Source organism: Trachypithecus francoisi, unplaced genomic scaffold, assembly GCF_009764315.1.
Source record: "Trachypithecus francoisi isolate TF-2019V2 unplaced genomic scaffold, Tfra_2.0 Lachesis_group5, whole genome shotgun sequence".
In the NCBI taxonomy this organism is placed as follows: Eukaryota; Metazoa; Chordata; class Mammalia; order Primates; family Cercopithecidae; genus Trachypithecus; species Trachypithecus francoisi.
The window spans coordinates 91838096-91982274 of NW_022681470.1; the positions used below are offsets into that span (position 1 = coordinate 91838096).

The 144179-nt window shown below is 40.8% G+C and overlaps 2 protein-coding genes and 4 long non-coding RNA genes across 15 annotated transcripts; 4 read left to right on the forward strand and 2 right to left on the reverse strand.

The window, feature by feature from the left end:
• Nucleotides 1–6886: 6886 nt before the first annotated feature.
• Nucleotides 6887–19315, reverse strand: LOC117074775. Its single transcript, XR_004433697.1, has 3 exons — nt 18010–19315; nt 9450–9524; nt 6887–8852 (listed from the first exon to the last, which is right to left on the reverse strand). It is a non-coding gene; the product is annotated as an uncharacterized LOC117074775 (long non-coding RNA).
• Nucleotides 17034–18827, forward strand: LOC117074776. The gene is made up of 3 exons (XR_004433698.1): nt 17034–17107; nt 17235–17312; nt 18737–18827. It is a non-coding gene; the product is annotated as an uncharacterized LOC117074776 (long non-coding RNA).
• A 9259-nt stretch (nt 19316–28574) lies between the features above and the next one.
• Nucleotides 28575–34206, forward strand: LOC117074774. Its single transcript, XR_004433696.1, has 3 exons — nt 28575–28663; nt 31085–31236; nt 34116–34206. It is a non-coding gene; the product is annotated as an uncharacterized LOC117074774 (long non-coding RNA).
• A 1234-nt stretch (nt 34207–35440) lies between these two features.
• On the forward strand, nt 35441–59296 carry FCRL4 (Fc receptor like 4). Of its 2 annotated transcripts, none has more exons than XM_033196577.1 (12): nt 35441–35612; nt 37168–37188; nt 43919–44173; nt 45273–45527; nt 45832–46116; nt 47228–47515; nt 51948–52061; nt 53202–53229; nt 54671–54753; nt 54981–55049; nt 57775–57806; nt 57895–59296. In XM_033196577.1, exons 1-12 carry the CDS (start codon nt 35582–35584, stop codon nt 58003–58005), a joined length of 1572 nt encoding a protein of 523 aa, XP_033052468.1. In that variant the 5' UTR covers nt 35441–35581; the 3' UTR covers nt 58006–59296. The 2 variants fall into 2 exon arrangements, with proteins under 2 accessions (XP_033052468.1, XP_033052469.1); XM_033196578.1 differs by having other exon boundaries at nt 35456–35612; nt 43922–44173.
• Nucleotides 44167–63807, reverse strand: LOC117074773. Of its 2 annotated transcripts, none has more exons than XR_004433695.1 (4): nt 63519–63807; nt 61257–61407; nt 57846–57961; nt 44167–44725 (listed from the first exon to the last, which is right to left on the reverse strand). It is a non-coding gene; the product is annotated as an uncharacterized LOC117074773 (long non-coding RNA). The 2 variants fall into 2 exon arrangements; XR_004433694.1 differs by lacking the exon at nt 61257–61407 and adding an exon at nt 61472–61967.
• Nucleotides 63808–81217: 17410 nt separating this feature from the next.
• On the forward strand, nt 81218–117990 carry FCRL5 (Fc receptor like 5). Of its 8 annotated transcripts, XM_033200790.1 has the most exons (18): nt 81235–81415; nt 84256–84276; nt 84843–85043; nt 85486–85740; nt 87264–87515; nt 87796–88080; nt 89204–89482; nt 92982–93260; nt 96407–96685; nt 103434–103712; nt 106775–107053; nt 110038–110313; nt 110783–110899; nt 111567–111594; nt 112557–112639; nt 112842–112910; nt 115507–115538; nt 115616–115846. In XM_033200790.1, the coding sequence occupies exons 3-18, from the start codon at nt 85031–85033 to the stop codon at nt 115703–115705; spliced, it is 2895 nt and encodes a 964-aa protein (XP_033056681.1). In that variant the 5' UTR covers nt 81235–81415; nt 84256–84276; nt 84843–85030; the 3' UTR covers nt 115706–115846. The 8 variants fall into 8 exon arrangements, 6 of the variants coding, with proteins under 6 accessions (XP_033056680.1, XP_033056682.1, XP_033056683.1 ...); XM_033200789.1 differs by lacking the exon at nt 84843–85043 and having other exon boundaries at nt 81219–81415; nt 115616–117990; XM_033200791.1 differs by lacking the exon at nt 84843–85043 and having other exon boundaries at nt 81219–81415; nt 112852–112910; nt 115616–117990.
• The last annotated feature ends 26189 nt before the right edge of the window (nt 117991–144179 follow it).

The window sequence follows — 144179 nt, forward strand, 5'->3', positions numbered from 1 at the left end:
ATAACTCTGTACCCATTGACCAACTTCTGCCTATCCTCTTCCCTCTCCCCTCCCCAGTGTCTGATAACCACTGTTCTACTCTCTGCTTCTATAATATCAACTTCAGGTTTTTTAGATTTCAAATATGAGTCAAATCATACAGTATCAGTCTTTCTGTGTGTGCCTAATTTCATTAAATATTACATCCTCCAGGTCTTTCCATATTGCTGCAAATCACAGGATTTCATTATTTTTTATGGCTAAATACTATTCCATTGTGTGTATATACCACATTTTATTTATCCATTCATCTGTTGGTGGACACTAAACTTGAGAGTGCACATATCTCTTCAACAAAGCAACTTTATTTCCTTTGAATATCCACACAGCAGTGAAATTGCTGGATAATATGGTACCCCTATTTTTATTTTCTTGAGAAACTTCCATGCTGTTTCTTGTAGTGGCTGTACTAATTTACAATGACACCAGCAGTGTAAGGATTCCAACCTCTCCACATTCTCATCAACACTTGCTTTCTCTTGACATTTTGATAACAATCATTCTAACTGGAATTAGGTGGTACCTCATTGGAGTTTTGATTTGTATTTCCCCAATAATTAGTAATACTGAGCATTTTTTTCATGTACCTGTTTTCCATTTTTATGTCTTCCTTAGAGAAATGTCTGTTAAAGTCTTTTGCCTGTTTTTTAATCAGTTTCTTTGTTTTATTGCTGTTGAGTTGTTTAAGTTCTTTATATGTTCTGGATATTAACACCTGGTCAGATGTACACTTCACAAATATTTTCTCCCATTCTGTAAGTTGTTTCTTCACTCTTTTCATTGTTTCCTTTGCTGTGCAATTTCTTTTCAGCTTGATATAATCCCACTTGTCTCATGTTTGCTTTTGTCGCCTTACTTTTGAATTTTAAAAGGTCCAATCTTTTAGAAGAACAATTTGACATTATATGTTATTACTTAAAATGTTTGTATACTTCATCCCAGAAATTCCATGTCTAAGAATTTGTCCTAAGAAATACATGTGTAAATATACAATAATATATCTACGGAATTACTTAATGCAGCATTAGTTGACATTTAAGAAACAACAACATCCCAAACATCCATTAATGGGAAAATGCTTAAATGTATTATAGCATATCTATTCAATGGAATACTTTGTCATTGCTAAGAATAATCAGGTAATATTTATCCACAATTATCAAGTTGTAAATTTAAGACTTGTACTTTATTGTTTGTAAATTATGCCTTAATAAAGATGAGTTTTAAAAGTTAGTGATCTTTAAGTAATACCACAGAAAGATGCCCAAAATATATTGCTAAGGGGAAAAAGCAGGTTGTAGCCAGTATGTTATTGTGATCCCATGCACGTGTGTGGTCTTAACATATTTATTTATGTGTCTGCATGAGTATACTTATACATAGAAAAGATCAAGAAAGTATCACCAAATACTCAACAAAGATAATTTCTGAAAAATAAAGAAAATGGCAAAACTTTTTATTTTTACTTAGGTAATTCTGTAAAGTTTGATTTTATTAAATGAAGATCTGGGTTTTCATTTTTTAAAAAAATTCAGTTGTTTTGGGGAATAAGTGGTGTTTAGTTATATAAGTAAGTTTGCTTCAGACCTTTCATGAGTGGACAATTTTATTTCACACTGTGGTAAGACAGGGAGAGAGTAAAAAGTTCAGAATACAACCAGACAGGGAATGGGATTTGCTGCTTAAGTTTAAATATTAAAATGATGAAAATTTAAACTATCTGTATAAAACTCATTCAGCCCATGGGACACTGACTTCAAGTAGTGTATCTAGAAGGACATAATTGTCATAAAAATCAACTAAAGTTTGCATGAATGAACCGTGCAAACATTGCAGCTTCTACTGACAGCATTAATGTCTCTAAACTCATGGTTCTTTCAATTTGAGTCACATATCCGGAGCAGTTTATTAATCATGCAGATACTCAGGACCTACCCTATATTTACTGAGTAAAATGCTAGAAGAGTAAGGCCCAGGAATTTTATTTTTGCAAGCTGCTTTAGTGAAAGAATATTTGAAGAGTAATTTATTTGAAGGTTCCTGAATCTATGTATACTTTTAAGCCATATTATTTGTTTGCAATAATAAGTAGCAGGAGTTTTATTTTCTATTTAGAGAAAGAAAGAGACAGAGAGAGAGGGAGAGACGATGATGGAGAAGTAGAGAGAGAATGAGAGATAAAGGGAGAGACATTTCCTTTTTTGCCCTAAAACCACCTGTTTTGAAATTGAAACCACCTCATCCTAAAGTCCTTTAATTTAGTGAAAAAAGAAGCAGTGTGGTAGCAAGGAACAAATAAAATGCTTATGCTCTTTGACTTAACAATCTCTCTCTTAAGAATTTGCCTTGTGAAACAATCATAGATGTACATTCCTGAAAATTGCAGACCCTAAATTGTCAAGAATAAGACTCATTAAATAAATTACGTTTTGGCCATTTAGGGAACATTTTGTGGCCACTGAAAGTCAGATTCAGGAATGATATTAATAACATAGAAAAGTTTTCATAATATACTAATTGAAAAACAAGTTATCAAATCTATAATTATAATTCCTATTCCATAAAACATACACATAGACTGTCAAGTATATGAAGATGGAAAAGAAAACTGGAAAAACATATGCCAAAATGTGGCTGGTGAGACATTAGGTAATTTTTACCTTTCAACTTTTTGCTTTTGAACTTTTCTCAAAGCTCATGTGTTTAAACAGAAAAAAAAAATTATAATTATTGTAATAATCCTTTTTCCCAACCCATTTTTTGAAATACAGTCTATTTGGAAAAACAATGAGAGGAAAAGGGAAATGATGAGATGAACCAAATAACTGCTGTTGTGTTTCTCATAGCTTCGCTGATCCTGCAAGCTCCACTTTCTGTGTTTGAAGTGGTTCTGAGGTGCCAGGCAAAGGCGGAGGTAGCACTGAATACTATGTACAAGAATGGTAATGTCCTGCCATTCCTTAAAAAATCTCTGACTTCCATATTCATCATGCAAGTCTCAAGGACAACGGTGCATATCACTGTACTGGATTTAACGGAAGTAATTTCCCTGTTTCTTCCAACATAGTCAAAATCCAAGTCCAAGGTAAAGCCTTGATTATTTTGTGAAGTGAGTTGGTCAAATGGAGACTCCCTGGGGACATAGAGGTAGAACAGGAGGAAAAGGGTGGGCTGTAATACCATTAAACCTCAAGGTATATTCCTGCAAGGACCAAAAGAAGTACAGTAGTGCTTTGGGCTGAAGGAAGTCGGGAATCAATGGCATCCCTTTCTTTGCCTGCTTTTGGATGTGCTGCTGTTTGAAGTATGTTTTTCTCCAGAGCACATCTCAGCCTTATTGCTCTGGGACTATTGTGATTCTTCTCTCTAGAGCTGTTTTCACATCCAGTACTGAGAGCCAGCTCCTCCCAGCCCATCAGCCCATCAGTGGGAGCCCAGTGACCCTGACCTGTGAGACCCAGCTCTCTCTAGAGAGGTCAGATGTCCAGCTCCAGTTCTGCTTCTTCAGAGATGGCCAGACCCTGGGATCACGCTGGAGTAGCTCCCCGAAGTTCCAGATCAGCGCCATGTGGAGTGAAGTTTCAGGGTCCTTCTGGTGCGAGATAGATACTATGGCTCACACGGTCGGAAAACTGAACCTGAGATCCCAAATATGTGTGCAGAGTAAATGTTTGTAAAGGGGATATTGGAGACAGAAAGAGGAGGGTAGAGTAGGGACATTGCTTACACCTTAGTTCCTTTTTTCCTCTAAGTGGGCAGCAGGGGTCTATTCCAGACAGATTCTAGTGCTATCTTGAGTTCTTCTTTCTGCTAGTGCATTAAGAGTGGAATGATTATCAACAGACTCCAAAAAATATCAAGACTTCTGGATCTTTGCTAAATCTCTCTAAATTTGCCCTTTCATATTGCAAAATTATCAGATATTTATTGGGTGTCCATAATTGTGCTATAGAGGCTGTGGAGGACACAGATGATATATGAAACTTTATCCCTACAGGCAGGAAACAACTTGCATTATAGTTGGAAAAGAAAGAGAGTACTCTATAATATTCATTAAAATTTGCTTTGTGCACTACTAGTAGTGATAGTCAATGTTTATAAATGTTCCATTTGTACCTGAAAATAAAATCCTTCCTTTAATTATTGAGTGTTAGGTTTGGTATTTACCTATTAAATCAAATTAGAATTTTTCTCCTTATATATTTTTATCTGTATTTTCCAATTACTGAGATTCCTGTTAAGATCTCTTACTATGAAAATAGATTTGTTTTTCAGTTCTTGCAGTTCTGTCAATTTTGTGTTATAGATTATAAGGCTATGTTATTGAAAGTGTTGTTACACATTGCTAGTAGATGAAGAATTATTGTATGACCCATGCTATGGTCTAAATATATGTGTCCTCTCCGAATTCATACATTGAAACTCAACTCCTAAGATGATGGTAATAGGAGGTAGGATCTTGGGGAGGTGATTAGGTCATGCAGAGATCTCATGAATGGGGTTAGTGCCCTTATAAAAGAGACACTAAAGAGCTAGTTACCCTCTTCACCATATAAGGACATAGTGAGAAAGTACCATCTATGAAACAGAAAGCAAGTCCTCACCAGACACTGAATCTGTGGGTGCTTTGATCTTAGACTTCCCAGCCTCCAACTGTGAAAAATAAATTTCTGTTGTTTATAAGCCACCCAGTCTATGGTATTTTATTATTGCAGCCCAAATGAACTCAGACAATCTCCTTTCACTCTATCATGTCTCTTATAAACACTAGCTGAATTTACCTTTCTCTCAAATCTCTTCATTTCTGGTGTCTAATTGGTGAGGTTTTTCCCATTTAAGGTATTGTGACTGCTGATGTATATGGAATTATTTCTATCACCTATTATTTCCTTCTATTTGTTGTGTTTTACCTATTTTCTTTTCTACTTTCCTTCATGTAATTAAGTTTAAATCTTTATTCTATTTTTTCTCTACGTTTTTGGAATTTATCCACCGTATTTCCATTCATGTAGAGATTTGACCTGAAATTTTTATATGTATCTGTAACACAAAGCCTATATAAATATCTCTTTATATCCACTTCCTAAGAATAAAAAGACTTTGGAGCACTTTCAAACTTCTCATCTTCCTCTTGTCTCATTCAATATTATTTTTCTATATTTCCACTACCACAATTATAAATTACTATATTTTATGAAATCAGTGTTCAGATTTATTCCCTGTTTGCCAATTTCTCTGCACAGTATTTCTTGTCCCTTTTCAAACTTTCCTTCTAGGATCATTTTTCTTCATCATGAAGTTCTTTAGTGCTTGTCTAATGGTGGTGTGCATTCCCAGTTTTAATTTGCCTGGAAATCTCTTTATTTTATCCTTGTTGAGTAATAGTTCCATTGAATAGATAATTCAGAGATTAAGTGAATTGAATGTATAATGTTTGATGACATGGTACATTATATAATCCTGCTGTGTTATAGTTTTCCTTTCATTCTTTTGTAGATAATCTGTCTTTTCTACCTCTGTTTATTGTACAATTTTATCTTTGTCTATAGTGTGTAATATATTTATTCAGGTTGACAGCTGACCCAGTCTTAGGCAAAACCAGTGCCAAATGAAGATCTGAGTTAGACCAATCAATAAATTTAAAAAACAGAAAATTAATAATATAATATTTATGATACAATAAATGTTTCCAAGAAAACAAGGTGTATAAGAAATGACTAAAGACCCCTGGGAAAAGTGAGGAGCTCAGGTCTAGAGAAGGTGTCTGGGGCTAACCAAGCCTTCTGCTTCCATCACTGGGGATAGAACGTCTCCTGCCCCAGTGGTTCCTGAAAGCACCTGATTCCACTGTGACCCTTAGTGAGATATTCTCAGTCAATGGAGGTCCACTTCTGACACGCAGAGGCTCCCAAGTTGTGACTCCCTGGATTTACTTCCCTACTAAGTAAGTCTGAAATATTATCTGACTATATAGATATATATTTGCCATCAATACTTTTTAATATTTGCAAATGTCTTTTACCTGTTTCTTTGCTTAAGATTCTTCCTTCTCATTCCCTCTTGCCTGTTTTTTCTTCAAAATATTTTGTTTTGTATTACAGGCTTGACTTCTCCCTTTAGCTCTTTCTAGAGTTTAAGCATAGTTTTCTGAAGCTCTGTTGCAAATTTCTCTGTTAACTGTGGTTCCCAGACAGACTTCTGGTTAGTGGCCTTTGCTAACTCTCTATCAGAAGCTGTGCATTTCCTAATATGTTGGTAACTTTTTACTGTTATATCTTCAGCAGTGATTGTTCTTTACAAGAGCCTACACCCGTGCCCTGAGCTGAGGAAGTCTTTTCATGGTTTTATTGTTTACCCTGCTGGGGTCCTATAGGTTTCATCTATTTTTAAGGTAGCTTCTGGGCTCAAAGTTCTAGCACAACGTGAAAATTGGTGTCCACACTCATTCACTGTGCAGGATTGGATTCCAATTTCTCACAGATTCCATCTTTAAGACAGGACAGGTGGCATTCCCCAACCTGGTTTCCCAAATGAGAAGACAGACTCATTCTCCCACCCCAGCCTCTCATCTGGCTTTGCACAGCTTCACTACAAGCACAAACACAGCCTAGACTTCATTCTCATGTAGGGATATAAAACATGGGCCTCTAAGGTCTGCTTCTGGTTCTGATAACTTCTTGGGTCTCCAGAACTTCAAATCCCACTCACCCCCTTAGCATTGAGTTCCCTCTTGTTTCTGTACCTGGAGTTTTCCTGAACCTAAGTTACACAATTAAAATATTTTTGTTATGTTTTTATCAAGCACTATTGTGTGGTCAGAGTGTTAGGAGGGGCTTACTGAGTCAGTTCAAGTGCCTTCTTCTCTGGAAGTTTCCAAAGTATCTTTTCCATTTCTGTAATTCTTGTTGCCCACAAACGTCCAACATTTGGGATGTAGGCAGCCATTACTTCAGGCAGAGGTTAGACCCTACTGAGAATGCAGAACTCAGTGTTCACCTTTTGACTGCCAAAATGGGCAAGAACTAAATTTTATTGATAGAAAAAAATAGATTTGTGTGTTCCAAACTAAAGATTGTAGATTCAGAGGATAGAGTTCTTCCAAGTCACAAACTAAAAAAATGCCAGGTAAGATATGTGAGTAATTTTCCACCATCTATGTATAACATTCTGTATCTAAGTAAGCATTGAAGAAATGCTAAAGTTGAGACTCTGATTATGATTTAGAAGGGGCTTGATAACACCATTTCCTAGGGCTCAACAGAGGGGGCTGTGGGGCCGAAGGGAACAGAGCAGGCCAGGTGATAGGATCTCCAGATAGGTTGACAGGAAAAACAAAGGCAAGGGGATTAGGTCCCACTTACCTTTGACAAGGGAGGGCAGGGCCTCCTCCCAGGGGGCCCTGTTGAGCAGAAATTGGGGCATGGTATGTTTCAGAAGAACAAGGGCCTCTAGAAGTGCAATAATTTCTCCTCAGCCTGTGCATGATGCTGGGAGATTCTGAAGTTCTCTTGGGCCTCTATAGAGAAATGAATTACTGAGAGGGGTCATGGGCCAGAAGATGCCTAAGCTAAAATAAGGAAGGTCAGAATGCATGGACCTCATTACAGAGGCCGTGGCAGGAACCACAGGTGTCAGCAGCACCTGCCCACCCCAGTCCCTGCCAAGCAGGACCAGTCCCATCAGCAGCAGATGTGGAGAGTGATCCCAAAGACGAGGACAAAATTCCCTGTAAACACCTACAAAGGTGACAGAAGAGCCAAAAAATAGACTTCCTTCCCCCAACTCCATGAGGACAGGCAGGGAGAAGCAGTAAAGAGGATGGAGATGAAAGAGATGGGAAAGGCCTTCCTGAGTAGTTCTATGTGGTCATCAGTTGGTTCTCTGGGCTTGATAGTGTCCAGGTGAATTATTTCTCCCCCAGGGCATTTTCACAGCTTCTCTGGATAGATAGCCTTTTTCACCCATGCTGGGAATCTGTATCCTACTTTGTCATTCACAACGCACTCTCAGGGTGACCATTGATGACTCTCTCTTTGGCCCCTGTTTCCTGGCTGGTCCATTTCCATACAGACTCCTCCTACTAGGGTTCTATTGCTCCTTCAAGTGACCCTCTTGAACAATTCTTTTAAGGTCCCATGTCCAGCAGATGAAAGGCAGGTTCACTTGACTCCTCAATGGGGATGTAGTTTCCCCACTGGTGGTCCTGACTCTGTGGCCATAGGCTGTTTCAGCAGCATCTCCCACTCGAGTTTCTCAGATGTGAGTCAGGCACCTGTGCAGTGCATCCCCCTGCAGGGGACACACATTGAGCTCTCTGAATGGTCTCATTGATGCCCCTCTCACCAGGATTGAGGTGAAGGGAAGGTACTCATGGGGTGTGGAGGGAACTCACAGCATAGCTCTTTCCAAAGAACTTTTCTTCCCATGATCTCCAAATCCTAAGTTTTTATGCCTTCAATATAAATGAGAGCTTACGAGTCTCAAACCCAGTTTTCAGAACTAGCTTTGCAAATTCTTCAGTGGAAGGCATTTTCCCAAGAGGTTTTATTGTACCCTCCAAGTTCTCTGGGGACTGTAAAGGATCTGATGAGGCATTTGAAGGACAATGAATGTGGATTCAGCTGCATCTAGTACAGGCAGGGGACATACAAGTGGTGGAGGAAGCTACGAGACTTTGGCTGATACACCTTCTCTAAATCTGGGGTTCTGTACCACTTTCTCAGGATATGACTTTGGGCAAACTATTTTACTTCTTCGAATCCTGGTTTCTTTGGCTGTGAAATATCTTGCCTGCTCAGCAAGGTGCTCTGAAACTAAATTAGATAATCAATGAAGAACATGCCTTAGAATAAAAATAATTATTATTTTATTCCCTCCTTCCCCAGAGTCTGTGCCCCTCCTCCAGATCCTGGCTCAGTCATCATCCATTATACAAGGCTGGTGCTATGTCACCATGGAGTGTATGGTTCCAGGGACCACAGAGGACCTGAATGTGACCTGAGAGAGCCAGGGCCTCCCCAGGGAGCTGGAGCAGAGAGGGACACTAGGACCAGCCCCCCAACCCATGGACTCTGGCAGTGAGCCTGCCCCAAAGCCAGTGCAATGCCAGCCTCACTTGTGTGGTCAGCAATTATGTGGACCAGAAAACTGCCACCAAGAAACTTGGGGAACTATGTTGAGCTCAAAAAAGTGCCAAGCAAGGTGAGCATGCTCAGCTCAGAAGACACTTCTTTTCCTGGAGATTGGGGGAAGGGGAGTTGTGCTGACCATCCCATGCCAACCTTGCCACCTCTGGACAATAAATGCCAGCTGGGAAGACCCACCAATAGTAGAATATGCCCCAGGAAACTATCCGGGGAAGGGATGGAATCAGGGGTTTTAGGAAAAGAACAGCTATACTAGGCACTTACCTCTGCTTTGCTCTGAATCCTACTTGAATAGTCACTGAGTGTGTGAGGAGTCACATTTGTAGCCAGTGATTTCAACTGGGAAACATGAAGAAGTTAGAGAAAGGCAAGTTTTAACTCATAATATTAGAGAAGAGCTTTCTATGGTCAGAGTTATACAAAAATGGAATGGAAGCCTTAGGACACACTGAGGCCCCTGTCACTGGTGGGGCATAAGCACAGCCATAGCCACTTGATAGGGGTATTATAAGTGCAAACAGGGGCAGGACTTTATGGTAAGGTGTTATAAGTGCATGAGAGGGGCAGGACTTTATGGTAAGTTTCCTTTCCAACAGCACATTCTTAGATTCTAGATAACTCTCTTTGACAAAAATCACGGAGGCTTATTCCCAGCCACAAACCACCAGGTGGAGCAGAGTGCCTGGCACTGAGCTAGTCCCCTGCAGGAAGCATGGCAGCCCCAGGACCCAGTCACCCAGTCACCTCTCTCTCCCTGCTCTGTGTCTGACCCAGTAAGGACTGGAACTTCACTCTTATTCCCATTACCATGGACCATACTTGCAAAAAACCTTGTGCTCCTCAGGCTCCTTGGGAAGCTGGGAGTGGAACTCACCAGGAAAAAATTTTCAGCAGAAGGGAAGTAAGAACTACCCAAGCAGCCTTGACAATTGGGTGGGACTTTATTCCTTGTTCACCAAGTTTTCTGAACCATAAATGAAAGCTTTCTATCTTCTGCCAAGGTGTACATTGTGTTTGTTATTACAAAAATGGTCTGTTCATTATAAGTTTGAGTGAATCCACTGTCAGTAGGATTTGGTCCTTAAGCCCTTGAAACAGAAAAGACTAATATAAGTTTTACAGTATTTCCTGTGTTTGTTTTTCGAGTTTTATACACACATGTAAATCAATTTAAGTAATTTATGTTTTTCCAGAAATTGTGCATTTAGTGAATATTTTACATTAAATAGATGTTAATTTTATATTATATCTCTTAGAGTTTTCTCTTGTTGTTGTTTGGCTATTTCATATGTGAGAGCAGCTTGGTCAAAGGCTAAGTGATAAATTTGGTGAAGATTCTAACCTTGAGAGCTACAGAATCCCATTCACCAGTTCACAGTTTTCCTCATTGGGTCTGTTTACCAATGCAGTTTGGTGATTCAGCAGTTACTATGTGGTATGTGGTATATTGAGTGATGTCCTCTTCTTCTACTCTCTTTACTAAGAATTTGAAAGTAAGGGAAATAAGGCTGGGTGGTTTTGTTTGTTTGTGTTTTAGCAGTTAAATGTAATTCTGTGTACCTAGATCACAGGAGAGGTATAGAAATTCTATAAGGGTAAGACTTAATCTCTTAAGGGTAAGACTTCTTAAGGGTAAGACTTAATCTCACATGACCTAAGAAACAATATATCAATCAGAAAGACAGGTAATAAGAAATGAAGCTCAAAGAAAGGTACGTGACAGAGACAAATAAAGTGCCCTGTTAAGCTGGAGGAGATTATTTTGCACTGATCCAGTAAGTCCTATTGCCCTGATCTAGTAAGTCCTACAACGTACAAGAAAAGCTCAGACTCCAGATTGTTGGCAGAATCCACACTAGCAGCATCTGCTCACTGGCTCTGACTCCCAGCTCCCCAAGCAACTTATGGATGTCTTGGTTTCCCATGTGGTCTGTCTTTGGAAAGAGGATGCACTGGTTAGGGTAACAGAAATATCCAGTCCAGTTGACAAGTATACTTCTTACTGTCAATTAATAAATGTGCATTCTGGACTCGTCTATTCATAGTTTATCACATCTGTTAGCAAGATTTTGCATCCCCAAGACAGGTCAGCTTTGGACAGTTTTTGATGAAGCATGAAGCCACTAGTCTCAGTCTCAGGGTCTGAGGGTCGGACTCAGAACCTTGGTGAACACACCAGAATAAGGCCAAACTGTGGGATCTCATCATTCATTCATTCCTTCCTCAGCCATTAATTATTGTGCTGTACACTGAGGACATGCTGAGGATTGTCTTGGAAGACAAGCTGTCAGCCTCTGCTTGCCATATACATTCCCATTTGAATTTTATGAAGATTCCACAAAAACCACATGTTTGAGTTCTCAAGTGCAATTATGCATGAGAATTACATATTGACTTTTTAAGAAACACAGATCATCCACAGTTTGGGGATAGGGTCCAGACATTTGTGTTTTTAAAAGCTCTGCGTGTGGTCTAATGAACAGCCAGGGTTGAGCAATTCAAAGGATTGTTCATTTGGATCAGTTAGACCAAAGTTTCACTTTGCCTGTACTGTCTACACTGATCCAGAGATGATTATGAGTGGTTTCAGTAAAGATCCTGAAGGGGTTGTTTCAACACAAATAGAATGCAAAAAGAGGAGCATGGACATAAAAACTATAATTGGTTACCAAGATGACAAGCCTCTTGTTGACATAATGTAGCTTTATCTATTTGGAACACAGCACTGAGCATGCCACTTGCGTACTAAAAAACTATAATAGATAATCTCTTTTTCTGATAAGTATTACAGAGAATCTGATGACACAAAATAAAAAAAAAAAACAGACCTCAGAAAATAACCACTGTTAACTGTTTCAACTTTTAGACTTCCTTTATGCCCACATAAACATTGAATAGAGACAGAAGACACACTTCACAATTTCAAATCTTAATGGAAAGCTAAAATAATCAAGATGATGTAGTACTGATACGAGGATTGATCATGGGAGTAAAATTTAAAGCTCAGAAATAAATCCACCCATCAATATACAATTGGTTTTCAACAAGGGTGCCAGAACAATTCAATGGGATGAAATTAGAAATCAATAATGATAATAAGTTTGGGAAAATCACAAATCTGTGAAAACTTAAAAAGGTACTCTTCAACAACCAAGGTGTCAAAGAAGAAATCACAGTGGAATTAGAAAATACTTTAAGATTTAAAAAAAAAAAACCTTGAAAATACAACATACCTCATACCATAAACAAAAATTACTTCAAAATGTATCAAAGACTAGATTGTAAGAGCTAAAACTAAAATAGTCTAAGAAAAATATAGCTGAAAACATTCATGAATGAAATTATTTGCTTATTAGGCAGTAGTTTCTTAGATATGATATCTAAAACACAAACAACCAAAGAAAAAAACACATAAATTGGACTTCAACAAAATTAAAAACTTTTATGCAGCAAAGAATATTATCAAGAAAGTGAATGATGACCCAGGAAATGGAACAAAATATTTGCAAATCATATACCTTATAAGAGTCTACTATCCAGAAAATATACAGAGCTCTTATACCTAAATGATAAGAACACAAATAACTCAGTATTTTTAATGAGCAAATAATTTGAATAGACATATCTCAAATGATGTGGAAAAATATTTCACATCATTAGTTATTAAATAAATAAAAATCAAAGTCACAATGAGATACTTCTTTATATCTACCCTGATATTATAATTTAAAAGTCACACAATACCAAATGCTGACAAGCATGTGGAAAAATCAGAACCCTCACTTATTGCTGGAGGGAATGTGAAATGGTGCAGCCACATTGGAAAGCAATTTGGCAGTTTCTCAAAATGTTAATCACATAGCTTACACATGACCTAGCAATTCCACTCCCAGGTAAGCTTCCAACAAAATTGAAAACATATTTATATAAAAACATGACATTATTCATAATAAACAAGGTGAAAATAACTGAAATGTTCATCATCTAATGAATGATTGAACAAAATGTAGTATATGCATACATTGCAATATTTAATCTTTATTATTTTCTTCCTTCTGCTTGCTTTGGGTTTGGTTTGCTATTCTTTTTCTAGATTCTTAAGTTGGACGGTTAAGTTATCAATCTAAGATCTTTCTTTTTGTTTAACATAGGCATTAATAGCTATAAGCTGCCCTCTGCATACTGCTTTCAATATATCCTATAAGTTTTGGTATGTTGTGTTTTCAGACTTTTTCATCTCAAAGTATTTTCTAATTCCACTGTTATTTCCTCTTTGACAATTTAGTTGTTGAAGAGTGCATTTTTAAATTTTCATAGATGTGTGATTTTTCCAAATGTCTTATTGTTACTGATTTCTAAGTTCATTCCACTGGCTTTGGAGAACATACGTCGTATGATTTCACCTTTTTAAGTTTATAGAAGTTTATAAAATAAAGCTTTATGACCTAATATGTTGTCTTTTTGAAAGAACATTCCAGGTACAGTTGAAAAGAATGTGTGATTAGCTCAATAGCGAACAAGCAGTTCAAAAGAAGGAAGATGAACTGTTCAAAAAACTTGTTAGGTCTACGTGGTTTAGGGTATTCTATTGTCTTCTATTTTCCGAATAGATTTTCTAGCCATTATTGAAATTGTTTTATTAAAGTCTTTAATTGCTATTGTTGAATTATCTATTCATACTTTCAATTCTGTCAGTTTTTGCTTCATCTTTTAAGGTTCTTTTGTTAGTTGCATGTATGTATGTTTATAATTATTATAATTATTTATTCCTACATTGTCACCTTTTTCATATCAAACAATTATTTTGTATGGTGTCATTTTAGGTCCCTTCTTTTCTCTATATTTTGCAGTTATTTTCTAAGTGGTTTTCCTAGGAATTACAATTGACATATTAATTTATACATACCTGGATTGTATTAATATCAGCTTAATATAAACATTGATAATATAATATATTGCAGGATCTGGCCAGCAGCCCGCAATGCAACGGGGCTCTTTTTGTTCCCAGGTGGATCGGCAGATTGAGAAATAACAGACACATACAAGATAATGAAAGCTGGGTCCAGGGGAGTAACCGCCTTCTGGTGTCGCGGTGCCAACAATGCACTGGATACGCCAGCATTTATTATTAAGTTTAGTGAGAGTGGGGGTAGGTTAGTGAGGGATTTAGGGTCATTTGATTATGAGGTGAGATGGTCACGTGGGGATGAAGTAATTCTTTAACATAACATCTGTATGAAAAAGTACAGTATACAGAGGTAAGAATTTACAATATAGTGTGTGCATCAGTAATTTCTAACAGAGCCTTAAAACAGGAACACAGTCTTTCCATAACCTATGATTAGCAAGATACTAATCAGCAGTAACAGTTGCAGCAAAAGCTGGTTGCAAACAATTCATAGAAACAGAACGTGAAGTTAGACAGCCGGTTAGACCAGAATTTCTCAGAAGGGAGTACGCCTTAACTCTAAAGAGGCCTAGAGGAGTCACGGCAAGATGAGGGCGTTTATAGCCCTATCTTATCCATATGGACAGGCGCCCCCCATGCATCTATTTATAGGCTCTCCACGAGGGTCGCATTCCATTACCAGAGCTATGAACATCTGCTTTTCTGAGATAGGAATCCTGGTGATGTGAAACCTCCCTGACTGCATGTCCATTCATAGGTTCTCTGCAGGGGGAAGCACATCTCGTGCTGTTGGCTCATTCTGGCAGTCCAACCTGGCATTGTCTTTACACAATTCTGCATGCAATTTTGTATTTACAACAATCAGGAGCATTTCATCTTTTATTCTATAGCAATAGTTTCAGGGGGTCTCCCTACAACAATATATAATATTTAAATAACAGAACTAATTTAACTGTCCTGAATTTAAGGTCAACATATTAAAATACATAATATATTACAACCAAATGTAAAACATAACTGAAGAAGAAAAGATACAATGCACAAAATTATTTTTTAAAATAAATGTAGAAAGGGTTATCCTTAACTGGAGATTGTCTCTCCCTCTCTCCCTTGAACTTCTCAAAAGATTGTCAACCATTTTTTCACACTTACATATTTTAGGATAGAGAGGTAGTCAAGCCTTCTTTACTCTTCTCTGTTGTATCCAGATCACAGTTTCTCCACAAAATGTTTGATACCCACTCCTTTGAGGATATATCTGACTATATCACACTCTACACCTCCTTATTGCAGTCATCTATCTACCAACCTCTTGGTTATTTCTCACCAAAATCAAACTCAGACATTTTCTCTAGCCAAATTCCTGTACTCACCCTGCATGGCATCAGCACCCATGTGTGCATCAACTAGGATACTTGGCTGCAAATAACCAGCTCTGATTCAGGGTCAGGAAGTCACCACCAGCACTGCTGGCTGCAGAGCCATGCTATACCTTCTAAATGCACATTGAGTCAAGAAAAATCAAAGACCAACACCTTTTCTCCCAATACTCACAGATATAGACAGACACATGTGGGCCTCTGCTATGGCAGAAAATCCAGTGACACCATCACTGTCCTTAACACAGGAGGCCAGAAAAAGCAAAAGGGTGACTTCTGCCTCACTTCCAACCTCCAATCCCACCTCTGACAATGAAGCTTAAATCACATTCAGAGCCCCAGCTGCCACAGAATCTGGTAAATGTGGGATTTGCTTTACTGCCTCCAGGGTAGAGGAACTCCATTGAGTACCTGCTCACCATATCTACCATACCTCTTTTACTACCCTGCTAAAATCCCATGGATAAGCACATCGAACATTCCAACCAGGCTCCTAAATAACTCTGTTTCACTCCACCAGATCTTACCTAGTTAGCAAATCATGAACCTTGTATTGATCCAACCTCTGCACAACACTCACACTGCCTAACAGAATCACCAGTCTTCTGGATGACCGATCACAAATTCACAATACCTAACCACAGCAAAATGTTAACACCATTGAACAATCAGTTAAGTGCATGACAGCTAAAGATAATATAAACTAATAATCGCTAGCACATATTGAGTGCTCCCTATGCGCCAAGACTCTCCAAAGCATTCTGCAGGTTTTAACTCATCTAATCCTCATAAGCACTCTGTGAGATAGATGTCACTATCCCCGTTTACAGATTATAAAGGAAGAGACATGGAAAGACTAAGTGATTTCTCAAGTCCTCACAGCTGGGAAGTATCAGAACCAGGATTTAAATCCAGGTAGTTTGAATCCAGAGCCCACACTTTCATCATTCTGCTGACTGCCTCTCACATTCTCTTAATCTTCCATCTGCTATGGACTGAATTGTGTTACCCTCCCCTCCCAAAATTCTTATGTTGGATCCCTAAAGCCCAATGTGACGGTGTTTGGAGATCAGAACTTTGGGAAGTAACTAGGTTAGATGAGATCACAAGGGTGGAATCTTTATGATGGGATTAGTGTTCTACAATAAGACGAATATATCAACCTCTCTCTCTCTCTCTCTCTCTCTTTCTCTCTCCACTCCCCCCCCTTCACTCTCTAGCCACCTTGTGAGCACATGGTGAGAAGGCAGCCATTTGCAAGCCAGAAAGAGAGACCTCACCAGAACCCAACCATGCTGGCTCCCTGATCTTGGATGTCCAACCTCCAGTCTGTGGTGTTCTGTCATGGCAGCCTGAGCAGACTAAGACGCCAACCTACCTTATCACTCATGGCAAATGACAGAACCTCCCATTTTTCAGAGAAAAATGGACAGTAGAAAGTAATATCTTCAAGTTCTTACCAGCACACTTCCTACTGACCTGCCTTTATATTAATCTGTCCTAATTCTCTCCTGTCCCCACACAAAGCAGTGTGCTCCTGTTGTCTAAAGTGAGTGCCTTCTCCTGTAGTTCAAGTCCCTTTTCCTCCCACTGTTTCAGGAACACCGATCTCTAATGCAGTTCCCCTTTCTCTGGTGTGTTCCATGGACCCTGCTCACTCCTTTGCTGCAGCCCTTAAACATTCTCAGGACTCTCCCCTTTCAGCATCCCCTTAACCTCACCCTGCAACTATCTCCTGTTTCTTCCTCTTCCATGTCACAGCTGCATTTCTACACTTGCTCCAAGACCCTCACTCCTCGGACTTCCTTCATCAGCAACTACCCCTGAGAACTCCACCAGGTGACCAAGAACCGCCCAGCATTTTGCACTGTTGACTCCTTTCTCTGTCTCTTTCTGAGAACTGTCTTCCTTGGTTTCCCTGATATCACTATCTCCTGAATCCTGCCTTCCACCATTCTCAGGCTCCTTTGCTGCCTCCTCTTTCTGCACCTCCACCCTCCCCTCAAGCGCTGGGTCTTGTCATGAGCCCATTTTCATCTCATATTTTACGTTCTCACTAGGACATCTACTTCCCTGCCTTCAATGATCATTCCCATGCTGCTAATGCCCATGTCTATATCTCCACCCCCCACCCTCTGCCTAGCATCAGACCCTACATTCAGCTCTCTTCTAGATGTCTCCACTGGCACCTCACACTCAGTGTGTTCACTGCTGTGTTTATCTTTACCTTCTAGCCTATTTCTGTGTTCTCATTCTTGACAAATGACCCCATCCAGGAACCTGGGTATTATCTTTGGCTCCTTCCTCTCCTGACCCCCTGGGGCAGTTGATCAAGGACCTAGAATGTGTCAGATCCATTGCCAAGCACCTCACATGCAACGGTTTCATTTTATTTTCATAATCTTAACAGAGAGGAAAGAAATAATTAAACTTCATCTGTTTCTAGCACCTATTGGTGAGAACATTGTAGCAGAGCTCCCTAAGCCATCACACACCATCTCAGCTTCCCCACATTTTGTGGCATCTTCCTCCTCACCTCTGTTCCTAGGTCCAGACCAGCTCATGGGCCCTTGTGATGTTCTTCACTTGTCCCTCGTTACACTATTTTGCAACATAGCAGGTTCTTTGTTTTATCATATGGAACTTGGAGGAAAAAAATGCATTATTTGTTACAGGAAATGAAAGCAGAAGCTATCATTGTGTGTATTATCTGGCAATAAACTGGTATTCATCTCATGGGAAAAGTTAGAATAGTTTCAGGTGATTTAACTGGTCCTACAAAAAGATATTAAAAACTATCCTCTTCTCTCACCTGTCGCCTCTATTCCTCATGCAAACAAGGTAACCTGCTTTTTGCTCAATTTTTAATGCAAACAAAAAAAATTGTCTGGTTTGTCTCTTCCCTTTAATCTCCCCAGCTTAGCCTGCAGTTCCACCTGCAGTAGTCAGATTCCCAGAGATCAGAGGGGAACCAGACAAATTTATTATCCCTCCTCCCCAGCCTCGTCAAAGGACACACATACATGCACTACAAACACATGAATGTGTAAATACACACAAACACACAACCCACACACACCAGCTTCCAGTCATGCCACTGTGTGTGAATTATAACTGAGCTCATCCCAAACTATGAAGATTACATGTTAAACAAGGATTCTAAGTACCCGAGGACATAATCACCTACTAGATGAGTTAGGGAGCAGCATTTTCTCCCTAAATTGCTTGAGTACATGTTCTGAATGTGGCTCTTTCCCCTTCAGGGTTCCAGAAGTTCAGCCTTGCTGGTGGGCAAGAAGCAGGTATTTTTCTTTCCAGGGGATACTGAGATGCACTATAATAGACAGTAATATTTTCCAAATAATCCATGGAGGAAGTGCCCCAACTTGAATGGAAAAATGCTTCCTATTTTCAATTTATACTGAATGGTAAGGGAGACAGATGAGATTGGAGGTGAGTACACAAGTCCATGATCATTGCTACAAAGTTTAACAGGGCTACGTGCCACCACAGCCCTGTCCTCCCCTCTAGTCCATTTTAGAGGCCTGGAGTGATTATCCTCCTCTTTGCACACTCCTTCAAGGACCTCAAATGGACTCCTAAATGTGAGAATCCAATGTTTTCTCTATGTTAGAAGTGAGGCCTGGTGGAAAGTGATCAGATCATGGTGGCAGATGCTTCATGAATGGTTTAGTACCATCCCTTTGGTGATAAGTGACTTCTCACTCAACTAGTTTGGGACCTCCCGCTTCTCTCTCTCTTGCTCCTGCTCTAGTTATGTGACATGCTGGCTCTCTGTCACCTTCTGCCGTGATTGTAAGCTTCCTAAGGCCACAGCAGAAGCAGATGCCAGCACCACGCTTCCTATAAAGTTTGCAAAACCATGAGCCAATCAAAACTCTTTTCTTTATAACTTATCCAGTCTTAGGTATTCCTTCATATCAACACAAGAACGGCCTAGTACGTCTTACTAAGCTCATTTGTTGGTTCTAGAAGGTTTTCTATGTAGAGAAACGTGTTATCTAGAGATAACAATGGATTTTCTCCACTTTCCAAATCTGTATAAATTTGTCTCTTTTTCTTGCCTTACTGCACTTGATAAAACTTGAAGTACAATGTTAAATAGAAGTGGTGAGATGGGGTATTTTTATTGTTTCATTTATTTCTGCTCTTATCTCTACTATTTCCTTTCTTCTACTGGATCTGAGTTTTTACTTTTATTTTTTTTCTCTATTCAGAATCTGCAAATTTAAATTTCTAATGAGACATTTCTTATCTAATGTAAGCTTTAATCCTACCAATTTCCCTTTAAGCGCAGATTCAGCTTCATCCCACTAGTTTTATACATTATATTTTCATTTTCATTTAGCTCAGATATGTTGTAACTTCCTTTCTGACTCCCTCTTTGAACCACTGAATGCTTAGAGATACCTTATATAATTTCTAAGTGTTTGGAGATGTTTCTGTTATCTTTCTGTTATAAAGCTGTAGTCTAATTCCATTATAATCAGAGAATATGGCTTACATTATTTCAAATCTTTGAAATTTGTCATATTTGTTTTGTGACCCAGGATAGGACGTATCTTTGTGAACTTCTCATGTGCCATTGAAAAGAATGTGTTTTTTGCTGTTATTAGGTGGAGTGTTTTATTAATATTAATTGTGTCTAGGTGGTTGATGGTAGTATTCAGTTCTATATTCCTGCTGATTTTCCCTCTAACAGTTCAAAGAAGTGTTAAAATCTCTCACTATAATGATGGGTTTCTGTTTTAAGTTTTGTCAGATTTTGCTTCATTTTTTGAACCTCTGTTTTCAGTGCATGCACATTTAAGATTGTTGTCTCTCGTTGGTGAGTTAACTTGTTCATAATTAGGTGATATCCTTCTTTTTCCCTCATTGTGCTATAAAGTTTACTTTCTCTGATACTAATTAGCCATTTTCAGCTTTTTAAGGGAAATTTTGTATTTTTATTAATACAACATAGTTGTATATACTTTGGGGTACATGTGATTTTTGACGCATGTATACAATATGTAATGACCAAATCATGTTAACTGGGATATCCATCACCTCAAACATTTGTCTTTTCTTTCTGCTGGAAACATTGAAAATTTTCTCTTCTAGCTATTTTGAAATATACATGATTGTTAGCTATAATTTCTATATTGCACTATCAAATATTAGAAATTTTTCCTTCTATCTGACTGCATTTTAGTGTCCATTAACCAATTTCTCTTTATTCCCTCATTCCCCTTCCTTTCCCAGCTTCTGGTAACTATCATTCTACTCTCTACCTCAGTGAAATCCACTTTATAACCTCCCACATATGAGTTAGAACATGCAATAATTATCTTTCTGTACCTGATTTATTTTACTTGATATGATGACCCCAGTTCTATCCGTGTTACTGAAAATGACAGGGTTTCATTCTTTCTTATGGATGAATAATATCCTACTGTGGATATATACCACATTATCCATTCATCTGTTGACACTCCGTTGACAATTCCATATATTATCTATTGTGAATAGTGCTGCAATAAACTTGAGAGTGCAGATGCCTCTTTGGTATATTGATTTCCCTTCTTTTGAATATATACCAGGCAGTGGGATTGTTGGATCTCATGGTAGATCTCTTTTAAGCTTTTTGAAAACCCTCCATACTGTTCTCCATAGTGGCTATGCTAACTTACATTCCTATCAACAGTGCACAAGTGTTTTCCTTTCGCCACATCCTTGCCATCATTTATTACTTTTTGTCTTTTTGATAATAGCCATTCTAACTGGGGTAAAATAATATCTCACTGTGTTTTTGATTTGTATTTCCCTGACGACTAGTGATGTTGAATGTTTTTTCATATACTTGTTGGCGATTTGTATGTCTTCTTCTGAGAAATATCTATTCAGGTTATGATTTATTTTTAATCAGATTATGTATTTGTTTTACAATTGAGTCATTTGTATTCCTTATATATTCTGGTATTAATTTCCTGTCAGGTGGATAGTTCGCAAATGTTTTCTCTCCTTCTGTAGGTTGCCTCTTCACTTTGTTTTCTTTGCTGTGAAGAAGCTTTTTATCTTCATAAAATCCCATTTGTCTATTTTTGTTTTAGAGGCCTTACCAAAAAATCTATGCCCAGAGCAATGTCCTGGAGTGTTTCCCTAATGGTTCAGTAGTTTCATAGTTTCAGTTCTTACACTTAAATCTTTAATACATTCGGAGTTGATTTTTGTATATGGCGAATGATGGGAATCTAGTTTCATTCTTCTGTATATGAATATTCAATTCTTCCAGCACCATTTATTAAGGTCATCATTTCCCAAATATATGTTCTTAGTGCTTTTTTGAAAATGAGTTGGCTGTAAATGTGTAGATTTACTTCTGGATTATCTGTTCTATTCTATTTGTCAATGTATATCTCTTTAGGTGAGTACTACCCGGTTTTGGTTACTATAGCTTTGTAGTAAATTTTGAAGTCAGATAGTGTGAAGTCTTCAGCTTTGTTCTTTTTGCTCCAGATTGCTATAGCTATTCAAGGTCTCTTGTGGTTCTATGCAAATTTGAGGATTTTTTTTCTTCTTATTGCTCAGTAGTTTTTGAATACAGGTAGTCTTGGGCTACATGGATAAGTTCTTTAGAAATGAACTCTGAAATTTTAGTGCACCCATCACCCGAGCAGTGTACACTGTATCCAATAAATAATTGTTTATCCCCCACCCACCTCCAAACCATCTCCCCTGAGTCCCCAAAGTCTATTATATCATTCTTGAGCCTTTCACCCTCATAGCTTAGTTCCCACTTATAAGTGAAAACATACGATATTTGGTTTTCCATTCCTCAGTTAATTCACTTAGAATAATGGCCTATGGCTCCATCCAAGAAGTTGCAAAAGACATTATTGTTCCATTTGATGGCTGAGTAGTACTCCATGTTTTATTTACATATATATATATACACACACATACATACATATATATATACACACATCATGTATATATGTATACATAAATGTGTATGTGTGTGTATATATATGTGTGTATATATATGTGTGTGTATATATGTAAAACATTTTCTTTATCTACTCATTGGTTGGTTGATGGGCACTTAGTTTCGTTCCATATCTTTGCAATTGCAAATTGTGCTGCTACAAACATGTGTGTGCAAGCATCTTTTTCATATAGTGACTGTTTTTCCTCTGGGTAGATACCCAGTAGTGGGATTGCTGGATCGAATGGTAGATCTGCTTTTAGTTCTTTAAGGAATCTTTATGTTGTTTTCCATAGTGGTTGCACTAATTTACATTGCCACCAGCAGTTTAAAAGTGTTCCCTTTCACTACATTCATTCTAACATCTATCATTTTTTCACCTTTTAATTATGGCCATTCTTGCAAGGGTAAGGTGGTATCTCACTGTGGTTTTAATTTGAATTTATCTGATGATTAGTGATGTTGAATATTTTTTCATATGTCTGTTGGCTATTCGTATATCTTTTTTTGAGAAATGTATATTCATATTCTTTCCCTACTTTTTGATGTGATTATTTGTTTTTTTTTCTTGCTGATTTGTTTGAGCTCCTCTTTGATTCTGGATACTAGTCCTTTGTTGGATGCATAGTTTGTGAATGTTTTCTCCCACTCTGTGGGTAGTCTGTTTGCTGATTATTTCTGTTGTTGTGCAGAAGTTTTTAGTTTAATTAAGTCCTATTTATTTATTTTTTGGTTTTGTTGCATTTACTTTTGGATTCTTAGTCACGAATTATCTGCCTAAGCTAATGTCTAGAAGAGGTTTTCTGATGTTATCTTCTAGAATTTTTTATGGTTTTAGGTTTTAGATTTAAGTCTTTGATCCATCTTGAGTTGGTTTTTGTATTAGGTGAGAGATGAAGATCCAGTTTCATTCTTCTGCATGTGGTTTGCCCATTTTCTCAGCACCATTTATTGAATGGTCGTCCTTTCCCCAATTTATATTTTTGTGTGCTTTGTTGAAGGTCATACAATATTGAAGGGCGTCCTTTCCCCAGTTTATGTTTTTGTATGCTTTGTTGAAGATCAGTGGACTGTATTTGGCTTTATTTCTGGGTTCTCTATGCTGTTCCATTGGTCTATGTGCCCATTTTTATACAAGTACCATGTTGTTTTGGTAGCTATAGTCTTGTATAATTTGAAGTCTGGTAAGGTGATGCCTCCAGATTTGTTCTTTTTGCTTAGTATTGCTCTGGCTATACAGGCTCTTTTTTTATTCCATGTGAATTTTAGGAATTTTTTTCTAGTTCTATGAAAAATGGTGATAGTATTTTGATGGGAATTGCATTTAAGCTGTAGATTGCTTTGGACAGTATGGTCATTTCATAGTATTGATTCTTCCCATGTATAAGCATGGGATATGTCTCCATTTGTTCGTGTCATCTATTATTTCTTTCAGTAGTGTTTTATAGTTTTCCTTGTAGAGATCTTTCATTTCCTTGGTTAAGTATATTTCTAGGTGTTTTATTTATTTCTTGTATTTGTTATAAAAGGGACCAAGTTCTTGATTTGATTCTGAGGTTGGTCATTGTGGATGTATAGCACTGCTACTGATCTGTGTACATTGATTTTGTAACCCAAGTCTTTACTAAATTTGTTTATCAGATCTAGAGCTTTTTGGATGAGTCTTTAGGGTTTTCTTGGTATGCAATCATATGGTGAACAGCAATAGTTTGACTTTCTCTTTTCCAACTTGGATTCCTGTTATTTCTTTCTCTTCTGTGAATGCTAAGATGAGGATTGTTTTTATATATTTCTGTGAAGACTGTCATTGGTATTTTCATTAAAATTGCATTGAATTTGTAGATCATTACAGGCACTACAGACATTTTAACAAGATTAATTCTTTCAATTCATGAGCACGTAATATCTTGCCATTTTGCGTGTCCTCTCCAGTGATTTTCATCAGCGTTTTATATTTTTCCTTGTAAAGATCTTTCACTTCTTTGGTTTAATTGATTTCTAGGTATTTTATATTCTTTGTATCTATTGTTAAGTGAGATTTTTTAAATATATTTTTTAGATTGAGTGCGATTAGCAGGTAGAAATTCTACTGATTTTTATATGTTGATTTTGTATTCTGCAACTTTACTAAACTTGTTTATCAATTCTAAGAGTTTTTTCGTGGAGTCTTTATTTTTTTCTTAATATAAGATCATGTTATCTGCAAACAAGGGAGATTCAACTTCTTTCAGTTTAGATGCCTGTTCTTTCATTCACTTGCTTAATTGTTCTGGTTAGAACTTTCAGTCCTATATTGACTAGAAGTGGTGAATATAGGCTTCATTGTCTGCCTCCAGATATTAGTAGAAAGGCTTTCAATTTTTTCTGTTCAGTTTAATATTAGCTATAGGCTTGTTATATGGCTTTTATTGCATCGTAATATGTTCCCTCTATACCCAATTTGTTGAGGGTTTTTATCATGAAGAAATGTTGAATTTTATCAAATGATTTTCGGCACCTATTATAATCATCCTACTTTTTTTTCCTTCATTCTGTTGATATAATGTTATCATGTTTATTGATTTGCATATAGTGAACTATCTTTGCATCCCTGGGGTGTATCCTACTTGACTATGGTGAATGATCTTTCTAATGTGTTGCTGAATTCTGTTTGCTAGTATTTTGTTGTGGATTTTGCATTTATGTTCATCAGAGATGTTGGCCTATAATTTTCTTTTTGTTGTTTCTTTTTCTGGTTTGTATATCAGAGTATTTCTGGCCTTCTGAAATGAGTTTGGTTGTATCCCTCCTCTTTGATTACTGAAATAGTTTGAGTAGAATTGGTATTAGTTCTTCTTCAAATGTTTTGTGGAATTCAGCAATAAATCCATCAGGTCCTTTGATTTTCTTTGATGGGAGAATTTTTATTACTGCTTCCATCTCATTACTTCTTACTGATCTACTCTGGTTTTCTGTTTCTTTATGGATCAATCTTGGTACCCCTTTTGCTATATAACACAGATTCTAATATGTTGTGCTTCTATTTTCATTTTTTTCAATAAGTATTTAAATTTCTTAATTGATTCATTGAACCATTGTTCTATCAGAAATATGTTGTCTAATTTCCAGGTTTTTGTGCAGTTTTCAAAGTTTCTGTTGTTATTTCTAGCTTTATTCCATTGAGGTCAGAAAAGATACTTGATATGATTTCTACTTTTTCAAATTTGTTAAGACATGTTTTGTGATCTAAAATATGGTCTATCCTGTAGAATGTTTCACGCGCTGGTGAGAAAAATCTGTATTTGGCAGCAGTTGGATGAAATGTTCTGTAAATGCATGTTAGGTCCAATTGGCCTAGAATATAGTTTGACTCTGATATTTCTTTGTTGATTTTCTGCCTGGAAGATCTGCTTATGGCCTTAAATGGGATGTTGGAGCGCTCTACTATTATTATGTTGCAGTCTATTTTTATTTCTCTATTATCTGTCTCTTAACAAATTGTTACTATAACAATCACATTTTAGCATTTCTTATGGAATAGGTCTGATAAATTTCTTTACTTTTGGGGGCCAGAAGGGGTTCTGGGAAAGTCTTTGTCTCCTTTATTACTGAAGGATAACTGTGCGTGGCACAGTATTCTTGGTTCTTTTTTTTTTTCCTTTAGTATGCTGAATATATCATCCCATTCTCTTTTGGCTTGTAAACTTTCTGCTGAGAAGTCTGCTGCCAGGTGTACTGGATTTCCCTCATATGTTATTTGATTTCTTCTCTCACTGCTTTCAGGATCTTCTTTTTCAGTTACAATTTGTCTTGTGGCATTATAATTTGGGTTGAATCTGATTGGAATCTTTGACCTTCCTATAACTGAATATATAAATAGATCAATATCTGGATCTATATATCTAATTACCATCATCATGTATTACTTATCTATATCTAGCTTTTCAAGGTTTGAAAACCCTTCCACTATTATTTCTTTAAATAATAACACTATAATAACACAATAATAATGCCACTTTGCCTTTCTCTAGTTCCCTTTTTAACTTGAATAACCTGAGTATTTGCTTTTGATATTGCCTTATAGATACCATAATCTTTGTTTATTCCTTTTAATTATTTCTTTTTTTCTCCTCTGACTGTGTACTTTCAAATAAACTGTCTTCAAACTCACCGATCTTTCTGCTTGATCAATTCTGTGATAATCTCCACTGCATTTTTTCTTTCATTTATTGCATTTTCAGCTCCAGGGATTATTGTTTTTTATTGTTTCAATCTCTCTATTAAATTTCTCTGATAAATTTATAAATTGGTTCTCTGTGTTTTCCTGAAGTTTTTTGAGTTTCCTTAAAACAGCTATTTTGGATTCTTTGTCTTAGAAATCACACATCTCCATTACTTTAGGGTCAGTTTCTGGTGCCTTATTTTGTCTCATTGGTGAGGTCATATTTCTCTGAAGTTTCTTGATACTTGTGGAAGTGCAGCAATGTGTGCAGATTAAGATATTAAGTATTTGTTTTATTATTCACAGTCTGACTTTTTGTGTGCCTGTCCTTCTTCAGAGGTCCTTCTAGGCATTCTAAGTTTTCTGACAGTTGTGTTCCCTGACCCTGTGACCACTGCAGTTTTCTCAGCACTAAGAAGATTTTCTAATCTCAGGCTTTCTGTGAGTCTCATGAGGACTCTGATACAGCTTTCCAGCCCAGGTGGATCTGGAGAAAACTCAAGGAAGGTACTGGGCTTCATGAAAACACTGGTCAGGGACTTTGGGCCAAAAGTCTGCCCTGGTGGCCTTGATTGACAATCCCTCTCCCAGCAAGTTCCTGCACAGCTGAGATAGCTCCCCGATTGCAATAGGAAGTGCCAGAGCTGAGACTGAGACCCCTCAGGATCCTCTGTAGTACAGAGACTGGAAAGCCTGTGTCATTCATCCAGTCAGATATGCATATTTTAGCAGGTCTGAGAACATATGAGATAGTTCCCCATCTGTAGCAAGAGGAACCAGAACTGAGACTGGCCCCCCTTGGGATCTGGTATAGGACAGAGGCCAAGGAGCCCATCGGTAAGGGTTAAACTCCCAGGCTATGAGGTATAGGTGAATCTTCCTCTGGGTCCTTATATAACCAGTTCTGATGCCGGACCTCAGCTGAAGAAGGCTGTAGCAGGGCAACCAGGCAACTTTCGGGTTCACTGCCAAGACTGGTGTCAGCAAATAGATGAACCTTTCCGCCAAGGCACTGGTGTGAACAATTTTTTCTCAGGCCCTTGACAGGTAGTTTTGCTTGCAAACTGAAGACCAAACAGAGAAGTAATCAACCCCCTGGGGCACTGGATTATTTTTGGGCTTGAATCCAGAAGAAATACTGCAAGGCAGATCAGCCACCTGGATATCTGTCTGCACTCTCAAAATTTCCTTCTTAGATCTTTAGCTCCACTGGGCTTTTACAAACTCCTATCTATGAGCAGACTATCTTCTATTCTGCCATCTTGGTGACATCACTTTGATCAGTTTCAGCTTTCTTTGAACAAGTGTTTGCAGAGTACATCTTTCTTTTTTTTCTCCTCTTACTTTTAACCTACTGATACCATTAATTTTAAAGCCAAGCAAGGTGGAGAATTGTGGTTGTGAGTGTCCAGTTGCCAGACTGCTCCTCCAGCTAAGGTATTCCCTCCACCACCCTCTGCCCTCTTCCTGTTTCTCCTCCACCTAAATGTCCATGTTGAAAAGCCCTACATAAATTACATTACCCCATTATTCATAAAAGACCTTTCTTTTTCTTGACTACTGATTTTCTGAGATCCTCTCTCTCAAACCTCTTTCTTCCCAGTTTATCTCCCATTCTCATTTATGTCTCAGTCAAAATATCATGTTTTATTTTTCTTGCTGTCATAAGGGTCCACTCAGCCCTAGATAGTGCCTAGTTGCCCAGCTGTAGCCAGTGTACTGCAATGATAATTATTTTCTTTGGGTTGATGTTTCAGGACTAGACTCAAGGGGGAGGAGACATGTGGGTAAGGGACCAGGAGTTGAGGATTGGAGGATTCTCCTCACCACTTCAGCCCTGCTGATGTTCTCAAGACAAGAATGATGACAACAAGTGATATTGATTTTACTCATCAAAGTTGATTACCATTGACAGAGACCAAAGACATATTGCTTATCGTGTCACAAAGACACAGGCCAAAACATATTCAAGAGCTAGAGAAACAAATTCCACCTCTCTAGGTAAACAGCTACAAAGTCACTTTGCAAATATATGGATTCAGGGAAGGGAAGAATTTGTGGCCATTTTTATAATCTACCATGGGTCCTGAAGAGTTGAATGTAGTCTGGACAAATTAGTTAACATAATAGAGAGGTGACCCTATTGTGAATGGTGCTAACATTGAACTTGTTATGAAATTTAAATTCAAGATGGTAATGTTTTGTAGTGACAGATAACTTAAATCTCATTATATTATTCACCAGACTCACTCTGTACTAAAGAGTTAAAAACAGAACATATCTCAAACTCAGTAATTAAAACCATGAGTTAGATATATTCCTGAGGTTAGAAGCACAGAAGCATTAGCACTTTACTTGATGAATTAGATGCAAAGTATGCCAATCAACTATACATGAATTTTAGGTGGCTTGCTTGTGGCATGGTGAATTGAAAAAAAAAATAACTCCTTCATTTCACCCAATGAACAAACTTGATGTTGGCTCCTTACCAAACATTAGATCAAATACTTGGCCTTTTTACTGAACAATACAACCCATTTAAACACTTTGAATCTTTCTCAAATAAACATTTATGAATAATTACCGAAAATTATAATCCTATTCACTGAAATCAGTTTCCAGAAATAAAAGGATTGAATTACATATCCTAAATTGCTGAATTGAAAAGTGAATTCAGAAAGTAAAAATCTAAAAATAAACCGGCATGGTTGAATTGACTTTTTTCAATTAATATTGATAGCAGGACTGAAGAGTTACAAATAGCAATAATTATAGAAGTAGGGAAGACAATACTGAAAAACAATATGGCAATGTAGGAATGCCAGAAATCTACAAATATCTCAGAAGAAGCTATCCTAAATATAAAACCATTGTGCAAAGTTTCTATCCATGGGCAGAGTGCCTACATTTGCAAACAGCAATTTGCCTTTATAAAACAATAAACTAAATATCGCAACCATTTAAAGGATACAAAGCTGAATCCTGTGTTGCACATACACTGTGAAATGTAAGTTTTGCCACTGATTTCTTGGTGCAAAAGAAGAGATGTCAACTTTTTAGTCCCCATTTCAGAAATGATAAATAATAAAGGAAAAATTAAAAATTAATTGTGTCTTCATTCCAATTTGTATTTTTCAAATGTGAATTTAAAATATAACCTCCAACAAGTGTTTGTATTATGTTACACACATATCCAATAGTTCAGCAAAAATAATCAAATTTTATTAAATTTTGGCAGTTAGTTTTTCTTACACATTACTTTCTTCATTCTACATTGCCTATCTGGCTCCCATAGGTTTTGAATTTACACCCCCTGAAATAGGCTGAGCCAGATTAAAACTGATACCAGGGGTACCAATCTACAAAAAGTAATCAAACCAGGATTAATCAGTAAAATGTAAACTTCCTCCACTCCCATGAAGTGAAGCTCATTATCCAGTTTAATTTTGTAAATACACCTCTCTAAAGTGTTTCTCTGTTGAATGTTTTTGTGATGTGCAGTTCCAGCTAAAAATGAGTACTTGTAGATAAAATTTGGAAGCCATAAAATGCTTAGCTTAATGCTGTTTACCAGTGGATGCGTGATTTTACTTTAGCGCCTAAAGTAAAATTAGGTAATTTTTTAATTATTCAATACATAGTCTAATACATTGCCTCATTTAAGAAATCTTGAAATCTAAAAGTTACGATTTAAAAATTTTTATTTTGGTGATTCTTTTTCAAGAAATTAACTCAGTTTTGGCTAATAGAAATGAATGTAGTAGAAAATCAGTTTCCACATAAAGTGAATTGATGGAAAAGCAGTATCTCCCTTCCCCTTCTAGGTAAGTGTTCTGTGCCTCCCTAACTTTTGTAGAGGCCCTGGCAACAGTGCAAGTTGAGGTCTTCCTAATACAAATCTGGGGATTTAAAAGTTATAAATTGGCCGGGCGCAGTGGCTCACGCCTGTAATCCCAGCACTTTGGGAGGCCGAGGCGGGTGGATCGCAAGGTCAGGAGATCGAGATCGTCCTGGCTAATATAGGTGAAACCCCGTCTCTACTAAAAATGTAAAAAATTGGCCGGGCGTGGTGGCAGGCGCCTGTAGTCCCAGCTACTCGGGAGACTGAGGCAGGAGAATGGCGGGAACCTGGGAGGCGGAGCTTGCAGTGAGCCGAGATCGCACCACTGCACTCCAGCCTGGGCGACAGACAGAGACTCCGTCTCAAAAAAAAAAAAGTATAAATCAATCTAATAACCTAATAAGATGTGTTTTATTCTCCTACTTTGACAAATATACCTTCATAAGGACCTGGAAGTCTGGGTTCAAATATAACATTTTAAGATCATGGGAATTTTATGCTAGAACAAGGCGTGATAAGGAAAGCAAGCTCTGGTCTCCGGTTCCAAGCTTACAGCTTCCTACTTCTCTTCCTGCTCCCAGCTCCATCCCATAATACAATACACTGGAATGAACCAGCCTGCACATACAACCTTCTGATACATCCCTCAAACAGCACTGCCTTGGCCAACCCTCAGGAAAAAGCTGACCAAATATGGCTAAATGTTAATAACTGATAACTCTCAGTGGAGCAGGTAAGTATTTATTGTTACTATTCTTGCCATTTTTTGAAAGGTTTAAAATTTTTTGAAATAAAAATATTGGGGAAATCAAAGTTTTGGTGTTAAAGTCTCCAAGTAACAAAATGGATTTGCCTTGAGCTACATAGCTTCTAAGTGATGAAGCAAAACCATAGTGAGGCCTTAGAGTTCAAATCTGGTGTCCATTTTACACCCTCTACTACATAACTGTGGATCTATGAATCTAGAATAGAGGGCACTAACAACCTGTGATTCTGTTCTCACTTTGGACAAGTTTTTGAGCAAAAAGATCTGTATGTTCATGAAGATAGAAGAATCTCAACTTAGAACAAGAAATCATCTCTGAAAAGTCTCTAAAACAAAAGGAGATTATATTTTACCATTGAAGGCTAGAAATATTCTTATCTGCCGTCATGGAAAATAAAATGAAGTTTCTACATGGCACTAGCCTACAAATAAATGTAATTGAGCTTATTCACTGCCTGTTCTTTGAAGTTCAAAGTTGATTACTCCAAGCAGCTGTTCCTCCATCACTAACAAATGGCTATAGAAATCATTATGTATATAGCCACTGATTTGGGAGAAGAGTCTTTTAATAACAAGAACAACAAGTTTATCCCACCAGTATTTTTCCCACCCCTAAAGCACTGACAAGACCACAGACTCCCTATCACACAGTTAAAAATGTGTGATTCTCCCGTAGTAGTAAAGACCATACTCACACTCAGATCTTGGTTTCTAAATATCAATCTCCATTGAAAGGAATTGGGGTTCCTTGAAGAAGTGGCTGATTCCAGAGTTGGGGCAGGAAAATGTAAGATGAGCATCTCATAGTGCCAGAGAGTACAAAAATGTTCCAACAAGGAAAAGGATGAGGGTTTGTCAAAGGCACAAAGAAGCTGACCTGAAAGAGCTCCCACTCACCAAAGCTGGACCAATTTGAGCAACAAAATAAATAAAGCTTTATATTGTTACCAAAGTTTAAAGTAAACGTACAAATCCATAGTGATATAAATAAATGATTGAATGGATGGCTACATCAATAAGTAAATAAGAACAAGGAGACAAATCCCCCTACCTCACCTCTCGCCCTGACTGTGGGCTGGACTTGCTCCCAAACAGAAGAATATAGAAAAAGACAAACAGTAATTTTACATTGAAGAAATCTGGCAAACACTACCTTAACCAAGTGATCACAATTTACATTACCAGTGATAAGTCATGTTGAAATTCCATACCCCCAATGTGATGAGAAGGATACTGTACCACTGTGATATTCTTTGTGAAAACCCATAACCCCAATTTAATCATGAGCAAAACATCAGACAAACCCAGAATGAAAGACACTACAAACTACCTAACCAGTACTCCTCAAAACTGTCAAGATCATGAAAAACAAGGAAACACTGAGAAACTCACAGACCAGAAGAGACAGAGCAAAGATAACCAAATGTAATGTAGTATCTTAGAGGGGATACTAGAAGAGGAAAAAGGTATCAATGGAAAAACTGAAAAAGGCTGGATAAGCCTGTAATTAATAGCAATGCAGCAATCTTTGTTTCTTAGTTTTGACAAATGTACCACCATGATGTGAAATGATAACTGTAGGGGAAATTGAAACAGGTGAGGGCTTCCTATATGGGAACTCTTTGTATTATCCTTACTATTGTATATAAATCTAGAATTACCCCAAAATGAAAATTTATTTTTTAAACTGTAATGGTTTAAATGTTTTTCAAAAACAATTAGAAAAGTTTCAAATTTTCAGTTTCTTACATTCTCACTGAAAACAATTATTTTTGTCCTTTGTTAACATAAAATCTAAAAGTTCTGGGTTAGTCAAGCAATTGCTTAATAAATCATGGTATATGTACTCCCTGGCTGATGTTTCAAAGTAAAACCATACTTCTGGAACCAATAACTAAAACATTTCTGTCTGTGACTTAAACACAACAACAAAAATAGCACTTGACTGATGTAAACTTAAACATTTACACAGTAGTTGTAAATAAATATGATTTTTGTGTTTGGACATCTTGTATAATGTCATAAATGTGAAATGTTATTTTGCTAATTGAAATTTATTCATTCAACAAAACTTATACGGTAGAAACAAGAAAACAGGCAATATGATTTCAACTTCCCCTCAATCCTTAGTCAATCAATAAATATTGGAGTTCTAAACTCATGCAAAACACTATTTTCCAGTGTTATAAGGAATACAAAAATGATGGTAGAATATTATGTCAATTATAAAGTGCTTTCCAGTTCATTATACTTGTTACTTCGAGTATTACAGAATAGTTCTCAGCACAGGGACTGACCCAAGAGTTCCACATCATTAATGTATTCATACAAACATCAATATCGACATCCACTTCAGCTGGACATTATTTTTATCTCCTTTTTACCAGGTGAAAGAGGCTAAGTACTTGACCAGAGTCACCCAAATAGCAAGAGGTGAAGTCAAGGTTTGATCCAGATGTGTGGGATTCTACAGATCAGGTTCTTGACTGCCATTTTACACGCTTGCTCCCCCTGGGACGAGTGAAGGCAGCTGAAAGATGACAGCAAGGTCACAAGGCAAGGAGACAAAGGACCCGTTTGCCACCTTGACAGCTCTATGTCTCTATGGTTCCTTGTGCCTATGTGTACTCTGGTCCTTACCACATTGATTTTTTTTAAGTCTTTAAGAGAGATTCATTTTATTCACCTTTTTATTCTTCTAAGGCCATGGATGTTGTCTAAAATACAGTTGATGTTTGATACAAACTCTAGTAAGAAAATAAAATATTACAAATATATAGAAAAACATTATATTAGAAAAATACAGACCACTCTTAATCCATCCTATGTCTATCATCTATTCACAGATATCTTGAGGGTGATGATGATGGTCACGATAACTGCCTTCCATCTTAGTCCATGCTAATCTCTCAGTCCTGGAATGATATTCTTTCAGCTTGGATGTTACTTCCTCAGGGAAGCCTCTCGTACATCCCCAGAACTGGGTCAGATTTCTCTCCTAGTGGACTCTCAGAACACTTTTCACTTGTATGTAATTTCCTGTTGACTTGTTGTCTTCCCCACTAGAATGAAAGCTTTCCAAGTCTTGATTAACACTGTATTTCCAGCACCTAGCACTATACCTGAAGCACCACGGTGTTTCTTTTTTTTTTTTTTTGCCATTAACATTTTTTTATATCTATATACACAAGATAACAGCATAAAAAAGTTTTAAAGAGTTATACATACCAAAAGGTTATATGTACCAAAAAAGTCATTATGGATTTTTCCCTGTTTTTTTTCTTAATTTCTTTTTTAAGTTCTGGGATACATGAGCAGAGTGTTCAGGTTTGTTATGGATAGGGAGAGCATTAGGTGTTTCTTAAAACACCTAACAGCATGTTGCCCAGTGTGAAAGAATCCAGATGACAAAAATCAAAATTTAATAGAATTATTTAAGTACTCACTCTGACATCCTGATGTCAAGGCTAAAGCCATCATATTTTCAGAACTCTGTAGCCTCTTGTCTTTCAAGGATATCACAACTTATTCTCTCTGCCACCAGATACCAGGCACATGTATTTCAATCAATATATATTTGCCAAGACATTCCTGTAGCAAATTTCAGATTCTAGGACATTAAGTAAAAATGTTATGGTCTACTGTCTAGGAAGAGCATGATGGGGCTATAATTTACTCCTCAGCTTGCCTTCTACTCAGATCAAAAGCTGTGGCTTCTCCCAGACTGATGAGTCAGGATATTTTCATATATATCAGACAAGGTGAGAGTTGCCTTGTGAATGAGATGTTTCATCAGATATACAGACGGCCTGCTGGAGGTATTCCCGTAGAGGCATCAGGGGTCAGAGGAGGCCTCTTCCATGTTGAATGGGAAATTCTTCATCTCTAGCGAGATTCAGAGACATCCTTAGATTACGTGGATTTCAATATGCCTGCAATCTTACCTTGTCTCTGGTAGCAGAGAGAATAGGTTGTGATTTCCTTGAAAGACAGAGGCTAGAGAGTCCTGAAAATAGAGTAGCTTTAGCCTTCAGAATTGATTTATACCAGGATGTCACAGCAGTACTTAGTTCTATTAAATTTTGATTTTTGCGGTTTGGATTCTCTCACACTGGGCCACATTGCTGTTTGGTGTTTTCAGAAGGATTCCACTGCTTCCTCCTTTCACTTCATTATCTCAATCATCTTTATGCAGAGACGAAGCTTACTGAGCTCACTGCTGGTGCTGGTGTAGGCGAGTGCTGCTTTGGCAATCTGGGCTGACCTGGCTTGTCTACTAAGAACTCCTTCTCTAACCCTGGAGCAGGATTCCATGCTGCTGTGGGTGTCCTTGCTGCTCTTTGGTAAGTGATTGAGAGGAGGCCTCTGCTTGCTGCAAAGCTGAGCCTCACCATGAGCAAAAGCCCTCTTTTCTGGGCTGCTGCAATCATGGATTTTTACTCCCATTTTAGAACAGCAGAAAATGAACAAAAAGGAAAGATAATGATTTACTGGTAGAAGGGGAAAAATGATAATGATTGATTTCCAAAGATGTATTTCTCATCTACTTTTGCTATTAATTGCCTACGGAAAATCATTTTACCCCCAAATGGACTTATTTTGTTTATGTAAAAAGAAACCTATGGCTAGGTTTAGTCCCTAAGTCACAGAGCATGAGGACCCAGAGGAGAAGATGGACTGAGTTCTTTGTGAAGGACCAAGTCCTGATTGTGAACTCAGGTAGAAAGGATCATCTGCTGGGAATAGTTATTTCCTTCTCTGTATTCTAAGATCAAACCTGCTCTGATGTTTGCAAAGAGCATGAGAAGAGGAGAGATAAGATGGTTTCCCTTTGATTTTTTTCTTCCTGCTTTTGTACCACTTGTCAGTGTTTGTACAAATGAGGCACTGATTTCTAGTAGCTCAAGCTAGGGAATTAAAGAACAGTCAGTCTGTTGTACATTAAATATTTATTAAGCATATTTGTCTAGTTCCCACCTGATCCCCAGACCCCAACTAAGGGAAGACCTGTTAGTGTGATTGGCATATGATGAGAACTAAGGAGTGAATGGATGGGTATACTTGGCATACCACACTGCTGGGCACCACAGAGGATATGGAGACCTGAAGGACAGAGATTCTGCCCTCAAGAGGTGACATTCTCAATAGAACCTCAATGTACATATGCAAGAACATCTGACTCGACAATAGGAGAAAAATATTACGCAAATAGTTATACGATAATGTGTGAGGATGTCAATTAATTTTTGCTGAGCCCTGACCACATCCCACGTTTCTAAGGTTATACCACGTATGAATTTATCCAATTCTCTAATATTTGATCAGGTGGAACTTTTATAACTCCCATTTACAAATGAGGAATTGAAGGCACAAAGATGTTGGTCTTGTCCCTAAGGTTTATGCAGCTAGTACAGGATTCAAACCCATAATCTAACTTTGGAAACTAGGCTTTTAACTACTACCCTCTACTGTCTGTCTCATTTTGAGTTCCAAATTAGCTATGATAATAAGTGTTCTGAGTCAAGAGAAGAGGGAGCAGCAGCAGTCCCATACTAAAAAATTAATGACAGCAGCCATTAATTGAAACCTTATGGATCTAACTCCTTACAGTACTACTATGAGGTCCATTTTGTGAGCCTCATTTTTCAAATGAGAAAACTGAGACTTGAAAGTTCATGTGGTTTGCCCTGGGTCATACAGCTAAAATTCAAACCAGACCGTCTGAGCCCACAGCCTGAGCGTCTGGCCACTGTGCTTCCCCACTTCCCTGGGATGGGTGAATCAGAACGTGCTTCTCTTCCTCTTGGTTGGAAGTGGCATACGAGTGTGTGGGCTCTCAGGGTGAATAGTTTGGGACTCCTTGCCTATGCTAATGGCTGGCTCTTTACTCTCTTTCAGCTCCAGTCTGTGGACAATCTGGTAAGTCCTTATTTTCTTTCTTCTTTATGTCTCTAGATTTCCTAATAACTATATCTTATCTCAAATACTTACAAGAGTCCCCATTGTCCATTTCATTCTTTTCCTGACGGCTGCAGGGATGTGGAAACATCAGCTGGTGTGGTGACCTTGACTCTAAGAATCAGGCTATTTGGGGGTCACTCTCTTAAACCAAAACTGCCATTGTGCTGGATAAACATGGCAGGGCCTGGGATATGCGTCACAGAGTCCACAGGAGGAGGAGCTGCCACCCTGCCTGATGTGGGATTCTAGCCCAGCCTGATGGAATGCATAGCATCCCGAGAGGAAAAGGGTAGAAATAAGCCAATACTTCACTGGGGGAGGCTGGGGCTCCAGCAGCTTTTCCACTAACCATGTGTAACAAATTTATCCCCAACTTCCACATCCAATGGAGACACGCTTCTCTGTGAATAGCTCAAATTATGACGACCCTGAGTCTCCATCTACCCTACTGGTCAACAAAAAGTCCCATCCTCCATAGGGAGCCGCCTCACAGGTGTTTGGGCCATTCCTCTAGAGCACCCTAGGAGCTGCTGGAGCCAGCAAGGGTCTTGGCCCCCTTGAGGTGCACTGTCTCTTGCGGCTCCTAACTCTGCTGTTCTTCCCCTCCTTGGTGCCATGGACACAGACTATTTCCCACACACCCTTCCTGAGACAAGATTATAACTTGGAAGACTTTGCTAATGGTTCTTGAATGAGGAAATGAAATACAAAAAGTGTCTTGAATTAACTACAGCCAAGGATGTAGTTAATCTCAGAGCCCATCAACTCAGTCTCAAACACACGAAGGCCCTGAAAAGTTATGTCCCTTCTTGGCCATAGGGCCACCTGCACATAGCAGGGGCAGCTTCCTCAGAGCAAAGAAGAGTCTAGTTGCACACATCAAAGGAAATAAATTCTCCTTCCCTCCAGTAGAAGACCTATTGCCTAAGTGTCAATTGCCCCGCATCCAGGTGCTTCCCAGGAACATACTGGTAGGGTTTTCTATTCTCTTCAGCAGAAACACAGCCCCATTCCCACTGATGACATAGGGTATTCTGTCTAAACCTTTAAATACAGAAGTTTCTTTTTAAAAAGTGTCTGCAGAGGCTGGGTACAGTGGCTCATGCCTGTAATCCCAGCACTTTGGGAGGCTGAGGTAGGTGGATCACTTGAGGTCAGGAGTTCAAGACCAGCCTGGGCAACATGGTGAAACCTCATCTCTACTAAAAATACAAAAAATTAGCCTGTCGTGGTGGCACGTGATTATAGGCTGAGGCAGGAGAATCACTTGAGCCCAAGAGGTGCAGGTTGCAATGAGCTGAGATCAGGCCAGTGCAGTCCAGCCTGGGCAAGAGCAAGACTCCATCTGAAAAATAAAATAAAATAAATTCTGCAGAGACACACAGATGTTTCACCTTACCAAACAGAACATTTAGCTTCTTCCTGTAAAACATAAAGTTGGGTTATTTTACAGTTTTCTTTTCTCCCCCCAAACAGAGAAAGGGCATTTTCTTCTCATTTAGATGTATTAAAAGATCTATTTGGGAAGTTCTTCTGGACAAAGGCAAGAATATTTAAAGTTTTAAACTTTAAAAAATCAATTGTCTATAAATCCTTAAAGGTAGACAGTTCTCATCTGAGTAAAAAAGGTTCCAAGAAGAAAATAATTGGAAGTTATTCTATTAAAAATTTTATAGTAAATAGCAATCCCCAAAATTGAGATTTTATTTTTGAAAATCAATACAAATGAAAATAATGTGTTTTATTTTCTACTTCACAGAAGTGACATTACCATAGGCAATCTGTAGGACAAAGCATGAATCTAATATTGACTTTTCAAAATGTGGTAGCTGCAACAGCTCCAAGGCTTCATGACTTTGTTGAAGGCAGAAAGTGGGGAGAAGTAGGGAGGCAGGTGGAGAAGGAAAGCGAAGCTGTCAAAGAGCACCCAGAGTACATCTCTTCTTTCAAATAAAGGAACAGCACTTTCCCAGAATCCTTATTCCCTAGTCCATCCCTAGCATTATTTCTCTGACATCCCTTTATTCAGACCTGGATCATGTAGGTGGGAAGGTTAGTACTTCATTTTTTCAAACACGTTAGTGGGCAACAGGTTAAAGAGAAGAGCATTGGGACTGACTTTTGAGAGCCAAACAAGTGTTTTCCCTATTATTGATTTCTCCTTCATAATCATTAATAGGTCTTGCTGGGCCATACTCTTCAGTGATTTTATAACTCATCAGATCAGTGGTTTCACATAACTATTACCAAGTTTATAAATTACTGCGTCTTCAGCAGAATCTAAAATAGCAATCAATTTTCATTTGTACACCTACTAAAGATTAGCCTACCAAAGCACTGATCTTGGAGAAGGCTAGATAGTAGTATTATATTGGTAAGGACGTTTGAGTGAATATTTCTAATAGTGAATAATTTGTGTTGTAGTTACTTTTGTTGTTAGCCAGCACAAAGTCAGAACTACAAAACTCAGAAAACAAACATTCAGATTAAAAAGAGCCTCAGAAACAGTTTCTTCTTAGAAGATACACAATTAAAAACAAAATCTCCTCCCAACTCAGAAATCCTCTCCACAAGGGTAGTAGAGAAAGGAAACATTTGTATTATTGAATAAGCAATAAGCCAGAATATGATGAACATCACAGACAATCCACTAAGAAGCTGCAAAGACAGAAAGGAATTCCACCCCGTCATCTTAAGTAACTGAAGGGAAACAAACTTCTGTCTTTACAACAGCAAGTTGTTTTGCACACTGGAGAAAGCTGAGGCCACCAAAGTTAGGTCCTTACTCTCCCACAGGAACTGAGAGAGACAGAGGAACTATCTCTCTAGATGTTTGTATTCAAAAAGGTGGTTCCCAGGACTTCCCAGGGTTGTGAGCCAGGCAGTAGGCTTATTTATTATATTATCATTATTATTATTATACTTTAAGTTCTAGGGAACATGTGCACAACGTGCAGGTTGGTTACACAGGTATACATGTACCATGTTGGTTTGCTGCACCCATCAACTTGTCATTTACGTTAGATATTTCTCCTAATGCTATCCCTCCCCCAGCCCTCCTACCCCTGACAGGCCCCAGTGTGTGATGTTCCCTGCCCTGTGTCCATGTGTTCTCATTGTTCAATTCCCACCTATGAGTGAGAACATGCCGTGTTTGGTTTTTTGTCCTTGTGATAATTTGCTGAGAATGATGGTTTCCAACTTTATCCATGTACCTGCAAAGGACATGAACTCATCTTTTTTTATGGCTGCAGAGTATTCCATGGTGTATATGTGCCACATTTTCTTAATCCAGTCTATCATTGATGGACATTTTGGTTGGTTCTAAGTCTTTGCTATTGTGAACAGTGCCACAATAAACATATGTGTGCATGTGGCTTTATAGTAGCATGGTTTATAATCCTTTGGGTATATACCCAGTAATGGGATCGCTGGGTCAAATGGTATTTCTAGTTCTAGATCCTTGAGGAATCGCCACACTGTCTTCCACAGTGGTTGAACTAGTTTATAGTCCCACCAACAGTGTAAAAGCGTTCCTATTTCTCCACATCCTCTCCAGCATCTGTTGTTTCCTGACTTTTTAATTATCGCCATTCTAACTGTCATGAGATGGTATCTCACTGTGGTTTTGATTTGCATTTCTCTAATGACAGTGATGATGAGCATTTTTTCATGTGTCTGTTGGCTGCATAAATGTCTTCTTTTGAGAAGCGTCTGTTCATGTCCTTTGCCCACTTTTTGATGTTTGTTTGTTTTTTTCTTGTAAATTTGTTTAAGTTCTTTGTAGATTCTGGATATTAGCCCTTTGTCAGATGGGTAGATTGCAAAATTTTCTCCCATTCTGTAGGTTGCCTGTTCATTCTGATGATAGTTTCTTTTGCTGTGTAGAAGCTCTTTAGTTTAATTAGATCCCATTTGTCTATTTTGGCTTTTGTTGCCATTGCTTTTGGTGTTTTAGTCATGAAGTCCTTGCCCATGCCTATGTCCTAAATGGTATTGCCTAGGTTTTCTTCTAGGGTTTTTATGGTTTTTAGGTCTTACATTTAAGTCTTTAATCCATCTTGAGTTAATTTTTGTATAAGGTGTAAGGAAGGGATCCAGTTTCGACTTTCTACATATGGCTAGCCAGTTTTCCTAGCACCATTTATTAAATAGGGAATCCTTTCCCCATTTCATATTTTTGTCAGGTTTGTCAAAGATCAGATGGTTGTAGACGTGTGGTGTTATTTCTGAGGCCTCTGTTTCATTCCATTGGTCTATATATCTGTTTTGGTACCAGTACCATGCTGTTTTGGTTATTTAACCAATATAAACATTTACATGCATTTGCAAAGGACAGAGAAAGAAATTCTGAAAGAGGAAGAGAAGTCTCTTCCTTTTGTCAGGGAGAATTAAGCCTCTTATTTTTAATTTGTATTATCCTCAAATTCTTCAGTTTCTATCCATCAATGCTTCAAAGATTTTAGGGCCTAATTTCATGTAGGGTTACTATTTTACTGTCACAAGAGAGTGCTTTGAGGTCTGGGAAGTTAGGACCACCTAGCTCCCTGCACTCTTACTCTCTGCAGCTATCTAGATATATTTCTTAGGACAGACAGAGCCTGCTCATCTCTCCCATACATATTTCTTGACAGTAAAAACATAAATTAAACCCCTTTCCATAACAGTCTAATTGACCTCCTGATTTCTATATTCACTCCATCTATAACCCCTATCCCACCACATGCTCATGCTACCTGTAGGGGAGGGAAAAAATTTCCATCTCTCTTAGGTTTGAAGAAAACCACAATATTTCACCCCAAAATGTGGTCACTTGGTATAACTAGTATTTTGAATTAAAGGCCTTTAAAGACCAGCAGAATAAACTTTTCCCTATCCACCTAAAGACCAATCGACCCACCAGTAAGCACAGCTGTTCTTCCTTCCTCTCTACTGTAGAAAAGAAGACTGACGGGTGTAACCACACCTGAACAGACCCCATCACAAGAAAATATCTATCCTTCAGGCTCATTCATCTTCCAAATAGAACCATTTATCCATTAATTCACCATGGTCATTATTTATTGCCCTTCAAAAGAGTTACCTACATTCCCCGTCTCCCCACTCCCCTCCAAAAATGTCTGTGTTAGTGTCTGGGCCTTATTGGTATATTTGGGGAATCACTCTGTAATTCTGCCCTGCACATGTTAATAAATTTGTAGGCCATTTCTCCTATGAATCTGCCTTTCATCAGTTGATTTTTCAGCAAACCTTAAGAGGGCAAAGAAAAAGTCTCTTGATCCTACAGGTTTATTTTCTGGGGCCCATAAATTAACTTGATAAAAGATAGACTAGGCCAGGCGCGGTGGCTCACGCCTGCAATTCCAGCACTTTGGGAGGCTGAGGCAGGTGGATCACGAGGTCAGGAGATTGAGACCATCCTGGCTAAGAAAGTGAAACTCCGTCTCTACTAAAAATACAAAAAATTAACTGGGTATGGTGGCACTCGCCTGTAGTCCCAGCTATTCAGGAGGCTGAGGCAGGAGAATCGCTTGAACCTGGGAGGCAGAGGTTGCAGTGAGCCAAGATCGCGCCACTGTACTCCAGCCTGGGTGACAGAGCAAGACTCCTTGGGAAAAAAAAAAAAAAGACAGACTAACAAATGAAAAAAAAATTTTAATTATGTACATACACAGGGGAATTTACAAAGAAAAAAATGGCTGAAGGAGGCAGCCAGATGATTGAGATTTACACAGGTTGAATATCCCTCTTCCAAATATCTGAAATCCAAAATCTGAAAGTTTTTAAGCACTGACATGATGATCAAAAGAAATGCTCATTGGAGCATTTCATGTTTCAAATTTTTGGTTTATGCATATGTTACAAAATCTGAAAAAAACTCAAACTCCAAAACCCTTCTGTTCCAAAGTGCTTTGAATAAGGTATACTCAACCTGTATATCATCTTGGACTAAACAAAGGAAAAGGAGTTTTGGGCTTCTGGGTGGGAGAGGCAGGCTGTGGCAGGTTGACTAGGAAAAACATGGTAAACAAGGGTTTTCATGCATATTTAAGTCAACGCCTTCTCTATCGATGAAAGTTGTTAAGAGTCTTCCTCTTCCTAGTGTGGGAGAGGGAGACACATTTACAAAAGGAAATTTCCTTTATAAGGGAAAACTTCCCTTTTCGCTTATAAAGGAAAACTTGTGCCTTGCTTTTAGAACTTTTCCTATTTCTGGTGATTCTCAATGGCCTTTGGCTCAAAATAATCCATATGCCAAAGAGACAAACCTGGAGATGGCATTTTCTGGTACCCTTCACACACAAGAACTCATCTTAAAGAGGTCCCTGTAACACCGAGATCTCAGGTGAGAGTCCAGGAGAAACGCAATTTCCAACTACCTACCTGAGGACTTGGTTCACTGAAACAAGTGAGAGGGTTTGTGAGCCTCCCATTATCTATCACTGCTGAGTGGATCCTGCCAGGGCTGCCCTCCCTCTGAAAGGCCAATCTGCTGCTATAGACCGCTGAGCAGCCACTGCACCCTGGAGGAGGTGAGCACAGCTCACCTGCAACCTGGGGAAACAGAAGTCATCCAGGGGCCTCTTAGGGAACTCCCAAGCCATGTCCTCCAGTGTAACCTACACAAGCCACTGCAGCTGGGACTGCAGGCACCTCCACCTCAGGCCTACTACTCTTTCCTCCTCAGCAGCTGCACACAAACCTGTGATTTCCGTCCATCCTCCATGGACCACATTCTTCAAAGGAGAGAGAGTGACTCTGACTTGCAATGGATTTCAGTTCTATGCAACAGAGAAAACAACATGGTATCATCTGCACTATTGGAGAGAAAAGTTGACCGTAACCCTAGGAAACACCCTCGAGGTTCGGGAATCTGGACGGTACAGATGTCAGGCCCAGGGCTCCCCGCGAAGTAACCCTGTGCGCTTGCTCTTTTCTTCAGGTGAGAAAGAAGGTGAATTAGTTGAAACTTTATAAAGGGTTTCCGTTTATTTTAGCTCCCTGGAGGTTCCACGAACTGGGGTCTTTCACTCCTCTCTAACCCTCGATCCCAGCTCCTTTAGTTTCACATTTTCCATCCAATGTCTACAAGTGTTTTTCAAACTATGATCGAAACTTGAGTTTAAATGGTTAATATTAATCGACATCCCCACACACTTACACGGTCAAGAAAATGAGTTAGTTTTGGGGAGTACAAAAATGAAACTGTCTCAGATCCTGCCCTGCAGGGCTTTATAACCTCATAAGGGAGAAGTTACACACACATAACTGTGCTGAGGACAGAAGTGCCATCAGAGGAGCTCAGAGGTGGGAAATCTCTGACTTGATGCTTTTTATCCCCACCTGTTGTTAGGTGCCCCTTCCTCATTGCTAGTTTTCCCTCTGATTGGCATCAAGCTCCCACAGCTCCTCCCATCCAGTTTTACCTGATTGATAATGATTTTGGTCACTTGCAAGGGCATGGTCTACAGGCGTAGGCATTCAACACAGTCATCTAAGAAAGAAGAGATATAGCTTACCTCAAATTAGAATCATTAGAATATGAACAGCATGGAATTTCCATAGAGGACCACATCCACTGTCCCTTGAACCTAGACTGTGTCTCTCACAAGAATCCTGCTACAAATCACACTCCAATGCCCAGGAAGAGTTCCTCACATAGTTCTCCAAGTGCCCCTTCTTTCATAGCTCCTGCTCTGAGACTCGGTGAGCAGGTTGGTTTTAAGTTCGGACGTACTCTATTAGGTCAGGGATTTTGATCACCCCTCCTCTCAGCTTTTATTCTCCATATTAGACTCCTTATCTTTGGAATCTGACCTTGAATGATAAAATAGTTGCCTCTGGGATTTATTTAGGAAATTTAGGAATTGTATCTGAAGCATGTTACACTGATTTAGGAGGAGTTTTGTGAGCTTGGATCAAGAGACTACATCTTGTGGAAGAAAGAAGAAAACAATAAAGCCTTTGTAATTCAAGAGACAGAGAAGAAGGAAGTAGCAGGAATGCTTTGAATGACGATCTCCTCTCTGTGTCTTTTCCAGACTCCTTAATCCTGCAGGTCCCATATTCTGTGTTTGAAGGTGACACGTTGGTTCTGAGATGTCACAGAAGGAGGAACGAGAAATTGACTGCTGTGAAATATACTTGGAATGGAAAAATTCTTCCCAATTTTAATAAAAGCTGGGATCTTCTTATCCCACATGCAAGTTCAAATAACAATGGCAATTATCAATGCTTTGGATATGGAGACAACAATGATGTATTTAGATCAAATTTCAAAATAATTAAAATTCAAGGTGAGTCTTTCAGTTCATATAGATTTGCTTAGTAATGTCAGGGGTAGGAAACTGAGAATGTAAGGAAGGAATTTATGGGTTACTATTGAAACTCTGGATAGATGAGAGGCACAAGTCCTCTAAGAGACAGAGAAAGTGGGGTGATTGTACTCGAATAAACCTGTGGGAGAAAATTTTGATAGTGGGCCTGACAAGTTTGTCTTGCTGTGTGTCTGAAGTTTCCTGGGACTGAGCATCCAAACCTGTCTCTCCCAGAGTGCTAAATACTCTCATGCTCAGAACTTGATTTACCTCTTCTCTCTAGAACTATTTCCACATCCAGAGCTGAAAGCTACAGACTCTCAGCCTACAGAGGGGAATTCTGTAAACCTGAGCTGTGAAACACAGCTTCCTCCAGAGCGGTCGGACACCCCACTTCACTTCATCTTCTTCAGAGATGACAGGGTCATCCTGTCAGACTGGAGCCGGTCCCGGGAACTCCAGCTCCCAGCCATCTGGAGAGAAAACTCAGGATCCTATTGGTGTGGTGCTGAAACAGTGATGGGGAACATCCACAAGCGCAGTCTCTCGCTACAGATCCATGTGCAGCGTGAGTGTTGGAGAACCAGGCGTCTTCCCTGCCTCTCTGGGCCCCTCAGGCTCTGCAGGCGTGGGGACTATGTGGCAGAGATGGGTTTTATTATCCCAACAGAGGAACTGGGCTTAGGCCAAGAAGTGAAGTACTATAATAAGAGAAATACATGACTTCTTTTCTACCTCCATTTTCCTAAAAACTCAGTCTTCCTTTGAAATTCTATGACTTCAGAATCACAGCTGACTCATAGAGTTACGTTTGAGAGCTATGGAAAACAAAGCAAAACAAGAAAATAAGGTGCCCTGCTAGGGAGTTGGCAGATTCTAGAACGGCTAGATCTTAAGGAAAACTATTTAGAAGATAAGCATCCATCAGTAGCAATGAACAATGTGAGTGCCTATGATGTGTACAGCAGAAGAGAAGGAGAGATACATAGGCCCAATAAACATCACTTAGGTACCAAATTATGACTTTTTTTTTTTTTTTTTTGAGACGAAGTCTCGCTGTGTCACCCAGGCTGGAGTGCAGTGGCCAGATCTCAGCTCACTGCAAGCTCCGCCTCCCGGTTTCCCGCCATTCTCCTGCCTCAGCCTCCCGAGTAGCTGGGACTACAGTCGCCGCCACCTCGCCGGGCTAGCTTTTTGTATTTTTAGTAGAGACGGGGTTTCACCGTGTTAGCCAGGATGGTCTCGATCTCCTGACCTCGTGATCCACCCGTCTCGGCCTCCCAAAGTGCTGGGATTACAGGCTTGAGCCACCGCGCCCGGCCCCAAATTATGACTTTTAAAAACAGATGTGGTCCAACCTACTGCCATGATGGCCGCTATTGCTATTACCTCTCCCTCAAAACAACTCAGACCTCTAGCCAGGATGTCAGACAAAACCCAAATGCTTCTTCGGGGTTAGTCCTTTTTTCTTTCCTGGGACCTCATATATCAGGATGGAAAGCTTATCACATTTAGTGATATTTTCAGCCCTAAATTCGTAGTCTGTTGGTCACAATGTTAGTGCCTGCTGAAGAGTATATCTTGAAGTCACATAAAAAGTGACCCTGCCCAACACCCCAGCTACCCAGCCCTGCCCTCCTTCACAACTGGCCCTGACCTGTGGTCTCATTTTCACATAGGGATCCCTGTATCTGGGGTGCTCCTGGAGACCCAGCCCACAGGGGGCCAGGCGGTTGAAGGCGAGACACTGGTCCTTGTCTGCTCCGTGGCGGAAGGCACAGGGTACACCACATTCTCCTGGCACCGAGAGGACACGCATGAGAGTCTGGGGAGGAAAACTCAGCGTTCCCCCAAAGCGGAGCTGGAGCTCCCTGTCATCAGAGAGAGCCATGCAGGGGGATACTACTGTACAGCAGACAACAGCTATGGCCCCGTCCAGAGCGCGCTGCTGAATATCACTGTGAGAGGTGAGTTTTCATCTCTATTGACCTTATTTATTCTCAGCAAACTTCCTCAAATTAAGGGTGGGTAAGGTAATTAACATTACCCTGTGATTCTGCTTTTTCTGTTTCCATTTTGCCATGCTCCACTGTGATAAACAATTTCTTCCATTAGAATATTAATAACTCAATCAGGTCAGAGTAAGGTCCTGTAGTGAGGTAATGCTGACTGGGAGCCATTTTGCTTTCTGGAGGTGATTTTTTTTGTCTATGTTTGGACCCATTGTGTGTTAATCTCCAAGAGGAGCTTTCCCTCGTTAGCAGTGTTTCTGGGTGGGGCACAGATCTGTCACCCTACACCTCTCCTTTCAGTAAATCATCCATACACATCAGACCAGCAGCCTCACAGAACCAAAAGCACGAGGCATTCCTTTCCTTCATTACTATAATAGAATCCTGCGGGATTCTCGGCAGCCAAATCGTATGTGGGTCAGGAAACTCACAAGAAGCATGGAGAGCAGACACAGAGCCCCCTTTTGTCCATTGAGGAGAGAAGCCTTACTTTGGGATCTCACAGGTTTAGCTCATATAGGTCTCTTCCTCCATCCCTAAGAAGCCACACTGGGCCAAGCTATGTTCTCACTCAGCTACCTTGGCAGTAAGGAAATGGTCTTTACTGGGCTTCAGTTCCTCCTCAATCTCAGGTTTGGTTGCATCCCTGGCAAAAAAAGAAAAAAGAAAGAAAGATGAAAGGAAGAAGGAAAGAAAGAAAGAAAGAAAGAAGAAAGAAAGAAGGGAGGGAGGGAGGGAGGGAGGAAGGAGAGAGAGAGAGAGAAAGAAAGAAAGAGAGAGAGAGAGAGAAAGAAAGAAAGAAAGAAAGAAAGAAAGAAAGAAAGAAAGAAAGAAAGAAAGAAAGAAAGGTAGCTTTTATTAAGTTACTGGAAAGCTAGATTTCCCTTTTTTCCTATATAGTAAAACTCCTCAATTCACTCTCCTTACTTCTGTTATTTTTTCTTAAACCCATCACCACCAGGCTTGCCTCAATCTACCAAAATTACTAATGATCTCCATATTTCTAAGGCCAGTGGAAAACTGTTCCCATTTGATTTGACCTACCTTCAGCTTTTGATACAGTTGATCCCTCCCTCCTTCTTGAAACATTTTCCTGCTCAATTTCTGGGACATAACCTGTTAGTATTTTATCTATTCACCAGATACTTTTTGAAGTTTTCTTTCTGGATCCTTTTAATATTTCCAACTTCTAAATTTTGGAGACTGCTCTCCCAAAACAGCTGCACTGTTTATACAAAGTCAGCTCTGCTGGTCAGAGCCATAAACCTGAACAGTTTAGTCAGAGGCTCCAGCAAGGGGATTGCTATACTAATAGCCCAGATGCTGGCAAGTCTTGTGATCAAGCAGGCCCCACCAGGTTAAGAGATTGAGGTGTTTCCCCAGAACTAAGTACCACAGCAGTCTGCATCTCAGTCTGGGAATAACACTGGGTGTAATTCCCAGCAGAGAAGGACTGAGACTGAGCTAATGTCATTTCAATTTTTTTTTTTTTTTTAAGACGGGGTCTCTCTCCGTTTTCCAGAGTGGAGTTCAGTGGCGTTATCTTGGCTCACTGCAACCTTGACCTTCTGGGTTCAAGTGATCCTCCCACCTCAGCCTCTTAAGTAGCTGGGACCACAGGCATGTGCCACCGTGGCCAGCTATATTTTTTAGTTTGATTTTCATAGAGAAAGGTTCTCACTATGTTGCCCAGTCTGGTCTTGAATTCCAGGGCTCAATGGCATTTCAAGAATCAGATTACGGGAGAGAAAGAAGGGATTAGCAAAATTGCAAACTGCCAAGGGCTCCCTCTAAAGACTCCTGAATGCCCTGAAATCCAGAGTAACGCTGATGGTAGAGGGTGTTTCTTCTGCAGGAAGGCTCTTATTCTGAAAAGTTTGCCTCAGGAAGCTCAAAGATTATAATCTCTGAGGAGATAACAGTGACTCTGTTGGTAAGTATAAATTATTCCTCTTCCTTTTGGGGGTTAGGGTCATTAGAATGGATCAGCTTCAGGATCCTGATCCAGGCAGTGAACTGGTCACTTCACAGGTATCATTTCACTTTATTCTCATGACAGCTCTGGAAAGCAAGTGTCAACATCTGTTAAGGAAACAGATGATCTCAAAGATTAAATGGACGTCAAGGATCCAGTGATATTTGATGGAACAGGGATTCCCTCCTAAATATTTTTTAATCATGGACTTTGTGCAAAATCCCCTGTGCTTAGAAATAGGAGAAAATATAACAAAGAGAGAAACTCTGCAGTAGCCTCATGCGCTGGGCTAAGGTGGGGCTGTCTCAGGCATCTTGAACTGCCATAACCAAATACCAGGGACTGGGGGGCTTAAACAACAGAAATCTATTTCCTCATAATTCTGGAGGCTGGAAGTCTGGGATTAGTGCACTAATATAATGTGGATTCTTATGAGGGCTCTCTTTCTGGCTTACAGAAGGCTACCTGTTTGCTGTATCTTCACGTGGCAGAGAAAGAAAGCAGGACAACTTTTCTGGTGTTTCTTCTTAGAAGGGCACTAATCCGATCTTTGGGGCCCCACCCTCATGATTTCATCTAAAGCCAATTACCTTTCAAAGGCCCTATCTCCAAATACCATCACATTGGGGTTAGAGCTTCAGCATATGAATCTGGGGGAGAAGAGTACAAATCAATCCATAGCATGGACTGAGGTTGTCTGGGGTAGGGCTGTATGGGAGCAGGTTTAACCTATGGAGGTGTTCTCTAAGCTAATCAGAGACCAGCCTGAAGTTCCTGAGAGTCTAGGTCATGGTGTCAGGTCCACAAAATAAGAACTAGTACTTCCCTAGACATAACACTTAAGTGTCAGGCACCGTTCAAAGCACTTTACATGTAACTCATTTACAACAGTAAGTAGTTAAAAACTGAGGCAAAGGGAGATTAAATAATTTTCCCTGCTCACACAGTGAGTAAGTTGAGGAGCTGGGATTCTAACCCAACAACCTGGATTTAGAATCTGTGCCTTTCTAACTGAGACAAATTTCAATTACTTTCCCCAAAGTAGCCATTTCTTTTAGGAAATAGAGTTACCAGGAAGGTAGAGTAACTTGCTTTCTACCCATTGAGTCTAGAATCCTAGACCTGGGCATGGCTGATTTTGATTTTGCACAGGCAGATGCCCCAGCAGGCGACAGGGCAAGATTCAACACAGGATGTAGTGGCCAAGCCTCTCTGTCCTTAGATTTCTCTCCTGCTGTCCACCCTACTCTTTCAGCTGTTGTGGCTGGGAGGCTGGGCTGGCTGTCCACTGAATACTGTCTATCAGTGGAACCACTCATAGGTCAAAGTGCAGGTATGTTGGTATTGTCAGGGAGGGAAGGATAATATCAGAAATGTCACCAGCCACTCCTGGCCAATGGCTCCTCTGTGCCCAAAATCATAGATGAAAACAAATGGAAATCATGGTCAGTGTTGCTGTTGTTCTACTACCTGCATGTTCTCTGTCAATTCTGTGGTACCTGCGTCTGAGGTCTGAATTTAGTTTACCTGGGGACCAAGAATACGTATGGGAAAGTACCACCCCCCACTCTCCACTCTCTCTCCCTCTCTCATGCTTTTTGCTCTTTAGCTCATCACCACAGAGCATGGTATAAATTTATTTGTTTATTGTTTGTCTCCCCTCCCTGGGTTATCAATTCAAGAGCAGGGACTTTAATGCCTTGTTCACTGTTGTATCTTCAAGGGTTAGGTCAGTGCCCGGCACAGGGTAGCCTCAGTAAATACTTGCTGTATAAATGAGTAAATTGAATGAAACCTCCTTTTCTGTGGATGAAAGGATAGGAGAATGGACCCCATGGAAATATCAAAATCCCCTAACAATGTATGGATTGTGTGTACTTTTACCATCCGTTTTTTTCTCTCCTGCCCTTCAGAACACACAGGCACAGGCTTCTATGAGGAAGGAGGCTGATGCCATTTCATCATGGTGTCCCAATGCAGAGCAATCTCAGAGTCACTGTTGGTTCAACTGGCGCCCTAATCACTGGTGCAATTTTCATTCTCTCTCATTCAGTTTGCTGTTCCTAAGTTAGGTGCTGCCAAGCCATGGTCCCACAGTATCTCTCCAGGTGTCCGGGGGCAATTCGCAGGAAGCCAGGTTACCAGAATACAACATTAGGATTTCCCCTAAATTGTTAGTTTCTAAAATGATTCACTGAAGGTAGAGGGAACTGTTTCCTCTTCCACTCAGGCAGACCCTGGCCCACCCAATGTGAACTTTTCTGGCCAAAACCTGGCCCAAGATGTCTTTATGAGTCCTAGTCCTTTAGATTCTTCTCTCTTCTAGGGCTCAGTACCCAACTAAGCTGAGGAAAAGGCAATCCCAAGCCCTAAACCTCTCCACTGAGATTCACACAGGTCCTTTCCCCTTAGAGACCCCAGGCAACAGAGATGGCCTTGTCGCTGCGGGAGCCACTGGGGGGCTGCTCAGTGCTCTTCTCCTGGCCTTGGCCCTGCTGTTTCACTGCTGGCGCCGGAGGAAGTCAGGTTTGTGCTCTTTTCTTTGCCACAGTTCCTGGCCTGTCCCTTCCCCTGAACTCAGCGTGCAGCCAGCCTCAGTGGCCACCCGGCCACCACTCCCAAGTCTACACTCCCAGCGTTCACACACACTCACGTCTGTCCCTTCCTTAAGGGGTAGTTTTGCAAATAGAGGCCATGAATGAGAGCTGCTCATATCTAGTCTGATTGGTTAAGTCTCAGGGAAGGGGAGGAAAAGTGAAATTTTTAATGTAAAGTTCCAAAAACTGTATCTGAACAGTTTACTTAGGCAGTTTCTTTGGTTCATACAGACTGGTCAGTTAGATACTTCAACCTAAATCCACCATAAATGGAGATTCAAAATGAACTAAAGGGCTCTGCAGAAATGACTGAGAATAAGAGCTGGCTAATTTTATCCTTCTGTCCCCCCAGGGGCTTTTCTGGGTCTGAGTTTGAGCCTGCCGTCTAGTGCTCCAGCAGCCCCTCTCTCCTCAGGTCAGCCTCCCCTGCCTCTTGGACACGGTCTGTCCCAGGCATTGTTTGCTGCGTACTTCCAAAGGCTTCTTGCTTCAGCCCACCTCAGGCTGGCTTTAGATGCCAAGAAACCTGGTGTAGAAGACAGGAGCAGAACCTTTTTCAGCTCTAGAACAATTATCCACATCCTTCAACTCTGTCTCTTAATTCAATTCAACTTTCCAGATTCCTGACAGCACCTTCTATGTGTCCTGCATTGCGCTGGAGGTAGGGAGCTTTGGACCTCTGACCGATTCTCCTTAGTGAGCCTGAGTCAGAGCCCGATGCTCCTCTGGGCATGGCCACAGATGTTCCTCGAAGTTCACCCACAGCTCACTACTCTCCAAGTGACACTTTGGTTATATGTAATGTTTCCTGAGGGATTTCAACACAGACTTGAGTCTTAATAAATTCTCAAACAATTGCATATTTAACTCAGGAGTATGCAGTCCTGGTCTGAACAAGTTATATGCTTTGTTCAATCTTTGTTTCACCTCATTTTCATGAAAACTCAGGACCGGGCAGGTGTTTGAATTGACTTTCTTGATGACATCCCTTAGATAGTTCCTGTTATGTGAAGTCATTGAGAAAGGGCTCCCTCTGCTGACAAAAATGCATCTTTGCTTTATTTTGCAGGAGTTGATTTCTTGGGAGACGAAACCAGGTGAGACCTCAGCTTCTGCCAGTTCCTTTTTAGTTTCCCAAGTACACAATATGCAAAATTGTGGGGTTACAAAATTAGGTCAAGTTATATCTCTTTGGCCCTGTAGCTAGATACTTCCATTTTCACACTCCTTGAATTGGTCAAAAATGAAGCTTCCTAGAACTTTGTCAGCTAATAGTTTGCAATACATACAAAATGATAGATTTCTTATTTGACCTTAACCTACTCCTCTAAATGGATAATACCAAAGGTTATAAATTTTCTGGATTGGCAAAGAATATTTCTTGTACTATAATTAAGTTAGACAATGTGTTACTATAACTATGCATACAATGACTAGGGTCTAGATTTTCTACAAACGTTCTAGGTTTTCCAGGGAACTCTATGTTTCTAATAATCTTCTTTTTGCACCATACATGCATATATACTCATTAAATGTTATGCCCTTAACTTCCATTTGGAAAATACTGTCATCTTCCTCTTTCTATGTCAGTGTCTCAGTCTTAGGTTAGGAATAGGAATATGGATTATGTCTAATTCCTTCTTGAATTGTACAGACATTACAATGTAAAGACATTTTATTTATTTATTTATTTTCACCCAGGTTGGAGTACAGTGGCACGATCTTAGCTCACAACAATCTCCGCCTCCCAGGTTCAAGTGAGTCTTGTGCCTCAGCTTCCCAAGTAGCTGGGATTGCAGGCGTGAGCCACCACATCTAGCTTAGTTTTGTATTTTTGGTAGAGACTGGGTTTCACCATGTTGGCTGGGCTGGTCTCAAACTCCTGGCCTCAAGTGATCCGCCCACCTCAGCCTCCCAAAGTTCTGAGATTACAGGTGTGAGCCACTGAACCAGGCCAACAGTAAAGTAAAGACATTTAATCACTACTTCCTGATGATGAAGAAGCCAGTACGCATATATTTGAGACAGGATCTGGCTCTGTCACCCAGGCTGGAGTGCAATGGCATTATCTCAGTTTACTGCAATCTCAACCTGCCAGGCTCAAGCAATCCTCCCACCTCAGCCTCCCAAGTATCTAGGACTACAGGCACATGCCACCATGCCTGGCCAACTTTATTTTATTCTGTGTAGAGACAAGGTCTCACTATGTTGCCCAGGCTGGAAAGCCAGTATTTTTTAACCAACCAAGAGTAATCATTCTAACTATGAGACGATGATTGTTACTATGATGTCAGAGACTCCCTAACCATGTTTCCAGGCAGCCTGTCCATCCTACAGCCCCAGAATTTCTTCCAAAAGAACAATCTCACTCTACATAGATGTATTGAAACTCTGATTAAGCCATTCAGGCTTTCCTGTTCCCTGTTGGCTGCTGACTTTCTCCAAATCCTCTTTCTCCTCTGCCGCTCTCCCTGAGTATCTCACTCTCCTGCATGTTATAATGTGACAGGGATTATTATGTGTTTCTGTGTCTCACAGGCTCCCTCCCACTCCAGACCCAGGAGACTCCTCCCATTCCATCTACCCTGCCCAGGTGGAGCTTCAGTCGCTGTATGTCGATGGTGAGGATTCCCCTCTAGGAAGCTGTTCCTGGACTCAGCCATGGAAAGATAATGCGCTTTCAGCCATGGGAAATGCCTCTGAACTCCCTAAAGTGTCCCAAAACCAGATATTCCCAGATAATTGTTTCATTGTGTGTCCAAGAAGAGTGGGAATGATGCTTAGGAAGAGGTATCTGTAGCACTTTAATACTAACAAGAACAGCCTTGAAAATGTCTTTTCTTTCCAGTACACCCCAAAGAGGGAGATTTGATGTACTCTGAGATCCAGACTATTCGGCTGGCAGAAGAAGGGGAAGGTATGTCCCTGGGAAGAGATTCTGGCTGCAAACTATATTCATTCATTCAACAAACATTTACTGAGTACCTCCTATGTGCTAGGTACTATTGTAAGTATGGGAAGTCAACCAGTAAACAAAGCAGACAAAAATCCCTGCAATGGGGAGCTGAGATTCTAAGGAGGGAAAATAGGTACTGAAATATACACAGTATACTTTTGCTGATGATCAGGATGGAAATTAAGCAGCCTTCTGATAGATATTGTGATCATTATAGTGTATGTACTAAGGTCTCCCTTAGGTCTGAATGAATAAATGTTTGTAAAATGTCTACTATGTGGTAAGCATTGTGCTGAGAATATATATATATATATGCATGGCATTTTTAATTAAGTGCTAGAAAATGTGATTTTTACAGTATTGTATTCCTCTAATTACTGTCAGATTTTAAATTTTATATTGGAGAAAGGTAAGTTATTTGGAATGAGTTGGATCCTTTTGAGGCTTGCTTTTAAGCTTTGTTAGGGTGAGTCTCAAGCAACCTTTAGGGTAGGGTTTATCTAGCCTGATAGTAAAGCAATGCATTCTACATCAGATGGTCCATTAATTACAAGATCTGCATCAGCTTCTGGGATTATTCTGCCTGTTCTTCTCCGGTGGTTCTTACCCTGGCCTAAGATACTTTCATCTTACAAATATGCCTATCAGTATTCAGCCAAAGACTTGAGGAGAGCCCTCTGCAGACTTCTGGAGCTTTCGATCTGTTTTCCTCCTGTCTCTTTGGTACTGTCCTACAAATTCTAACTGCTTTAGTAAAACAGAACTGTTGGTCTCTGTCACTTCAAGTCAGCAAGGCTTCAAGTCAGAAGTCAGGCTCTGTCTGAACTCCCAAGTCCATGCACAGCTTAGTGGTAAACTGGTGCAATATCTGAAAAGCACTGTTTTGTCCTTTTTCCTCATTGTTTAAAATGGGAAGACAAATCCAGTCCCTGTTAGTCCATTTTGGCCAGAATAAGCTGAATTGTTTCTTGAAGTTCTGCTTCACTTCTTTAATCCTATTCAGACCCCATTTTAAGACCCACTAATGCATTGAGATCTGTTAGTAGAAAAATATCACTGTAGGTAACTGCAACCTGTGGTCCACTTTGGCTTTCTGAGGTGGGAGCTCTATATCCCAGCATCAGGGAAATCACTTCAAAATCACTTCAGAAGTTCAAGAGGAATTTCTGAGATCTCCTTCACCAGGCTAGGGGCTATAAAATAGCGGTCTCCACCTGCTACTCCCACTTCAGAAAACCAAAGCAGAGACACATTGGACATAAACTGATCAATCTTTCTAAAGACATCTCTTCAACAAATCTTTTTATATTTTTCCTCCCCACACTTCCTTGCTTTGGTTGATTAACCTGGGTTCTTATAGTCAAGGAAATAAACAATTCTCTCTATTTCTTGTATAAATCTCCCCATGGCACCTCACTTGGGAAGTTAGAATCTAGGAATTTCAGTTGTAACCTGATGCTGAAGGTGTTCTATGAAAATGAAGTATTACACATAAGACTCAGAGAAGGACTTTCTCAAGGTCACAAAGTCAGTCAAGGACAAAGCTAAGACTAAGTCTTCTGTCTTGCTGTATTTTCTGCATGCACAGCCTATTATTATATTTGACCAACATATATCACCTGATCACTTGCTTTGCTTTCGCTTTGTTCCCTGAGCCAACTCCATTAATCAGGATCCCCTTTGAGTGGGAGCATTAGAAAGGCCACTACCTTTCTTGGGTGGATTGAGTACATCTTATCTTATAGAGCTCTCTTGATCATTTTGCTTTTCTTCATACCCTTTCCTTGACATATTTATGAGAACACCATTTAAGCCAAGTATTCTGTTGATGGACTAGTTACATTTCAGACACTTGAAGTATTAATGATTTATAGAACAGTTTCTTTAGCTGTTCCTCAAGGTTTACATGAAGCCCCTGAAATCATATGCAAAGTTTTGTGCATACGACCATTATTCTGGGGAGAGTACATAGCTTCCATCATATTATGAAAAATATCTGCAATCCCTAAAGGTTTGGGGTAAGAATATGGTAACAATACAGTAAGAAACAGAGAGAAACCTCAAGTGCCCCAGAGTGTATCTTTTTTCAGGCTCTCTCTCTCCATAAAATTGCTCTGCTGCTCTGATAATTCTACCTTTTACTCTGAGACTCTTAACTCCTAATATGCATGGTCCACCAAATCATATCTGCTAAACTTACCTCTCACTCTGGCTCCAACTCTAGGAAACCATGGCAATAAAAATCAAGAACTAGAACTTGTTAATGTAGGAGAGAGTTTTTCTCACAGGGCATACATATGGAGCACTGTAATGGGAACTTGTCAAACAATCAGGGGTGGTGAGATGACAGTATTGTAAGTTAAGAGAAGCAAGAACTAAAACTAAGAAAGAAAAAAATAATCTCTCAATATCTGGTAGAGGAAGGATGTGAGGTTTCTTAGTGTGGTATTGATGGAGGACTTTACAGATCAACGGAGCTTGAAAAGAACTTGCAGAGGGCTGGGTTAAGAAATGGTAGAACAGAAAGTCAAATGTATTGTAAGACATGTTAGGGGAAGAGGTGAAGAAAACATGACAATCAATGGACAGGGCCCAGTGGCTCCCAGACTCTAGGGAATCAGCTAACAGACTGTGTTCTAAGTGCATCTTTATGCCCATAGTCCAGTGATTATCTTTCTCTCCACAGCTAATACCTCCAGGACACTTCTAGAGGATAAGGTGAGTTTCATTTCCCCACAGTTTTATCTCCACCATTACCTGCAGCCTCACACTCCCTCTTGGTTTCCACTTCTTTCTTCCATTCCAGGATGTCTCAGTTGTCTACTCTGAGGTGAAGACACAACACCCAGATAACTCAGCTGGAGAGATCAGCTCTAAGGACGAAGAAAGTCACGAGAATGAAAAGTTACGAGAATGAAAAGTTACAAGAATGTCCTACTCATGTGATCTGTACCTTATCCAAAGTCCCAGGCCCAGTGCAGTCCTTGTGGCTCCTGGAATGATCAACTCATTCCAGCTTTCCAATTCTCCTCATGCATATGCATTCACTCCCAGGAATACTCATTCATCTGCTCTGATGTTGGGATGGAATGGCGTGAAAGACTTCTCTAAAATGACCAGGATCCACAGTTAAGACAAGACCCTGGATTATTTGCTGTAGGCCTGGCCTAATACATTCCCTAGGGTCTGCATTAGAGAAGGGGGATAAAGAGAAAGAATGACTGTTTTTGAAAAACAGAAGCACAAATTTTGGTGAATTGGGATTTGCACAGAGATGAAAAAGACTGGGTGACCTGGATCTCTGCTATATACATCTACAACAATTCTCTCACTGGAGACTCACTTGCATCAGTTCGTTTAACTGTGAGTGGCTGCATGGGTACTGCACAAACACTTCACTTCTGCCACACTGTCAGGATTCCGTTGCAGATAAAAGAACCCACCTGAAATGGTTTACAGACAGAGGAGTTTAAAAGAGGACATCAGAAGAGCTGGAGATGCAAGCTCTAGGCTGTGCTTCCAAAAGCAAATGATAATTATGTTAATGTCATTAGGGACAAAGATTTGCAACATTAGAGAAAAGAGACACAAATATATAATAAAAAACTTAAGTAACAATTCTCCAAACCTAAATTTGAATTTAAAATATTAGTATAAACTCATAATAAACTCTGCCTTTAAAAATAGATAAATATTTCCTACATCTGTTCACTGAAAAGGCCTAGAAATTAATTACCAACCAGTAAGCAATAAGCACTCCTTACAGATTCTCTAAATACCATTCCCTACTCAAAGGAAATAAGGTTGCTTTTCTTGTAGGAACTGTGTCTTTGAGTTACTACTTCGTTAATGTGAGAATAACTCTTGCAATTAATGAAGAAGGAATAAAATAGGAAGCCACAATTTTGTATAGATGTTTCATGATATACCTGCTGGTTAAATAATTGACAAAAACCAGCAGCCAAATCTTATAGGTCTCCTAATGGAAGTGTACAATACCACCTACAAAGTATCCATGCCCCAAATGTTAAAACTGAATCCAGTCAAGTCTTTCTAACTAAATACTTGTTTTATAGAAAATGCATGGAAAAAAGGAACTTGTTTAAATAATATTATGGGATTGCAACCAGTAAAACACAAACTGAGAAAAAGTGCTATTGGGCAAATGACCTGGCTTCTTTAACAAATAAATGGCAAAAAGAAAAAAAAAAAAAAAAGAAATGAAATAAAAAGAAGAGGAGAGAGAGGAAGAAAGGGAGAGAGAGAAGAAAAGAAAAATGAAGAAAAGTAATTAGAATATTTCCAACATAAAGAAAAGACAAATATTTAAGGTGATAGATACCCCAATTACACTGATTTGATCTTTACAAATTATATGAATGGATCAATTTGTCACATGTATCACCCCCAAAAAAGAGGAAAAGTGAAAGAGAAGACATATCAATTAAATGAGACTTGAGACATATCAACCAAAAGGAATGCATGGGTCTTGTTTGGATCCTGACTCAAATTAAGAAAAAAAATTACCCATGAGATACTAAGAAAACTGTGTACACTAATATTAAGAAATTGTTGTGTCTTTTGTATATAAATGATAGTTTATTGTAGTGATGTTTTTATAAAAGCAAAAGGATATTCACTTTTATAGCTTATACTGAAGTGTTAGATTAAAGCTTACTAATGTAGATTCAATGTACATGAAATTAGTAGATGAAATTATGTGATTTGGTTTCAAATAACCCTATGAAGTGAGGGTGGGTAGGAAGTGGGTAGGTATAGATGTAGCAGGATCAGTCATATGTGCACCATTTCTGAAGCTGGGTGATGGGTAAGAAGAGGAGATTTATGCTACTCTTTACTTTTGCATGTTTTAATTTTCCATAATAAAGAGTTAAAATATCTACACCCAGAAGACCGCCTCGTTATACCACCCCATTATTCTACTCTTGTGTGAGGTGCCACTCACTTCTGTTATAGTGGTAGCTTCGTGTCTCCCTTCTTTTTCCCTTTCATCCCCACAGCCCATTCTCAGCACTGTGGTCACTGTGCTCAAAACCCTGCAGTGCCTCCCCATCTCGCTTACAGTGAAAGCCAGAGGCCCTAAGTACCCACAAGGCTACACCTGATTGTCCCCATTGCTGCCAGTCTCCTGCCATTCTTCCCCTTAGCACTTCACTGAGGAAGTGCTGCCTTCTGTACCGCTTCTTGCACACACCAGGTAAATGCTTGTTGGAGGCCTTTGCATGGGCTGCTCTCTGCTTAGAATGCTCTTCCTCCCTGATATCCACCAAGGCTTTGAGGTCTGCCCTGGTGACTCAAGGCTTTGAGTCACATGTAAATTTGGAAACTACTTCTCCCCCATCTTCAGCACCTCCAGTCTCCCTTATCCTGATTTGCTTTTTTTGCATAGCACTTATCACTTTCAAACATACTTTGAAACAAACGTTGCTGGTTTACTACACTTACTGCATATCATCTCTCTAAAAACTAGATTTCTTAAGGGCAACAAACCTTGTTCTCTTTGTTCATTGGTATACCCCAAGTACCTAGAACTCTGCCTGGTCCACAGTAGGTGTTTAATCGATATTTTTGAATGAATGAATCATCTATTTCAGTGAGGAAAATCATTGCCTTCTCCATGATGGAAAGGATCCATTGCAAATAATCCACAACCACAGAGCACATGGGCCCCTGAGGATCTGACTCTCCATCAGAGGCTCAGATTTGGCCTCTATGTCTGTCAGTTGGGCACTTAGCAGTGGTCAGAGAGACCTGGGTGAGTACAAGCTTATGTTACTGAATCATTCCATAAACTCTGCACCTTCCAGCAAGGCTGCTTCATGAATGAGCCCTTTGAGCAATCGCTGGAGTAACTGGAGAAAGAGGCTGCCTGACATTCAGCCAGAGCACGTGACCACAGCCTCCTGATTACTGAGGTCTTCCTCAGTAAGGCCTTGGATGAGTATTCTCATAAGGCACAAATATTCTCGTACTCCGGATCCATTGGAAGAGGTCCAACAATATGATTCTTCCCTAATCTTGCAGTTTTATTCTTTCCAAATCCTGACCGTACAGCTCCAAACACTAGCCACTGCTCATGAATCAGAGTAGAGCCTCACCTCTGGACATCTCATCTTCCAGGTAAAGTGGACCACTGGGAATACCCACCTTTGTCACAATCCTCCAGGGATTCCCAAATGTGGTTGTGGTGCTGCAGTTGCCACCCTCAGCTGACATGAGGGTGTATTTAAACTAGGATAGACTGTTTATTCCTCCTCTGTCAGTTGGTCATAGGGAACTCACCACCAGGTTATAGTTGCTGGTTGAGAGAGAGAAGTAAAAAAGCAGCAGAATATGAGCTATTCACTGTTTATTCAACTTACCATTGCTTTCAGACCATTCTGGAGTGAGACCTCCTGTAAATCACTTCCACTTAATGATGGAATAATCCTCAATATGTTGTGAATTTTTGCTTAGTGGATCAGACAGCTTCCAGTTCATGGGGAACAGCTCAGATCTCTGATGGGCCACGTTCAAGTGTTCAGTGAAAAAGAAAAGTTACTTGAAGAGAACATAGTTTTGCTCCAAAATTTTATGGTTCTCAACTGTGATTCTCCTGTAGAGCCTTGCTGTAGCCCTTACACAACATCCTGACCAGCCATAACAGTTTTGGGCTCTTTGGATACGCTGGATCCTAAAAGCCAAGGTCCATGCTGCTTGCACTGTAACCTAGACAAGCTAAATACCCCTTGCTTGCTCAGGGGCCCACTCAAAGATGATAGGTTTGTGAGTTATCCAGTTATTGAGTCAGAATAGGCAACCAAATGTGACGTCTGTTGCTTCCAAGATCCAGAGACCTATCAAATGTTGGGCTTCTTCCTTAAAAGAATAGAAGCAACAACTTAATTTACTATCCCAACATGTTGCAGACACCTAATTGCACAATAAATCCCCATAAAGGAAGAATTAGATTTAATAGAATTTCTTTAACTATTAATTTTAACAACAGAAATCTGTATATTTTGCTGAGAATAGCAAACCAAGGATAGAGGAATATAATTCTATTTGAGACTAAATGAATTGATACAGATACACTTGGAAGAGACTCTCAACTCAATGGACTAGATCAAGCAGCTGGGAGTGATTCTAATTAGTTCTCTCTTGGTGGATCAAAATCTGTAGGCAACAATGGACTTGGAAAAATAAAGTGAGATAATAACAGGTCCTTGGTATAATGTAGGGGAAAAATTCAAAGATGTATAGAGATGGGATTGTTGTGGTGGATTTATCACACATGTTCCATTCATGTGTGCCCTATATCTCTTAAAAGGGTATTTCCACAGAGCATTGAAAAATACATTAGTGATAAAAGTACCAGCACCTTTGAAAAGTATAATAGAAATAGGTCAAGGGCAAAGGTGAAGATATTGTCTCATAAGTAGGCTCCCTGATTATGATGGAGTCTCAGAGTAGCAGAGACAAAAGAAGGCATGGCTACAATAATGAGAAAATGATAGTGACAATGCTATGACTGACAAGAACTTTGGATCATGGGAACAAAATAGGTGAGCAGGCCATATGTATACAAATGACAGTAAACTAGAAGCCTGCTTAGAATCATCGAAGAGAATCATAGTCACCCCATTTTCCTGCCAGTTGCTCTACCAGTCAGGGTTCAGTAGCAGACAATAGAGGCCACCCTAACTGATTGATGAAGAAAGGAATTTGTTTAGGGTATTAGTGGAAAGACTAGAGAGTAAGGCTCTAGGCTGGGCCTCTAGGAACAACTTCCAGAAGCAAACTGCCAAACTGGCCTGACAAGAGGGCAGCCACTGTCACCACAGCTGACTCAAGATCCGTGGGGCCTCTGCTGCTACTGCAAAAGTTTTGAAGTCAAAAAGCTGCCTAACTGCCACTCGGTACTACAAGATTAGACAACCAAAGGCCATAGTTCAGAAAAAGCAAAATATCCACTTGCATCACTCAGCTTCCAGAATAGCCACACAGTTATGATTTAACTAGACTCAAGCTCACTTCTGAGTCTTACAGGTGGTCTGTTTAGTGGAAAAGAGGCTATGTGCAAAGACCCTGGCTTTACCCTTCTATTTCCTATTGAAAAAGAAGTCACAAGAAGTCACTCTAGAAGGAGCTTAAATTGCTATTGAAACAGTTACTCTTCAGTATTTACCACCATGTTTCTTTTAGAATGGTGTGTGTGTGTGTGTGTGTGTGTGTGTGTATGTATTCTTTTAGTGTAATTAGTAAAAGTTGCAGACAGAGGGAGTGTATCAAAACAGAATACAGATTTTTAAATTCAAGAGATTTTAGTTCAAGTCCATAATGTCCCACTTATTAGTATAAGCCCTTAGACAAGTCACTTACATTTTCTGGGTTTTATTTCCTTCTGTGCAAAATGAAGATAACACCTACCTTGTACAGGTGCTGTGAGTACATTTCTTCTTCCAAGCTTTTGCACTTGCTGTTCTCTCTGACTGTAATGCTCTTCCCCTGGCAACCACTGTCTGTGACCTCACAACCTTCAGTGCCTGTTCAAATGCTATCTTTTTAAGGAAATCTTCTGTTGCCACATGTTTAGAATAGCAACATGCCCCAACCTTTATCAACTTCTTTCATCCTACTCTACCTCATGTTTCTCCAATGCCACTTTTCACCATCAAATATTCTAAAATATTCTCATTTATTTATCTGATTGTTCCACCTATTGTTTATGCTTTATGAAGACAGAGACTTTTATCTGTTTTGTTCACTAATGTATGCCCACTGCATCCTGTAGAAACCAATATATGGTAAGTGCTGAAGTAACATTTGTGAATTATGAGGATTATATAAAGCAATGAGTGTAAGTGCCTGATAATGTGTCTTTCTCATATAAGCACCCAATACATGTTAATCATTAGTATTGGTATTTACTACAGATATGTTTCTAGGTCAACAAACATTTATTGAAGACTTAGCATACCAAATACAAACTTTGATCAGAAAAAGGTGTCTCCTTTGACCAACATACAGGTTAGGGGGAAAAGTGTCTCTCTTTGTGAAATTTCCCCAGTAACGTACTGGAAGAGATAGATGCATAAAAAGATAATTTCCATATTATACGAAAGTAACATTAGAACTAATAGGCTCTAAGTCAATGTGTTAGGGAAGATAATACTAGCAGTTTTAACAGATGATCCTAGAAATCTTAGGAACTCTCTAAAACAAAACACCCCATCACTTGCTCCCAGGGTGAAGGGCAAGGCTCTGCTCCACATGATCATTCAGGATCCTAGGCTCCTTACATCTCATGGTACCACCGTCTTCAGGGCTTCCAAATTCTCTGCGAAAGGAGGGAGTATGTGGCAGATCATCCAGAAGACTCTAGAGGCCATTCCTGAAAGTGGCATGCATTCATCCTTTCCACATTTCATCTGCCAGAATTAAATCACAGTTCCTTGCTTATCTCAAGGGGTAGGAAAAATAGTCTAGCTATTGCCCAAGAAGCAGAGGATACAGATCTGCTTATCATCCTGGAAAGTAGCTGCCATACTCCCATACTCAGCAAAGGGAAACGTTCAGGGAAATTTTACTGGAGGATATAGCACACAGACATTAAGACAGTAACATGTGAAGTCATGAAAAGCTGAGTTGAAATTCAGGTAAGAATTAGTAGGCTTAGTTAAATCACTCAAACTCTCCAACCCGTTTTAATCTCTAAATAATGGGAGTAACAGTAAAATATAATAAAATTGAACCTATAAACTTATTGTGAGGATTACATGTGTGAAATCCATTTTTTTTTTTTTTTTGAGACACAGTCTCGCTCTGTTGCCCAGGCTGGAGTGCAGTGGCGTGATCTCGGCTCACTTAAATGTGTGAAATCTTAAGTACTGCATAATTACATAGTAAGCATTTAATAAATGCTAGCTCTCAGGAAAAGGAGGAAGTATGAGAAGGCAAGAGGGAACAGAAAGAAGAGCAAAAGGAGACAGAGTTGGAAAATTAGACACAGAGAAGATGTGCTGGAGAATGAAGAAAATGGCTTTAGACTGAAATAGAAAATGTGCAGAGGCATAAGACAATAACATGCATTCAAGAAATTACAAGCAATTTAGTGTGTTTGCAGAATAAGATTCTCTTTACTGGAAAATCATGTCAGTCCAGAGAGGGTGAGACCCTAGTAGGCCTTGGTGCCATAATCAGGAGCTTCATCTTGTAACAACTGAAAGCCACTGACGTGCTTAATCAAGCAACATATCCAGATTTGTGCTTCAGATAGATTCTCCTGGTGGCTGTGTAAAAAATAGCTTTAAGGTAGGAGAGATTGGCTGGTGGCAGGGAGGGTGGTTGGTTGCTGTGACTATCACCTAGGTTAGAAAAAGAGGGCCAGAGCCACAGATGTGCTAGAGCAGAAGGGTGCAAAACTTGTTTTGTAGGAAACAGTAAAAGTAGTGATTGATTGGAGGTGAAGGAGACAGTCTAGGCTGACTCCCAGGACTCTGGCTTGGACAGCCAGGGGAATGATGTGCCATAAATGGAGAGAGAATGCAGCATAATCTAAAAGCTCCTTGGTCATATTGCAGTTTCATTCTTTTTCTATGAATGTTGCATTTTATGCACCATGATTTAATTTTCCAAATCTGTTCCCAAAACAATTTCTAGAAACTTTGAGATTCATATTGAGTTTCTTTCTCCCAGAATATCACTTTGTGTCTTAACTAAAACCAAAAAATAGCTTCTGACAATTTCTTGCCTTTATTCCTGAGTCAAGGTCGAAAGTTTACCTATATAATCTCTGTGACCAGTGCCACATATTCCATGATTACCCTGTGCACACCATCAGCCTTCAGTGCACATAAGCTCCATCCCAAATTCTCGCTTGTCATATTTAATGAAATATCCAAAGCTGGCATGAACTTTAGAGAAGATTTAAAAACAGCCCCCACACAGGCCACGCGTGGTGGCTCATGCTTGTAATCCCAGCACAAGGCCAAGGTGGGCAGATCACGAGGTGAGGAGATGGAGACCATTTTGGCTAACAAGGTGAAACCCCGTCTGTACTAAAAATACAAAAAATTAGCCAGTGTGGTGGCGGGCACCTGTAGTCCCAGCTACTCAGGAGACTGGGGCAGGAGAATGACTTGAACCAGGGAGACAGAGCTTGCAGTGAGCCCAGATTGCACCACTGCACTCCAGCCTGGGAGACAGAGTGAGACTCCATCTCAGAAAAAAAAAAAAAAAACCCACAGCCCCCACCCAAATGTTAGTTCTAGACTTTCAGAAAGAGGAACCTCAAGATAAATATATCATTTATGTTTATGCAAAAGTGTGTTGGGTCATCGGACTTCCCAGAGCCATGGAAAAATAACACCTCAAATATTTACATAAGCTGAGGGGATAAGGGGAAAGCCTCAAACCAGCTGGCTTCTATTTTCTGGTTTAATAGTGAGGGTTTTCATGACAAAAGGAAGAAAGTTCATCTGCATAGGGCCTTCCTTCTCTGAGAACACATCTGTTCTATTATCTCTTTAAAAAGCCAAAGTCCTCCCCTGGCAGTTACCCAGGGACTGCAGAAAAGAGAACAGAGTTAGATGCAAAACTAGCTACATGATTTGTGGGGCTCAGTGCAAAAAGAAAATGCAAGGCCCTTTGTTCAAAGAGCAAGAAAAAATGTGCCAGTAAAGGCACTTTTTCCTTTATTCCATGGTCTCTCCCTTAACTTGTCACGATGCTTCTTTATTTGCTATTTAATGTCATTCTAAGAGAAGAAAAAAATGGCATTTTAAATTATCAGTGTGAATTTTTACTGTTCATCTTTATATTTTGTACTATAAAGCATTTAATCAGTATGCAGGATTATTAAAATTAGACAATACATGCTTCATAGCTTATGCACACGGGCCTTTTGTTCTTATCAGAACAGTGGAAATGCTGCAAAAATCAAAAAAATACGCAATTCTTTTTATTTTATTTCTTGATATGTGCACATCCTAACAACACTTTCTACCTTTGGTTTATTGATGAGAATGGAAGGAGGGAAAGGTAAAACAACTCCGGTTGCCCTATCATTTCATTTCCTTCTGTTATTTTCAATGAAAGTGATTAGCTAATATAAGGACGTAACATAAGGAAGATATGATAGAGTTCCTTGACTGTTTGTTTCTTAGAAACACCACTGCCTTCTTTCTATATGAGAAGCAAGATCTGGGTCAAATGCAAAGTGATGCCTTCTTGGGGCTGTCGGTCATTGATGTCATACACTTACTTTGTACTTGCTTTGCGTCTCACTGAAGTCCCACTCGTTGTGGGTGCACTTGAAATTCTGTGATCCTGTGATGTTACAATAGTGAACACGCATATTGCAAGTATCTCCTCAGCTCATGCATAGACTCTTATCCGATTAGACTTCATGTACTAAACACAAGTTCAAAGATAGAACTATTACAAGTTTCAAGATGGCAACAACAAAGCGTTAAACCAAGCTCAGGGCCCTTCTGAATGTTGGGCCCTGCGTGACCACACCGGACATATCTGAGGAAGCCAACTGTAATTGAGTATTTTCATCAAGTCACAAGAGGCTGGTGGGAGGGCTCTCCAATGGGGAACTGATCTTCTAGATTTAAACAGGCCCCAAACAAGTTCGTACTCTCTTTTAATAAATTCTTTGTAGCTATTTCAACCTGTCATTGGAATTTCTGACCATGACTGTGCTGTGCTTAGGGGGCTACTGAGCATCAAAGCCCTGGCCTAAGAACAGCCTTGATGAAATAGTAATTGTGTGAATAGAAAGAAGACCTGAGGCCAGAGTTCAGGGGGCTAGGCTGATAAACTTTATAACTGCTATTTATGCAGCTTCTGCTATGTGCTTCTAGCATTTACTTTACAAACATCTCATTTAATCCTGACAACAGCTAGAAGGCAAATATAACTAATACCTGCTTTATAAATGAAAAAACTGGGATTAACATCTTGCAAAATTTTTCCCACAGTCACCTAGACAGTGACACAGCTAAGATTCAGTTTCATGTCTGTCCGATTCCAAAACCTATGCTCTTATTTATTATTTACGTATTTATTTTTGAGACAGGGTCTCATTCTGTCACCCAGGCTAGAGTGCAGTGGTGCAGTCTCGGCTCACTGCAACTTCCACCTCCTGAGCTCAAGAGATCCTCCCAGCTCAGCCTCCCAAGTAGCTGGAACTACAGGCACACGCCACCACACCTGGCTAATTTTTTATTTTTTTACTTTTTGTAAAAGGTTTTTGCCCTATTGCCCAGGCTGATCTTGAACTCCTGGGCTCAAGCAATCCACCCACCTTGGCCTCCCAAAGTGCTAAGATTACAGGCATGGGTCAACATGCCCAGCCCAAAACCTATGTTCTTTCCATATAACAAGCTTTCTCCATTGCCAAGGATCAGCATCTGAATAAACAAGGCCAGTGCTGTATTGAGATGGCTGCGTGGGAGAAGAGCCACAAAGAAGAGAAGTTGCTTATGGTGGACATCGAGACATTTTCTTTCCTCATCTCTAGCTGTTGCCCTTATTTATCACATTCAGGTTGGTATAGGTAGTACACTCAGAAAATTGTGAAATATTCCAGTAGATTCTTTTTCTTCTTCCCCTTTTTGAGCTAGGATTTCCCTCTGTTGCTCAGGCTGGAGTACAGTGGTACAATCTAAGCTCACTGCAGCCTCAACCTCTCAGGCTCAAGAAATCCTTCTGCCTCAGACTCCCAATTAGCTGGGAATACAGGCACGCACCACCATACCTGCCTACTTTTTGTATATTTTGTAGACACACAGTCTCACTATATCTCATTATACCACCCAGGCTCTTCTCAAATTCCTGGGCTCAAGCGATCCTCCTGCCTATACCTCCCAAAGTGCTGGAATTACAGGCATGAGCCACCATGCCTGCCCTCCAATAGATTCTTAATAAACCTTTTTATACTGCTCTAGAATATTTAAACCACAAAAAACAAATTCACAAAGTAGTGATGTATGCTATTACATGGATGAGCCCCAGAAACATTACACTCAGTGAAAGAAGCCATATACAAAAGGGAACAAATTATATGAATTCATTTCTGTGTTCAGAAAAGGCAACTCTATAGAGAAAAAAAGTCAACTGGTAAACAGTTAGTAGCCCGGGTTGTTGGTGGAAATTGAGAGTGACTGCAAATGGATGCCAGGTTTCTTTCTGAGGTGGTGAAAATGTTCTAAAATTAGATGATGGTGATAAAACGAGTGAATAATATCATTAAATATTGTACCTCAATAGAGCTGTTAAATATATAGGCAGCCACCCAAGGTTTTTAATAAGCATCCATTAGCATAAGTAAAGACAACTGGTAGAAAGGCTGAAGTGCAGAAAGTGAATAGAACTTTGAAAAAGCAACAGATTTTGGTGTCATGTAGACAAAGGTTTCGAATATATTGAGTGTGATTTTTCACACCAGCCTAGTGAGGTGGACATTGTGGTTCCCATTTTTTTTTTTTTTTTTTTTTTTTGAGACAGCGTCTCGCTCTGTCACCCAGGCTAGAGTGCAGTGGTGAAATCTGGGCTCACTGCAAGCTCCACCTCCCGGGTTCACACCATTCTCCTGCCTCAGCCTCCCTAGTAGCTGGAATTACAGGCACCTGCCACCACGCCTGGCTAATTTTTTGTATTTTTAGTAGAGATGGGGTTTCACCGTGTTAGCCAGAATGGTCTCAATCTCCTGACCTCATGATCCGCCCGTCTCAGCCTCCCAAAGTGCTGGGATTACAGACATGAGCCACCGCGCCCGGCCTGTGGTCCCCATTTTAAGGATGAAGAAACTTAAGCTCAAGTTTAATAATTTGCTCAGGGTCACCCAGCTGGTGAGTGGCAGAGCCCTGAGTTTTTCTGGTAACAGTGCCTGTGCTCCTTCACCTCTCCATTGTGACAGAACATTGCCTGTAAGACTTTCCCTCAGGAAAATCCAATATTAATATTTAAGAAATTAAATCTTTGTTTTGCCCAGATTTGTTTTCACTGCCAACACTTTCTCTTCATCTGTATCAACTCTTTCTCCCCATTTACCATAGTACATTTTGTGGCCATAGCATCCTGCTTGTCAGCATACAAAATTCCCTCCAGGAGCTCCTGAGAGGCTCTGCCCACTCTCCAAACTGACTGACAGAGCCCAGGAGCTGCTCCAAGCCCACTCAGTGATCATGAGATTACTGTGGTTAATTCCACACTGCCTGTTTAAATATGCCCTCCAAGAACCTTTAGTTTTTATCTCTCTGTGTTATAAATAGTACAGTGGTTATTTATAAACTTCAGAACTCTAAGTTTCCATTTTCTGTCACCAAAATAGGCCCCTAGTAATTACTCTTGAGAGGTAACCATTAAACCGTGGCCCCTGCTGCTGCTACAGCTGGCTGTAGGAAGATCTTGCATCTAGATTCCTGTTCAGATACCTGTGACTGTTGAATCTCTTTGTTGAAATTTTTAGGTTCATGCTCAGACAACTCTCTACCACTTTTGGCTTTTGGCTTATGAGGTACTTGAAAGTAAAGTATGCAGTTTCTTTGAACTTCAGTTTTTCTCATCTATAAAATGAGGATAAAAATACCTCCCTAAAAGAATATTATCTGTGTTTTTTTCCCTATTGATTCAAAGGTTAAATAAGGTAATATTTACAAAGTATCTGGTGTGATACTGTGTTACACTAATCATCCAATATATGGTAACTATTATTGAGATAAGGGTAAGGATCTCCTTCAGTTGAGAAAAAGGCATATCTACCATATTCTACGTACTGAAACCAACCACAAATGACCAAAAAACAAAAAAACAAACAAAAAAAGAAACTCCATCCTCAGTGAAACTTTTGAAAACCCACATTCCCCGACTTATAAACTCTGGAGAGCAGCTTCTAACCACAGTAAAATTAAAATTCAAATCAAACCAAGGGAAGAAATGAGGTGGCAGGAAACACAGGCTCCAATACACTTCTATAGGAAAATCTCCAAGTTTTCCAAAAGTAAGGGGCAAAGTCCTGAAGCTCCAAACTGGTAAACTCATAATCAGAAGACAAGGTGTTGGGAGTATGGAGACTGTAGGAACATCCTCAAGTCCCACAGAACACTCAAAAAAGCAGGGACATACGGTCCGAATGAGACACTTTGCAGACTTGAGGAGAGATGGTACACAATACTGGCTCTGCAGATGTGAACATTATTTGCTGAAGAGAAGTACATGCTAAATCACCACAGGAGGAAACATTCTGAAGCAAAATACTTAGGTCCAAGCTGTCTGCTGCCTCAGCTCACACACCAGCTTGTCCCACAAGCTGCTCTTCAGTCAATAGAGAGCTGGGAAAGTGTGGCCCTTGTTGAGAGATAAGCCGTAATCAGACTGTCACTAGCATGGGATTCAGGCATGTAGACAGAATGAAAAAGTGTAGGCAGTAAAAGAGTATAGCCAGAAGAAGCACAACGCCACCCAGCCACCCGGAAAATATCAGACAACCTCTTCTCCATGACATCAGAGAAATTTTAAAAATAAAGTCTCTTTTTCATATAATGACACTTTGGGCTTGAGAAAATGCAGCAGGAACAGAAGAATATTGAGGGTAAATTAATAAAGTTCAAAAACCAGAAGAGGAAAATCAGCCATTTAAAATCAGAAAACAAAAAATGAATAAAAATTGCTGAAAATATAGTAATGAAAGATGGATTTGATAAAACTAAACAAAATAAAATAGGAAAGAACAAAGGTTTAAATTATTACAGAGAAAATAATTGATATGAGTGACAGATAAAAGATCTCCAATATTCCCATAAGTGGTATTCTGAAGCCAACAGAATAAATGCAAATGAAAAATATTTAAAGATATAATAGAAGAAAGCATCCAGAAAACTGGTACAGAATTAGCAACATGACATATTTAGATAAAGTTACTATACTTCAGAGATTTTTAAAAAAAGAATTTAGTGGACTTTGAGAGGCCAAGGTGGATAGATCACCTAAGGTCATAAGCTCAAGACCAGCCTGGGCAACATGGCGAAACCCCGTCTCTACTACAAATACAAAATTAGCAGGGTGCGTTGGCACACGCCTGCAATCCCAGCTACTCGGCAGGCTGAGGCAGGAAAATCACTTGAACCTCAGTGATAGAGGTTGCAGTGAGCTGAGATGGTGCCACTGCACTCCAGCCTGGGTGACAGAGACCCCATTTCAAAAATAAAAATTGAAGAATTTGGTGGACAACCAGAAAAAAGTCAAGTTATGTGGAGGAGAGGAAAAAGCTGTCTTCAAACTCATAGCTGCGTTCAACACTAGAAGACAATAGTCTAATGTTTAAAGACCCTCAAGAGAAGAAAGATTAACCCAAGAATTTTAAATCCAGATATATTTCAGGAATAAAGCAAAGACATACTTTCTAACGTGCAAGAACTCCATGACTGTGGCACTTTAAGACAAAACATGACTTAAAACCTACGATGAGTATTGAATTCAATTAAATATAACACTCAAATCAGGAAATTATAAGAATTATGGGGTTATAGAACACAGCGTAAATATTATAAACCCTGAAAATATAGAAATTATACTATTAGTAATAAAAATCAGGAGGTGGAGGATATGAAAACATATGGGACAAAGTAATAGCAGGCAGATTCCTTTCTTTTTAATAGGAAATAAGTAGATATTGTCAAATCAAGAAAGATAGCTATAAGAATACCAGAGTTACAAGGTTAACCACTGCGATACTAAGAACAAACTATAATTCCTTCAAAACATGAGCAGTGCTGTACGCTCTTTAAAAATACAAAGGATTGAAAGTAAATAAAACATTTAAAAGCAAAAGTTTGATAACATGGGCCGGGCGCGGTGGCTCAAGCCTGTAATCCCAGCACTTTGGGAGGTCGAGACGGGCGGATCACGAGGTCAGGAGATTGAGACCATCCTGGCTAACACGGTGAAACCCCGTCTCTACTAAAAAATACAAAAAACTAGCCGGGCAAGGTGGCGGGCGCCTGTAGTCCCAGTTACTCGGGAGGCTGAGGCAGGAGAATGGCGTGAACCCGGGAGGGGGAGCTTGCAGTGAGCTGAGATCCGGCCACTGCACTCCAGCCTGGGCGACAGAGCGAGACTCCGTCTCAAAAAAAAAAAAAAAAAAAAAAAAAAAAAAAAAAAAAAGTTTGATAACATGAATTAGATAACAGAGTTAATACCAACCACCTTTGTCTTATGAATGTGGAAATATGATAATTTTATCAAAGAAATAGATTTGTAATCCTAAAACAAAACCCAAGCATATATTATATGCAAGAAATAATTCTAAAACAAAGTAGCCTAAGACATGATAAAATGGTGACAAAAGCATACAGCCATGCAAACAAATGAGAACAAGAATCATGACATTAATATCAAACAAGTCTAATTCAGCTAAAACAATAAAGTATTAAATCACACCCAAAACAATAAAGTATTAAATCATACCCAAAACACTACTCTATAATTATAGAGAGTACAACCTGCAACAAATATTGGCTATGAATTTTTATGCATCAGATCTTGTACTTTAAAATTTTATAAATCAGTGAAAAATAAGTATTACATGAGGTTATAGAAGATTTATTTAACATATTCAATAACTGGCTATAATAAATATATGCAAAACACCCTATCCTGAAGATGAAGAATACATCTTCTTTTATTTTTAAAGGTCCATGAAATACTTATCAAAAAAAAAAAAGAGGGGAAGAAAGACCATATTAGGTCACAAAGAAAATCTCAATAAATTCCAGAAAGTAGTAAATTCCAGAAACTACATATATCACGTTGTTGTATTAAAATGCAATAAATGGTAAAATGTCACTATTAATAGCAAAACCAGAAAAAGAAAAATCTACCATCTAGATATTTTTAAATGTTTTAAAAATTCCTGCATTAAAGAAATCAAAACTGAAATAGTTAACTATGTACAACATATTGTAATGAAAAGAATATATCAGAACCTATAGAACATAACTAAAGCACTGAAGAAAATTCACAGCCTTGAGCATTTAAATTACCAAATAGGAAAACTGAAAATACATAAACATTTAATTTAAGAATTTAGAAAGCAAAAATACACCTAAGAAAAGCAGAAATGCACACGTTAGAAAACAAAACAACAGAGCTGGTAATTAAAGAGCTAATTTTGCTTCGAAAGAAAAAAATAAACAAATGCCGGCCGGGCGCGGTGGCTCAAGCCTGTAATCCCAGCACTTTGGGAGGCCGAGACGGGTGGATCACGAGGTCAGGAGATCGAGACCATCCTGGTCTACACGGTGAAACCCCGTCTCTACTAAAAATACAAAAAACTAGCCGGGCGAGGTGGCGGGCGCCTGTAGTCCCAGCTACTCGGGAGGCTGAGGCAGGAGAATGGCGTAAACCCGGGAGGCAGAGCTTGCAGTGAGCTGAGATCTGGCCACTGCACTCCAGTCCGGGCGACAGAGCAAGACTCCACCTCAAAAAAAAAAAAAAAAAAAAAAAAAAAAAAAAACAAATGCCAAGGAACAAAAAACAGAATTGCCCGGGAATAAGATAGAAAATTTAAACATAAATTATCATAGTAGAATTTTAAACAGTTTCCAAGGAACAATCCCATTTAAGAAACCTATCAGTATAAGAGAGTTTCAAAGACAAATCTTTCTAACTTTCAAAGAATAAATAATTGCAAGTTACTTAAATGGTCCTGAGGCACACAAAAATTAAAACTAGAAGGATCTTTTTTTTTTTTTTTTTTTTTTGAGACGGAGTCTTACTTTCCCACCCAGGCTGGAGTGCAGTGGCATGATCTCGGCTCACTGCAACCTTGGCCTCCTGGGTTCAAGCGATTCTCCTGCCTCAGCCTCCCGAGTAGCTGGGACTACAGGCACATGCTACCATGCCCAGCTAAGTTTTTGTATTTTTAGTAGAGATGGGGTTTCACTGTGTTAGCCAGGATGGTCTTGATCTCCTGACCTCGTGATCCACCCGCCTCGGCCTCCCAAAGTGCTGGGATTACAAGTGTGAGCCACCGCACCCGGCCAGACCTTTTTCTTAATATGATAACAATTATATATCTCAAGCCAAAAATTAGATTTGTATTTAATGAAGAGCACCAAAATAGTTTCCAGTAAGGCTGGAAAGACAGTAATTTAGAATTGTTCTGGTAGTGTGTTTTAGTGAGAAGAAGACAGTTTGAAACAACCCTAAAAATTTAGTGACTCAACACATAATAGCTTATTTTAATTCAAGTTACACGTCCAACATGAACTGGCAACAGATCCAGGCTCATAGAGGCTTCACCATTTTGTACCTGCACTGTCTGAATCACATAGGCTGTTTGGTGCCTATAGCAAGAGAAGTGATACAGGGGCATTTCTTGCCTGCTCTTGTATATGACAGCATGGAAATAACTTATACTACTTCCTCTCACAGCCTGTAGGACACATCTAGTCACATGGTCCTCTACTATATGAGAGCTGAAAAACGGGGAGCATATGGTGTTCTGTGAGCAGTAAATGTCTTTATTTCAAGAGAAATAAAACTATACAATTATAAAAATTGCAAAGAATGAGATAAAATTAAAGCATGTAAAAGCTATGCTATAAGAGAAATCAAGAGTTGAGATAGATTAAAATTAGAAAAGATGTAGATTTGAATACCATGATTCACAAGTTTGATCTAACAAGAAAAATAAATTTTAAAACAAACATTACTAGAGATAACTGGATTATCACTCAATGACAAAAAATAACATTCCTAAACATGATGGAATAAGCCCATCTCAGTTACCTGTTGCTGCATTAAAAAAAAAAAAAAGCCGAAACCTTGTGATTTAAAACAACAATGGTTCTATAAATGGACCATGCTCAACTATATACTCAGATTGGCTGAACATCGTTAAAAACATTACAGCAAACACAGCATCAGATTCAGGTTTTTAAGCATAGCATCCAATCAACTGAATCAAGTCCAAATGTAGATGAGACTCTCCCAGTGTGGCTTTCAGGCAAGAAATAGAGACAAAGAGAAATATTTAATAATGGCAAGTGTGTCAAATTATCGGGAAGAGGTAACAATTCTGAATGTGTAAGCAATTCATAAAATAACTTCAAAATATAAAACAAAAAAATGACAGAAATAAAAAGGAAGTTGACAAACTCACAATGATAATGGAAAGCCCTAACATAATTTTCTTGGTAACTTATAGAATATCAGAAAAAATAGTAAGACCATAGGATATTTGAATAACACAATATAGAATATAGAATTATGTAACTGACAGAAATGAAATGCTGCACCATTTGCAAATATACATTATTTTAAAGAAAACGTGAAAAATTTACAAAACTTGACTGTATACTGGCCCATAAAGCAAATTTCAACATATTTCAAAAGACTGAAATCATAAAATATGTTCTCAGATCACAGTGGAATTAAATTAGAGATTAATATCAACAAAAATGAAAATCTCTATTAGGAAAAGAAACAATACACTTCAAAACAACCCATGAGCCAGAAAGAACACCCTAGTGGAAATCAATAATATTTTTAACAAAATAATCATAGAGATATGACATATCAAAACTTACACATTGCAGCCACACTTAGACAAAACTGCATAGCATATTAGAAAATAAAAGACTAAAAAATCAAAGACGTAAGTATCCCTGTAAGAAGTTTTTAAAAAGCAAGTTAACTTTTAAATAGTAAAATGAAGTAAATATTAAAGAAAAGAGGAGAAATTAACGAAATAGAAAATGAACATACAATATAGAAAAATCAACAAAGCCAAAAGGTTCTTTGAAAATGCTAATTCAATTGATGATTCCCTCTAGAGACTGATCAAGAATAAAAAAAAAAAATAGAATGACAAAGAGAAGACAGTTATCAATATTATGAGTGAAAAAATAAAAAACATTACTACAGATCTCAAATATGTTAAAAAATAAATGAGGACATTGCAAATAATGTTATGTCAATAGACTTGGAAATATTGATGAGCAAATTCCAAAAAATATACAGCATATCAAAACTGGCACAAGAAGAAATAAAGTATCTGAATAATCTCATATCAGTTTTAAAAATCAAATCTGTAATTTGCCCTCCTCCAGAGAAAGTTCCAAGCCTAAGCATCTTTACCAGTAAAATCTTCCAAACATTTAAGGAAGAAATGACATCAATCTTACACAAACTCTTCACGAGGATAGAAAAAGAAGGAGCTTGCTTATGAGACCAATATAATTTTGTTACTAAAATTCATCAAGAAAGAAAATTGGCCCATCTTTCTCATGAACACAAATGCTAAAAGGCACAGCAAATTTATAAGTCAAATTCAAGAATATATAAAAAAGATAACACATCATGGCCAAGTTGGCATGTACAGTTGATTTTACATTTGTAATCATCCATGTAATTCATCATATTAACAATAAAAGTATGGAGAGGATGTGGAGAAATAGGAACACTTTTACACTGTTGGTGGGATTGTAAACTAGTTCAACCATTATGGAAAACAGTATGGCAATTCCTCAAGGATCTAGAACTAGATGTACCATATGACCCAGCCATCCCAATACTGGGTATATACCCAAAGGATTATAAATTATTCTACTACAAAGACACATGCACATGTATGTTTATTGCGGCACTATTCACAATAACAAAGACTTGGAATCAACCCAAATGTCCATCAGTGACAGACTGGATTAAGAAAATGTGGCACATATACACCATGGAATACTATGCAGCCATCAAAAAGGATGAGTTTGCATCCTTTGTAGGGACATGGATGCAGCTGGAAACCATCATTCTTAGCAAACTATCACAAGAAGAGAAAACCAAACACCGCATATTCTCACTCATAGGTGGGAACTGAACAATGAGATCACTTGGACTCGGGAAGGGGAACATCACACACTGGGGCCTATCATGGAGCGGGGGAGGGATTGCATTGGGGAGTTATACATGATATAAATCATGAATTGATGGGTGCTGACGAGTTGATGGGTGCAGCACACCAACATGGCACAAATATACATATGTAACAAACCTGCACGTTATGCACATGTACCCTAGAACTTAAAGTATAATAAAATAAAAATAAAAATAAATAATCATATGATCATACTAATAGAGGCAATAAAAGTAATTACTGAAACAGCATCCATTATTTAGGAAAAAAGAAAAATTTATTAGCAAATTAGAAATATAAGGAAAGGTATTTAGTCTGATACATAGTATTTACCAAAAAAATTACAGAAAATATTATACTTAATATTGAAATATTAAGAGCTTTTTCTGTGAGACTAAGACAGGACGCCTGATATTACCACTTCTCTTTAGTATCATGTTTGAGTTCCTAGTCAGTTCAATAAGTGAGGGAAAAGGAAGTTTAAGTATTAAAAATAAAGAATAAAACTATCATTATATGATTGTGTATGTATGAAATCTAAAATAACCTAAACTATTAGAATTAATAAGTAAATTCAGCAATTTTAGTAGATATTAGAAGATCAGTAAGGCCGGGCATGGTGGCTCACGCCTGTAATCCTTGCACTTTGGAAGGCCAAGGCGGGCAGATCACTTGAGGTCAGGAGTTTGAGACCAGCCTGGCCAACGTGGTGAAACCTCATCTCTACTAAAAATACAAAAATTAGCTGGGTGTGGTTGCAGACACCTATAATCCCAGCTACTCAGGAGGCTAAGGCAGGAGAGTCGCTTGAACCTGGGAGGTGGAGGTTGCAATGAGCCAAGATCACACCAGTGCACTCCAGCCTGGGGGACAAGAGCGAAACTCCATCTCAAAAAAATAAAAATAAAAATGGTGGTCAGTAAAACAAAAAACTATTCTATTTCTATATACCAATTATACATTTAGAAAAAAAATCTAATGATGTTACTTACAATATCATCAAAAACATATCAATAACCTAAGGATAAACCTACCAAAAGATATACTTTCCACAGTCAAAGCTACAGAAAATTACTGAAAGAATGTCAAGTTGACCTAAATAAATGAGGGGATATTTTATGTTTATGGATTGAGAGACTCAATCTCTTCTAATTTATACAAATTAACTTATAAATCCAATGCAATCCCAGTTATTAAAAGTCTTCTAGGCTTTTGGGGAGAGAGGGAGCAGGAATTGACAAGGTGATTTTCAAACGTACAGAAAAATACAAAGAGCCAAAAATAGCCATAACAATTTTGAAGAAGAGTAGCATTTTATGACTTAATCTATCAGTTAATAAGCATTATTTTAAAGCAACAATAATTAGAACAGTGTGGTATTGGCATGAGGACAGGCAAAATAGACTAATGGACATGAAAGAAATTTCCAAAAATAGACCCAAAAATAGACCTACATGGCTTTTTGTTTTATAACAAAGGTGAAATTGCACTGTATTGTGGAAAAAATTAACTTTTAATAAATAGGGCTGGGTAAATTATCTATATTTACATTAAAAGTGAATATAAACACTCATACTGTACACAAAAATCAATTGTAACGCTATTATAAATATAAAATAAATGGTAAAAAAAAAATAAAGTTTCTAGAAGATAACCTGGGAGAGTATCTTTATGATATTAGAGTAGACGAACTTTCTTAGAAGGGATACAAAAATCTCTAACCATAAAAGAGAAGATTGATAAACTGGACTATGTCAAAGTTAGAATGGTTGTCCATCAAAAGGCACTATCAATGAGCAAAGAAGCAAGCCACAGACTGAAGGAAGACATTTGCAATACATATATCCAACAAGGGTTTATATTCAGAGTTTAAAATAGCTACAAAACAGGAAGAGAAAGACTGAAAGTTAAGAGAAAAATGAGGAAATATTTGAACAAGATTGTACATAAAAAGGATATCTACATCACCGATTAGACTATGAAAAAATGCTCATTCTCAAATTCACCAGAGACATACAAATTAAAACCACATTGAGCTCATTCTAGCAGAATGGCCAAATTTTACTAGATGACAATACGAATATCGGCAAGAATTTTAGAACAATGGTAACTCTCATACATTGGTTGGTGAGTGTGGTGGGAATTGGCGCAACCACTTTGGAAAATAATTTGGTAATACTTCCTAAACTGAATATATGCACACCTTATGAGCCAGGAATTCCACTCCCAGGTATACACCCAACAGAATTATGTGCACACATGCCCCAAGAAATGTATACAAGAATATTCATAGCAGCACTATTTGTTTTAGCACAAAAAGTAGGCAAAGACTCTGTGTTCCCTTTGAAATTCTCCTCTTGTACTTAGATGAATTAATCTCTATTCACTCCTGTAACCCCTGTATGATTTTCTTGCCTCAGGGTGCAGTGGGGCAGATGTGACATAATATACCTAAGGTGATGTGCATTTGTAGATATAAAATTAAATGCCCCCTTAGGAAGACCAAGGTATGGGCCCAGAGAGAAAGGGTGGGAAATTATTTGAAAGAAAGAAACTGGCACTCCTCATGGTAGCTGATGTCTTAGGAACCTCTGTTGATCAGTATACCAGGATGGAAACTTGACTTTTAGAAAATCATGAGAGCTATACATTCACATGGTGATTTTTTTAAAAAAATCAAACAGTACAGAAATACATAAAATATATTGTCTTCTTCCCACCTATTGCTCCTCAAACATAATCAGTATTTTTGTGTGTACGTTCCAGGAAAAAAAAAGTATACTTAAAAGAGTTGATGTACACATATATCCTATTTTTAATATTTACCCAATGGGATAATACTACAAAACTAACCTATATCTCACTTTTATTCTCTTCACATCAAACAAGGTGGTCTTGTCTTCTTGGCATGTTCAGATTTACCTTATTCTTTAATGATTGCTTGTCATTGTACGGAAGAATCAGAATATTCTTAAACAGTCCCCATATTGTGGTTTTTTTTGTTTTATTTCCAGTGTTTAGGCAATAATGAATGCTACAATAAACGTTCTTATAGAACTCTCTTCAGATACTTCCTTCAGGGTAATTTCCCAATAGCAAAAATGTAGGGTCAAGGGTATTTGATTTTTTAAAACCTTAACTTTTTTTTTTCTTTGATCATCGGACAGGAAACTCTGATTAGTAGCTGAAGATGGGTATTCCCACTTCCTTTTTTCTAATTCACTAATGTATTCTGCTGTTTTTGAGAGTGCAACTTCTCAGATGTGCTCCTTGGAGCTGGTGTGCAGTGTCCTGAGTGTAAGATCAAGTTCAAACCTGTTATTCCTGAGAAAACTTCTCTTTTGATCTCCGCCCTTGGTGGTCCAGGTCTTCATGCTGCTGTGGGTGATATTACTGGTCCTGGGTGAGTAAAAGGGCTCACGATGGGCCCTGGGTGGGGTCGGGACAGCTTCTCTCTCCACTACAGGCCTGGTCCTTTCTTCGGCACAGCCCCTGCTGAGAGAACCTTTCCTACATTAGGAGACTGTGTTTTTGAACTTTACTCTGTAGCTCAGGGCTTTCTCTTGAGGCTGAAGAAAATGGCCACAGCTGGAAGGAATTTTCAATCTTACAGAGTAGGAAACCACAGTAACCACAACAGTTAAAATTTCATTTATTTTTTTCTCTAAAAAGAACTTCATGAAGTCCAGAAAATGTTTCATGTTTGTTTGTTCATATCGTCTTATTCACAGAAGAGCCCACTCTCCTCTCTGTAGAGGAGATGTATTTACTCCTTGTATGACAAGGCCAGATCCTGGTCCCGAGCATGAGAGGGCAAGATTTCTAACAAGAAAGACAGCTCTTTCTCCGGCACATAATTGCAAAACACTACAGCGATGAGCTGATTAAGAACATGGTGTGGAAGAGAGGGGTAGGTGGACAAAGCAAGGACAAGTCTAAAGCACATGACTTTCTCTTTGTCCCTCTGGGTGTGCATAAGTCTCTATCAACTCATATGTGCGAACTGGTTGATTTTTACTAAAGTTTAAATATTAGAATTAAATATGCTTATTTATTTGTTCAGCAAATGTGTTTAGTCATATCTATGCACAGTATTGTACCAGGTGCTGAACAATGAGAGTCCATAGGAAACACTATGTCTGTGTTCTGGAAGGTAATGACATAGAAGGGCTCCCAGCAAGGCCAATGTACTTTCAAGCAGCTACGCAACAAGATCCCAGTTAAGTTATTGTCCAGGCAAAGTTACCAATGAATGCTGTAGGCAGATAATAAATTGTATTCAAAATAGCTAGTGAAGACTTCATGAAACTTAGAGGTGAGTAGGAGCTAGAAGAGCAGAAATGGAGCAGGCATGATATAAGAAAGGAGGACCCCAAAGTTGGAAGGTGCATGGACTATAATTCCTGAAGTAGGAACACATCTCAATTATGGCCCCACACATTGTGGGTAATGGCCAGGTCCTGAGCATGAGAGGGCAAAGTTTATAACACGGGCTCTGGGGTCAAACAGGATCTAGGTTCAAAACTTCATCCTGCCACCCACTGGCTACCAGATTCCTGGTCTATAAGATGGGGTTAATCCTAGCACTTACCTCATAGGGTTATTGACATGGTTATATGAAATAACCTATGTAAATGCAGACCATATAGAAACCACTCACAAAAATATTAGCTTCATTTAAAACAATGCAAAGACCAAAGAAGCCAAAATATTCAGGTGAATGGTGAATAATTTGTTGTTCTCAGTAAAACACTTAAGTTTGGATAAGTCTCCAACAGCCTCATGTGGACAGGGATGATGTGTCTCTCACACACTCCTGGATTTCTATTGCCTTGCTCTGGAGCATGATTGGCATTCCAAAAATCTGTTGAATAAATAAATCAAGCCATATGCAGAATATCTATTAAATTGATAAACACGCCAGTTTTGTGTCCTCTCTCTCTTCATTACCCATTTCTCAAATCTCTATTCTTCTATCTCTACATTATTAACCTAGTTCTTTAATTAATTCATTATACAACAAAAATATATTTAGTGAATATTAAAGGAACATCTTTTATATGCCAGTCACTGTTATAGGTCTTAGAGGATATATGGTGAACATAAGAGAAGTCCTAGGTCTCACAGAGCTTGCATTATAGAGAAGGGAAAATAAACAAGCAGATAATGAAGATAATTTTGGAAAAACACTCTGAAAAAAATTACACATTACCATCTCTTGGGCTGAGTATCAGGTCTAAATAATCTGAGCCTCAGTTTATTGTTTAAAAATTAGGCATGATGATAATGAGCCCTTGGATTCAATGATCTCATGAAAAGAGTATAGCCTGGAGTCTGGTGCCCAAGGAAGGCTTAATTCATGTCCATTTCCTTGCCCTGCCTTCTAATCAGTCTCCCTGCTTCATATTATCCCATTAAATTCTGTCCACTGACAGAGTGCTCCATCAAAGTTTCAAATTCTAACCTTGTCAATCTCCTCCTTGAAACCATTCCATGACTCTTTATGACTTTTTAATAAAATTAGAACCACTTACTCAGGCCCTGCATGCTTCTCTTACCTTATTTCCCCCAACCCTCCCAACTCCTGAGCACCAGTGTCATTTCTCCACCTCTGTGCCCTTTCTACCTTTATTACCCTCCCCATCGCCTCTTACCACACACAAATGCTAACGTCCACCTGCAGACTCATGTTCTCACTCACAGTTTTGTGAAGTATCATCTCCTTCAGGTACCTTCAAGGATCCACCCATCCTGTTCAACACATGTACACACTCTACACACCTCTACAAACACACATATATCCTACACACTGGGCTAGGTGGCCCTTCTGCCCCCAACATACCCCATGTGTATTTCTGTTATTGCACTTACACCCTGTGTTATATTATTTTATATCGTGTTTCTCTTTTTCCACTAGTCAACTTCTTGACGGCAGATACCATTTTTAAAGTACATTGTAAAAGTCCAAATACCATGCCATATATATGTATATAATATATGTGTGTATATATATGTGTGTGTATATATATCTGTATATATATATGTATATATGTTTTTGTGTATATGTGTGTGTATATATCTCTGTGTATATATATACACATTGATGAATAATTATTAGAGTTTTTAAATGAATTTTTTAAAGGGACAAGTAATACCTGCATGGGTAAAAAAAAAAGTGGAATTATCTTCTTCAAACAAAATAATCGTGGTTCTGTGCTCATCTCTGGCTCTTATTTTTTGCAGCTCCTGTCAGTGGACAGTTTGGTGAGTTCTCCTGTCTTTGACTCTTCAGCGTCTCTAGTTAAGAGTGTCTCTTCCTAATAAATAGAAAACATTTGTGATGGCTGCCTGAGATCTCTAATATCTCCTGTTTTCTCACTGAGGTCAGCAGGGATTTGAAAGTGATGCCTGGTTTTTTGGCATCTCCCAAGGGCCAGGAGAGCTCCACGGTCACCCTCTGACCCTCCCAGGGGGAAGGGGTGAATACCCAAGCAGCTCCTGGCCTTTGCTAAGCCCTGCATTTACTGTTATTGCCAACAGATCCCATTTAGCCAGGCAGGACATCTTCAACTCCATGGCAAGTGTGCTGGACTCAGAATAGGATCCTCTCCAATCAGCAAGCCAGAAAAATCCCCGAAAACATCCCACTGTACTGATGCCAGCAGGAATGCTGCATTCTCTGCAGCTTTGGAGTAAAATCCTCCTGGACATCCAACAACTGGGTCCTCACAAAAAAGAAAGGCACAGAAAGGGGAGAGAGGGAAGAAGACAAGTTATCTGCATCCCACATTTAATTAGTTCTGGCTCTTACTGCCATTCCTTTTGCTCAGAGTGGATGATGGAGAACCCAGGAGTAGCAAGAACCCTCTACAACCCCTCTCCTTGTCCGAATCAGTGGTCCCAGTTGTAACCTTGTCCTAGTCACCTCTGGATGCCAGTGAGTGACTTGCCCCTTCCTTGCTCTGCCACAATTAGCTATGATGGCGTTCTTCTGGGCATTTGAATCACCATCTACAAAATGAAGATGTTAGGTAAATTGAGCTCTCGAGGTTTTCTCAGTGACAAATCTTAAGATAATATGATTTATTCTCTTAGGGAAAGTGCAAAATTTTGATTTTAACATCACCTTTGGAGTTTCTTATGAGTGTTTGAACATGATGAAATGGCAGCGCAGCATTGATTTTCTCTGGGACCCACTTCCATGTAAGGCTACCTAACTGTGATATTTGACGGTGAATCCTGCTGGTGTCACTCTCCTGAAATCATTTTGCCCATTGCCATCCCCTGGGCAATTTCTCCCTTGGGTGAGGTGAGGGCCACTGGCTGACAGGGAGCTTTGAGCTATCAGTGACCCTCCCCGAGGACCTCTTTCAGCTCCTCCAAACCCAGGTCCTTCAAGCTATGCAGCAGGAGGCCCTGAGGCTGGGCCTGCAGGTGCCTCCACCTCAGACTCCTTTTCTCTTTCCTCTTCAGCAAGGATACACAAGTCCATTATTTTCCTCCAGCCTCCATGGACCACAGTCTTCCAAGGAGAGAGAGTGAATCTGATTTGCAAGGGATTTCGCTTCTACTCATCACAAAAAACAAAATGGTACTATCGGTACCGTGGGAAAGAAATATCAAGAGAAACCCAAAAAAATACCCTTGAGGTTCAGGAATCTGGAGAGTACAGATGCGAGGCCCAGGGCTCCCCTCTCAGTAGCCCTGTGTACTTGGACTTTTCTTCAGGTGAGAGAGCATGAAAGATGCACCAACTTTCGAAATCAATTCAGCCCATGTTTCTCTCTAGCTGTTATTACTGTTTACTTCCGACCCTTCATGAGTGGACAATTTTATTTCACACTGTAGTAAGACAGGGAGAGAGTAAAAAGCTCAGAATACAACCAGACAGGGAATGGAATTAGCTGCTTAATTTTAAACATTCAAATGAATAAAATTTTTACTTGAGTGGATTAATGTCTCTGCACCTGTGGTTCTTGAAGTTTGATTTGAGTGAGAAAGCCTGGGCAGCTTATCAATCATACAGACACTCAGGACCTACCTAAGCTTATTCAATCAAAATCTATAGAAGTGAGGTCCATTAATTTGCATTTTTTACAAGATTCTCGGGTACCAGAAAGCCTGAGGACTAATTTATTTGAATGGTTCCTGAATCGTTTTTTGGTTTTGTTTTGTTTTGTTTTGTTGTTTGAGATGGAATCTCGCTCTGTCACCCAGGCTGGAGTGCAGTGGCGTTATCTCGGCTCACTGCAACTTCCGTCTCCCGGGTTCAAGCAATTCTCCCACCTCAGTATCCCTGGTAAGTAAGACTACAAGAGCCCGCCATCACGCCTGGCTAATTTTTGTATTCTTAGTAGAGATGGGGTTTCCTCATGCTGCCCAGGCTAATGCTGAACTCCTGGGCTCAAGTGATCTGCTCACCTGGGCCTCTCAAAGTGCTGGGATTACAGGTATGAGCAACAGCACCTGGCCTCTATGTATAGTTTTAAGCCATATTATTTACTTGGAATACTAAGTGGCAGGAGAATTGTTCATACTTATGGGTACTTAATACATAGGTAGATAAATATGCAGAGAAAGAAAGATAAAGGAAGAGACATTTCCTTTTTTGTCCTAAAGCCACCTGTTTTGAAGTTGAAGTTATATCATTTTTTAAGGTAGTGGGAGCAGTGTACTAGCAAGGAATAAACAAAATGCTTATACTCTTTGACTTAACAATTCCTCTTTTAAGAATTTACCTACTGAAAAAACCATAGATGTACACCCCTGAAAACGGCAGACCTTAACATGGTTTAAAAAAAGAATAGTCATTAAAGAAATTGCATTACTGCCAGTGAAGGAAAACTTTATGAACATTAAAAATCAGGTTCAATAATGATACTAATGACATAGGAAAGTGTTCATAGCATAGTAAGTGAAAGGAAAGTTATCAAATCTACAAATATTATTATTATTCCATAAAAGAAATACACATGAGCTCTCAAGTACTTGAAAGTGGAAGAGAAAGCTGGAAAAACATATGCCAAAATGTGGGTGGTGAGATGATAGGTGATTTTACCTACATTTCTGCTTTTCAACTATTCTCAAGGTATATGTGTTCATTTCTAAATCAGAAAAAAAGAAATGATAATTATTTTAAGAGTTCTTTTTCCCAACCCATTTTTTTAAAAATGAAATCTACTTGGAAAAACAATGAAAAGAAAGGGGAAACAATGGGATGCACCAAATAACTGTTATTGTGTTTCTCATAGCTTCGCTGATCCTGCAAGCTCCACTTTCTGTGTTTGAAGGAGACTCTGTGGTTCTGAGGTGCCAGGCAAAGGCGAAAGTGACACTGAATACTACTATTTACAAGAATGATAATGTCCTGGCATTCCTTAATAGAAGAACTGACTTCCATATTCCTCATGCAAGTCTCAAGGACAATGGTGCATATCGCTGTACTGGTTATAAGGAAACTTGTTGCCCTGTTTCTTCCAACACAGTCAAAATCCAAGTCCAAGGTAAAGCATTATTTTGTGAAGTGAGTTGGTCAAAAGGAGACTCCTTGGGGTCACAGAGATAGAACAGAAGGAAAAGGGTGGACTGGAATACCACTAAACTACAGGCCACATTCCTGCAGGGACCAGAGGAAGTATAGTAGTGCTTTGGGCTGAAGGAAGCTAGGGATCAATGACATCCCTTTCTTTGCCTGCTTTTGGATGTGCTGCTGCTTGAAGTTTGTTTTTCTCCAAAGCACTTGCAGCCTCATTGCTCTAGGACTGTTGTGATTCTTCTCTCTAGAGTCATTTACACGTCCAGTTTTGAGAGTCAGCTCCTTCCAGCCCATCAGCGGGAGCCCAGTGACCCTGACCTGTGAGACCTGGCTCTCTCTAGAGAGGTCAGATGTCCCGCTCCAGTTCTGCTTCTTCAGAAATGACCAGATGCTGGGATCAGGCTGGAGCCTCTCCCGGAAGTTCCAGATTACTGCCATGTGGAGTAAAGATTCAGGATCCTACTGGTGTAAGGCAGCAACAATGGATTACAGCATCACATCTAACAGCTTGAGATCCTGGATACAGGTGCAGAGTAAGTGCTGGTGGAATCTGAGATTTGCTGCAGAGAGGGCTAGAAAAGTGGGACAGAGCTGCATATCAGCTTGGGTCACCAGTCTCTGTAGAAAAAACTTGTACCTGTGAGAATGGGAGTTGTGCAAGCAAAGAGACCTTTACTCTTATGGACATCTTAGAAGAGTTTAGACCCAGGAAAATCCAAGAAAAGAAAAGTCTATTTTTTTTTCTTTCAATGCCATTAAATACAAGTCTTTCTTTTCTCTCACAGCCCTCTCTTCCCTGACATCATTTTTTTTTTCTTCTAGGCCCATAGGGATAAGCCTTGGGCTGTGGCATAGCTCTCTGACTCTAGGGTACAGAGGGATCTGTTGTCTCAATTAACATTACTTATTGACAATAACCAATGTGAAAATTTCTGTAGGATACAAAGACAGGTTGCAACATCATAGTTACTCCAAATATGTAATTCTGGAGGTTTACCATTCCCTAGTTATGAGTATAAATATGCACCCCAGATTACATCACCTCCCTTACTAGTATATGACACCATCCTTCCCCCAAAGCTATTGTGGTAGTAACAGTGATGAGGGAAAAACAGCTTCTGTAGAGCCCTGTGTCACCCCTCCACTCATGGCAAACTCCAGGCTCACTTCTAAGGAGACAATGTGATCATCACCAGAGTAGGAGTCAGGACACCAACTCTGGCCCTGGCTGGCCCTAAACAGCCAACACAGGCAGGTCTCCTCGTCTCTCTCTGACTCAGTTTTCTCACCTGTAAATAAAGAATGTCAGTCTGGGCCAAGGGAGAGAGTAGGAGCAGGAGAAAAAGCTCTAGAAGACTATGCTAATCTTTAAGGAAAAACTACCAACAGCAAATAAATCCCTGAGGCCAATGCAAGTGAAGGAGAAATGAACAGGAATAGGAAAGAAGACTCATAATAATTGGGCACTCCAGGTGCAACGTTCCATAGTCATAGGGCAGAGGGAAGGAGCAAGAAACAGGTGCAGGAAATGGTGTGTGGTTCTGATGGCAGCAAGGTAAGGGTGGAGACTGGAGACTGGGCATTTGCATTGGCCATGCCTTGGAATCTACAGTAAGAGGTAAAAGCAATTCTTGACTAATTTTTTCTCTTCCTCAGTCCCCGCATCTCATCCTGTCCTCACTCTCAGCCCTGAAAAGGCTCTGAATTTTGAGGGAACCAAGGTGACACTTCACTGTGAAACCCAGGAAGATTCTCTGCGCACTTTGTACAGGTTTTATCATGACGGTGTTCCCCTGAGGCACAAGTCAGTCCGCTGTGAAAAGGGAGCATCCATCAGCTTCTCACTGACTACAGAGCATTCAGGGAACTACTACTGCACAGCTGACAATGGCCATGGTGCCAAGCCCAGTGAGGCTGTGAGCCTGTCAGTCACTGGTAAGCCCTGGGTTCCTGCCAATCACCCACCCCTGGCCAAGAGTCCTGTCTCACCCCGCCCTTCAGAAGTCAGCATGTACCTTCCAGTATCCCAGGTTTCTTTCTTGGGAAAACCTAATGTCCTCCTCCACTCTCTGGCTCACTGAACCAGCTGTCTGCCTCTTGAGTCTCGTTGCATTGCAATCTGGGTGTCTTCATACCCCTGCCTGATGGTGCAGTGGCTTTCTCTCCCCTGGTCACCAATTTCTGAGAAACCAGGTGCTTTTCTTGTGCTTTCCACTTGTCCTCTGGCTCCCCAGATGTCTGATTTTCATTCACTATATTATTCTCAGTAGACACAGACTCAATTTCCAGGAGCACAGAGGTATCTCCTGTTCTGTTAATATCAGACATTAATCAATAAACCAGAGGCAAAGACATGTAAGACACAAAGACAAGTCTCTGGATCATAGTTAACCCAGCATGTCCTTCTTGCTCAAGCCTTTTTTGGAGTTGATTGGGCAGTAGGTAAGAAAGGCACAGGCAATGGTGGGCTTGGGGCAGGCCAGGAGAAAGTTTCACCTCTGCTTGCTTGGCTTAATGCCCTCAGAGCTATTCAGGTACCAGTTCAGCTGCCAATGAGTTATGACATCAAAAGGCTTCCATTGAGCTTTGGATCTTAATTTTGAACCATCCATGCATGACTGAATGCCAGGTCCAATGTTGAAGGAGACAGTGTGATTTGGGCCTGTACTGGTGACAGAGAGTCCAGTCTTGGTTGGGCCTGGAAGCAACATCAGTTTTCTCTCCTGTAAAACAGTAATACAAGCTTGGAAGACAAGCAAGAATCCAGTCCCTCCCACAGGGATGTGTGAGATCATAAAGGAGAGGACCAGGGAACCCAAGGGGAGACATCAAATGACATAGAAAGAGAATAGTGTCCCTGACATTCAGAGGCCCAAGGAAAATGGAGACAGTGACATCATGATCAAACATGCTCAGAGCTGTATCAAATTCTATTCAGTGATTCATTCCTTCACCTAATAAATACTGATTGCATATATTCCATGAACCAGACTTTACTGACATCTAAGGATGCATCTAAGACTACACTAACCTGGTCCTGCTCACACAGTTCATAGGGGCTAATGGCAAATGCAGACAAGTAATAGAGAAAACATCAACCTGAGGATAGAAGTGCCTGGTGGCTGCAAGAGCAGAAGGAAAGGCATGCCAATCTGAATTGGGAAGAGAAAAAATTTCTTGGAAGAACTCATGTGTGAGTTGAGATCTGAGGATGAGTGGGAACATTTCAGGAGAAGAGGATTGTGGTGAGGGAGGGAGGACATGATCCAGGAACTGGAGGGGCAGTCGGTTCTTGATGATTGCGGCGTAGACTGAACAGTGGAGAAAGGTAGGATAAGATTGCAGAGAAAGGTATGGTTAGACCATACTTAGAAGCAGAGTAAGGGCTTGGGCCATATTCTGCAGGGCAATCTGGGCTCCATGAATGGTTTAAATCTTGGGGAAAACCACTCCAGCAGCACAGTGAGGAACGAGTCATAGAGCAGCCAGTTTGGGGAGCAGCCAGGAGTGAAGGGGAGGGCTCATCAAGAGAATGTCCAGTTGGACAACACCCCCAGGCCAGTCCCAGTAGAACTGGGACTTAAGAAGGAAGGACTCTGGCCGAGGCAAGAGGCACTGTGAGAGTGTGCCCCACTGTCACCAAGGGCAGACTGTGTTCTAAGCAGAAGAGAGGGAGCTGGTTTGGATAAGGCAAAGCTAAGAGACGATGGAAGATAAAAACTGAGTCACATCCAGTGAATTTTGCCACAAAGTACTCTTTGGCAGATGACAGAGTAGAATCAGAATACCTGGGTTTGACTGCTGCCTCTTCACTTACTAGCTGTGTGACTCACCCACTTGGGTCCTCAGCATCTTCATCTGTGAAGTAGGGACAACAATTGTACCCACCTCAATGAATTGCTTTGATGATTAAATAAGTGTCTCTCTATATATCAATACTTACAAATTACATCCAACAAATACACACACACCAGAACTTAAAGACACCATAGTGTCATTATAACAAACATCTATTTTATTATTTTTATCATTATCACAATAATTATATTCAGAAACATGAAAATCCACTTTAGTAGATTGTTGGGGATAAAATCTGAGTTGTAATGGACAAAACATGCATATGAGATATGAGATAAAGAAGTAGAGATGTTAAAGGTAGGTCACTTCTTCCAGAAGACTGACTACAGAAAGGTGGAGAAACCGACTGTGAGGAACTTCAAATGCAAATGGGGTTGTTTTTCTATTGTCTGATGGTTTTTTTTTTTTTTTAACATGGAGCGGGTTACACACATGCAAATGGTGTTTGCAAGAAGCCAGTAGAGGTAAGAATGCTTTATCTAGAACAGAGGCAGGTGTGCACAGGATGAAGAGACAGAAGAAAATCCCCCTAGGCAGGCCAAGGAGGGCTCTTCCGTGGTCTCAGGGCACAGGACGGAGTGAGGAGCTGCTGTGGGTAAGGGTGTGGTTCTGCTGGTGGAAAGACAAGGAAATTCTTTGAGAGCAACATCTCTGCACGAGAGAGGCAGATCATACAACAAGGGGAGCTGGGAGAGGAGAAAAGACAAGAGGTCTGGTGGAAAAGGAAGAGACAGGGAATGACTAGCGTAGAGGACAGGGGAGCCGGTGAGAGCAGCCTGGGAAGTGGCTGGGTCACCCTGTGGGTAGGTGGAGCCTGGAGACTGTGGACTGGAGACTGAACATCTGCACTGGAGAAACGTTGAATCTGTGAACCAAAACCTATCTGAGATAGGTCTCAATCAATTTGGATAGTATATTTTGCCATGGTTAAGGATATGTGCCCCGGATTCAGCTACCTGCCTTCTCCAAAGATGATTTTGAGGGTTTCAATATTTAGAGGTGAAAGGGCAGACATTGGAGAAAAAGGAAGACATTTTTTTAAAAGTATGTGTAAAAAACAAACAGTTGCATTCTTTTGAGTCTTTGATCAGTCTTTAGCAGAATACACAATTTACATGTGAGAGAGGGGCAGAGGAATAGTCAATGCTGTCTTCCTCTAGCCCAGTGAATCTGCATTTTTAAATCAGGGAAACAATCAGATATGCATTTGTCTCCTATAAGCAGGGAAGACTGAAAGTTCTGTCTTTTGTCCTGCACCTGTGAAAATCAGCTATCAATTTACATTGTTAGGGTAAAACAGAACCATTTAAAACAGAACCATTTCAGGGTAAAGATCGTGGGGCCCACAAAGAAATATTTCAGTGGACAAATTTTGAGGGAGGTATGTAGCTTTTAAAAAAGTCTTTGAAGTTATCTTATTAAGGAATAAAATAAAAGGCAGGTTTGCCTGAAACAGTTCTCAGCTTGACTTTTCCCTTTGGCTTAATGATTTGGGGTTCCCAAGATTTATTTTCCTTTTACAAAATCAACAGCAAGCGGCAGAAACAAATCTTGACTAATTTTTTCTCTCTCTCAGTCCCTGTGTCTCGTCCTGTCCTCACCCTCAGCTCTGCTGAGGACCTGATTTCTGAGGGAGCCAAGGTGACACTTCACTGTGAAGCCCAGAGAGGTTCACTCCCCATCATGTACCAGTTTCATCATGAGGATGCCGCCCTGGGGAATAGGTCGGCCCACTCTGCAAGAGGAGTGTCCATCAGCTTCTCTCTGACTGCAGAGCATTCAGGGAACTACTACTGCACAGCTAACAATGGCTTTGGCCCCCAGCACAGTGAGGCAGTGAGCCTCTCCGTCACTGGTAAGCCCTGGGTTCCTGGCAATCACCCACCCCTGGCCAAGAGTCCTCTCTCACCCAGTCCTTCAGAAGTCAGCATGTACTTTCCAGTATCTTCTGTTTCTTTCTTGGGACAACCTAATGTCCTCCTTCACTCTCTGGCTCACTGAACCTGCTGTCCACCACTTTCAGCCTTGTCTCATTGCAGTCTGGATGCCTTCCTACCCCTGCCTCATGATGCAGCAGCTTTCTCTTCCCTGCTCCTCAAATTCTGAGCAACCAATTGCTTTTCTTGTGCTCTCCACTTGTCCTGTAGATCTGCCAGATGCCTGGTTTTCATTTACTAAATTATTCTTAGTAGATATAGACTCAGACTCAGTTCCCAGGAGCACAGAAATGTCCCCTGTCTGGTTAATATCAGACATCAATGAATAACCAGATGCAATATCATGTGAGACACAAAGACAAGTCACTGGATCATAGTCAACCCAACATGTCTCCCTTGCTCAAGCCTTGTTTACAGTTGATTGGGCAGTAGGTAAGAAAGGCACAGGCCGCGGCAGGCTGGGAGCAGGCCAGGAGACAGCTTCACCTCCAGTTGCTTGGCTTAATGCCCTCACGGCTATTCAGGTAGCTGGCAAACAGTTATGACATCAAAGAGGTTTCCTTTGAGCTTTGGATCTCAATTTTGAACCATCCACGTGTGGCTAAATGGCCAGGTCCAATGTCAAAGGAGACAGTGTGATTTGGGCCTATACTGGAGACAAAGAGTCCAGTGTTTGTTGGGCCTGGAAGTGGCCTCAGTTTCCTCTCTTGTAAAACAATAATACCAGCTCAGAAAACAAGCAAGAATCCAGTCCCTCCCACATGGATGTGTGAGATTATAAAGGAGAGGACCAGGGAACCCAGGGGGAGACATCAAATGACATAGAAAAAAAGCAATGTCCCTAACATTCAGAGTCCCAAGGAAAGTGGAGACAGTGACATCATGATCAAACACACTCAGAGATGTTTAAAGTCCTATTCAAAGACTCACTTCTTCACCTAATAAATACTGATTGCATATATTCCATGGACCAGACTATACTGACATCTAAGGATGCGTCTAAGACTACACTAACCTGGTCCTGCCCACACAGTTCATAGGGGCTAATGGCAAATGCAGACAAGTAATAGAGAAAACATCAACCTAAAGTTAGAAGTACCTGGTGGCTACAGGAGAAGATGGAAAGGCATCCAATCCGAGCTGGGAAGTGAGAAAACAATTCTTGGAATTTGAGATAAGACCTGAAGGAGAAGGGTGTTGTGGTGAGGGAGGGAGGACACTTTCCAGGAACTGGAGAGGGGTCAGTTCTTGATGACTGAAGCATAGACAGAACAGTGGAGAAAGGAAGGACAAGGTTGAGGAAGACGACATCATTAGAACCTACTTAGAAGCAGAGTAAGGGCTTGGGTCGTATTCTGCAGGGCAATCTGGGCTCCATGAAGGTTTTAAATGTTGGGGAAAACCACTCCAGCAGTACAGTGAGGATCAGGTCATAGAGCAACCTGTTTGAGGAGCAGCCAGGAGTGAAGGAGAGGGCCCAACAAGGGAGTGTCCAGTGGGACAGAACCCCCAGTCTAGTCCCAGTAGAGGAGATGAGACATGAGAAGGAAGGCCTCTGGCTGAGGGAAAAGGCACTCACTATGAGAGTGTGCCCCACTGTCACTAAGGGTAGAACATGTTCTAAGCAGATGATAGTGAGCCAGTTTGGATAAGACAAAGCTAAGAGATGATGAAAGATAAAAACTGAGTCACAGCCGGGAGCAGTGGCTCATGCCTGTAATTCCAGCACTTTGGGAGGCTGAAGGGGGGTAGATCACCTGAGGTCAGGAGTTTGAGACCAGTCTGGCCAACATGGTGAAATCCTGTATCTACTAAAAATACAAAAATTAGCCAGGTGTGGTGGCTGTCACCTGTAATGCCAGCTACTTGGGAGGCTGAGGCAGGAGAATCGCTTGAATTCAGGAGGCAAAGTTTGCAGTGAGCTGAGATCATGCTACTGAACTCCAGCCTGGGTGACAGGGTGAGATTCCATCTTAAAACAAAACAACAAAACAAAACAAAAAAACTGAGTCACAGCCAATGAATTTAGCCACAAAGTACTCTTTGGCAGGAGAACACAGACTAGAACCAGAATACCTGGGTTTGACTGCTGCCTCTTCACTGACTAGCTGTGTGACTCAACCACTCGGGGCCTCAGTATTTTCATCTGTGAAATAGGGACAACAATAGTACCTACCTCACTGAATTGTTTTGATGATTAACTTAGTGTCTGTATATGTATAGATATTCACAAATTACATCTGACAAATATACACACACCAGAACTTAAAGGCACTATAGTGTCATTGTAATAAATATCTTTTTTATTTTTATCATTATCATCATTACTACATTCATAAACATGAAAAATCAGCTCTAGTAGATTATTGGGGGTAAAAACTGAGTTGTAATGGACAAAATGTGCATATGAGATATGAGATAAAGAAGTAGCGATGATAAACGTAGGTCACTTCTTCCAGAAGACTGTCCACAGAAAAGTGGAGAAACCGACTGTGAGGAACTTCAAATGTAAATAAGGTTGTTTTTGTATTGTCTGATAGTTTTTCGTATATGGAAATAGGTAAACACATCAAAATGTAGTTTGGAAGAAGCCAATAGAGGTAAGGACTTCATGTCTAGGACAGAGGCAGGTGTGCACAGGTCAAGAGACGTAGGAAATTCCCCCTTGGAAAGGCGAGGCGTGGCTCTTCCATGGTTGCAGGGAAGCCTGCATGGTTGCAGGAAGAAGTGAGGAGCTGGTGCAAGTGAGTCTGCTGGTGGCAAGACAAGGAATTTCTTCCTTGAAAGCATCATCTCCTCTGCAAAAGGAAGGCAGATCACACTACAAGGGGAGCCATGAGAGAAGAAGAGACTATTGGTCTGCTGGAAAAATGAACAGATAGGGAAAGACCAGCATGGAGCATAGGGAAGCTGGTCAGAGAAGCCTGAGAATTTGCTTGGCTGCCCTCCAGGTAGGTGAAGACTGGAGACGCTGGACTGGAGACTGGGCATCTGCACTGGTCAAGTGTTGAAATCTAAAGTAAGAGGCAAAAGAAACTCTTGACTCATTTTTTCTCTTCCTCAGTCCCTGTGTCTCGTCCTGTCCTCACCCTCAGCTCTGCTGAGGCCCTGACTTTTGAAGGAGCCACTGTGACACTTTACTGTGAGGTCCAGAGAGGTTCCCCACGAATCCTATACCAGTTTTATCATGAGGACGTGCCCCTGGGGAGCAACTCAACACCCTCTGTGGGAAAAGTGTCCTTCAGCTTCTCTCTGACTGCAGGACATTCAGGGAATTACTACTGCACAGCTGACAACGGCTTTGGTCCCCGGCGCAGTGAGGCGGTGAGCCTCTTTGTCACTGGTAAGTGCTGGGTTCCTGCCAATCACCCACCCCTGGCTGAGTTCCCTCTCACCCATTCCTTTAAAAATCTGTTTGCACTGTCCAGTTTCCTCCCCGAATCAACTTAATCCCCTTCTTGGCTTCCTCCTCAACTAACTAGCTGGGGTTCTCAGTCCTCATAAGTCCTGGCTCAGCCAGACCCCTAAAACAGCTCAGTAGATTCCCCAGCTTTTACCAAATGAATTTATTTATTGTATTTTCTCCTCATTACTTGTATGTTCTAACAGTATGCTGATTTTTCTTGAGGCACAGAGCGTGTCCTACTTCTCCACTGACATTTACATATTAACTTAGCTACAAGCACAGTCTTGTAGATAAATGTTGGTCAAGACCTTAAACTCTCCAAAGGATTTCCAATCTTATGGTAGATTTGGAGAAGTCTGCTTGTGAACAAAGGGGGAAATGGCTCCCTAGGAACCAGCTCCTCAAACTTATGGAGTTTTTATGATCCCTTGTTTTCTAACCCGCTAAAATCAGTATCATTTTATTGCATTATTTTAAAAAACTGTTGCTGAAGCATGACATACATTCAAGAAACGTGTGCAAATTATATGTGTATGATTTGGTGTCTTTTTAGGAGCTAAGTTGCTTCTGTTTTTACTTGAATCTTTGTTTAGTAGAAACTGGGGGAAAGTTTATTTTCTTTTCAGAGAATCAAAATGGTATGATAGAAAAATCTTGAGCCTGATGTGTCAGACATGCCCCTAGTATAACTTGCTGAGTAAAGAGGTTAGTTTTAAAATGTAAATGTTCTGAGACTACTCCAAAGTCAGAGCCAAATCTATTCAGGAAGCTTCTAGGCTTCACACATTCTGTATCCCAGTACCATGTTTTTATCCATGTTTTACTTTCTTCTCATATTTAGCAGCATCTTAAGCCTCTTCATTTTCTGTTTCTTCACTGTCACCCTTAATGCCAGTGGAATGTAAGCTTCATGAGAACAGAACTGCATCCATCTTGGTCTCCACAACATCCCTGTGCCTACTCAGTGTTTGGAACACAGTAGGTCCTCAGTCAACATTTGTAATTTAGTGGACAGATGATATGACAGGATGGTAAGAGGGGATTTTTAAAAATCATCTAGCAAAGCCCAAGAGGAAAAAAACCAAAGCTATTTTAGAAATGAAATACCAACTTGAAGCAGTAAGACTAGAATGGATACCTTTGAAAACCTTTAATTGAATGAAGAATCAATTTGAGAAAACAATACAGAATGCAAAGTAGAAAGATACAGAAATAAAGGCAAAAATTATAATATGGAAATCAGACAATGGAGCCCCCCAGTTATCCAGTTATGTCGATAATTAAAGTGGAGACCTTCAGAAAATTGAACTGAAGGGTAAAATGAAACTCAAAGATGTAGTAGAAATGGTTGAGAAGTAAAGAAAACTTGAATATGTAGATCAGAACATATATGTTGATGAAGTTATTGACCTTTGAGGTTAAAAATATATATATGTGTTTATGATTATGGGGAAAAAAGCAGTCATCTCAGAAAGAAAAATATCAAGTTAGTCTTAGACTTTGCAGAGCACGCAATACCAAAGAGAGAGGAGTGATGTCCAGACTTGGACCTCCGAGGGAGGAATAATAACTGAAAATTTTATATCAAATCGAAAAGGCATTGTCAAAAATACAAGGATTCAGGAAACTGAGAATGCACTAAGCCTTCTTGAAAAATCACCTAATGACAAAATCCAGCCCAACAAGATGTAAATGAAGATAAAGGATACATAATGAGGAAACTGCACTATGACTTGTTCTCAACCCCAGTTGCACATTAGACTCGTCAAAGACCTTTGTAAAAGGCACATTACTAAGCCCCTCTCCAGACTAATTCAATTCAGAATCTCACAGACGGGGCCACAGAATCAATATTTTTTGACAAAACCTCAGGTGAGAATGTTGTGTGGACAAGATTGGAAACCACTGATTTAGATATAGAAACAAAGGCTAATCAACTGTGAGAATTATGGTCACAGAATAGAAAGTAACTATTATAAACACTGAAAATGTAAAAAAAAAAAAGTGACAAAGAAAAATCAGTTGGTCAGAGGAAGGAGAGGAAGTAAGGGAACAATCATTTTCTCATGATTATTATTATTTCAGAGTAAACTGTGAATTATTTCATAATTCAATTAGAACAGGCGGTTTTTAAAAATTAGTGACATTTCAAAATGTTCATATTGTAAATCATTTCTGAATACTTTGTCAACAGTAACTCATCATTAATGGCTTATATTTCACTAAAATTCCATGGAAAACCAACTAGTAGCCTGTAGGGTCACATAGGATGGAACAAGTGAATTCTTTGGGTGAAGCAACCATAGATATTAGGACTGACCAAAAAATAAATAATAAAAATAAACCTGTGCATTGATATGATCATAAATGATCAGAGAAAGAAGAAACAGGAACTCTCATACAAGAGAGTACAAGTTATTACAAGTGTAAATTGGTTCAACCTTTTCTTCTTAATTGACACATTGTAATTGTGTGTATTTATGAAGTACAATTTGATGTTTTGATACATATACATGGTATTTAATGATCAAATTAGGATGTTTAATGTACCCATCATCTCATGCATTTATCATTTCTTTGGGATAAAAACATTCAAAAGCCTCTCTTCCAGCTTTTTTGTAATATATTGTAACTGACTGTTAACCATCATCACCCTACTGTCCAATAGAACAGAATTTATTCCTCCTGTCTAATTATAACTTTGTACCCGTTGAACAACTTCTCCCTATCCTCCTCTTCCCTGTCCCCTCCCCAGTCTCTGATAACCACAGTTCCACTCTCTCCTTCCATAGTATCAACTTTGGTTTTTTTAGATTCAAAATATAAGTGAAATAATGCAGTATCAGTCTTTTCGTGCCTGCCTAATTTCATTAAATATGACATCCTCCAGGTCTTTTCATATTGCTGCAAATCACAGGATTTTATTATTTTTATGGCTGAATACTATTCCATTGTGTATACATACCACATTTTATTTATCTATTCATCTGTTGGTGGACACTTAGATTGCTTGTATATCTTGGCTGTTGTGAATAGTGCTGCAGTAAACTTGAGAGTGCAGATATCTCTTCAACATAGCAACTTTATTTCCCTTGAATATCCACCCAGCAGTGAAATTGCTGGATAATATGGTAGTTCTATTTTTATTTTATTGAGAAACTTCTATGTTGTTTCGTGTAGTGGCTATACTAATTTACAATGCCACCAGCAATATAAGGGTTCTGTCTTCTCCACAACCTAACCAACACTTGTTTTCTTTTGACTTTTTGATAACAGTCATTCTAACTGGAGTGAGGTGATACCTCATTGGGGTTTTAATTGTATTTCCCAATAATCAGTGATATTGACCATTTTTTTCATGTACCTGTTGTCCATTTTATGTCTTCTTTAAAGAAATGTCTGTTAAAGTCTTTTGCCCATTTTTTAATCATCTTGTTTGGTTTTTCCTGTTGAGTTGTTTAAGTTCTTTATATATTCTGGATATTAACACGTCAGACATATACTTGGCAAATATTTTCTTCTGTCCTATAAGTTGTCTTTTTACTCTGTTAATTGTTTCCTTTGATGTGCAAATTCTTTTCAGCTTGATATAATACCACTTGTCTAATATTTGCTTTTGTTGTCTGTACTTTTGTATTTTAAAAGGTCCAGTCTTTTAGAAGAACAATTAGACATTATGTGTTATTAAAATGTTTGTATACTTCATCCCAGAAATTCTAAGAATTTATCCTAAGAAATGCATGTGTAAATATACAAAAATATATCTATAGAATTACTTAATGTCGCATTACTTGACATTTAAGAAACAACAACATCCCAAACATCCATTAATGGGAAAATGCTTAAATGTATTATAGCATATCTATACATTGGAATACTTTGTCATTGTTAAGAATAATCAGGTAGGCCGGGCACGGTGGCTCACGCTTGTAATCACAGCACTTTGGGAGGCCGAGGTGGGCAGATCACCTGAGGTTGGGAGTTCAAGACCAGTCTGACCAACATGGGGAAATCCCGTCTCTACTAAAAATACAAAATTAGCCGGGTATGGTCGTACATGCCTGTGATCCCAGCTACTTGGGAGACTGAGGCAGGAGAATCGCTTCAACCCAGGCGGCAGAGGTTGTGCTGAGCCGAGATCGCGCCATTGCATTCCAGCCTGGGCAACAAGAGCGAAACTCTGACTCAAAAAAAAAAAAAAAAAAGAATAACCAGGTAATATATTTCCAAAACTATCAAGTTGTAAATTTAAAAGTTGTACTTTATTGTGTCTAAATTATGCTTTAATAAAGATGAGATTTAAAAGTTAGTGATGTAGATTTTTAAGTAATACCACAGAAAGATGTCCATATTGTATTGCTAAGGGGAAAAAGCAGGTTGTAGACCAGTATGTTATTGTGATCGCATGCATGTATGTGCTTCTAATGTATCTATTTGTCTATGAGTGTACTTATACATAGAAAAGATCTAGAAAGTATCACCAAATACTCCACAGAAGTAATTTCTGAAAAAATAAAGAAAATGGCAAAACTTTTTATTTTTACTTAGATAATTCTGTAAAGTTTGATTTTATTAAATGAAGAACTGGGTTTTTCTCTCTTTTTTTTTTTTCAGTAGTTTTGGGGATCAGGTGGTGTTTGGTTACATGAATAAGTTCTTTAGTAGTAATTTCTGAGATTTTTGTGCACTCATTACCAGAGCAGTGTACACTGAACCCAGTGTGTAGTACTTTATCCCTTACCCCACTCTCACTATTCCACTGAATCCCCAGAATCTATTATATTATTCTTATGCCTTTGTGTCCTCATAGCTTAGCCCCCACTGAGAAATGGAACGTACAATGTTTGGTTTTCCATTCCTGAGTTACTTAGAATAATGGTCTCCAACTCCATCCAGGTTGCTGTGGATGCCATTATTTTGTTCCTTTTTATGGCTGAGTAGTATTCCACAGCACACACACACAAATACAGACACACACGTGCATATATATCACATTTTCTTTATCCACTCCTTAATTGATGGGCATTTGGACTGGTTCTATAGTTTGCAATCATGAGTTGTGCTGCTATAAACACGTTGGTAAAAGTGTCTTTTTCATATAATGACTTCTTTTCCTCTGGGTAGATATCCAGCAGTGGGACTGCTGAATGAAATGGTAGTTCTACTTTTAGTTCTTTAAGGAATCTCCATACTGTTTTCCATAGTGGTTGTAATAGTTTACATTCCCACCAGCAGTGTAAAAGTGTTCTCTTTACACCACATTCATGCCAACATCTATTATTTTTTGTTTTTTTAGTTATGACCATCCTTGCAGGAGTAAGGTGGTATGGCATTGTGGTTGTGATGTGAATTTCCTTGAAAGTGATGTTAAGCATGTTTACCTGTTTGTTGGCAATTTGTGTATCCTCTTTTGAAATAGTCTATTCATGTCCTTTGCCCAGTTTTTGATGTGATTGCTTGTTTTTTCCTGATTATTTGTTTGAGTTCTTTGTTGATTCTGGATACTGGTGCCATATCAGATGCATAGTCTGTGGATATTTTCTCCCACTCTGTGGGTTGTCTGTTTACTCTGCTGATTGTTTCTTTTGCTGTGCAGAAGCTTTTTAGTTTAATTCAGACCCATCTATTTATTATTGTTTTTGTTGCATTTGCTTTGGGTTCTTGGTCATAAACTCTTTGCCTAAGCCAATGTCTAGAAGAGTTTTTTTTAATGTATGTTCCAGAATTTATATGGTTTTGGGTCTTAGATTTATGTCTTTGATCCATCTTGAGTTGATTTTTGTATAAGGTGAGAGAGGAGGATCCAGTTTCATTCTTCTACATGTGGCTTGCCAATGATCCCAGCACCATTTGTTGCATAGGATGTCCTTTCCTCACTTTATGCTTTTGTTCCTTTATCAAAGATCAGTTGGCTGTAAGCATTTGGCTTTATTTCTGTGTTCTCTCCTTCCATTGGTCTACCTGTCTGTTTTTATACCAGTACCATGCTGTTCTGGTAACTATAGCCTTGTAGTATAGTTCAAAGTCAGGTAATGTGATGCCTCCACATTTGTTCTTTTTGCTTAGTCTTGCTTTGGCTATGTAGGCTCTTTTTTTGTTCCATATGAATATGAGGGGTGTTTTTTCTAGTTCTGTGAAGAATTATGGTGGTGTTTTGATGGGAATTGCATTGAATTTATAGACTGCTTTTGGTAGATGGCCATTTTCACAATATTGATTCTACCCATCCATGAGAATGGGATGTGTTTCCATTTGACTGTGTCATCTACGATTTCTTTCAGCAATGTTTTGTAGTTTTTCTTATAGATATCTTTCACTTACTTGTGAAGTTGTATTTCTAGGTATTTTATTTTTTTGTAGGTGTCATAAAAAAGTTTGAATTTTTTATTTGATTCTCAACTTGGTCACTGTTGGTATATAGCAGTGCTACTGATTTATGTACATTGATTTTGTATCCTGAAACTTTACTGAGTTCATTTATCAAATCTAGGACCTTTTTGGATGAGTCTTTAGGGTTTCCTAGGTATACAATCATATAATCACTGAACAGCAACAGTTTGACTTCTTTCTCTTTACCAATTTGGATATTCTTTATTTCTTTCTATTGTCTGATTGTTCTGGCTAGGACGAAGAGCTGTTTTTAATTTTAAAAATACATGTGTCCCTAACTCATTTTCTCTCTCAGTTCCAGTGTCTCGCCCCATCCTCACCCTCAGGGTTCCCAGGGCCCAGGCTGTGGTGGGGGACCTGCTGGAGCTTCGCTGTGAGGCCCTGAGAGGCTCTCCCCCGATCATGTACTGGTTTTATCATGAGGATGTCACCCTGGGGAGCAGCTCAGTCCCCTCTGGAGGAGAAGCCTCTTTCAACCTCTCTCTGACTGCAGAACATTCTGGAAACTACTCATGTGAGGCCAACAATGGCCTGGTGGCCCAGCACAGTGATACAATATCACTCAGTGTTATAGGTAAGTTGACCTAACGAGCAGCACAAAAAGAAACAGACCATCTCCCCCAACTTTACCAGTAGCAAAAATCGGAGGAACGGTTTCTAGAGCCATTTGCTGTGTGACATCCTGTCAGGCTTGGTGCCTATACAGCCTCCATCTCTGAGTTTTCTTTCCTACACGTTCAGGAACTTGCACCTTCCCTTCCCTTGCTGTACTTTTCCTGCTAGCAGCAGTCCAGCCACCATTACCAAAATTACCCTAACATATGACTAAAGGCTTTCAAAATACAAACTATATTCTGGCCAACAATGAGACTAAGAAAGAAAGTTATAAAGTTCTCTGTGCTTCACCTTGGAAGAGATTTAATTGTGGTTTTCTCTGTCTGCAAATCAATAAAAAGGCCAACACAATTCTCTTATTGGCTCACACATTTCTCTCTAGCCTCTCCTCCCCTGTCCCAGAGTGGCTTGGGTTCCCACCCAAGACCATTGTTAGAAAACATCATTCTTCTGCCTCCTTACCTGTTCTTGTTCCATTCAGCAACATCATGATCTTCCATGGATCCTTGTCACAGGCTGGCTCCTAGTTATGTCCACTCTCAGTGAAGGCTTTGGCACCTTCAGTCTTCCTCCATACCCCACAATCTGCCATCATTTCATGACTCTCATGGCCACATGTATGACCCCCTTAACATCATGGCCTGTCCTCTCCACACCAGTCAGCCACTCCCACATACATACACTACTTCATCTCCAAAAGGACAATTTTAAGCCCTTATGATCTGACAACGACCCCCTATCCTTCTGCTTGAGTCAGCTCCTCCTATCTCTATTGTTCTCAGACCTCAACAGAACCCCCAGGTCATTAATACCTCTACTCCTTCCCTACTCCACTAGACAATAACCCCTTCCACTCCCACCACCAAATTGAGTGTCTAGCTCTGTATCCACCCAGTAACTCATCTCTCCTTTTCCTAAAATATAGAGGAGAGGACTCTCTTCCCTACAGGTGAACATCTCCATCTGATCTGCAGATTTCATCATTTTGTGCATTCTCAGAAGCTATACAACTGATTATTCCTTTCTCTTCTGTGGCCCCTAACATCTCCTTCTCTGTAGGATCCTTCGCACTGGCATTTAACATGCTATGTCTCTCCCATATCCAAGGAAAACCCTCTCTTGGTCCCACTTGTGCCTCCATACACTACCCCTTCATGACTAAACTTCCAAAAATAGTCAGCTACCCAGGTTGTCCCCATGTCCTCATTATCCACTAGGCTCTAATCTGCTACGTTTTTCTAACCTCTCCACCAAAATGCTTTTCACAAAGGTCACCGATGACCTCCAAGGCTTTGAATCCAATGGCCATTTTTCAATCCTCATCTTCCTTGACATCTCAGATATATTCCATGTTGTTTACCATTTCTTCCTCTTGAAACCCTCCCTTCAGTGAATCCATCTTCTTCTGGCTCTCTTTTCTCCCTGGCCACTTCTTCGCAGTCTTCTTTACTGGCTCCTCCTTTTATAGAAAACCTTTAAGCATTGGCATGTTCCAGAACTTTGACTTATGCCCTCTTCTCTTATCTAAATCCTTTCTCTGGATGATACTGGAGATGTCATTTATAAATGGCCTTGTCATCTATAATGATTCCTAAGCTTCTGTCTCTAAAAGGGACCTCCCACTTGAGCATCTGCACATGACATATCTCCACTCAAATATCTCAAAAGCACGTCAATCTGAGTATCTCTAAAACTGAACTGCTGATATTCCCCTCCTCTTTCAAGGGTTCCTACCTCTGTGAAACACATCTCTCCTCAACAGATACACAAAGCAGGAATGGAGGAGACTTCCTCAACATTTCTCTTCCTCACCCCTCACAGCCAGTTAGTCATTAAATCCTGTTGATTTGACTTCCTAAATATTTCTTGAGTCTCTATCTCTACCACCTCTATCTAGACAAGTCCATCATCATTTAGACTACTGCAATGCTACTCATCTACCCCTCAATTCCACTTCCATTCCACCACAGTCCATTTCGTGCACAGAGGTCAAAATGGTCTTTTAAAAGGGACAAATTTGATCATCTCACACCCCTGCATAGATAGACTTATAGACTTCCCATTGTTCTGTGAAGAAGGATCAAAATCCTTTCATGGCTTATGAAGTCCAGCCTAGATCTCCAGTATCCTATTTCACAGTAGTTTGCAGACTCTTCTCAGTGTGATGCTACTTTATTTCAATAATTCAAATGTGCCAGTCTTATTCCCAATTCAGGGCCTTTGCACACACTGTTTGCCTGTCTGTTGTACTCTCCACCTCCCTCTTCAACTGGCTAATTTCAATGTTAATTTCAAAGGTCATTTTGTGAGGAAGCTAACTGTCCCTGACTAACACATACATTTCATAGTACCCTGTCCTTTATCAATTATTAAAGTTTTAATTCTAATTTACTGTATTTTTATTTAACTGCTGCCTCTCATCCTTCTAGATTGTAGGCTCTATGAGAGCAGGAACTATGTCTTTCCCGTCATTGATTCCCTAGCATATCATGCCATTCTTGGAACTTATTAAATCTCAATTAATTTTTATTTTTGCTCAATTTTTTAAAAAATTCTTGTTCAATTAATTTTTGGTGGATAAATGAATATAAAAATGAGCAAATAACTTGACAATACTCATTCTCTTGTGGGCCCTGTTTCTGATGCAGCCCAGATGCAATTACATCCCTGGTGATGTAAGCAGCAAGTCTCTCCTGTTCTTCATTTTCTGTTGAACTGATTTCTCCTTTCTCCAATTGCCTTTTGACTTCTAAGACACCTGAGTTTCAGTTTAATATTTGTTTTCACATTCTTCGAACACATTTGAGTTTGTATATTCCAGTATTCCAAGCTGTTTGTAGCACTACTATAGCACTACACAAATGTTATTCTTTCTGGAGATCTGAAAATATTGCTGAGTTTTGAGTAACATCACAAGGGCATTAAAAGCAGAGAAAAACATTTTTCCATTTGAAATGTCTTTAGCATGAAAGAATATATTTAAGCAGAAGCAGCTGATAGATAACATTTTTCCTCCCTCAGTTCCAGTGTCTCGTCCCATCCTCACCTTCAGGGCTCCCAGGGCCCAGGCTGTAGTGGGGGACCTGCTGGAGCTTCACTGTGAGGCCCTGAGAGGCTCCTCCCCAATCCTGTACGGGTTTTATCATGAAGATGTCATCCTGGGTAAGATCTCAGCCCCCTCTGGAGGAGGAGCCTCCTTCAACCTCTCTCTGACTACAGAACATTCTGGAATCTACTCCTGTGAGGCGGACAATGGTCTGGAGGCCCAGCGCAGTGAGATGGTGACACTGAAAGTTGCAGGTGAGTGGGTCCTGCCCACCAGCAGCACAGCCGAGAACTGACTGTGCCTGCTCTCCCCACAGCTTAAAATGGAGCCACAGAGCTCCTCAGGGCTGTTTGCTTATGTGGCGTCCCAGCACATTTCCTGCCTGCAGAACCTCCCTGTGAAGGTCTGGGATCCTTTGTGGTATGATTCCAGGCATCTGAAGTTTCCCGGCAGTCTTCTTGAATGTGATCAAAGCATCTCACTAAAATTGCAAATAAGACTTTTTTAGAACATAAACTACATTCTGAACTGAAACTATTATACGAAAGTGAGACCAAAGAATTCTGAGTATATGTTTCTCTGCCCTAGAAAAGATTAGGTCGTTTCTTGTCCAGATTCTTCTCTCATTGACTTCCAACAAACCTCTACTCTTGAGTTTCTTTCATTACTAGGGATGTAAATGTTCCTTACATTTCCACATTAAAAATCCTATGTGAACATGAGCTATGTGCACAGCCCTTCAAGAGACACACTCGGTGATCTTTAAAGCAAGGGACACAGGTGGCCAGGGCAGAGAAGGGGGAGCAGGATAACGTGGAATGGAAATGGACACCCATCAACCAAATCCCTCTATTCTCGAAGCTCTTCTTTGATCTCTTGCAACTAAGTGTAATAACCCAAGGAAAGCTGCTTCTAGTGAGCTTTGAATCTTTTTGCTGATGACCTCCTACAAGCCAAACTTTGAAACCCCTGTTTAGAGAGACCTGGTGTTTAGCAAAAGTATACTAAGGGGTGTTGAGATGAATGTTCTAGACTTGGCTCTGAAGATAACTAGACAATTATCTATACTGTATGACATTGACTAAGCACATTTTCCCTTAACGACATCAATTTCCACACCCATAAAGTGGGAAAATCAGACTAGATGAAAATCATGATCATCCCTTGTCCTAGAATTCTATGATTTTGGTAGACTTACAGGCTCATAGAAGGAGATGTGCAAAAGTAAAAGCAGGTTGTACCTGCTCCTGGAGTATATCCTGGAGAAACAGGAGACCATACAATGGTATGCAATCACCATTCCAGTCATGTAAAGCAAAATATACACTGACGCGCTTATTCCCTTTGGCAAGATGCCTGGGTATCATAAGGAATAGACAGAGCCACATAAGCAGGTTGATCTGGGCATGCTAACCCAGGCTCCAGCATCTCACAAGGTAGCCAGTGAAACCATCTCATTGTTATCCAGAAGGTGATGACTTCAGATTTGGGTTTTCCCATTCAGTCAGCTCATTCTTCTTCCCCCACCAGCAGCACCAGCCTCAACCAATTTTCCTGAGATTTGCAGGGGCTCTTCCCACACAGTTTATACACCTATCCCTTAGAGCCAGCACACAGGCATGCACCACAGACAGAGGACAGATAGAGGGCTGCTCTATCTCTCCTCACAACAGCAAGTCAACACATCATACCTCCCACATTCTGTACTCATGATTTCATGATTTTCTGCTCATCCTCACTCCCTTCTTTCCCTGTCACAAATGCATGTTATTTCTGCTGCTGCTGCTGTTATCACAGCTAAAGGGTTTCTTGCCCAGCCTGAATAAATTGTGTCTGAATCCTGAAACTAGGACACAGGTCATAGGGATCAGGAACTGCCACAAAAGGAAATATTATTTCTTATTATCATCATGACCAATGTCATCATCATCAACACTCACTGAGCCTTCACCAGGTTCCAGGCTCTGTGCTAAATGCTTAATATGCAATATCTCATTTAATCATTAAGATAAACCTGTGAGGATGAATTTTAAGCCATTGTATTCTCTATTTGCAGAAAAGAAACTGAGGTTTAGAGAAGTGTAGTAACTAACTTGTAGTAACACAGTTAGCCAGGGTAAAGCCAGGTTGAAGCATGGTCCTCTCTAACTCTTAACATTAGTTTGAAACATGATGACATTTCCTCATCCATTGTGGCCACTTTTTAACACAGCATTTTAGTTTTTAGTAATTTGTTATTCTGAAAGAACACATGAATCTTTGTGATGAAAAAAATCAAATAATACAAAAGGGCCAATATTGAAAAGTAAAGGTATCTTTCTACCTGCTTATAATCACTTCATATGCACATACTCTCCAGACATAACCACTGTTAATTGTTTCATGTGTATGCTTCTAGAAATATTCTACAAACCTAAAGGTATATAATTTTTACAAAGCTAGAATAATATTATACATATAGTTATGCCAGTTGCATTTTTTTAACTTAAAAAAAATCCTGACTTTTGTTTAAGAAGTGCATCCTGGATATCATTCATATTTCATTACCCAATCTAGTAGGTGGTCTCTAATTTTCAGCTCTTATAAAAATGCTACAATAGAAATTCCTGTAAAAATATATTGGCATATTTTATGTCAGTATCCCTAAAGGAGATGGCCCTAGAAGTAGGACTTGAACTCCTGGGCTCAAGTGATCCTCCTGCCTCAGACTCCCAAATCACTGGGATTACAGGCATGAGCCATTACACCTGGCCTGCTAGAAGTAGATCTGTTGGTCAAAGTTTATGTTCACTTTAAATTTTGTAGATATTGCCAAATTGCCATTCAAGGAAGTGTGTTAAATTTGTATGACCACCTACGGCATATGTAGGTGGCTGTCTATCCACAAGCTAATCAGTATGATCAGTCTATTTAAGCTTTGCCAACCTGAAAAATAGAGAAAAGAATAGTACTGTATGGTTGTCTTTGTGTTTAGTTAATTAGTAATGAAGATGAGAATCTTTTTATATATTTATTGTCTATTTGAAGTTTTCAGTGATTTATACACTTTCTACAGTTTTCTATTGGATATTTTTGTACACTGAAAAGGAACTAGGTCAAAGTAATTAGCTTTATCATCTGCATTTTAATCTACTTTCCAAGATTGAGATATGACTTTTTACATTTATTTATAATACCTTTGGTTTCCTACAAATATGTTAGAAGCAGAAACGGCTGTTGACTTTTTGTTCTCTCTCAGTTCCAGTGTCTCGCCCCGTCCTCACCCTCAGGGCTCCCAGGGCCCAGGTTGCGGTGGGGGACCTGCTGGAGCTTCACTGTGAGGCCCTGAGAGGCTCTCCCCTGATCCTGTACCGGTTTTATCATGAGGATGTCACCCTGGGAAATAGCTCGGCCCTCTCTGGAGGAGCGTTCTTCAACCTCTCTCTGACTGCAGAACACTCTGGAAACTACTGCTGTGAGGCCGACAACGGTCTGGGGGCCCAGCGCAGTGAGACAGTGACACTTTATATCACAGGTAAGCGTCCCATGCCTGGGCCACAGATGCGGACAAAATGTTTCCTCCGCGGACCCTCTGATAACCCTCACAGTGCTTGACCAGGAAGGCACTCCTCAGGGACAAGTAACACAGCTGGCAGTTCTCTAAACTGCTACATTTCCTGAAGTGCTTCTGAAGTGATAGTGTTGGGGCTGAGAGCGCGGGTTGGTGGGCTGCGGGCAAGAGCATCACTGACTTTAGAGCTCCTCACTGGGCTGCCTCCTCTCTCACTGGCCATCGGCCACCCTGACCCTCAACACTTGCCTCAGGCGCAGAGACGGCTTCCTCACAAAGATGGGAGTCATCTTCTGTGCCACACCAGCCCCTGCTTAGCTGCCGGGGCCCTGCTCACCTAGGTTCACCCTCAGGCCCAGGCAGCAGCTTCCGGGGATGGGTCGTTCCAGACAACAGCCTCTCCCCTGGCTCATGCACGGAGTCTCCCCCTCAGGCCTGACCGCGAACAGAAGTGGCCCTGTTGCCACAGGCGTCACCGGGGGTCTGCTCAGCCTAGCAGGCCTTGCTACTGGGGCACTGCTGCTCTACTGCTGGCTCTCAAGAAAAGCAGGTGGGTGACTCTGGGCACACCTTGGCTTGAGTTCATGCCCTTCCCAGCAATGCTCCCTTGAGCCTCATGCTGCCTTTGTGACCATCCCAGGCTGGCAAGAGCTCATCTGCTCTGTCCCTCAATCCTCTTCCTTTCCCGCTGGGTCCTCCAGAATTGCTTTTACCAAATGCACAGCTTCCAAAACAGACGTCTTGATGAGATGTAGTTTATCCAACATCATAAACTGCAGAGTGTCTTCCTCTTGACCCTTACAAACCCCCCCACCCACCCCCACCCCACAATGAATGGGAAGGGGAGGAGAAAAACTCAGAGAAATAGAAATGAAAATAGAAACCAGATAGGATTGGTAATTTTCTGATTTTTTAAATGTATACTATTTTTATAGCTGATCAAGTCAAGTTTTCCTGCCTGCAGCTACCAATCATTATCTTTAAAATCTCCAAGTTAAAAGTTATGGATTGTGGACTCCTGTTTCACATCATAGCATACCCCTCTGGCAGGGTTAGTAGTTTTTGCCCAATCTGCTATGTCCCTGGGGCACAACAAGGAAGGATTCAACCTTCAGTGACAGCAACTCCTGGCAGTTTCTAAGTGAGCCTTGCCTGAGCTGTGCCCCACTGAGGGTCTCTTCTTACTGAATCCAATGTTCCTCTGCTTTCCTTTACAGGGAGAGAGCCTGCCTCTGACCTCTGCAGGTAAGAGCTGAGCTGCATTCCTGTGTGATTAGTGAAATGTCCACAGGGTGGAAAAATGGAATTGAATCTGATGATTACCAAGAGCACAGTTTCTGCCAGGTGCTGCTGAGCTGGGATGTGGCCACTACCTGTTGTACCTCCCTGGGGATATCTCAAGGCAATTCCCAGGACCTTTGCATCCACCCCTTGGCAGTATAGGCTGTTTTCTCACCAAGTGTTAATTGCCTTTTCATTTATTAACCCACATCCTTGGACCATTGTTGGCTTGGTTGTCTGAGTGACCACTAAGACTACCAAGTCTTTCCATGTCTTGGGATGACCTTAGCTCAGTCAACCTAGAAATCTCTGGAGGTGCTGATCTCATCAACACCTCTTGTGATAACAACCGAGAAGATGGAGCCACACAACTTGGCCACCCAGAGAGGTCACTCTGCCAGCAGGAGGTGATCCCTATGAAGAAGGGGCCACCAACTTGTATCCCAAAGGCTGACTTTAGGAGCCACAAAAAGGCTCACAGCTATCCCTGGGCAAACCCACAATAGCAGCATCCAAACCATGCAGAGCACCTCTGAGCCTTCTGGTCACCGATCTCTCTGAGCATGCAGGCTTTGGAGCCAGCTTTGAGACTTGGCTCATCCCCTTTCTGGTTACATGATCTTCATAAGTCACTTTTTGGAGCCTCCATTTGTTTCAGCTACAAAATGAGGATGAAATAGAACTAACGTCGTATTGTTATAAACATCAGCACAATGCCTGTTACATACTAGATGACCATAAAGCCTGGAAACATAGATAATATGATTATGATTCATAATAGAATGCCCATGGGCCATTTGTCGTGTACTTGTCCATGTTTTCAGGCCTGGCAGCCACCCTGCAGTAAGAAGTCACTCACTGGAAGTGATCATTATAGCTACTTTGTCAGGATTCCTAAGAAAGATTCACGTTTCTCTGTCTCACAGGAGCCCTTCAGACTCAGACTCCCAGGAGCCCACCTACCACAACGTACCAGCCTGGGAAGAGCTGCAACCAGTGTACAGTAATGGTGAGGCCCAGGGATCCTGCATTTGGCAGGAGCCAGAGGGCTGATGTGGGAAATGGGTGGGGCAGGAGATGGGGAGGGACTATGCGGAGGCCTAGAGGGCTCTAGTCCTTCCAGAGAAGAGACTCTGGCTGGGGGAGGAGGAAGTGTCTCTAACAAGAGGCAAGAACCTCAGCATCCTCTGAAACTTCAACTTCTTTCTAAGTAAATCCTAGAGGAGAAAATGTGGTTTACTCAGAAGTACGGATCATCCGAGAGAAAAAGAAACATGCAGGTAAGACCCAAGGATGTCTCTGTTCTGACCCACCCTCAACTTAGACAATGTAGCTCCGTTTCTACCTCCTCAGCAGATCTGAGCCAGACAGGCATAGAGCCGCCCCTCCCAGTGGGTCACCGGGCTTCTTAACTTGTGCCTACGCTGCTTCAGGTGAATCCAAGCCTCCCCTGCACTCTCCTTTCCCCATTCTCTGCAGCGGGCCCCAGTATAACCTGAATAACAAAACTTTCTTTTTGGGCGTTCACTTAACCTCTCAGAGCTTCAGTATCCCTATCCATAAACTGTGACTACTTCCCTACTGTCTTAGTCAGTTCTGGCTCCTGTAACAGAGTACCATAAACTAGGTGACTTAAAGAACTAATATCTATTTCTCACAATTCTGGAGGCTGGAAGTCCAAGATCAAGGTGCCAGCATGGTCAGGTTCTTAGTGAGGGCCTTATTCCCAGCTCCCAGACAGATGACTCCTTGCTGTATCCCCCACACAGCAGAGAGAAAGGGAGAAATCATCTCTCATGTCTTATCATGATAATCATCATGACATAATTATCACCCAAAGGCTCCATCTCCAAATGTCATCACACTGGGGATTAGGTTTTAACCTATGCATTTGGAGAGCAACACAAATATTTAGTCCACAGCACCTACCTACCTGTACTAGTTTCTGATTGCTGCTGTGACAAATCACCATAAACTTGGGGGGATGAAGCAGTACAAATGTATCATCTTACAGCTCTGTGAGTCAGAAGTCTGACACCAGTCTCACTGGGCTAAAACCAAGGTGTTGGCAGGACTGTGTTCCTCCCTGGAGGCTCCAGGGGTGAATGGGATCTTGCCTTGTCAGCTTCTAGATCCCATCCATTTTCCTGGGCTGATATCTTCTTCCTTTCCCAAAGCCAGCAAAGTCACATTTCTCTAACCATTCTTCCATAGACAGGCCTCCCTCTGACCTCAGCTGAGAAAAGTCCTCAGGTTTTAGGGAGTCAGATGAGTATATTGGGCCCATCTGGATAACCCAGAAAAATCTCCCTGTCTCAGGGTCTGTAATCCTAATCACATCTGAAAGGTCCTCTTTTCCATTTAGGGTAATATAGTCACAGGTTGCAGCAATGAGGGTGTGACATCTTTGGGGCCACATGATTACAGCTGCCATGCTATTTCATGGGGTAACTGTTAGGACTAAATAAGAAAATAGGTGTGGAAATGCAGTTGAAACTGCAGAAGATTGAGCAGCTGTGACGATGACTACATGCTGGAGGTCTGGCTGTGTCATCAGACCTCACTCACAGTCGGTGGTTTGAAATGAGGGAATCCCAACCTGGCTGCCTCCTTCCTCTGAGCGGGAAAGAGGAACAAAGTCCTTCAGGGCAGACTTTTCTTTCTACCTCTGCTTCATAAAAAGTGCTGCGTGATTTTACCCAGCGTGCTTCCCTCTCTGATTTTCCAATTTTTCTTGCATAAAGTCAAGTGAATTGTGTTTGTGCCTCATTCTTGGTTCTATAACACCCCTCTGAGACATGTGAACTCATTCACTCTTACAAGCCCCTTTGAGGAATGTGCTGTTACTTCTCCAATTTTACAGATAAGGAAACCAAGGCATAGACACCTTAAATGACTTGCCTGAAATCTTGTAGTCAATCACCAAACAGTCTTCTCCAGAGTCCAAACTCTGGACCAAACTCTGCTTCTTTGTGCAATTCCAGGGAGTCCTGCTGCTCATTGCAAGCCAAAAGGGGAGAGCCTTGTCTGGAGAGTGTCATATTCCTCTCCAGTTTGATGATAATATAACAATAACAATTTATAATATATATTATGTGCTGAATAGTTCCTATTATGTGCCGGGTATAGTTCTATAAGTGCAATAAGTAAATACACTATATTTGTATGGATAGCTTTTAGAACTATACCTGTAGCACTTATACAGAACTATGGCATGCATGCATATGATAATAGAGAGAGAAAATGTATTGAATGTAGCAATCAGGACTGTACCTGACACATAGAAACTTCTCAACACATGATAGATGATAGAAATAATATATGCACAGACACACCGATACATGTGCACACACATATGTGTAAACTCATATAGCTTCACCACATAACCTTGCAGGGAGAGGATATTTTTATTCCCATCATTTTGATGAGACAACTGAGGCACGAGACATTGAGTGACTTCCCCCAGCTACGGAGGTGACAAGGCAGGTGGCAGGCTCAGTTTCAAGTGGCCTAGACCCGGATGGAGTGTGCTCTCTAAAACTTGCACCCGCCACACCTTCCCAGAACAATAATACCAATTATGCTCAAAGAACTAACAAGATAAAAGACAAATGTCTTTCTCTTGAGAGCCTCTAGGCAGCTCAGAGTAGGCCACGAAGTGTGAAGGGGTGTTGAAGACAGGGTCTGTCAGTGCTGAGAGGCCGAGGGTGTTAGGAATGGAGCGGGACAGGGTGAGCACCAACCAAGAGGAGCGGCTGACTCACCGCACAGAGGTAGAGCGGGCCTCCAGGAGGCTCAGGGCTGGCCTGACAGTGCAGGTGCAAGGGGAGAGCTCCATGCCAGTCTTCACAACTGAACACTTTCCTCTTTCCACAGTGGCCTCTGACCCCAGGCATCTCAGGAACAAGGTGAGTCTCCCCTTTTGCACGGCCTCCCCCACCTCCAGGCCCACCCTGGTCCTCACACATGTGCCCTTGCCTCCTAGGTTTCCCCTATCATCTACTCTGAAGTGAAGGTGGCATCAACCCCAGCCTCCAGATCCCTGGTCTTGGCTTCCTCAGCTCCTCACAGATGAGTCCACACGTCTCTCCAACTGCTGTTTCAGCCTCTGCACCCCAAAGTTCCCCTTGCGGGAGAAGAAGCATTGAAGTGGGAAGATTTAGACTGCCCCAGACCATATCTACGGGCCTTTGTTTCACATGTCCTCATTCTCAGTCTGACCAGAATGCAGGGCCCTGCTGGAGTCTCACCTATTTCCTAGTTACAGCGCTGACTGGCAGGTTTTTTAATCCAGAGGCAAGGTGCTCCCACCCCAAGGCCCAGCATATCTCCTGGCTTCCTTAGTTGGCTTCAGCTGTGGTTGGTATTCTAAATATTGCTCCCATCACACCCCCACTGAGGGGGTCTTACCACACAAAGGGAGAGTGGACCTTCAGGAGATGCTGGGCTGGTGTAACAGCTCAGGTGCTCCTAAACTCCAACACAGATTTCCTGCTTTGGATGGACGCATTTCTCAATTGTCATCAGCCTGGTGGGTCTACTACAGTGTGCTGCCAAATGGGACAGTACACAGCCTGTGCACACGGGACATGTAATGGATCTCCCCACAGGGGCTGCATTTCACACTCCTCCACCTGTCTCAAACTCTAAGGTCGGCACTTGACACCAAGGTAACTTCTCTCCTGCTGATGTGTCAGTGTCTACCTGCCCAATAAGTGGCTTTCATATATCAGGTCCCAGGTACCTCCCATCCTAACAGAAGTAACCCAGCAAGTCAAGGCCAGGAGGACCAGGGATGCAGACAGAACACATACTGTAACATAGGAGGTGCTCAATTACTATTTGACTGAATGAATGAATGAGGAAGAAAACTGTGGGTAATCAAACGGGCATAAAATCCAGTGTGCTCCCTAGGAAATCCAGGAGGTAGTCTGGCTTCTCTGAGTAAGAAATAATGGAAGAGAAGGAGCTTGGATGAGGAAACTTTCAGCAAGAGGAAGGGCTTCTCACACTTTCATGTGTTTGTGGATCACCTGAGGATCTTGTGAAAACACAGATACTGATTTGGTTGGTCTGCATAGAGCCTGAGACTGCCATTCTAACAGGCTCCCAGGGGATGCTGATGCTGCTGGTCCTGGGACCACAGTGCATGCATATGAGGCCCTGTAGGTCTCAGCAGAGGCCCATGGAGAGGCAGTGTGTGGCTCTGGCTGCCCAGGGCCTAACTCGGTTCACACGGATCATGCTGCTCCCTGGCCAGCCCTTGGCCGCAGCACCACCAGCTGCTGTTGCTGAGAGAGCTTCTCTGTGACATGTTGGCTTTCATCAGCCACCCTGGGAAGAGGAAAGTAGCTGCCACTATCTTTGTTTCCCCACCTCAGGCCTCACACTTTCCCATGAAAAGAGTGAATGTATACAACCTGAGCCCTCTCCATTCAGAGTTGTTCTCCCATCTCTGAGCAATGGGATGTTCTGTTCCACTTTTATGAGGTCCATCACACCTTATCTTGATCTTTGCTCCCAGTGGATTGTACAGTGATCACTTCTAAGCCCCATGTCCCTGAAATAAAATCCTTCCAAGGGCATTGGAAGCTCACTCCACCTCCCACATGGCTTTTCATGCTTCTAAGTGTCAGAGCCTTGCCCAGATAGACAGGTTGGGGTTGCTGCCCCAACCTTTCAAGGAGGAAAGCAGACACCTGAGACAGGAGCCTGTATGCAGCCTGGTGCAGCCTTGCGGAGTACAAGGCCAGAGGCATTTGTCATCACTACAAATATGCAACTAACATAGAAGTGGAGCAAAAGAAATGCATTCCCACTGAGGCCACTTTTTTAGGCCTAGTTGAAAGTCAAGAAGGACAGCAGCAAGTGTAGGCTCAGGATTAAAGAAAAATATCTGCTCACAGTCTATTCTGGAGGTCACATCACTAACAAGGCTCACACCCTATGCAGCACTGAGAAGGTGGAGGCACCAGGCTCACAAGAGGAAATTTAAAATTTCTCGTTGGGAAAGTAAGGTATCCCCATCCCAGAATGATAACTGCACAGTGGCAGAACAAACTCCACCCTAATGTGGGTGGGCCCCGTCCCGTCTGTTGAAGGCCTGAATATAACAAAAGGGCTGATTCTTCCTCAAGTAAGGGGGAGCTCCTGCTTTGGGTGGGGACATAAGTTTTTCTGCTTTCAGACGCAAACTGAAAAATGGCTCTTCTTGGCTCTTGAGCTTGCTGGCATTTGGACTGAAAGAAACTACACTATTTGGATCTCCTGGATCTCCAGCTTGCTGACTGCAGATCTAGGGATGTGTCAACCTCTACAGTCACAAGAGCCAATTTATTCTAATAAACCAATCTCTCTGTATGTGTGCATGTGTATGTGTGTGTATATGTATATGTGTGTGTGTAGACAGATGAGGTGTATATCTGTGTGCTTACCTCATGGGTGCATGTGTGTAGACACAAACACACACACACACACACACAAGCACACACATCCTGTTGGTTCTGTTTCTCTAGAGAACGCTGACAAACACAATGATTAACAGGGACGTGAGAACCAAATGGGCGGGCTAAGCATCTGCTCTCGGGGCTGGACTTCCCTGAGAAGGAAGGCTTCCGTCTTTCGAACAGATTCGTTTTTCTAGTTTGCCGCCTTGTGCTGGTCTTGAGTGAAGAGGAAGGAGAAAGTGAATAAATTCCCCATGCTCTCGCCTGGAATAGGACAGACCCAGTGAAATGGGTCTATCTGTAATTCAGAAGGGACAAAGAGCAAACCGCAGCCTCGAAGATAGTGTGGCCTGGAGTGGATTTGAGTTCTCGAGGGACAAAATCTCAACTGCCCAGCAGAGGTCTCAGGAGGCTCCACAGAGGCAGAATGTTTTCTTTAGGGGGATGGCCCCACATGCTAGGAGAGCAGTATGGCTCTTGTGACTGCAGAGGCTGACACATCCCTAGATCTGAAGTCAGCAAGCTGGAGCGCCAATAGTGTAGTTTCTTTCCTTCCAAATGGCAGCAAGCTCAAGACCCAAGAAGAGCCACTTTTCATTTTGAGTCTGAAGGCTGAAAAACTATGTCCCAGCCCAAGGCAGGAAGAGTTCCCCCTTACTAGAGGAAGAATCAGCCCTTTTGTTTTATTCAGACCTTCAACAGACTGGATGGGCCCCACCCACATTAGGGAGAGCAATCTGCTCTATTTAGTCTAGTTATTCACATTTTCATCTCACCCAGAGAGACCCTCACAAAACACTCAGAATCATGTTTGACCAAATGTCTGGACACTCTGTGGCCCAGTGAAGTTGACACATAAGCTTAACCATCACAATCACAAAGGTGGTCTCTCAGCTCCACACATTTTTTTGGTTGTTTCTCAGTTGGTTCAGATCTCTGAGCTGTTACTTTTAGGGTCTCCTCAAAGAGGAGAGGCTCGGTTTCCCTCACGTTTGTGGTTAAAAGAAAGCTCTTCCAAGATTATGCCCACTTCCTCTTTTTGTTTTGGCTTTTGTCACTTCTCAAAGTCCACCTGTCTCTTTGACAACTAGCTGACCTGTTTCACTGATGGTTAAGTGATGTGATTGTGATGGTTAAGCTTATGTGTCAACTTCACTGGGCCACAGAGTGTCCAGACATGTGGTCAATTTTATCTCAACTAGCCAACCTTATTGTCTTTCCCCTCTTCCAATCTACTCTGATTAATACTGCCCACTCAACAGAGAGCTTGCCGTAAGAATAACTACTACTTATTAAGGAATTAATGTGTCATACCTTATGCTAAGCTTTTTGCATAAATTATCTTATTTAGGGTGCATAACAGGCCTGTGCAATACGTATCCATTACTGTCCCTGTTCCCAGAATGAAGCCGAGTTCAGCTGCATTTTCTCAAGGCCCAATAATGAGAAGCAGACAAACTAGGAAAGAAGGGAATTTACTGCTGTAACCAGATATAGTGAGAAGGCCAGAGATAATTCCATCAGTCCAACTCAAAGTGTTAAAATTTTCTTAGTGCTTATATATGTTGGGGTTATGTGCCTACGTGCCGTATAGCATTTGCTTAAGTCTATTGGTAACTAATTTTGTTTCAACTAGAAGGTCAGAGGCAAAAAAAAAAAAGAGCTTGCTAAGTCCAATTAAAAGCCCCCCAGTACCTTCAACACCTGTCTACTGTGGTACTGGAGTGATTATTTCTATCTTATCTCCTTTACGGCTTGGTCCGGAGAGCTGTCTTAAACTCTCCAATGAATCTATTCAAACAGCTGCCTCTGTTACCTTGACTTGTCTCAGATTTCATTGACCAGAGACAGGTCCTGGCTCTAGGTCAATGAATAGGACCAATGACTGTTGGTCCAGAGACCTGCCTTAGACTCTCCAATGAATCTATTCAAACAGCTGCCTCTGTTACCTTGACTCATCTCAGATTTCATTAACCAGAGACAGGTCCTGGCACTAGGAATGTGTGACTGTCTCTATGATTTTGGCTTGCTCCAGGTTAGGGAGAAGCCCATGCAAGACTTCTACTGACCATATGTTTCATTTCCAGCTTTGATGTCTGGGCACCGACTTCCCTAGGTTTAACTATTTGCTCAATGTTAAGGCAGTGCTGTGGAAATCTGTGTGTGTCGCTGGGGTGCTATGCAGGCCTGTCTGTGTGATTGTCATGCAGGCCTGTCTGTGTGACTATCAGGGAGAATTGACCTGCCACATCCCTGTTTTACAGATGATGTAACTGAGACTTAAAGAAATTAGTTTAGCCTAAGACCACACAATGGTAAGTCAGAGCTAGAACTGTGCATCCCCAGAGTCCACACTTAGTCACTTTGCCAAATGTCCTCCGTGAGTATTGTGGGCCACAGAGTCCTATTTGGGGAGAGGCATTTGTGAAGCAGGAAAACAGTACATGAGACTTGGAGCTGGAAGGCCTGGCTCCTGTACAGGCCACTAGCCATTGCTGTTTAGCCTTTGTGAGCTCTGGTTACTTCGTGTATAAAACTGGAAAAGAAATAACAGCTGCTTGACTGAATTATGTATGGAAGGAGGTAAGGTTTGAGTAAACACCATGCAGATGTTCTTGGAAGCAGATGGGGAGGTGCCTGTGTTTGTTGCAAAGTTTGCATTGCTTTCTGTTTGCCTTTGTTTGTCCCTCCCCTATCATTACAGTGAAGCAAATGCTGAATTGCAAAAGCATACTTCAGAAGAAAATGATGGAAAATAACCTGGTATTCTTTTTAATGTGAGAGGAATGGGAGGTGTGGGAATACATGAATTCAGCATTTCATGGATTAGATGGCAGAAGACATGGGAGAGTAAGGCTGAGAGGCAGGTGTCACTCACTTGCCTTCCTTCCATCTGACCAGGTTGCGCTCTCTGTCAGGGTCACTGTCACCTGGCCTCACCAAAAATAGAATGAGCACTGCATGGGAAGGGAAGGAGGAGGTGCTGTGGCCATAACCATAGGGTAACAGAGGTGCAGGGAGGGTCAGGGAATGGCTCAGAAGGACCCTCCCCAGCCGGCCCAGGGACTCCAGGCTTCAGGTTTTGGGGTGTGGGAGTGGCCAGGGAAGGGTGATTGTCTAATTTTCAAGTCTTATTATTAGAGAAGACCTTAAAGGGCATCCTCTTCTTGTGTGTGTGAAGATTGTGCCACTTCCACCAGAGCAAGTCACTTCCACTCCAGAAACTATAGAAATAAGAACACAAAATAAAGATTCTAAGCAGGTCTTGGTCGACTCTAAACAATCGGATGAGATGTGTTATTCTTCAACAAAAATTACAGCAAGTAGAATGACAATTAGAAACCCAGGGAAAACAAGACAGTCTAAGAAAGTCATGGTTCAAATTTGATGCAACGGAAGTGTGGGTAACTGTGGATAATTAATGGAGTGGAGAAAAGAGACCTTCATTCACAGAACATTCTCCTCTGAGTGCCCAAAGTTTAATTACATAGTATTTTATTTCCTTTTCTGTGGGCCTAATCACAGTACTTGGTTCTGTAGTGAATCGTGTTTACATAATCATAATGCCGTAAATACTGTTTAAGGGTTTTCAATTTTTATAATCAACTTCAAGCACAGAACACTTAATTATGGCTACTTCAGTATTCAAATTCTGTAAACATGTGCAACAGAAAAGTGATATTATGGCTGATAGAAATCTGGAGGTGAAGAACAGAGGAAAGTCTACATACACTAACTTTGTGTGTGTGTGTGTGTGTGTGTGTGTGTGTTTTTGTAGTGGAGAATCAATATAGACTTTTTCTAAAAATAATACATCAAAAATTGAGATTTGACTGGATGTGGTGGCTCACAGCTGTAATCCCAACACTTTAGGAGACAAAGGCGGGTGAATCATTTGAGCCAGGAGTTTGAGAACAGCCTGGTCAACATGGTGAAACTCCGTCTCTACTAAAAACACAAAAATTAGCCAGACATGGTGGCACGCACCTGTAATCCCAGCTATTCAGGAGGCTGAGGCAGGAGAATTGCTTGAACCCAGGAGGTGGAGGTTGCAGTAAGCCGAAATTACTCCACTGCACTCCAGCCTAGGCAAGAGAGTGAGACTCTGTCTCAAGAAAAAAAAACAAAGGGGGGGGGCGGAGCAAGATGGCAGAATAGGAACAGCTCCAGTCTCCAGCTCCCAGCGCAAGCAACACAGAAGACAGGTGATTTCTGCATTTTCAACTGAGGTACTGGGTTTATCTCACTAGGAAGTGCCAGACAATCGGTGTTGGTCAGCTCTTGCAGCCCGACCAGCAAGAGCTGAAGCAGGGCGAGGCATCGCCTCACCTGGGAAGCGCAAGGGGGAAGGGAATCCCTTTTCCTAGCCAGGGGAACTGAGACACACACCTGGAAAATCGGATAACTCCCACCCCAATACTGTGCTTTAAGCAAACGGGCACACCAGGAGATTATATCCCACACCTGGCCAGGAGGGTCCCATGCCCATGGAGCCTTCTTCATTGCTAGCACAGCAGTCTGTGATCTCACTACAAGGCAGCAGCGAGGCTGGGGGAGGGGCGCCCACCATTGCTGAGGCTTAAGTAGGTAAACAACGCCCTGGGAAGATCGAACTGGGTGGAGCTCACAGCAGCACAAGGAGGCCTGCCAGTCTCTGTAGACTCCACCTCTGGGGACAGGGCACAGCTAAACAACAACAACAACAACAAACTAGCAGAAATCTCGGCAGACGCAAACGACTCTGTCTGACAGCTTTGAAGAGAGCAGTGGATCTCCCAACACAGAGGTTGAGATCTGAGAAGGGACAGACTGCCTGCTCAAGTGGGTCCCTGACCCCTGAGTAGCCTAACTGGGAGACATCCTCCACTAGAGGCAGACCGACACCCCACACCTCACACGGTGGAGTACCCCCTGAGAGGAAGCTCCCAAAGCAAGAATTAGACAGGTACACTCGCTGTTCAGAAGTATTCTATCTTCTGCAGCCTCTGCTGCTGACACCCAGGCAAAGAGGGTCTGGAGTGGACCTCAAGCAATCTCCAACAGACCTACAGCTGAGGGTCCTGACTGTTAGAAGGAAAACTAACAAACAGGAAGGACACCCACACCAAAACACCATCAGTACGTCACCATCATCAAAGACCAGAGGCAGATAAAACCACAAAGATGGGGGAAAAGCAGGGCAGAAAAGCTGGAAATTCAAAAAATAAGAGCGCATCTTCCCCTCCAAAGGAACGCAGCTCATCGCCAGCAACGGATCAAAGCTGGACAGAGAATGACTTTGATGAGATGAGAGAAGAAGGCTTCAGACCATCAAACTTCTCAGAGCTAAAGGAGGAATTACATACCCAGCGCAAAGAAACTAAAAATCTTGAAAAAAGAGTGGAAGAATTGATAACCAGAATAATTAATGCAGAGAAGGCCATAAACGAACTGACAGAGATGAAAACCATGACACGAGAAATACGTGACAAATGCACAAGCTTCAGTAACTGACTGGATCAACTGGAAGAAAGAGTATCAGCGATTGAGGATCAAATGAATGAAATGAAGCAAGAAGAGAAGTCTAAAGAAAAAAGAAGAAAATGAACAAAGCCTGGAAGAAGTATGGGATTATGTAAAAAGACCAAATCTACGTTTGATTGGTGTACCTGAAAGTGATGGAGAGAAAGGAACCAAGTTAGAAAACACTCTTCAGGATATGATCCAGGAGAACTTCCCTAACCTAGCAAGGCAGGCCAACATTCAAATTCAGGAAATACAGAGAACACCACAAAGATACTCCTTGAGAAGAGCAACTCCAAGACACATAATTGCCAGATTCACCAAAGTTGAAATGAAGGAAAAAATCTTAAGGGCAGCCAGAGAGAAAGGTCGGGTTACCCACCTCTGAAGGGAAGCCCATCAGACTAACAGCAGATCTCTCAACAGAAACTCTACAAGCCAGAAGAGAGTGGGGGCCAATATTCAACATTCTTAAAGAAAAGAATTTTCAACCCAGAATTTCATATCCAGCCAAACTAAGTTTCATCAGTGAAGGAGAAATAAAATCTTTTACAGATAAGCAAATGCTTAGAGATTTTGTCACCACCAGGCCTGCCTTACAAGAGACCCTGAAGGAAGCCCTAAACATGGAAAGGAACAACAGGTACCAGTCATTGCAAAAACATGCCAAAATGTAAAGACCATCGGGCTAGGAAGAAACTGCATCAACTAACGAGCAAAATAACCAGTTAATATCATACTGGCAGGATCAAGTTCACACATAACAATATTAACCTTAAATGCAAATGGACTAAATGCTCCAATTAAAAGACACAGACTGGCAAACTGGATAAAGAGTCAAGACCCATCAGTCTGCTGTATTCAGGAGACCTATCTCACATGCAGAGACATACATAGGCTCAAAATAAAGGGATGGAGGAAGATCTACCAAGCAAATGGAGAACAAAAAAAAGCAGGGGTTGCAATCCTAGTCTCTGATAAAACAGACTTTAAACCATCAAAGATCAAAAGAGACAAAGAAGGCCATTACATCATGGTAAAGGGATCAATTCAACAGGAAGAGCTAACTCTCCTAAATATATATGCACCCAATACAGGAGCACCCAGATTCATAAAGCAAGTCCTCAGAGGCTTTCAAAGAGACTTAGACTCCCATACAATAATAATGGGAGACTTCAACACCCCAGTGTCAACATTAGACAGATCAATGAGACAGAAAGTTAACAAGGATATCCATGAATTGAACTCATCTCTGCACCAAGCAGACCTAATAGACATCTACAGAACTCTCCATCCCAAATCAACAGAATATACATTCTTCTCAGCAACACATCATACTTATTCCAAAATTGACCACATAGTTGGAAGTAAAGCACTCCTCAGCAAATGTCAAAGAACAGAAATTATAACAAATTATCTCTCAGACCACAGTGCAATCAAACTAGAACTCAGGACTAAGAAACTCAATCAAAACCGCTCAACTACATGGAAACTGAATAACCTGCTTCTGAATGACTACTGGGTACATAACGAAATGAAGGCAGAAATAAAGATGTTCTTTGAAACCAATGAGAACAAAGATACAACATACCAGAATCTCTGGGACACATTTAAAGCAGTGTGTAGAGGGAAATTTATAGCACTAAATGCCGACAAGAGAAAGCAGGAAAGATCTAAAATTGACACTCTAACATCACAATTAAAAGAACTAGAGAAGCAAGAGCAAACACATTCAAAAGCTAGCAGAAGGCAAGAAATAACTAAGATCAGAACAGAACTGAAGGAGATAGAGACACAAAAAACCCTCCAAAAAATCAATGAATCCAGGAGTTGGTTTTTTGAAAAGATCAACAAAATTGATAGACCACTAGCAAGACTAATAAAGAAGAAAAAAGAGAGGAATCAAACAGATGCAATAAAAAATGATAAAGGGGATATCACCACCGACCCCACAGAAATACAAACTACCATCAGAGAATACTATAAGCACCTCTATGCAAATCAACTAGAAAATCTAGAAGAAATGGATAATTTCCTGGACACTTACACTCTCCCAAGACTAAACCAGGAAGAAGCTGAATCCCTGAATAGACCAATAGCAGGCTCTGAAATTGAGGCAATAATTAATAGCCTACCAACCAAAAAAAGTCCAGGAACAGATGGATTCACAGCTGAATTCTACCAGAGGTACAAGGAGGAGCTGGTACCATTCCTTCTGAAACTATTCCAATCAATAGAAAAAGAGGGAATCCTCCCTAACTCATTTTATGAGGCCAACATCATCCTGATACCAAAGCCTGGCAGAGACACAACAAAAAAGAGAATTTTAGACCAATATCCCTGATGAACATCGATGCAAAAATCCTCAATAAAATACTGGCAAACGGATTCAGCAGCACATCAAAAAGCTTATCCACCATGATCAAGTGGGCTTCATCCCTGGGATGCAAGGCTGGTTCAACATTCGCAAATCAATAAACGTAATCCAGCATATAAACAGAACCAAAGACAAGAACCACATGATTATCTCAATAGATGCAGAAAAGGCCTTTGACAAAATTCAACAGCCCTTCATGCTAAAAACTCTCAATAAATTCGGTATTGATGGAACGTATCTCAAAATAATAAGAGCTATTTATGACAAACCCACAGCCAATATCATACTGAATGGGCAAAAACTGGAAAAATTCCCTTTGAAAACTGGCACAAGACAGGGATGCCCTCTCTCACCACTCCTATTCAACATAGTGTTGGAAGTTCTGGCTAGGGCAATCAGGCAAGAGAAAGAAATAAAGGGTATTCAGTTAGGAAAAGAAGAAATCAAATTGTCCCTGTTTGCAGATGACATGATTGTATATTTAGAAAACCCCATTGTCTCAGCCCAAAATCTCCTTAAGCTGATAAGAAACTTCAGCAAAGTCTCAGGATACAAAATTAATGTGCAAAAATTACAAGCATTCTTATACACCAGTAACAGACAACAGAGAGCCAAATCATGAATGAACTTCCATTCACAATTGCTTCAAAGAGAATAAAATACCTAGGAATCCACTTACAAGGGATGTAAAGGACCTCTTCAAGGAGAACTACAAACCACTGCTCAGCGAAATAAAAGAGGACACTAACAAATGGAAGAACATACCATGCTCATGGATAGGAAGAATCAATATCGTGAAAATGGCCATACTGCCCAAGGTTATTTATAGATTCAATGCCATCCCCATCAAGCTACCAATGACTTTCTTCATAGAATTGGAAAAAACTGCTTTAAAGTTCATATGGAACCAAAAAAGAGCCCGCATTTCCAAGATAATCCTAAGTCAAAAGAACAAAGCTGGAGGCATCACAATACCTGACTTCAAACTATACTACAAGGCTACAGTAACCAAAACAACATGGTACTGATACCAAAACAGAGATCTAGACCAATGGAACAGAACTGAGTCCTCAGAAATAATACCACACATCTACAGACATCTGATCTTTGATAAACATGAGAAAAACAAGAAATGGGGAAACGATTCCCTATTTAATAAATGGTGCTGGGAAAATTGGCTAGCCATAAGTAGAAAGCTGAAACTGGATCCTTTCCTTACTCCTTATACGAAAATTAATTCAAGATGGATTAGAGACTTAAATGTTAAACCTAATACCATAAAAACCCTAGAAGAAAACCTAGGGAATACCATTCAGGACATAGGCATGGGCAAGGGCTTCATGTCTAAAACACCAAAAGCAACGGCAACAAAAGCAAAAATTGACAAATAGGATCTGATTAAACTAAAGAGCTTCTGCACAGCAAAAGAAACTACCATCAGAGTGAACAGGCAACCTACAGAATGGGAGAGAATGTTTGCAACCTACTCATCTGACAAAGGGCTAATATCCAGAATCTACAAAGAACTCAAACAAATATACAAGAAAAAAACAAACAACCCCATCAAAAAGTGGGCAAAGGATATGAACAGACATTTCTCAAAAGAAGACATTCATACAGCCAACAGACACATGAAAAAATGCTCATCATCACTGGCCATCAGAGAAATGCAAATCAAAACCACAATGAGATACCATTTCACACCAGTTAGAATGGCAATCATTAAGAAGTCAGGAAACAACAGGTGTTGGAGAGGATGTGGAGAAATAGGAACCCTTTTACACTGTTGGTGGGATTGTAAACTAGTTCAACCATTATGGAAAACAGTATGGCAATTCCTCAAGGATCTAGAACTAAATGTACCATATGACCCATCCATCCCACTACTGGATATATACCCAAAGGATTATAAATTATTCTACTACAAAGACACATGCACACGTATGTTTATTGCGGCACTATTCACAATAGCAAAGACTTGGAATCAACCCAAATGTCCATCAGTGACAGACTGGATTAAGAAAACGTGGCACATATACACCATGGAATACTATGCAGCCATAAAAAAGGATGAGTTTGCGTCCTTTGTAGGGACATGGATGCAGCTGGAAACCATCATTCTCAGCAAAATATCGCAAGAACAGAAAACCAAACACCGCATGTTCTCACTCATAGGTGGGAACTGAACAATGAGATCACTTGGACTCGGGAAGAGGAACATCACACACCGGGGCCTATCACGGGGAGGGGGAAGTGGGGAGGGATTGCATCGGGAGTTGTACTCGATGTAAATGACGAGTTGATGGGTGCTGACGAGTTGATGGGTGCGGCACACCAACATGGCACAAGTATACATATGTAACAAACCTGCACGTTATGCACATGTATCCTAGAACTTAAAAGTATAAAAAAAAAATCTGTATTAATAAATCCAAATTCTGAAGCACAAAAAAAAGAAATTGAAATTTAAGTACTTTTTTTAAAGCATAAATCTATCCATTAGAAGAACCTAGTCATATTACAGATTGAAACCAGGAAGTAAAGGGGACAGGAAGAGAGGAAAGCCCTATAATGCCCTAAATTCTTGATCTTTCCTACAATGCAGTTAATAGACACCATCTAACATAGTTTGGATATGTGTTCTTGCCCAAATGTCATTTTAAAATGTAATCCCCAGTGTTGGAGGTGGGGTCCAGTGGGAGGTGATTAGACCTCTGGGGCAGATTTCTCATGAATGGTTTAGCACCATCCCCCTTGATAATGCCCTCACAATAGTGAGCTATTGTGAGATCTGGTTGTTTACAAGTGTATGGCATCTCCCCCTACACTCTTCCTCTCTCTCTTGCTCCTGCTATGACCATGTGATGCACCTGCTCCCACTTTGCCTTCGGTCATGATGGTAAGTTTCCAGAAGCCTCCCAAGAAGCTGAGCAGATGCCAGCATCATGCCTCCTGTGCAGCCTGCAGAGCCATGAGCCGATTAAACCTCTTTTCTTTTTAAATTACCCAGTCTCAAACATGTCTTTATAGCAAGAGAGAATGGACTAATACACTATCTAAAATGGGTAAATCAAGGATTTACACGTATTATGTTATTTATATTTGTGTACTGACCAGATAACTAAAAACAACCTATATCAACACAATCTATAGGGAGGAGAAACTTTACTTTTTATTGTATGTCTGTACCAGCTGTTTGAATTTTTAAACGTGAGCACATATCCTTTAGCCACATATGTACCTATTTAACGTGGAGCCTTCTTCTTCCACATTGAACTCAAGTACAGCCTCAGTTCTAACTAATGGCCAGTAGGTGTCACTAGGTCCCCGGGCTGTGCAGGGCTCTGAGCAAAGTAGCCAGGAGAGCTGACCGCTCTGTCTCTTTGGGACCCTGACAGGGAATGGGGCAAAGGGAGGCAGCAGCTGGAGGCCAGTGGCTTACCAGCAGCAGAGCTGGCATTCTCCACATAGCTGCAGTTGTCAGGGCATGGGCAGCCCCAGATGGCACCATCATGGGGAAAATGTCCCGGTGGAGACAGTTCACAGAAGACTGGGCTGGGCCAACCTGCATTAGGAGGGCAGAGACTGTGAGAAAGCAAAGAAGTCAGTCGTGAGAAAACAGAAACTGAAGCAGAGAGCAGTACTTGCATCAAGTGAGAGTGCCTGACCCACCTTCCCTAGATCCGCCACGTGCCAACTTTTGACTGCAGCAAGCTGCTTAGCCCAGGAGAGCTGAGCATCCTCACCTGGGAGTGGGAAAAGAGCAGTACCCACCCCGCACAGTTCTGAAGACTAAAATATTCATAAACATCTTAGAAACTGCTTCTTAGTTTGGCAATTTCCTATAAAGTTAAGCACACAATTCCTGTACAAGCCAGAAAATCCCCCCTAGGTTTTACCCAAATGAAATGAAATCTGAAATTCACAGAAGAACCTATACATGTACATTTTTAGCAGTTTTGTTTATAGTCACCCAAAACTGGAAACAACCCAAATATCCTTAATAGGGAAATGGATAAACAAATTGCACAAGTTCCATACAATGGAATCCTTCTCAGCAATTAAAAAAGGGAGCAAACTCAAGAAACATATGACTTGGGTTGCAGGACTTTTCCTTAGTTCAGTTAAAAATGGGGTTCTTTGTCCCATGGACATGAAAATTCAGGCTCACAGACAATTTAAATGGTGAGTAAGGCAGGTTTTTATTGACTTAAAAGGAAGAAAAGGGACAAACAGGAGCTCTTGGGAGGACAGAGCCTGCTGGAGTGCTTCCCTCCCAACCTTCAAATCCCAGGTTCCACACAGGAAGAGGAGGGGCCCGACTCCTCCCCACAAAGGGTGTGAACTTCTGTGGCTCCATCCCATTGTGCAAGCTGGTTAGAGTTTTGCCGGGGAGCCCCCTCCCGCCCGGCTGTCTCATTCCCCTTTCTAAAGAAGTACATCTAACTACTGTTAGATTAAGGATAAGGATGAAGACCCAGCTTAACTGCCTCCTGCTGACAGGGACGCTGTTTTGGGGAAACAACTGTCCGAGTTCCCTCTGAGGTCTATTTAAGGTTTCCCAGCAGAAGGGGACATTGTCAGAGGCTCCAGTTGCATGACTGTTTGGAGTTTGATGGCCTGAAGGCAAGAAGAGACAAACCAGGTTATTAGAAAACATGTATCAAAATGAAACAAGGGGAGGGTTAAGGACAGTTCTAAAATTCCGAGGCCTTTTACCAGTTTGCACAAAAAGAGGGAGGCCAAAAACCCAATTGGTTAAAACACTTTACTCTTTTGTCAGCATGTTGGGCTCCTGGGTTCCCTTCCCCTGAGCCCACTCCTAAGCCAACCAGTTTAAGGCCTGGGAAATTAACTCTTTCCAGTTTGTAGGATGCATCTGAAGGGAGTGTCTTGTAGTACAGAGACACAATTACCTATTAGTGAAGAGAGGACAGAGAAGGAGAAAGGAAAAAAAGAGGCACCAGTTAAATGAGTCCTAGAGGTTCAGGATGCATTCGAAAGGGGTATAGACTGAAGATGAATGGTTACCCATCAAGAAAGAGGGGAGCAGGCATCCCTGGTTCACTTCTCTTCCTAGCAGATACCCGGGATATGGGAGGGAGAGAAGGAAGAGCGTCCTCTTTCCTCTTCTGTCCTTCCATCCCTGCGTTCCAGTGACCTTGGAAGGTCCTGCCATGAATGACAAAGAGGCTTGCACCCATGAAGCACGGGACCTTGGGGGTGGGAATCATCCTCTCTTACCCACATATGCCCTATCTCCCCTGCTGTCAGTAGCCTTGGAGTTCCCTAGATCTCATTTATGCCCTGGATATTAATGTGGCCTTTATCCATGAAATAGGAAGCTTAGGGTTGGCTTAATTGGCAGGAATCAGCCACGCTCACCTGCACTCTGACTTTTAGCCTTTGTAGTTTCCTGCCTCTGGATCCCTTAGATCCAGTTCTCTTTCTTAGAGCATTGACCTGAAGCTTGCAATTGAATTTGGGACAAAAATGTGTCTCCGGGGGTGCATGGACTCCTTCTCATAAGCCGAATGTTAAGGTGAAACTGTGGAACTGAGTCCTTCTCCAACAAGGAAGAGAAAAAGATGTCTTGTGACACACCCAGACAACTGGTGGCTATAGTCATCCTTGCGAAGATTTGAGGGTACTGCAGCTTTTAACTTCCCTTAAAAAATGCTTGATTCAAGCACTTGTCTTTCTTTAGGCCAAATTAATTTGAGCTCTTTTTACAGACATTACGCACAATACACACATGAACATGCAGAAGAAAACCTAGTCCCCACGAGATTCTTTTTCACAATGAAAAACTTTATGGAGAGTACAAACGGTGATAGTTGTGAGGCTTGGCCTGGTAAAACTTCTTCTAAAAAAACAAAAAACAAAAACAAAAAAATGTGCTAAATGTGCTTAAAACTTAACTGTTGACAGGGTAGAGAAGAGGGTAAAAAAAGAGAATAGTGTAAAAATGCCTGGGGAAGAATCTCTTATTCTTAGGCAAGTGGTTCCTCCACCAAGAGAAAAGTTTAATTACTGCCCAATGGAGCTGAATCCCTTGAGCAGGGAAGGAGAAGGCTCCGGTGGCTTGTGGGAAAATGCCAGCCAGCTGGCTGTGTGAGACCCTTGGGCCACGCATCCCAGCCCTGGCAGGGAGGGGAGAGCAGTGAGGAGCTGCTGCTCACCAGTGGGTCCTGAAAAGGGAAGGAAAAGGCCATTAAAATCCCAGGAGCTAAGGTGGTTAGGTGTAAGGTTTTGTCTACCCTCAGGAGTCTGAGGGTGAAAAGGCTTAGAGCAACAGTGAGAGTTTTTGAGTCCCCATCTCACTCACTGCTTTTCTAGCCCAATGTTGGGCACCAAAAATGTTGCAGAACTTTTCCTTAGTTCAGCTAAAAACAAGGTTCTTTGTCCCATAGCCATCAAAATTCAGGCTTGCAGATAATTTACATGGTGAGCAAGATAGGGTTGTATTGGGTGAAAAGAAGAAAATGGGCGAGGAAGAACTCTTGGAAGGTCAGAGTCCCTGCTGGAGCATCTCCCTCCCACCCTTCAAATCCCAGGTTCCACACAGGAAGAAGAGAGGCCCAACTCCTCCTCACTGCAAAGGGTGCAAAATTCTGTGGCTCCACCCAGTGTGCAGGTTGGTTGGAGTATTTCTGGGGAGCCCCTTGCCATCTGCCTGTCTCACGTTTATGATTCTCAATGCATTATGCCAAGCAAAAGAAGCTGTTCTCATAAGACTGCAAACTGTGCGATTCCATTCTCATGACACTCTTACAAGACAGAACTATAGGGACAGCAAACATACCAGTGACTGCCAAAGACCATGGCAGGAAAAGAGATTCACAACCAAGGGACATAAGAGAAGAAGTTGTGGTCAGAGATGACTCTGACCTCCTGATTGTCACTCCTGCCCCCACATGGCATGTGACTTGTCTCAGCTCCCCAAGGCTTAAGGTGCTATCCTGGGAAGCAGTGGGCTTCTCCTTCCCTGGAATTACCCAAGCAGAGGCTGGAGGAACTCTTAGCAGAGAGGTGACAGAAGTCCTGAAAGCTTTTGCCACTGACAGACAATAAATGCATATTTCACCACTGACCCTGTGACATGCAATAACTCTAGTCGTTTCTTTTCTCTTCTCCTTTCTCCTCCTATCCCCTCTTCCTTCCTGTCTGTTCTCTTCTTTTCTGTGGGTGGGGCCCAGCAATCTGTGGTTCAACAGGCCTTTCAGGTGATCCTGATACAGCCTAGAGTTTGAGAGTCACTACCGTAGGGACAAGAACAGATGTGCTCCAAATTGCAAACAGGGAAAAGATTGCACCTTTGTGACGATGAAGGAGCCAAAGGTGGCCTTGTACTTAATGTGTCATAACATGTGCAGTGGGAGGCTCAGGAGTTCGAGCCACAGATTTACAGAGCAAACTCAATGAGAACATAGGTGCCACACCCACAAACACCCTCAGAAGGGTGAAGCCTTTCAACTATGATGCCATCAGGAAAAATCCACAGAGGCCAGGAAGAAGGGTGATGGCAACATAAAGTTGTTCCAAACAAATGTGATAAAATTAGTAAGGTCATGGGTAAAATGCAATTAAGAGGTTGTGAGATATTCATCCCAGGTATGATTGTGACCAACATCCTATTTACAAAGAGGAGATTTATGGGGATCCTGAGATAAATAGAACCTGTGTTCAAAAGAGATATTTAAAAACAAAAAATCTGATGGTTGTACAGACCTGAGAATGGGGTTAACATGACAGTTCTCATTAAATGAAGGAGGCAGCCTAATAAATTAAGGGGATTGTGAGGCCTCTGGATTCCAGGCTTTCCAGAATTGGGAAAGATCAGATGCAAATGGTTTCTTCACTTTGATTTCCGCCATTATTACAGGCCTTTCCTTAGAATCAGATGCCTGGCCTCATGGTCTCCATGCTGCAGGCCCTGGACCTAAGCTGTTTGTGGCAGGTTCTGTTCTCTGGAAATGTTGTGCTGCGGGACCTGACCATCCTCTTCATGTTTGATTTCCTGCTCTTGTGTGAGCTCCCTAAACTTGACAGGAGTTTCCTTGTGACACTGTATACTTTTTCCTGAGAGCACGCTGACCTTTGGCCCCATTTGGGGAACCTCTGGCAATATTGCAGAGCAGAAATAAATGAAATTCCAGGCGTTCCACTTGGAAGCAGGGATGGTCTGTCTGGACACACAGGTGGGTCTGAAATCCTTCAAAGATTGGAAGGGCTTCGTGTGGCCTAGGAATGATGACAGGTTTATGGGTCTTAACTGTGACCACCATCTGGAGACACACTCTAAGAACAGAAGTTGAGTGTGCAGGCTCTGCAGACAGATGCCCAGTTCTGTCACTTTCTAGCTGGGTGTGCCTGGAGAACTTATGAAAAGTAGTTTCACATCTTTCTAAAATGGGAATATGAATATATTAATGGTACCTACTGTTATAGGGCTAATAGGTTCCTATGACCGCTGTGCAGTAACAGACCAATTACACTAGGTCAACAGGGTTTGCAGCAGAGAAAAAGTTTAATGATCGCAGGGCACTGAGGGAGGAGATAGACGAACATCCTCAAATCCATCTCCCTGAGAAGTTCTGGGCCGGGCTTTTTAAGGATATCGTGGAGGGTGAGAGACCAGAGAGCTGGGGTTGTTGATTGGTTGGGGTAAGGGGGAAGAAATAATTAGCAATTGGAAACTGCAAACTTTGGTGAGTCAGCTGCTCCTGGGATCATTCAGACCCACTGACTCAGTAGTTTCATCAGTATGCAAGACCTGAAGGAGTATCTCAAAGAGAAAACATAACATTTCAAGTTGTTATTTATAGAGCAGTTGATAGGAACTATAATCCATAAGAGGATCTATGTGATTCTGAGGCAACAGGCACCAAACAACTGTGGGGAAGCAGTCAGAGAGCAGCAGACCTCATGATTCGTGCCGAAGGTGTTGCAAGCTCAATTTATTTTTGCTTCTCCCCTCTTCTTCTCCCTGTGCCCAATCCCAGGATTCAGGAAGACAATTATGAGAGTTCAGAGGTGTTGGTGGCTGCATGATGCTGTAGGCAACTTTTTCAGGATGGCCTTGAGCTTGGGTGGGAGAGCAGGCATGGTAATGGGAAAGGGTCAGGCAGCTGCTGAGGACAGAGCATTGTAAAGACCATGATCACCTTTAGAATTCTGTAATCAGTGGATTTGACCATTCATAAATTGCCTGAAGTTCTCTAGCATGTAGCAATTCACAAATTTACAAATACAAAAAATTTGAATTGTGTGTTCTGTGAGGTTGGTGTATTGTAGATGGCTTAGCTAGTGAGTGAGCCCAGCAGACTGCCAAGTGAACCTAAAATCATGGCTTAGTGGCTCTCTAGTCGTGTACATTGTTGAACCACTGTAATTGTTAGAAATGCCTTCCTGAAAACTTTCTTACTCTAAAAGTCATCATTTGTTTCTACATTCTGTTCCTAGTATACGAAGTGTCATCCCTTCCTCCATAAAGTTGCTGCAAATACCTGAAGAGCTACAGTGTGGAACAGGCCAATTATGGGAGACACCAGGGACTGGTAGGCCCTCATTTCAACACCACGCCAGAGGAATCCAGAGACTTATCTAAAGGAGAACCTGTTTGTCATTGAAATCGTCCACCATTCAATGAAGTTGCAGTTCTGACTTGAACCACTAGGTGTCACTGACACTATGCGTGGCAGACACTAGTGTGAGGGCTGACAATTGGTCCCCTGTTAAAAGTGAAACATGCCCTTTGAACCTCAATTTTGACTTAAGTTGTTTTATTATCAGATTACTCAAAGGCATACAAACACAAAATCTATACACTGTATGCTTAGCTCAAAACAATAAAATTAAAAGTGTAGAAATAGAAACAAAGCAATAAAATTAAAGTTAATTTAATATGCTAGGTACTGTTGTTCTACTGGAACTAAATTGGTGATTTGGAGTTTTTAACATCACTAATGTGCATTCATAATTTTTTGGTCTACTGGTCATGGACTTAAGTCTATTTACTACACATATGATGGACCATCATTTGATTCATTTTTTAAACTTTTACTTAAAAACTACCTATTTTTAAAATCATCAACCCATCCTTTTCAGGTGCCAATAAATTGAAGAATACAACTCCAACAATTCAATTCAATTATACCCCATTTTACACAATCCCTTGCTGTACTGATTCTTTATAATGCTAATTATCTTTGAAATATTTCCCTAAAAGAGTTGTACGTAAATACAAACTATTAAAGTAGCTACTAATATTTTCTTTGTGTCCTTCAGTGAACGAGAGCTAGTCTGACCTTGGAGAGCAGAAACTACCAGGTCTGCTCCATCCTTCCTGACACCGCCACCAGGTGCAACTTGGGTCAAGCTGTGCAGCTGTTTCACCCCTGCCCTGCAGGTCCCTGTGGTCTTAAGGCCTCAACACCTGCCTCCACCAGCTTTGTCATCAGAGGCAACAAACCCCAGAACCACGAGCTGCTGACACTGGGTCTCAACTATGAGGCCAAATACGTGGGTTACCCTCCCTGCCCTGCTCGGCTCAGCTCAGCTATCGCAGGTCTGGGCCTTCGGGTGCAAACTCTGAAAGGAGTCTTAAGTAGAACGCATCATATCCTGGGAGCACAACTGGGAAGCTGGGAGTCCATGTGTGGGTTCCATCCCTCCCCAGCCTCTGCAAATCACGTATAAGGAGAAGAGTCCCATTAATTCACCCAAGCTCCAGGTCTTTCCCGCAGTGGAACTGCACACGAGAAACGTGAGGATGTGGCTGGACATCTGTTAGAAGAATTCCCAAATATTCCATTGTAATTACAAGTATCTCTAACATCTGCGGTGGGAGCTGATCTGCATTGAGTAAGCATCTCAAGAGGGAAGAATGGCTCGATGCCAAGTGAACCCAGATCTCAGCCCTACAACAGCCAAGATACCGTGTTCTGCCTTTTGTTTCAGGAAACAAACTTCGTAGCTTCTGTAAAGCTCTTCATTCTTACCCAAGAAATTCTCCCAGAAGGGTTTGCAATGAGTATGCTGTTTCCTTCCTTCCTTCCTCCTTCCTTCCTTCCTTCCTTCCTTCCTTCTTCCTTTCTTTCTTTCTTCTTTCTTTTTCTTTCTTTCTTTCTTCTTTTTCTTTCTTTCTTCTTTCTTCTCTTTCTTTCTTCTCTTTCTTCTTTCTTTTCTCTCTTTCTTTCTTTCTCCTTCCTTCCTTCTCCCTTTATTTCTTTCTTCTTTTCTTTCTTTCTTTCTTTCTTTATTTCTTTCTTTCCTTCTTTCTCTCTTTCCTTCCTTCTTCTTCCCTTTCTTTTTCTTCCTTCCTTCTTTCATTCTTTCCTTCCTTCTTTCCTTCCTTCCTTCTTCCTTCCTTCTTTCTTCTTCTTTCTTTCTTCTTTTTCTTTTCTTTCTTTCTTTCTTTCTTCTTTCTTTCTTTCCTTCGCTCTTTCTTTCTTCTTTCCTTCTTTCTTTCTTCTTTCACAGAGTCTTGCTCTATTGCCCAGGCTGGAATGCAGTGATGATCTTGGATCACTGCAACCTCCACCTCCTGGGTTCAAGTGATTCTCCTGCCTCAGCCTCCCGAGTAGCTGGGATTACAGGTGTGTACCACCATGCCTGGCTAATTTTTTGTTTTTTAGTAGAGACAGCATTTCACCATGCTGGCCAGGCTGATCTCGAACTCCTGACCTTGTGATCTGCCCACCTCGGCCTCCCAAAGTATGGGGATTACAGGCGTGAGTGACCACGCCCAGCCACCTGCTGTTTTCATTAGGCTTTGCTCCCAGAGATAGTAACACAAATGATACTGGTTACCAAGTTGGTGAGTCTTGCAGAAATTAAAATACACATGTCCACTCATAGACATGAACATCAATGGGGCACTACTGTCACTGGAAAACAGTGCATAAGCCCAGGACACTGACCTGAAGTGCAAATGTTTCCAACAAATTCAACGAAAGACCACAGAAACTAAGCTTTCAGAATGTAGCTACCCACAGTCCAGCCTCTAAACCCACCTGTGTCTACACAGTAGCTAAGCAGAGAACATCAACATGTGTCTCTCTCAACTTAATTTCCAAGGAGAAGATGCAAACAGAAAGGGGAGACATGGTTTGACTCATGATATTGTCAAAAATGACAGACCAGACCAGAATGTCCCCTATTCCCATGTAAGAAGAAAAATAGTACGTGAATCTAATACGCAGTTGTAGAAAAGTTAAAATTTTTCTCTAAGAAACACAAGGAAACTTTGTTAATATACTTTAAACTGATGAATTCTACTGGATGTAAACTGGACCTCAATAGAAGCCATCAGCCCCTGAATTACACTTGCTTCCTCCTATCTCAGAGCTTCTCACACACCACTCCCTCTGCCTGGAATGTCACGTCCATTTCCTCCCAGTTCCCAGCTCCTTCATACTACATCTGATCTGCAGCGTTTTGCTTCTGAAGCATTTATCATTTGTAACTAAAGGTTATGTGTGCCTGTTGCTTTTAATGTGTGGTTCTCTCTGCATACATATGCTCCATGAAGGACTGTATTCTCATCATCAGATGAACCCATCTGGGAATGTGGATTGAAACTACCACCTCTTGCCCCATCCTAGAATTGTGAAAAACAGAAGATCTCTCTAAGAAGACTCTGAGCAAATTCTTTTCTGGCACTGGGGGACAGTCCCCAGCAGCGTCTATATTGTCCTTGAGCCTCGAAGACCCCTAGGTTCAAATTTTTTTTTACAGGAAGAAAATGTAAAAATAAAACAAAATATTGAAATATATTTATATATATGTGTGTGTACATATATATATATTTGAGATGGAATTTCGTTCTTGTTGCCCATGCTAGAGTGCTATGGCATGATCTTGGCTGATGGCAACCTTGGCCTCCCGGGTTCAAGTGAGTCTCCTGCCTCAGTCTCCCAAGTAGCTGGGATTACAGGTGTGTGCCACCATGCCCAGCTGATTTTGTATTTTTAATAGAGATGGGGTTTCTCCATGTTGGTCAGGCTGGTCTCAACCTCCCGACCTCAGGCGATCTGCCCGCCTTGGCCTCCCAAAGTGCTGGGGTTATGGGCACGGGCCACTGTGCCCTGCCTGAAATAGTTTTTTAAAATGAAATAGAAAGATAATCCACAGGTAGGAGAAATTATTTGCATTTGTATATGTGATAAGTTATTTTTATCCAGGATATATGAATAACTCTCACAACTGAAGAATAAACAGACAAATAACCTAATTTACAAACAGGCAAATGATCTTATAGGCATTTCCCCAAAGAAGATATGCAAATGGCCAATACACACATGAAAAGGTGCTTGACAGCATTAGTCAACAGGAAAATGCAAATCAAAACCATGAGATACCACTTCACAACTGTCAGGATAGCTAGAATCAAAAAGTTCATAACTACAATGCTGGGAAAGATGTGAAAAAATTGCAACCTTCACACACTGATGGTGAAGTGCAGCTGTGTTAGAAGGCAGTCTGTCAGTTTCTCATATGATTGAACATAGAATTTTACCATATAATCCAGCAGTTCCAATTCTAGGCATATACTCAAGAGAAATGAAAACACATGTTCACACAGAAACTTGCACATGAGTGTTTACAGCAGCATTGTTCATAATAGCCAAATGGTGGAAACAACTCGGACATCAGTGGATGAATGAATAGATAAATAAAATATTGTATAGCCATTCAATGGGATATTAGAACTGATATATAATACAACACTGAAGAACCTTCAAATGTTGTGCTGAATTAAAGAAGCCAGTCACAAAAGACCACATCCATTTGATTCCACTCCTATGAAAGTCCAAAATAGGAAACTCTGTAGAGACAGAAATTAGATTAGTGGTTACCCAGGGCTGAGGAAAGATGGGGAATAGGAGAAAATGGGTGGATGGCTGAAGGATACAAACTTTTTTTGAGGCAATAATGTCCTGGCCTGGCATGGTAGCTCATACCTGTAATTCCATCATTTTGGGAGACTGAGGCAGGTGGATCTCGAAGTCAGGAGTTCAAGACCAGCCTGACTGACATGCTGACATCCCATCTATACTAAAAATAATAATTAAAAGAACTAGCTGGGCATTGTGGTGCACGCCTGTAATCCCAGCTACTCAGGAGGCTGAGGCAGGAGAATCACTTGAACCGGGGAGGCAGAGGTTGCAGCGAGCCAAGATTGCACCACTGCACTCCAGTCTGGGCAACAGAGCAAGACTCCTTCTCAAAAAAAAAAAAAAGTCCTAAAATGGACTGTTTCAATGGCTGTGCAAACTTGTGAATATATTAAAAAGTATTGAAATGTACACTTTAAATGGGGAAATACATGGTATGTAAGCAAAGTTGTTTTCTTTTAAAGATTGTATTGGAAGTATAGAACAAATGATATGGGGCCAGACTGACCTGAGTTTGAATTTTCGCTCCAGTATTCACCAGCCTTGGATCTGGATTAAGTCCCTTTGATCCTCTAAACCTTGCTTTTCTCATTTGTAAAGTGAATACATTGATCATACCCACCACAAAGAGTTGTTTTGAGAATTGAGATAATGCATATCAAGTGCTTAGCCACATTGCCTTGTACATAGTAGGCACTAAATGACTGTTAACTGACCGAAATATGCCAGGGAGCACACAGTCAGATGTAAACACATAGAGAAGATGCCCAGGGACCCAGAGAATGTCCACATGAATATTATATAGTACTATAAATGTTTAACCGTCCATAGGACATAAATTTACATATTTACTAACACTTCTCGCCAACATGCTTACAAGCAAGGATACTTTCTCGAACAAGCAACTGTAATACATACCATCTAAAGCCCCAAAGCACTGGTTCGGAAGCCTGCAAATAAATTTGTTAGAAGAACAGATTTTGTCCTTTGGTGGGCACTGCTTTCCAAAAGGGATAAAACCTGTTTGAAAGCCCCAAACATAGGGACACCCATTTAGTAGTAGACATTTTTCCTGGGTGGAGTGGGGGTGCTCTTTGCATGGTTAGATTCTGATAAATGCCTACCCTACGGGGAATGGGGACAGTGGACTTCCCTCCTTTCCTCTGCACATTCCCTGGGCAGAAGGTCCAGGGGAAAGAAGGGGTGGACAGAGAGCAGAGTGGTTACATGAGTGTAATGGGCAGAGGTCAGATCTCCCTCCAGGTCATGAGGAGACTCATGGCAGATCTCAGTGGATGGAAGGGTTCAGCCCAGGGGACATCTGTCTCTGCACAGAAAAGGTTCTTCCATCTCTCAGGTAGGGAGGTTTTGAGGACTTTGGCAACAGCAGCCAACATCATCTGTGGAGTCTAGTGGTCTCCGAAGGTCAGTGGAGGAGAAAACATCCACTCTGTGATGGAGCTGGCGCTGAGTGAGAGTCCTGGCAAGAACAGGGCTGTGCTCGCTAACCAAATCCCAGACAGGAGGGAGGGCCCCTGCCTCATTACTTGCCTGGTCTTATCTCTGATTGGCATTTTGGTTGGTGAGGCGCTTGGGATCATGCCACACACTTAACTCTACCCCAGAGACTTCAACCCTGGGCACATATTTATACAGTTCCCCATGGATTTCTAATGTTCGTTTGAAATAATTGCCTTTTTCATAACCGGTTTTTTCTAGTCCTTTGGACACAAATATATAATTTATTCAGCCTATCCATTTGCTTAGGTTTAATGACATTTCTTTCTGATGAGTGTTGAATCTACTGGGGGTGTGGAGGGAAGTGTTATAAATATACACTTTAAAATTTTTCTTTCATTGTAAATGGGTTTCAGTGGTTCATACTTCAAAATGCAGAAATACGTTGACTAAAAGAATTAGTATGTATCTATCCTCAGGTGTTTCCTGTCCTCAGATTTTTTTTTTTTTTTTTTTTTTTTTTTTTGAGGCAGATTCTCCTTCTGTTGCCATGACTGGAGTGCGGTGGTGCTATCAGGGCTTAGCGCAGCCTCGACCTCCCTGGCTCAAGTGATCCTCCCACCTCAGCCTACCAAGTAATTAGGACCACAGGTGTGCACCACCACCACGCCCAGATAATTTTTAGATTTTTTTTGTAGAGACGAGGTCTCATTGTGTTGCCTACGCTGGTTTCAAACTCCTGGGCTCAAGCCATCCTCCCACCTCTGCTTCCCGATTGCAGGTGTGAGCCACCAAGCCTGTCTAATAGTTTTTACTTTGAAAGAAAAATGGGAAAATACAGAGCCACGAGGGGGCGCCCTGGACTCTGGTCTGGTGGTAAAGCCAGCATCTTCATAAAGGAGGAAAGATATCCTAGGTGCGGGGTTCAGAATGAATTAGGAGCATTGGCTGAGCATCTGCCGGGGACCTCACTGGGCACGCACAGAGCCTCACTTACTAAACGCAGACACTCCCTGAAGTGGGTGCTTGTGCCCCACTGTGATGAGCTCACAGGCTCAGGCAAGTTCAGCAATCTGTCCAGGGTCACTCGGGTAATAAGTGGAAAATGAGATTCAGACCCAGTTCTGTGCAGTTCTAAAGCCCAGGCTTTTCCAGGCCAGCTGACTAAGGCTCGGCCCATCTAGGGAGAGCTTGATACTTGGAAGGCGCTGGTCAGTGCGGAAGCGAGGCTGGTGGGCACGCGTCCTTGGGGCAGGGTCGCAGGCATCAGCCCATCAGGGAGGTGTTTCCAGCCGGGGTCACAGAGTGTCGGGGTGTTCCTGAATGTGGGAGAAACAGTCCCTCACCCTGACCGTCTCGGAGTCTGTGTCCAGCAACAGCCCTTGTTATTTGGAAGATGCTCCCTTATTAATGGGGAGTATCTTGGTTTGCTGACTTGGTGCCCATCCCCAGACAGGAGTATCTTTTCTATTATAAACGAGTAACTTGCTTTCTGCTTTATAGATCATTGTCCATATAATTTTGTCACCATGAATGTATCACCAGGAGTCTGTTACTAAATAGTATAAGAATTTGGAGTTTTTAAACCTGAGGTACTGAGGATAAAACTGTAGAATTTGAGGTTCTCCCGTGAGGGGTAAAGGGTTTGGGGGGAAATTAGGTTCCATATCTGAAAAATAAAGTTGAAAAGGTGTGGCCAAGGAAACTACTGAGGGGGTCAGGAACCAGGAAGGTGACGTTTATCAGGATGGGGAGAGGGGGATGAAAGAGGGTCAGGAGCAAGATAAGGGCAATGAACACTTAACGAGCATTAATCTAATGAGATGACAATTCTTGTCTCCATTTTACACAAGAGGAAACTGATGCTTAGAGAAGTTACACAACTTGATTAGGGTCAAACAGCTAATACTTGGCAAGGCTGGGACCTGAACCTGGTTTATCCGGATGCCAGTGCCCACTCACTTTCCATAATGCCAAATGGCCTCTCAGAAACCCAACACCTCTTCTCTAAGTGCTTTCCCTGTTTTCCTCAAATCCAGGAACTGTTGGTCTTTTCGGCAATTCTGAGCACAGCCACTAAGTGGCGACATTGCCCGACTACGAGGCTCAGCCCTGTTTCTCTGAGGAAGAATAGGGAAGGAGAGGGAATAGGAGTTGCCCTGTTTTGTGTTGTGCTGTGTGTGGGGCTTTCTTCTATCTATTTAGTCCTACCAGCAATCCTGCAGAGGAAATATTATCCCATTTTCCAGATGAGGCCATTGGGGATCTACTGGATGATAGAGCTTTGTGGTAAAAGCAGGAACGGAATCAGTGTCTAGCTGGATCCCAAGTCCTACCTCCGAGCATGTTGGGCTCCCAAATATAAAGTCATTTTGTGCCTTCAAATTTTAGTCTGGTGGGGAGGTAGATGGGGGAACTCCCTTCAGCCTGGGCTTGGATGGCCTAGTGAAGAAGGGTGGAGAAGGAGTAACCATGCCTTTACTTCGATTACTGGAAGGAAGAATTAAGTTTTAAAGTGGAAGTTAAATACAGTTAAAATTACTCTGGTGTTGGGACAACTGGATTTCCACATGCAGAAGAGTGAAAATGGACCTTTATCTCACTCCATGTGCAAAAATCAACTCAAAATCAATTAAAGACTTAAATATAAGACCTGAAATTATAAAACTACCAGAAGAAAACAAAAACAAAAAGAAATAAATAGGCTTACATTAAACTAAAAGACTCCTGCCCAGCCAAGGAAACAATTAACAGAGTGAAGAAACAATCTATGGAATGGGAGAAAATAATTGCAAACCATGCATCTGATAAGGGATTACTATCCAAAATATATAAGGAACTCCAAAAACTCAATAATAAGAAAAC

Excerpts from the sequence above, each read along its gene's own strand:
- FCRL5 (XM_033200789.1), top strand. The coding sequence starts at position 81,385 with ATGCTGCTGTGGGTGATATTACTGGTCCTGG. Across the intron at positions 81,416-84,255 it reads GGTGATATTACTGGTCCTGG|CTCCTGTCAGTGGACAGTTT; the intron begins GTGAGTAAAAGG and ends TATTTTTTGCAG. Across the intron at positions 85,741-87,263 it reads GTACTTGGACTTTTCTTCAG|CTTCGCTGATCCTGCAAGCT; the intron begins GTGAGAGAGCAT and ends TGTTTCTCATAG.
- FCRL4 (XM_033196577.1), top strand. The coding sequence starts at position 35,582 with ATGCTGCTGTGGGTGTCCTTGCTGCTCTTTG. Across the intron at positions 46,117-47,227 it reads GCTACAGATCCATGTGCAGC|GGATCCCTGTATCTGGGGTG; the intron begins GTGAGTGTTGGA and ends ATTTTCACATAG. Across the intron at positions 53,230-54,670 it reads TTCTTGGGAGACGAAACCAG|GCTCCCTCCCACTCCAGACC; the intron begins GTGAGACCTCAG and ends TGTGTCTCACAG.